This window comes from Hibiscus syriacus, unplaced genomic scaffold (assembly GCF_006381635.1).
Source record: "Hibiscus syriacus cultivar Baekdansim isolate YM2019G1 unplaced genomic scaffold, ASM638163v2 tig00111635_pilon, whole genome shotgun sequence".
Taxonomy (NCBI): domain Eukaryota; kingdom Viridiplantae; phylum Streptophyta; class Magnoliopsida; order Malvales; family Malvaceae; genus Hibiscus; species Hibiscus syriacus.
In genome coordinates, this window is record NW_024063141.1 from 11,528 (window position 1) to 155,706 (window position 144,179).

The 144,179-nt window shown below is 33.7% G+C and overlaps 4 protein-coding genes, 1 non-coding gene and 3 pseudogenes across 5 annotated transcripts; 5 read left to right on the forward strand and 3 right to left on the reverse strand.

Moving 5' to 3' along the window:
* Nucleotides 1–10,973: 10,973 nt before the first annotated feature.
* LOC120166343 (coiled-coil domain-containing protein 93-like) lies at nucleotides 10,974–15,452 on the reverse strand. Its single transcript, XM_039175616.1, has 9 exons — nucleotides 15,331–15,452; nucleotides 15,121–15,234; nucleotides 14,806–14,985; nucleotides 14,644–14,723; nucleotides 14,057–14,096; nucleotides 13,853–13,960; nucleotides 13,065–13,145; nucleotides 12,111–12,233; nucleotides 10,974–11,349 (listed from the first exon to the last, which is right to left on the reverse strand). Exons 1-9 carry the CDS (start codon nucleotides 15,409–15,411, stop codon nucleotides 11,302–11,304), a joined length of 855 nt encoding a protein of 284 aa, XP_039031547.1. The 5' UTR covers nucleotides 15,412–15,452; the 3' UTR covers nucleotides 10,974–11,301.
* Nucleotides 15,453–28,620: 13,168 nt separating this feature from the next.
* On the forward strand, nucleotides 28,621–80,460 carry LOC120166347 (annotated as a pseudogene).
* Nucleotides 80,461–97,768: 17,308 nt separating this feature from the next.
* LOC120166342 (histone deacetylase 15-like) lies at nucleotides 97,769–98,782 on the forward strand. Its single transcript, XM_039175615.1, has 4 exons — nucleotides 97,769–97,862; nucleotides 97,946–97,991; nucleotides 98,290–98,461; nucleotides 98,635–98,782. Exons 1-4 carry the CDS (start codon nucleotides 97,804–97,806, stop codon nucleotides 98,742–98,744), a joined length of 387 nt encoding a protein of 128 aa, XP_039031546.1. The 5' UTR covers nucleotides 97,769–97,803; the 3' UTR covers nucleotides 98,745–98,782.
* A 5,261-nt stretch (nucleotides 98,783–104,043) lies between these two features.
* Nucleotides 104,044–106,156, reverse strand: LOC120166348 (annotated as a pseudogene).
* Nucleotides 106,157–106,964: 808 nt separating this feature from the next.
* TRNAK-CUU lies at nucleotides 106,965–107,037 on the forward strand. Its single transcript has one exon. It is a non-coding gene; the product is annotated as a tRNA-Lys (tRNA).
* Nucleotides 107,038–107,713: 676 nt separating this feature from the next.
* Nucleotides 107,714–108,966, forward strand: LOC120166345 (probable 2-oxoglutarate-dependent dioxygenase AOP1). Its single transcript, XM_039175617.1, has 3 exons — nucleotides 107,714–108,125; nucleotides 108,219–108,540; nucleotides 108,633–108,966. Exons 1-3 carry the CDS (start codon nucleotides 107,743–107,745, stop codon nucleotides 108,903–108,905), a joined length of 978 nt encoding a protein of 325 aa, XP_039031548.1. The 5' UTR covers nucleotides 107,714–107,742; the 3' UTR covers nucleotides 108,906–108,966.
* Nucleotides 108,967–115,592: 6,626 nt separating this feature from the next.
* LOC120166346 (probable 2-oxoglutarate-dependent dioxygenase AOP1) lies at nucleotides 115,593–116,823 on the forward strand. The gene is made up of 3 exons (XM_039175618.1): nucleotides 115,593–116,028; nucleotides 116,122–116,443; nucleotides 116,535–116,823. The coding sequence occupies exons 1-3, from the start codon at nucleotides 115,646–115,648 to the stop codon at nucleotides 116,805–116,807; spliced, it is 978 nt and encodes a 325-aa protein (XP_039031549.1). The 5' UTR covers nucleotides 115,593–115,645; the 3' UTR covers nucleotides 116,808–116,823.
* Nucleotides 116,824–117,364: 541 nt separating this feature from the next.
* Nucleotides 117,365–124,292, reverse strand: LOC120166354 (annotated as a pseudogene).
* Nucleotides 124,293–144,179: the final 19,887 nt, after the last annotated feature.

The following is a 144,179-nucleotide window of genomic DNA, read 5'->3' on the forward strand; positions in this document are numbered from 1 at the left end:
ACATTCGTGCCACAAGACATACCAGTCAGCAAGATGGATCGACTGGTGAACAATATTCAAGCTGATAATCTCATCTCGTTTTCAGATGATGAGATTCCATCCGGAGGAAGAGGCCGAACAAAGGCGTTACATATTACTACCTACTGTAAGGGGAACGCTTTACCAAGTGTCTTAATCGATAATGGTTCAGCCCTGAACGTGATGCCTTCGATTACATTAAAGAGGCTACCAATAGATACCTCTCATATGAGGGCTTGTCAGAATGTGGTCCGAGCATTTGATGGGACCAAAAGAGAGGTAATCGGAAAGATTGAAGTACCATTGACCATCGGACCAGTCACCTATGATGTTGAGTTCCTTGTGATGGATATCATGCCGTCATATAGCTGTCTCTTGGGAAGGCCGTGGATTCACCAAGCAGGTGCAGTACCCTCCACGTTGCACCAGAAAGTTAAATTTGTCATTGATGGGGCCTTAGTAATTGTCAACGCTGAGGAAGATATCGTAGCAAGCGTGACCACAGAGGCTCCATACATCGAAGTAGGCGAGGAAGCGGTAGAATGTTCGTTCCGTTCCCTGGAATTTGTGAATGCCACATTCGTGGCAGAAGGAAAAAGAATCCCAAGACCTCGACTCTCCAAATGCACAAGGATGGAGATCAAGCAAACCCTAGGCCGAGGCGCAAGAACCGGGAGAGGTTTTGGGAAATATTTGCAAGGAATGATCAACCCTGTCCGTCCTATCCCAAAATTAGACCAATTTGGGCTGGGTTTTCAGCCCGGTTATCATGAAAAGAGAAAGGAAATTCAAAAGAACCGGGAGAGAAGGATAGCCAGATTGACTGGAAACGAACTCCAATGGAAGCCTATGACATTCCCGCCGCTCTTCAGAACATTCAAGTCAGGTGGTTATGTGTTTGAGACCACCATGTCCGAGTTACAAACGGCTCTGGAAGATCTGAGCGTTAATGCAGTGACCACAGAAGATGTTGACAACGGAGATAGATCCGGGATATGCCTTCTGCCACATGGGTTCGTGCCTAGCAGTTGGTCGGTGGAAGAATTACCTGTGGTTTACAAGAATCTTTCAGAGTAATATTCGAACTATCCCTATTTGCCTATACCCGGGCAATAGGTGATCTTTTGGGGTGAATAAATGTTTTGTTTAAGTTTAATAAAGGATGCATTTTTCTTTTCCATGGCAAACAAATTTTTCTTTTATTTATTATCTATCTCCCTCATTCCAGTACTTCATTTCCAGTTACTCTCAAAGTTAGTTCTTGACCATTCCGTGTGGGATATTATCCTCTCACACATACACATCTTCCTCCTTTCAGGTTCCCAGATAACGATAATGTGGGCACTAATGACCCTGATCCGGAGGTGGATTTTGAATCAACCATTTGTCTTGGGGAATTTGAAGAAGGCGATAATGAAGAAGAGTATAACTTGCCTACCGAATTGTTAAGAATGATAGAAAAAGAAGAAAAGCAAATACTGCCACATGAGGAGGCGATCGAAATCTTAAATTTGGGCACTGAGGAAGATCGAAAAGAGGTTAAAATCGGCACAACTCTTTCGACTGAAGCAAGAAAAAACCTGATAGCCTTACTTCAGGAGTACGAAGATGTGTTTGCTTGGTCGTATCAAGACATGCCGGGACTAGACACATATATGGTTGTTCATAAACTGCCAATCAAACCAGAATTCAAACCAGTGCAGCAAAAACTGAGAAGAATACGACCAGAAATGCTCCTTAAGATCAAGGAGGAAGTCAAGAAGCAATTTGATGCCGGTTTTCTCCAAGTAGCCAAATACCCTGAATGGGTGGCCAACATAGTGCCTGTGCTGAAGAAGGACGGGAAAGTACGCATGTGTGTCGATTACCGGGACCTTAATAAGGCCAGTCCCAAGGACAACTTTCCTCTGCCACACATAGACACTCTGGTGGACAATACGGCCGGGAACGCCTACTTTTCATTCATGGATGGATTTTCGGGGTACAATCAGATCAAGATGCATCCCGAAGACATGGAGAAGACCACTTTCGTCACAATGTGGGGAACTTTCTGTTACAAAGTGATGCCTTTCGGATTAAAGAATGCTGGGGCGACATATCAGAGAGCTCTGGTGACCCTGTTCCACGACATGATGCACAAAGAAGTCGAGGTTTATGTCGACGACATGATTGTCAAGGCACAAACCGAGAGTGAACATGTCAAGAATCTAAGGAAGCTCTTCCAGAGATTGAGAAAGTTCCAGCTGAGACTAAACCCTAGCAAGTGTACCTTCGGGGTAACATCTGGAAAACTACTAGGCTTTATAGTCAGCAGGAGAGGCATACAGGTCGATCCAGATAAGGTTAAGGCTATCCAGAATCTACCTCCACCACGAACCCAAAAAGAAGTCCGAGGTTTTCTGGGCAGACTAAACTACATAGCTCGGTTCATCTCTAAGTTAACCGACAAATGTGACCCCATCTTTCGTCTCCTCCGAAAAAATAGCCCTGGAGCATGGGATAAAAACTGTCAGATTGCATTTGAGAAGGTAAAAGAGTATTTGTCTCACACTCCTGTCCTGATGTCCCCTATCCCAGGAAAACCTCTGTTTTTGTATCTCTCCATATTCGAGAACTCCATGGGGTGTGTTCTGGGTCAACACGACGAGTCTGGGAAGAAGGAAAGAGCCATCTACTACTTAAGCAAGAAGTTCACCGATCGCGAGGTCCGATATCCTCCTATTGAGAAGGTTTGTTGTGCCCTGGTATGGGCTACAAAAAGACTTCGACAATACATGTTGTATCACACCACTTGGCTGATTTCCAAGTTAGACCCACTAAAATACATGATGGGTGTACCTGCTCTATCCGGAAGGTTAGCTCGATGGCAGATGCTTTTGTCTGAATTTGACATCGAATACGTGAGCCAGAAAGCGGTAAAAGGCAGCGCCATATCCGATTTTTTGGCAAGCAGAACTGATGAGAGCTATGAGCCGCTGGACTTTGATTTCCCGGACGAGGACTTAATGGCCATATCTTTAGAGGAAGCAAGCATTTCAACGGACGGTTCCTGGAGAATGCACTTCGATGGGGCATCAAATGCACTAGGACATGGCATCGGGGCAATTCTAGTCTCCCCAGAAGGGAGTCACTACCCATTTACGAGCAGACTGAACTTTGATTGTACCAATAACATGGCAGAATACGAAGCCTGTGTCTTGGGAATTCGGGCTGCACTGGGGCAAAACATAAAGACTTTACGGGTGCATGGAGACTCAGCCTTAGTAATCTATCAGCTCCGAGGAGAGTGGGAAACTAAGGATATAAAGCTGTTAGAGTACCGAAAACTAGTGTTGGATCTGCTCGAAGAGTTCGACAAAGTCACCTTCCACTACGTGCCTAGAGAAGAAAATCAGATGGCTGACGCTTTAGCTACATTGGCAGCCGCATTCAGGGTTGGTGGGGAGTCTAAAATGTTGCCAATCAACATGCAATCGTATGAGTACCCAGCTCATTGTTACCAAATTGAAGAAGTGAAAGATACTAAGCCTTGGTACTTCGACATTCTGCAGTATATCAAGCATCGGAGTTATCCAGAGAAAGCCACCGAAACCGATAAGAGAACCCTTAGAAGATTGGCAGCTGGATATGTCCTTGACAGAGAGGTTTTATACAAGAAAAGCCATAACCAAATTCTGTTAAGGTGCGTCGATGCTGAAGAGGCAAAAATGATAGTGGAAGAAGTACATGATGGGGTTTGTGGAGCACATGCAAATGGGCATATGATGTCAAGACAAATAATGAGATGCGGATATTTTTGGTCCACACTGGAAAGTGATTGCATCAACTATGCTAGGAGATGTCATAAATGTCAGATTTATGGAGACAAGATAAATGTTCCACCCCATCCACTTCATGTAATGACGTCACCATGGCCTTTTTCCGTGTGGGGCATGGACGTTATCGGGCAAATCCATCCGAAGGCTTCGAATGGTCACCGTTTCATTCTCGTAGCAATTGATTATTTCACGAAATGGGTAGAGGCCGCGTCATACGCCAGTGTCACTCAATCCACTATTTGCAAGTTTCTGAAGAAAGAAATTATATGTCGGTATGGTCTACCTGAAAGGATTATCACCGATAACGCAACAAACTTGAACAACAAGATGATGAGTGCTGCTTGCGAACAGTTCAACATAAAACACCACAATTCCACTGCTTACAGACCAAAGATGAACGGAGCAGTAGAAGCAGCAAACAAAAATATTAAGAAGATAGTGGAGAAAACAACTGAAACCTACAAAGACTGGCATGAGAAGTTGCCTTTTGCTTTGTTCGCCTATCGAACCTCGGTACGTACATCGACTGGGGCAACTCCATTTTCACTAGCCTATGGAATGGAAGCAGTGCTACCCATTGAAGTCGAGATTCCGTCTCTCAGGGTCTTGTCAGAAGTCAAACTAGATGATGCAGAGTGGGCACAATCCAGATATGATCAGCTTAATCTGATAGATGAATAAAGACTGAAAGCCATTCATCATGGTCAAATCTATCAGAAACGAATGATCCGAGCTCACGACAAAAAGGTGCGCCCGAGAATATTCTGTGAGGGGGATCTAGTGCTAAAAAGAATTTGGCCAGTCCAGAAAGATTTCCGAGGAAAATGGACGCCAAATTGGGAAGGACCTTATGTCGTGAAGAAGGCTTTCTCCGGAGGAGCCCTTATCCTGGCTGAAATGGACGGACCTGAGCTGCCACATCCCATTAACTCGGACGCAGTCAAGAAATACTTCGCTTAGGATGAAAACCCGAGAGGGCGTCCTAAGTTGAAAAAAAAAAATGAAAAAAACAAAAACAAAAAAACGCTTAGGGTGAAAACCCGAAAGGGCGCCCTAAATTGAAAAAAGAAGAGAAAATAAGGTGGGTTCAAGACGAAAACCCGAAAAGGGCGTCTTGCAACCAAGGATGGGTCCAAGTTGAAAACCCGGAAAGGGCGATTTGGATATCAACGGTGGAAACATCCCGGCACATGAATCTTCTACGAACCCAACAAATCGGAGAAATGTTGCACCCTCCCAAACGTTGTCGCATTTTCAAAGATCCTTTGGCAAAGGCTGCACACAAAGTCACCAAACGGCTTTTCAACTCAGAAGTGCCCACGTTATCGAGATCTAAGACATTCATTTACACATCATTGTGTATTCGTTTTCTAGAATGATTGCCATGTATTATTTGTTCTTCTCCTCCCTTATGAATAAAGACCATCTTTCCTCCAATACCTTTTGAGCATCTTGAATTAGATTTAAACCTAATGGTTTATTTATTTTTATGAAAGATAATCACATATTGTTGTACAAAGATTCATTGAAAAGTACAGGTACTCAGAAGCCGATCAAGGCTCATGCACATGCTTGAAATGATTGAGGGGCATCTTCAAAAAAAAAAAAAAAAGTAAAAAAATTATCAAACATTTGAAGAATTTAAGATCAGGGATCGGAACTTCAAGCTCAAGAGTCAACAACGACAGGCCACCGGAGATCGAGATTACTCTCCAGAGCTCAGAATAACATATGTTGCATATGCATTTTAGGCATACCTAAGAGCATGACATCCATAACATCACATATATGCATATCTTTGCAGGTTTTACCCAGAGCCAATTTCAACTTCACAACGAAGGATATTGGACTCCAGACAACGCAAGTTCAACTTCACGACGAAGGGACAGCTGGTTGTCAACAAACATTTCTCAATTTCAGAGCCAATTTCAACTTCACAACGAAGGATATTGGACTCCAGACAACGCAAGTTCAACTTCACGACGAAGGGACCGCTGGTTGCCAACAAACATTTCTCAATTTCAGAGCCAATTTCAACTTCACAACGAAGGATATTGGACTCCAGACAACGCAAGTTCAACTTCACGACGAAGGGACCGCTGGTTGTCAACAAACATTTCTCAATTTCAGAGCCAATTTCAACTTCACAACGAAGGATATTGGACTCCAGACAACGCAAGTTCAACTTCACGACGAAGGGACCGCTGGTTGTCAACAAACATTTCTCAAATTCAGAGCCAATTTCAACTTCACAACGAAGGATATTGGACTCCAGACAACACAAGCTCAACTTCACAACGAAGGGGCGGCTGACTGTCAACAAACAATTTCCCAGTTCCAGAACCAATTTCAACTTCACGGCGGAGGATATTGGACTCGGAACAATGCAACTTACTTGGATTTCAACTTCACAACGAAGGATATCCAATTCCAGGCTCAACTTCACAATAAATGGTATCGTACCCTAACAGATTGACCCAACTTCACGACAAAGGGGTCATCTGTAACATCACAACACCAAAGTCTTCAGGTCAAGTTCCACCTTCACAACGAAGTATCTTGAGCCAGAAGACGATTCAGAGGCCACTTGTCAAAAGCTTTGAGCTCGTTTTCAACTTCGCGACGAAGGACTTCGTGCTCAGAATTTTCCAATTTTGGCTCAACCTCCCGGCGAGGGAGTAATTGTGTGATTTAGTCCAATGATCGGATTTCAACTCTACAGGAGAGGATATTCGATGGGACTTGACCCTTATATGGATGATGTTAAATTTGGATACGTTTTTGGGTAAACGAAAAGTGTGTCTTTTAATCTTTGCCCTATCCCCGTTACACGACTATGGGCAAAGAGGGGCAGCTGTAGACACACTTTTTTAAATCACACATATTTATACGTTATATATATATTATATATTGTATAAATATTATTGTTTTAGTAAACTAACAAATTTACATTTGTTTTGTTTCTATGTCAGGCCCGATACATCAAATGGAGCCCAACAGCTGTGACCCAAACGCGCAACCCATCCAACAATAGCCCAAGTCATCCCCAGGCTCAAACCCACGTGCAGATCAGCTCCCTAGGGTTTCCAGGAACCCTAGCGCCGCATGCTCATCCCTCGTGTCAGCGCCGTTTCCAGAACCGAGCCATCAAGTCCCCACACCTCACGAGTCTTCACCATTCACGCCTCTCCTCCGTGCTTCTCGGCAATACACCAACAACGTGCACATTTGGAAAACAAGAACCCAGTATTAGAATTCCATTAGGACTCAAATATGTAATCTAAAAATAGGTTTTTTCCAGTATAAATAAGGGTAATCAAACTCGTTGTGGAGGAGATCGGACACTGGATTCACACACGAGATCACTGTGTAACAACTACTCACACACAATAGCCAAGAGGGTTCAAGCACTTGTCAATATTTTTGAAAAAGATAATAAAAAGGTATCGTTTTTTTACCTTGGTTTGTGTTTCGTCGTTGCATGTTGATTGTTGCTGGGGTTTTCGCTCGGAAAACGACCAAAAAGACGAACGGCCGAGGACCATATGGGTTTTTTTTCGAGACTTGTTTTCAAGATCTACACCCCGGTAGGCCTATTTTAAAAAAAATCTTTCGGTTTTTGAAGAGGGAATTTGAAAAGCTTTTGAAAAAAGTAAAGTTTTTTTGGGTTTTGCCGCCGATGACTGGCAGCCGGCGCCGATCAGAGGCGGTCGGTGAGGCGGTGCCATCGTATTTCTGGGTTTGGGGCGACTGTGTTCTTCATTATGAAGAACACAGATGAAAACCAGAGAAAGAGGGAAGGTTGCGGCGAGAGAAGAAGGAAAAATGAAACCTAAAAAAACGTTTGATCCAGGTTTATATCAAATTCGCGTGTTTTGCCTTAAATTAGGGTAAACCCGCTTTTAGTCCCTCCTATTTTAAAAGTCTGTTATTTTGATCCCCAAATCCGGTTTTCAAACTCCAATGATATTCTAATTCGACCACTCAATTCGTTTTACTTTCAATTTGGTCCCTGATGAATTCAATTCGTATTTCTTTAAATCTTTTTATATATTACGCTTTATTATATATATATATATATTGTTATTATTATTATTATACGTATATATATGTATATATTTTATTTCTTTTTATACTCTTTTACCATTTTTATTTTTATTATTATCATTATTCTTTATATTATCCTTATTATTTCTATTATTACTATTTTTTTTTGTGATTATATATATATATATACGTATTTTCTATATATTTCATCTATATACTTAGTGTTAATACATATATATTATTTTAATTAACTTTTTGGTCACTTCTTTATCTAGCTACTACATCTGATAATTTTATACGTTATATGTGTATTTTTTTATTATTTACCAACCTTACTCATTTTATCTTATAGTTATATTTCTATTAACATTTTTTTTGGTATTTATGTATATACATATATATATATATTCGTTTTACCTATTATTGATATTTTTCCTTTTTAATACTTTAATATATATATATTTCTCGTTTCATTCATTAATTATTTATTCCACTTTTATTTTATTTATTTCTCCCTTTTACTTTTTACTATTATTATTATCTATTTATTTATGCTATTATATTATATTTTTATTATTATATTCGTCATTATTATTTCATTACTATTTTTACTATTATAACTGTTATTTTTATTTATATATTACGCATATTTTTTTTCCTTTTTTTCATTGTTTCGTATTTTATTTTACTCTGTGTAATTTTTTATCCATTTATGTTTTATTATATTTTCTTCTTTTTCTTTATTTGTATTTTCGTTTGTTTTTCTCTTCTGCATATCTTATTTTGTATTTAGTCATATTTCACTCTTTCCTTTTTGTATACATTGTTTTTATATTATTTCGTTTGTTCGCCTTATTTTTCTATTTTTACTACTTTCATTACCTAACCCTTTCCTTGGCTTTTTGAGAGAACTTCAAACAATCAGTGGTAAGCAATTTGGATCAATATTTTACCTTTTAATTTAACTTTCAATTTTCTTAATCAAAGACAACTGGAAATTACACAGTACCGAAAGGGCAGTTCAAGGGTGCTAGCCCTTCCTTGACTGTAACCGACTCCCGAATCCGACACATCTCTGGTAAGACGCAGATCAGGTAAGAAATAGGGTATCCGATCAACCCATTTATTTTTAAATAAATGATCGGTGGCGACTCCAATCCACATTTTCCTAAGTCGAAGCCCGATTCCGGGACCCAACCGAAAGACGGTTCCGACAATAAGAAAACAACCGCCCATCGTTCTCGAGAACATAAGTAAATTGTCGAACCTCCTTAAATCATGTGTTCTTAATTTCTTTACTGTTTTGTTTAATTCCAGAGTCAATTAGCCTATTTCTCAACAAATATCAATATATTTAAAAAAAAAAAAAGATGTTTAAAGCTCAAGATTGTGGCCAGCATTTACTGGGTTTCGAAATTTCTCCATATTCTTTGGGCCTGATACTGTAACAAAAATGACCATTAAAACTTTATCGATAAAACACACAAGAAGTCATTAAATTATGCTTGAATAATCATCTCGATCACTAAACTTTTAAATATTTTTTTTATAAATAGGGTAAACTACACGGATGACCACTAAACTATTGTTAATTTTCATTTTAACATCGATGTTTTGATTTGATCAATCAAACCATCCAATTCTGTTATAGTTTACAACAACTTTTATATAACGTACCTCAGTAAATAATAGAAAAAAAGATAAAAATGACACCAATGGGATTCAAACTTAGGATTAATGACAGAGATAAAACCACCATAACCGCTAAACCAAATAACATACTTGAAATAAAATTTATGAATATGTTAAATATGTTCATAAATTTTATTATATATTATTTTATTAAATTATAATTTATTATATATATAAATATTAATAAATATATATAATATTACATTACATACTTAAAATTTAACATGTTTGATATATTTCTAAATTATTATAAATATAATTCTTAATTTCTTTAAGTATGTAATTTAATATTATATATATTTATTAATATTTATATATGAAATAAATTATAATTCAATGGAATAATATATAACAAAATTTATGAATATATTAAACATAGTAAATATATTCTTCATGTATGTTATTTGGCTTAATGGTTATGATGGTTATATCAATGCATTAATCCTAAGTTCAAATATTATTGATGTTAATTTTTGTTCCTTTTTTTTTTCTGTTACTAACTGAAATAAGTTATATAAAAACTGTTGTAAAATACAACCTATTGGGAGTCTTAGTTGAGTCGTTGAGACGTGGACTTTTCCAGGTTTAAAACCAGATCGACACGTGTCTCCTTTATTTCTCTCTTTAATAGGGTGTCATCACCTTATTGAATGGAAAAATTAGTGGATTAATTAAGTAAAATATTCTCTAATCTGACAGATGTCCCCTTTATTTCTCTCTTTAATATGGTGTCACCACATGAAAAAAAATTTAAAAATAAAAAAATATTCTCTAATCTGACACGTGTACCATCTAAATAGAGATTAAATTTATTTTAATTGAATTAAATTATAACTAAATTGGTATATAAAATATATAAGTACCGTCAAATGTATAAATATGTCAATTTTATTAGTTGATACGTTACTACCTCCATTTAAATAGTTGAATAGTATGATTGACAAATAAACAATAGTTTAATGGTCACATGTGTCATTTACCCATAAAAATATAATAATCAAAACGAACCTCTAAACATTTCCCAAAATTTAAAATAATATTAGAACATGCCAGATTCTGCGCGCACACACACAAGAAACAGAATCGTGGTTCTAGTGATTGGATTAAATTGAATGTTTTGGATCTAGATTGGTATAAAAATATATGTTTCGTTTTTTAATCAGAATTTCACTACGTTTATTGTTATAAAATTTTGAATAAAATGCAAATAGTGAATATGCTTGAGAACTCGGCGTAGGTTCAAATAAACTGTGAGTCACTAATTAACTTAATATTAGAATGATGACCACAATGAATTGATCAAAACTTGAAACGAAACCTGTTGTATTAAGAAAAAACATACAAGGGATATTGTTATTATGGTTGTCCAAGAAAATAAATATCAACAGTTCTCACATAATTTTTTGCTGGCATATATAACACTAAAATAGGCAGCTATTTTACAATAAGAAATTAGTATATCCAATAATTATGTCAGTTCATATAAATAATGTTTGTGTAGTAGAATGGGTGCACCACGGGTGTGTATCATCAGTTGCACGTGAAAAGCAAGAGAACACTAGCTAACCTGTGTAAGGCAAAAGATTTGCTTTTGATCAAGACGATTCGATCTCCCCCTGACTATTTCCGAAATGAATCACTTGATCGGTCCCGTTTAGACACCCAGCAGGCGCATAATCTGCAGCTTTGACTGCGCAGATGATGCTTTCAACATGTCAACTTTAAGTTAGGAAGAAGTCTGGCTCCGAAGCCTCTCATTCTTTGCACATTCCTCCTGAAAAATTATAAGCTCCTGGTAAAAATTCCTAGTTAAGCAGCAACAGAAAACCATGAAAACACCTGAAGATCATATTGCCCTTCAGCTCATCACTAGACAACAACCTCTTCTGGAGTACCGATGAAAATTAGATATCATTCACCCATCATCCCACTATGGAAATGCAATATCACCTAAACCACTAAATTGATAATCTAAATTTGAGGCCAGGTATCACTGTTTGATGAAGTGAAATCTTCTGCTTAGATCTCATAAACAACTTTTGCACATGCAAAAATGAAAAGAAATGGAAACGGAAAGGCGCTGTCCATTGTTTTCCGTGCTAGGCAATTCTATTATTTTACCAAATGGAGTACAGGAATCAAAGTGGGTGTTGGTGCCAGAGCAATCAAATTCTAATGACTTGGGCATAGAATTCAATATGAACAAGTTATCTCCACATTCCTAACTCCAGAAAATTGTAGCTGAGGATGGCATCCTAACAATTAGGTCATCAGCAAGCACCCTAGGTAGACATTCTTGTTCAACAGCAGATCAAAGAGCATCAGAGCTCATAGCTTTAAAACTCCAAATCCAATTGTTCCGCTAGATCATGGAAACTAGCAGTCTAGCAAACGGCTTATTTTTACATTTTCTAAAAATGGTTTTTGATTTTTGCACCTTTTCTGTTCAAAACCACTCCCGAAACAAATTTAAACACATTTCTTCTCCAAAATGACAATTTTTTTTTCATAACCATTATGTGAAAATGTGCTTACCTGGAATGCTTTTAAGAGAGAATAGCAGCGTCTTTGCTCCGCCACTGCAGCAGTATACCTCTCTTTGAGATCATCACAAATTTTCTGCTCTTCTTGAAGACCAATTTGCACCTTCTCCAGCTTCTGCAAAAGAAATGCCTCATTACACCCCCAAAATAAACTCAAACATCCTTAATAGAGTACATTAGAACCATTCCTTGTTTCTATGGGAAATGGAACTGTAACTCCAGTACTTTCAATTCAGTTAATCAGGCAAAGTTCCATGTTTGTATGATTTGAGAAGCAAATTACTAGGAATCGAATAATTACCATGTTTGGTTCAAATATCTAAAAGTATGTACTAAAATAGTACAAACAAATTTTGAAAAAAAAATGCTCAAGGATATACAGTTTTGACAATAAACTTCCAAAACTTGACAACTTTGTATTGCATAGCATATTGTAACGATAAATCTTTACCACCGGCAATTAGCAGTCATCATTAAACTACAGCTCTATGTTTCCTGAAAGTTCACAAAATACCCTAGTCTTATTGTAAAAGTCTGTTTTTGACAGCTCAATATATCAAAAGGGAATTAACAAAAGAAGCACATAAAACAAAGGCATGCTTTTTCATTACATTTTTCTTGCAAGGTACACTTTAGTTATGTTCAAAAAGACATGTGCATTATGCAAAGCAGTTTTTTTAGATTACACAGTGGCATAAGTGTATCGGTGACAATTCAAGTCCATTTAGCTTTTTCTCACCATTTAGAACGGTATAATGTACAGGTTAAGGTCTAGATAAGAGGCCAAAAAGCTACAGCACATTGAAATTTCCAGACCATACAAGCAAATACAGGCTCAAACTACAGGTAGTTCAAATAAGTAGTTCAAACAACCCAAGACGAGCCAACTGAAATTAGAATAAGAATATATCCCTGCTATTTTCTATTAGCTAAAAGGTAACATTACCTGTTGGCTGCCCTTTACAATTCCCTCCATGGACTCAAGTAATTTCATGCGACCAATAGGGCTAGCAATGGCATCCTGAAACTGTATGGACGTAAATATAAAAACATGTCAGCAAAGACCAGAAAATATATAATGACCAAAGTTGGATTACGATGTAGAGTCAATCAGATTGGCCATGGATATACTGCCAATGCTTAGTAATGACTTAAACGATACTAGATTAAAGGTTTTCCTTCATCGTAAGGAAACAGAAATAAGAGTTGAATCTATGAAGTACTAATAGAATTAAAACTAAGGAGTATTGGAATTTTTAGGATTACACTGAACATGATTAAGAAAACAATCACCATTTTAGGATTACAGAAAAGACCCTATTCCCATTTGATAACCCTGATATTAGTTTTCTTTTATGTCAGTTAATATTTACAATGTGATACCGCTCATGTTGTTTATATTGTTGTTGAATTTTAAAAATTGCTTCTCATTTCACGATAAGGAAAATGAAAGAATCTAGATACCTAACCGCAGAAAGAGATGAGTGAAGCTAATAAATGTCTTCCTCATGTTAGCAGGCAACAGCAAAGTATCAAAGAAAACTACATTAAAAACGATACCAACTCTTTATCTAATTACAAAATAGCTACAGAACAAATTAATCAACATTAACATATACTTATTATATCACTCGGAAGAAGAAAAGGTTGAAACTTTGAGATGTTAAAGTTCTGAGACAAAATCTTGACAGACGATAAACAAATGCAAGAAGTATTCACTCATTTGAGTTATACCTGTGAATTTATGGAATTCAACAAAGAAGTTTCCTTTAGCATCAACTCTTTAATCTCCAAAAGAGCATTGAAGGTTGCATAGAATTTCCGAGTTTGCTGAAGTTTTTCCTTTACAAGACAAAGTATTGCATATTAACACTAATAGGCTAATAAGAACGGAACACATAAATGGAAGAAAAAGACAAAGAAAGATCAAAACTACACCTGAATATGAGCATTCAGTTCTGAAAACCGGTGCTCATACCTGCAAGTGATGGTAAATCAACATTGGTACTAAACTTTACTTGGAGGAAAGAAAATTAAATTCTAAAATTACTTGTTTTTTTTTTTCTTTCTTTTTTGTCGATTATCCTAGAGGAATAAGACATTGATAGTGGGTCATCTATATTATCCAGAACTAAACCTAGATTAATCATATGCAGAGTAATTGGCAGTGCCAAGTGAGATATATATATATATATATATATGTTTATTTGAAATGACATGCCAAGTGATATAAATATATATGTATGTATGCATGTATACTTGAAATGAAATGTCAAGTGATATATATATGTACATTTCAAATGAAATGAAAGGTTTCGTATTTGTTGTCAGAAGTAAAGAAAAGTCTTCTGACCTATTCACTAAGTACTCTTAACAGTTACAAGTTATAAAACATAAGATTACAAAGGATAGAGTCCAACAACTCAAGAATGATCCTCAAACTCGGTCATATTTGAACAACCTGTGTAATATCAAAACTTTAAGGCCTAAAACTTTACAGAAATGGAAAAGGAAGGTGAACATACTGGATGAGTTCTGACTGGGAGGGTGCATTATCCAACTGGCGCTTTATGGATACTATTGCCCTCAGTCTAGCTGCAAGTTCCTATGACCCAGATATACCATATTAATCAGTAACTATTAATATACTCAAAAGCAATTAACCTATGAAAAGTTAGTTACTTTACCCTCTTTGTTAAATTAAGCTTTTCCAATGATTGGTTTAAGGAATCATCTAAACTGTGAGGGAGCATATTGCTTTCAGATCCAGTTGCTAACTTTCCCTTCAAATCACTAACTTCAACTTCCAGAGAAAAACGTTTTGCATCAAAATCAGACCGAATTTCAGATTCTTGTCTTTCTAGTAACTGGAAAAACGATTAAAAATTATAATAGTATCAAATTTCCAACCAATAAAAACAAATGCAGAAATACATGGAGCATCGAAATTATTAAATTAATTAGATATATATATGCATATATTTTCTAATAAAAGTTCAGACCTTTAGATTCTCCAAAAGGGAAACCAAATTCTGTATTTTGGATTCAGCACCTTCCTTTCTGATTTTCTCTTGTAAATTTTGTAATTCATTGCGAACGCTATCCTTCCTTTGATTCTATATCATAAAATAGGTCATTAAAATTGGGAAAATAACCAGTTGATACATAAAAATGAGGAGAAGAAGATTAAAAACTTTCGATAGAAGGTTAACCTTTTGATCCAAATTTGAGTTCAATATCGCAATCAAAGCTCTTGTACTGTTCAATTCCTGCTCGCTGCTTCCCTCTTGCATTGTTCAGGATCAGCAAACGATGAGGAATCGCTTGACGCGGAACCCAAAGCGAGTTATTTAATCCGTCTTAAGACTGTCGAATGATGTTAACAGGCTTACATTTTGAGCATTTTGGGCATTCAACAGACCCATTGGATGCAGTTTCGGCCCAAATACTTCTACCTATACAAGGATTTGCATTAAACATACACTCAAAACCCTCCAAAACCTTTTAATTAATCAAATTGCATAACACATTTAGCCATATTCGAGAACATAATTTAAATTAAAATATAATGGATTTTAATATATAATATCATTTTTAATAATAAAAAAGAATTAATATTATATTAAAAAAATAATACAGATAGATAGATAAGACAATCTCCCATATCATTGTTATCTGGGGACTATCTAGCTGGCGAGATAGGTCCATGGACACATATTTTAATGTCAATGGTTCCACCTTTATCCTTCCCCAACATTGACTTTTTGTAGTGACTTATGAACCCACTGTATGCTCTAATAAAGCAAATGAAAGGAAATTGCCAACTTGTGATTATGTTGATCTATACACATTCACTGTGTGCGAGTAATTGGATTCCTTCCGTGTACATTTCTTATCTCAGCTTCCATGATGTTTAGTGAATAAAGCTTTTTGGATTTAGGATCATTTCTACCCCCATCCCATGCATTTCTTGCTCTATTTATATGGGAATCATCAAGACTATTGGATGAGATAAAATAAAGGCTGAAACTAACAATAGAAAATGAAAAGATATTCACTGAAAAAAATTAGCTAATCTCAGCCTTTGATTTCCCTCAATCCAACGATATTAAAAATGTGCAAAACTAAAAGAGTTTTACACGATGTAAGTGAATCCTAACCTACAAATAAGTTTTACACCAATTTATAATCATTATATTTAAATACATAAATGACTTAGATTTGATTAAAAATTTATAACCCATAAATAAACATTTCTTTAATTCACAATAAAATAATATTTTTTCTTTTTAGGGTTAGAGTTTCAAGTTTAGGATTATAAATTTTAATTAAATCCAAGCTATTTATTTATTCATATCTACGACTATAAATTGGTGTAAAACTTATTAGTTTTTATATAGTGTAAGTTGATTTTATACTTTTTTCTTAATTTCTTCTCACTTTTATCAACACACATGCAAGGATGGATCGAGGGCAAATGTTCCTTTGAAAATTTTGAATTCTCATATAATTTAGATATTTTTGTTTATATTTTTTTTATTGATTATTTATATTTCGTCCTCCAAAGTTTTATAAGTTCATTTCTGTATTGTATATAGATCAACTAAAAAACTGCATTTAATCACTAAATGATACCAAAGGATTATGAATAAGGTTTTTTTGTCCTCCCAATTTTAGGGCATCGTCTTGACTAATCTAGATCGACTCGCGTCACATATTTGGCTTTGGTGGGTAAGTCTACTAGTGAAGATTTTTTTTTTCATATACAAAAACTCAAATCCGAAATCTTACTTAAACAATATCAAGTTACTTACCACTTGAATCAATTTCGTTGGTACGAATAAGATCTTTAATAAAAGAATATTGGGATTTGAATCCATGTTTAAGGTGGTCCACGAGAGTGGGTGGGGTTTGATTTGTAGTATTGAACTCAAAAGATGAGCCCTAAAAGTGACAGCCATGCAGGGAGAACTGAACTGCACCAAACATGATCCTTTGTTTGCGGCCAAACAACAGCAGATCCATTGTTTATGGCCATGCAAACACTCAAATTGCTTTCTCTATCCCTCTTTTCTTTAGAATCGCTGCTCTCTGCCGCTTTGCACGATCCGTTTCTTAGGAAGTCGAGGCATTTTTCACATGTCTATACAGTTACTCAATGGGTTATTTGTAGGTATGGATAAAATATTTAAATTTAACGGACTTCGATTTGATTTTATATGATTGATTTGTTTTGAAATTCGAGTTTACCATGAATTTTGTGTGCGAGAGAGTTTGAGTCTAATTTAGAGTAAAAATTTTCCGATCCAACTTGAACAATTACCAGGGACTGAGGGAGCTAGGATTGAATAATGGTAGGGGTCAAAATATTGAACATTTTAAGAAAAATATAATGGCTTGTTAAGTATTTAAACTCAAAATTCAGAAGACAATGTTTAATTTGTCTAATACTTAAACTTACAATGACCAAAACTGTTATTAGACAAATTTTTTTTTGAGAACACGGGGTCATCATTCTTTAGTTTTTCCCCAAATTGATTAAATATTTAATAAATTATTGTATTTTTTTAATTCAAATACTTATTTTTACATTAACCAAAATATTATTAGACCATATATCAAATATATAAAAATTTGGATAAATTACATCGCTCATCACTGAACTATACCATCTCTCCTATTTTCCTTACCCAACTTTTAATTTGCTCAATTTGTTCACTGAACTTACAGATTGAATCATTTTGCTCACTCCTTCGTTTTCTCTCTAACGCATGGATTGTAATACCCCAAATAATAGGTCAATGATTAATTTGAAAGGAATTAAAAATTTGGAGGACTAAATTGAGTAATTGGTAAAGTATAAGAAATGACATAAGTAAGACCAATTTGTAAAAGATGGTTTATTAAAAGAGCATTTTGGTCTTTTAGGTGAAATGAATTTAAAACCTATTTAAATTAGGGATTTAAGAAAAAGAGGAAAGGAAAAAAGCTTATTTCTCTTTTTCTTTTTCTTCCCGTGCAAGGACCACCCTCCATAGCCCAAAGGTAAACTTCAATTTAATATGTTTTTCGTTTCGATCATGGGTTGTTTTTACAGCCTTAAGTGATATGTAAGTTAAAGGGAAGGTTAAATAGGATTAAAACAAATGTATGGATGAAATATTAGAGATTTAAGAAAATGAGTTTTATATGAGTGTTTATGGATTTTATTGGTAGATTTGACTTGTCAAAGTAGTAAATAAGAGATTAGAAGCATTGGATGAGTTTAAAAACAAGATAGAGAATGTGATGTGATTCTTAGAATCAAATGATATTGAAGGATGCTAGATGTTTTAAGTAACTAAATGAAAGAAAGTTAGTATGGATAGCTAAAGAAGAGTTTGATAGTATTGTATGGTGTAAGTATAACAAAATTTGACCCAATTTATGTAAAAATCGGGTTGAAAACTGGAAAATCTGGGCAAGGGTATAGGTATTGATATAACATTACCGATACTATAGGCTAAAATGGGATGGAATAGCTAAGTAGTATCGATACTGATTGAATCAGTATCAATACCAACGAGGTAGTGTCGATACCATTGTAAGGGTATCGATACCAAGTCACATCGAATCTAAAATGGGTATCAATACAGGAAGGGGGTATCAATACCATAATATAGTAGTATTGATACCATGGTAAGGGTATCGATACTAGTAAACATTGAATCAAAAATTGGTATCGATACTGGAAGGGGGTATCGGTACCATATTATAGTAGTATCGATACCATGGTAGAGGTATCGATACTATAGAGCCAGAAAGGTTAAAAATATGATGATATTGTTATAGAAAGTTAATGATATGTCTATTTTAGTATTGTTTAAGTATAATTGTTAGGAAGAATACTAACAATTGATATTGTATGTGTCGTTATATGTATGCTTGGGTAGAACGAAACCAAGCTCTGGAGACAAACAAAACCAAGGGTAAAGGCAAAATACCGGAGTAATCAACATTAAGTTTTGGATACATAGCAAGGAAAGTCAGGTGAGTACATTTAATTATGTACGTATATGTTACGGTAGACATAGTTATATGATTTATTAATGTAAGTATAGTGATTACCAAATGGCACTAGGTGTGCAAAAATTTAAGAAATTCATACTAAGTGTATGAATTTCAGTATGGACTACATGGGTGCGAATTGAGAAATTCATACTAAGTTTATGGATTTCCGTATGGGAAATAGATGTGAAATGGTCAAAAGTTCATAATAGAAAGGTGAATTGTTGTAGTTATAATAGATGAGTAATCCATGGAAATTATAGTAAAATTGTGGTATTATTGTACTGGCATTATGGGTATAATTCATAGAATATATAATAATTGAAAGGGTCAATTGATAGTAAGAATGGTTATTATAGTAGAGACTGCTCTAAAATAAAAGATTATAGGCCTAACTGTGCAAATGACATAAAGGTGTCATTTAGGCCAGTTAGATGAAAGGCCAAGTGCCTTTGAGGCCTAACTATGCAAATGACAGAAAGGTGTCATTTATGCCAGTTAGATGAAAGGCTAAGTGCCTTTGAGGCCTAACTGTGCAAATGACAGAAAGGTGTCATTTATGCCAGTTAGTTGAAAGGCTAAGTGCCTTTGAGGCCTAACTGTGCAAATGAAAGAAATGTGTCATTTATGCCAGTTAGATGAAAGACTAAGTGCCTTTGAGGCCTAACTGTGCAAATGACAGAAATGAGTCATTTATGCCAGTTAGATGAACAATTAAATACCGTCGAGTAAAAGAATAATGGCCTAACTATGCAATTGGCATAAACGTGTCATTTATGCCAGTTAGATGAACGATTAAATATCGTTGAGTAAAAGAATAATGGCCTAACTGTGTAATTGACAGAAATGTGTCAATTATGTCAGTTAGATGAATGGTTAAACATTGTTGAGTAAAAGAATAATGGATTAGCTGTGCATTTGACAGGAAAGTGTCAAATATGTAAGTTAAATGAAAATCTAAATATCTTTGTGTAAAGAATAAAGGAATTATAATGTAATGTAATATGAATGGTATATAAGTGATATGAAGGGATGATATATATATATATATATATATATATATATAATGTTCAAAAATGCATAATTAGTATGAAGGGATGTTATAAAGGAAAAATGTAAACAGAACATAATAGGCATGAAAGGATGCCATAATTAAAATGCAAGAAAGGATGCATTAAGGCATGAAAAGATGTCATAATTAAAATTCATGAAAGGATGCATTAAGGAATGAAAGGATGTCATAATTAAAATGCATGAAATGATGCATTAAGGCATGAAAGGATGCCATAATTAAGATGCATGAAAGGATGCATTAAGGCATGAAAGGATGCCATAATTAAGATGCATGAAAGGATGCATTAAGGCATGAAAGGTTTCCATAATTAAGATGCATGAAAGGATGCATTAAGGTATGAAAGGATGCCATAAATTAAATGTATAAATGGATGTGTTAATACATGAAAAGGGATAAGATTGAAGTTAATGAAATAACGAGAAGTAGGTTGAACATACTAAAATGGTTATGATACTAAAATGACCAAGGTTTGGTTATGATTCGAAGGACTTCACTAATTCCTATGGATGTTATAACTTAGTTTGAAGTAATATAACTATAAGATATTGTTGTATAATTGTAATATCCTTGCAGTATTATGTCTCACTAAGTAATTACTTAACGTGTGTTTATTTCATGCATAGGTAAAGACAAGGATTAGTTGCGTAAAGAGTGTAGCAGTTGCAACAGCTTTTATCAATTAAAGGTTGACTCACCAATAATTTTATGACAATCTTATTCATTTTGAGAATTTAGTTAGCATGTAATTAAACTATAGTAAATATTTTGTAGTTGATCAAATTGAAACAAATTTTTACGTGTTTTCAAATGAAAAAAGTTTTATAACGTGATGTGACATCTATATCTCGTGTACGGAAAGGCATACGAGATATGGTTGTTACATGGATAATGTGTCATTTTTAGTATTTTTCAATATAAAATAATTAAAAATAATAAATAAAAATAGAAGGTGGTCAGATGCCATCGTCAACCACTGTCGACCACCGTAGATGGTGGCCGTTCAGTTCCAAATTTCATGGGTCGCTTTGTTTGACACCTTGAGTCCGAATCCGTCCTCCATTTTGAGCCCATGATTCCATCGAACCAGATGAAACACCACTCAACCAAGCCCTCGCTCGGTCAAGCAAAAGGTATGTAAATAGTTTTAACTTCAGCACATTCTCATGCACTCTTTCTTGGAGGAAATAATCTCAAACCTCCAAAAAGTTACGAATATGCTGCATGGCATCTTCAGTTGGCATGTCTCCAAACTGCCTTATGGAATTCAACATATTAAACATGACTGGCTTGAGCTCAAAATGGGCTGCTTGAATTTTTGGTGCCACAATTCCAAGATTCATATAATCCAACATAGGATTAAGATGATCGCGAATAGCACGAGGCCTATTAGCATGCCCATGATTTTGGAATGCCTCGACATTCTGATTTCCTTCATCTTGACTAATTCCTTAGTTCCCAATTTGATACATGTTTTCTTGAGCACGTTTAGCTCGTCTCCTTTTCCTAAAAAACCTCTCAATCTTAGGTTCAATAGGTTCTAATGGTTCATCAGAATGTCTTCTAGGCATAAACCAAATAAGCCTGAAAAAGAATAAAGTAAAATATCAAGTAAACTATACAAAAATAAAGAGAAAAAAATAAAATGCTATGGCAAAACTAATTAACTTCATGTTACCAAATCCCTGACAACGGTGTCAAAAACTTGTTCGCGTTTTGTGAGTACTAAATATGGACGTGAAATATGTGCAAATATACATAATCGAACAAGTAATATAATGATGAGTGAGTATCATATCCACAGGGATTGAAGCAAATTTACGAGTTTAACCAAAGCAAAGAACTACTTAATCTAACTATAGTTAGTGTGGCAACGCATGTGTCTGATGGTTGCAACCGCCTGCTGGGGACCACTGCCACCTGTGAAGATAAACCTCACACATAATGAGCGAATCTAGGGGTATGTGGGTATTTTGAATGCAAAAACCCAAGAATAACCTTAGACATTTTAAAGACACCACATAGGAGAGAGAATAAGAGGTTACACACAAGCTAGAAATCTACATTTTTTTTCATATTCTCCACCGTTCTCTTCCTTCTATTTTCTTAGTGGTGTTCCTCCATTAACGAGATCTAAGAAGTGGCGAGCTAGGCGTTCAAGAGGAGCTAGCGAGCTAAAGCAGTTCGTGGTGATCGAGGAGAGCTCCCGCAGTGCACGTTGAAGGCTATTTCCTCCTTCCCCTTTGCTGCTATTTATCATTTGATTTGGGTTGCAGGAACAAATGGATTTTATGATTTATTTCATGGATTATTCGAAACCCATAATGAACTAGCTTTATTTGGTGGGAGTTCACTATGGATGTTTAAGTTCTTTCTTTAATGGATGATTGTTCTTCTTCTATGATTTATTTGTTTTGTTTATGGTGCTTAATGTATTAAGGTTGTAGGAGCTATGAGAGTAGCCATTCCTTAGGAAAATACTCAGTGTTCGAGAGAAACTACGTAGCCTATCTTTAGTGTTCGAGAGAAACTAAGGAGGATCATCATAAGCAAAAGGTTTTAGATAGTAACTAAGCCTAATCCACCCTTAAACATAAGGTTAGGATTTCAATAGACTAAAAGGAGCAGTGCTCGGTCGAGAGGCTAGATGTTAGTGTGAATACTGAATGGCATTGTCGTGACATATTCTGTTGCACTGATGGGATCCTTGCACCTATTAACACCAATAGTTATTGTTATGACATTCTCAACCTGTCGAGTCCCTTGACTAGAGATAGCATAGGGCACCTTTAGTTAGACTTAAGTTTCCTAAGTGACTCCTATCATTCATGTAGACACCCATTTTCTTAAAAGATAGAACTAGCAAGAGTTCATCTCCTAAAAGGACTCTTCCACCACCATATCTTTTAAAGCAACAACCACACCAACAAATGTGCAACAACCGAGCAAGGAGTCTAATTGCATTAGGATTCTAAAAATAGTTAGTTTTTTTTCACTATAAATACATGTAATCCTCCCCCTTTGTAACACACATACGATTTACATACAAGATACAGAGGAAAGCACGAAAAAATACAAAGGCAAAGCTATTGTAAACGATTCGAAAAGGAAATAAAATGTAACATCTTTTTTTTACATTGATTCGTTCATTTCTCGCATGTGCATATTATTTTTCTTGAGATTTGGTTTGAATAACCCAAAGCGTGGGTTGCGCCGATGACCAAAAAGGGGTGGAGTTTCGAAGTTTCGAACCTAGATCTACTCCCGAGGCATGTTCATTTTTTTAAAGTATTTAATATTTTCCCTAAGTCAATCTTAATCTTTAATTTACCTTGAAATTTACCCTTTAATTTTACTTTTATATTAATTTCGTCCCCTATATATATATTTTTAATTATATTTATTTATTTATTATATTCCTTTTTTATTTATATTATATATATCTTATATCATTATATATATATATATATGCATAGATGTATTAATTTTTCTCAATTTACTATGTATATATATATTTTCTTAATATTATATTTTATACGTTTTTATATATATATTTTCTTAATATTCTATTTTTATTTTTATTTATTTATATATATTATATTTTTACTTTATTTTATTTTTTTATATTATTTTTTTCTTAATATAATGTATATCTTTATTTTTATTTGTTTTACTTAGTATTATATATTTATTATTTTTATTTGTTTTAGTAAATACTACTTTATATGTAAACATTATTTTTATTAATTTTTAATTTCTTTTACCTTTTTTTATTTTTTACTCCATTAATATTTTCCCTTTATCTGTGTCTTTGTTTTTTAACATTTTATTCATTTTGTTTATTTTTATTTTTCTATTTTTTATGTGTTTTGTTATTTTCCATTTTTTTTGTTTTATTTATTATTCTCACGTTTGCATGCTTGGTATCCTAATTCGATTTTATACTCCGCTACGAGTCAAACGTTTTTATCTTTTAAGGGTATTCAAATCAATCAATTGTAAGTAATTTGAATCGGGTCTGTTAAATTTTAATTTTAATTTCGAATTTTCACAACTAAGATAACCGGCAAATTAATTGGTACCGAAAGGGCGGTTCAAGGGTGCTAATCCTTCCTTGACCGTAACCGACTCTCGAACCCGACACATTTCTGGTAAAAACACAGATCAGGTAAGATGGTGTCCGACCCACCTAAATTCGTTTTAAAATGGTCGATGGCGACTCCAATCCACATTTTTCAAGTCGAAGCCCAATTCTGGGGCCCAACCGAAAGACGGTTACGACAATTCATTCCCATAGTAACTTGTTGTGCGATGATTATCAAGTCATCTTATTCAATTTCAATATATATTTTTTGTTTTGCCTTTACATTTTTACTTTATTTCACTACACACACTTTATTTTTCCACGATATTTCCATCTATTTTGCCACCACATCTCCATTTGCTGCAACATCACACTATCATTCTATCCCAACAAACATATATTGCCTTAGCATTTTATAAAAATATCTTTTTTTCTTTTTTTGCGCCAGAAATGCAAGGCATTTCATTTTGCTTCAGTAACGTGTGATGCCACGTCATTCTTTCCCAGCTCACCATTTGCTTGTTATTTCCTGCACATTACTAAAAACCACACCTTACTCCTCATACAACACCTTAACTAACACAACCACCACAAATGTAATTATATGTAGCTACATGTATCTAAAACGACCTAAATAAACCCTTAGACAAACAATAACTTAAGTGAAAAAATCCTTAAAAGTAGCCATTTTACAGAGTTATCAGTGGTCCCGTGTAATGCTTTAGTTAATCAATCTTCAGGTTAGATTGGATTAGGGTGTTATAGACTACAGCTGCTATAAGTCCTTAACTCAGCTACTTTCTCCTCAACTACTCTTTAGCTAGTGTCAGCTACCGTTCAGTTCTTTTAGTTAATCCCGAGCTAGTATCCTTATGTATTGAGCTCTATTTAGCTAAGTTAAGCTATCCTTTGGTATGTTTAAGCCAGCACGAGCTACCATAGGTTAAATTAGCTCTCCATGAGATGGCATAACCTTCCTTAGCATCCAATGTACCTATATGTGCATAGAAAACAATGGTATAAATCATGAATAAATGATAAACAATAAGAATGCATATTGACGCCTATGTATATGATGTATATGAACTAGATATGAATGCATATGCATAGAATGAGTTAAGTAAAGATGTATATGAATGCATTATACTAAGCAAAGTATATGATGAATATAGTATAAGGACTATAGCATGTCATGACTATGCTTGACATAGAATGCATAAGATAAAGTAAGTAAATAATATGAAAATGCATACTATGAATGACATGAAACATAAATCATTTAATCATCATACATTATACTTAACATAGAATGAAAGTATGGCATAACGAAGTAAGATGGGCATGACATATGCAACATGTCATAAAGCATGATTAAACTATATACAAAGTAACTATATGATATATAAACAAGTAGATAGAAGATAAAGCAAGGTATGACTCCATTAGAATCATCATTGAAGAACGTTCATGGTGTGATCAAGTGATGAAAAAAGTTGGTGCCGATCTGGATCACGTCATCCCTCTTCTTTAAGGTGATTTGTTCTTAAATCGAAGTTTCTCGTCATTGAATGTTTCATAGGAATGAATGAATCCATGCTTCTTCCTCGAATGCTAAAATCCTTTAGTTCTTCACACAACCTCTCCTTAGAATAGACATCTTCTAAGTATTCCTCAATGAAAAGATTATTCTCTAAAGGTATTTCTTTGAAATGGACATTACTAACATGTACCCTTTTAGAATAATCTTCTTCAAGAGTCACCTCCTTTAAAGAGTCATTAACTCGATCATCCTGCAAGAAAAATGAAAGAAATATTTTGAAACCTTGATTAGAAAAAGGTATGCTATTCATGAGTAACATAAAAGGGTACTTTTTTTTTTATCTCTTGATGTGGAAGGATACTTATCCTTTGGTCTTTCCTTGGTTTTGGTTTGAAGCATTGTGTCATTTGGAACATGGATATATCCTTTGACATGAAACATCACATCTTTTGGAATAGGTACTTGCAACACACTCTTTGATGATGAATATTGTCCCTTTGATATGAAGCATCATGTTTTTTAAGAAAGGTATGTAACTCTTCATCTTCACTACTTGAATCATCATGCCTCTTTATAAAGACATGTGTCTCTTGGATGCCTCCTTGAAGTCTTGATAACATCATAACCTTTGGTAACAACACATACCATTTTGATATTCTCCTTGCTCGAATAAACACATTTATTGGGAAAGGCATTAGGATCATCATATTGGTTGTAAACATCAACTCCTTTAATCTTTGTGCCTTTCCAAATTATGGCCCTTGAGTAGGTGGATAAGGCTCGTTTCACCTTCTTGAATCGATCATCACAACTGGAAATAATTCCATGTAGATGAATCATATTGATGCGAAATAAAGTAAAATTAGAAAATGAGAGAATAATAACAAAGTGAATGGAAATAACAAACCAGTGAGGATGTTTAATAGGTGTTGGTTGTTGAATTCTCTTAAGTATTGGCAATGCACTTGGAATGTCAACAAACACATCTCTAGGAACTTCAAGTGATAACTCTTTTGAAACTTCAAGTGACATGTCTTGTGGATTGCCAAAAGTCACGTCCATTGGTTCTTCAAGATATATGTTTTTTTATTATTGAATTTGAAAAGATATCTCTCTTGGATGTCCTACAAAACAAGCGAAAGAATAGAAGAAAATGAGTTGGTAGGTAAAATTTATTCTTTATCCTTTTTTTTCTTCTATGCACTCATTGATTTTTCTTTCAACTCGTGCATCTTTAACTTAAACTTATCTCACATCCACCACTTCATTCTTAATATTCTTCTCAACTCTATTTGATTAAACTTCTTCTCTAATATTCTCAATCATAATCTCATGCTCAATCCTTTTGCTCTCAACTCCATTTGTTTTTTTTTCTTTAAAATGGCTTTCTTCAATTGAACTCTCTTTGATTTTATTCTTTTCCTTCATATCTTCAATTCTTCTCTTTAAGTGAGTTTAATATTCTTGGACTTGTTTTGAAGGCAAGGGTGCCAAAGTGATATTCTTGTTGTTGTCGATGAAAGAATATCGGTTGTGAAGCCATCATGCATTGCTCTATTGTCAAATTGCCAAGGTCATCCGAGAAGAAGATGGCTTGAATTCATGGAAAAAAAATCACACAAGACTTCATATTCATATCTTCTAATTGTAAATGACACAATTACTTGTTCTATAACTTATACTTCATCTTCGTTCAACCCTTGCAAAACATATTACTTGGAATGTTTGATCACATCATTAAAAAAGAACCCGTGCCTTTGATTATGGATCTAATGAATGAGTAAATACATGCAAGAAGATAGGCTCAAATGGAAAGGTTTGGTAGTTGAGGTAAATGTGATAATGGTGGGTTGTCTTAATTATTTCCCGATCTAGGATGAACAATAAGTGACGTTCCCACTTTGAAAGCTTTGGATGCAAACAAGAAATGTTTAGGTTAAAATGAGATAAATGATAAATTTGTAAATGAAATAAATGAAATAGGATAAGGATAGATGGTAGAATTATAAGAGTTAGCAACAAAAGAATGTTGAGATGTCTTGAAGAAGTCCTTGTATGGTGATGAAGATGATGCTTGGCAATTATGATGGAAATGGAGATAATATATCAAAGAAGACTCAAAGAAGAGCCTATGTTAAAGAACATAGACCCAAACTTTATATGCTTCTTTGAGGGGTGGTAAAATGGACTTGGACCCATTATCTATAAAGAGATAGGAACCACAAGTATCAAGGTAAGAAAAATATGAAGGTGACGCCACAAGTATACAATACTTGATAGGTCGATATAGTTCTAAAAATAACTTTGAAGAGAGAAAATCTCACAAGTATATTGATATGAAAAAGGTATGTCTTACAAAAGGCAATGCATTGTGAATTTATAGAAAATCAAAGAACATGGATGAATAACCATGTAATGGTTCGGCTAGGTGGTGTCTTTTATGATAATACATGATGTTTTAATGAGAAATTATGTTCTTACGCCTAAAACCATTGAACCAATTCGACCAAGTGTGAAAAATCCCCTGAAAACACATGTTTTCATAAAGATTCATGATTTTTAGTGAAGATATATGCCTTAAGCCTAATGGTTAAGTGCTGGTTCGACCAAGGGAGTATTTTGAATGCATTTGGATGCATTTAGGCACTGAAATGAAGACATGTGACTTCTAGGATGAATGCACATACTACTTGAGTGAATGATGTATCTCTAGGTCGAATGGTGGTGTCCCCTTGGTGTTCGGTGCCAACTTGATATACATGGGTTGCACATGGTCCCTTGCTAGCTGGCTTGACATGGTAGGTAACTAGGTATGTGGTGTAGCTAGCTAGGTAAGTGAGGTAGGTAGCTAGATACCTAGCGTCACTCCAGTTGCTCTAGCTCCCATCCAGCTAGCCTAGCTTCACTTGACAGCTTCCCGAACTTCAACTCCTCTCCAGCTAGACTCAGCTCCATATCAACTAAGTTCATATCCTATTCAGCTCCTTTAGCTAGGTGAGCTAGCATTGCATGTACATGAGCTAATATGAGCTATCGTAGCTTGTATTATTTGTCCCTGAGCTACCATAGTTTGCCTTAGCTTCCAATGCACCTAAGTAAAGCATGAAAACAAAGGATTAAATATAAATGAGCTAGGAAATATAATGAATGCTTGCTACATGCATAAGATATGAGTACAAATGATATGATAAGTTAGGTTAACAATGTGAAACATGGTAAATACATGAATTAAGTTAAATAAAGATGTGATAACATATGTTATGCATGATAACCATATAATATGCATATCATATAACATAATGAATGATGATCATATGATAAACATATCCTAGGATATAATTGAAAACATATGATAAAATATAATTCATAAATTAGCAAATATAATATTAGGTAAGGAAAAACTCCTTTAGATTCTGCCTTGTGGATTTTCAATGATGTGAGAATGTTTAATTTCTAATTAGGGCGAAACGTGATCACATCATTATCTGACATGTGTCACATATATAAAATATTTTTAAAAAGATTTAACATTACAATTAAAAAACCAAAAAAAAAATCTCAAGTTCCACCGTTGATCGACCACCGTTGATCCGTGGATGTTACCATTGACACCATCAGAACTATCTCACCACCGCAACCAAACCCATTTCCCATCCACCATGAAACTGCACCTATCGGCATGAAAAATGCCATGAAGGGTCGTCAATTTTTTAAGTTTTTCTTCATTTTTTTGACGACTATAGCTTGTCGTACGTTAAACAGCCACCACCATTGAGTTTCTCGCCCTACTCTAAACAAAAACTAGCCAATGGTGACCCTTCGTCATCATCAGAGGGGGGGGGGATGGGAGGAAGAGGGATGACACAAGGTTTGTTTTTGTTTTTGAATTTTTTTCTTATTTTTTGAAATAATATTTTTATTATTAAAAGTTAAAAATATAATCGTAGTCACCTAAAAGTGTAACGGAAAAAACGTTAGGCACCTATTTTTAATAAAGAATTCTTTAGGCACCAAAAGTTTAATATGATGTATAATTTAGGTACCTAAAAGTGTATAATGCCTAAAAAAAATAATAGAAGATTAAAGTGCATCACCCAGTAGTTTACTAATTGACCAATGCAACTCCTTCATATGCTATTATATTCATTTGAGAAAATATTCTAACATTCATTACATAAAATTAATACCTAATCTTTTACTAAACCTGTGTTAAATTAATAAATATGGATAGCCATGATTTTTTTATTAAGCTAAAGTGATTACAAAATAATATATGTTCTAAATACTCTCAACCGTTTGACAATGAATGTTCAATCACCCTGCTACAGCTACTGGTGCTCGAACCTGTAACCTCTAAAAACAACAACGATTCTTTTAATCACTGAAGTAAGTTGATTCGTACATTAGAGACATTAGAGAGTTTTAGGGAGGATGAATTGCAATATAGAAAATATAAAGATAAAATATTTTATTACAATTATATTAAATTAAAGTTTTTTCAAATAACAATATCGTATTGTAAGGCCAGTTATTGTAACTAAAAGAGGGATAGCGGATAAAATTGTACACTAATATGTCAACAAATCAAACCACGAAGATTAGATTAGATTAAATTAATTGATTGATTAATTATGTATTCGTAATCTTCAATCTTAATTTTATATTAAGTGCCGTAACAAATTCTCCTTGACCAGAGCACATTCCTGTCATAAAATAACACTTAATCGTTTACTAAACCTGTGTTGAATTGAATTCCGACGCTATAAGTAGAAGCAAAACCCTAGGTAAAGAGAACCAAGCCAATCCACAAATTAATCAGTTCAAGAAAATATACTTGTTAGGGCATAAAAACAATTAACATGGGTGCTAATGCTGAGTTTCAGGTCCCAGTCATCGAGTTCCTAACCGGTTCATCGGATTTGGAACGAGGAACCAAAGGGTGGCACCATTTGTGCAAGAGGCTTCGAGAGGCTTGCGAGACCTACGGTTGTTTTCAGGTGGTGTACGAAGGGGTATCACAGGAAATCCGAGAGGATACGTTTGCGCTGTTAAAACAACTGGTGGAGGAAGTCCCACTGGAGAGAAGACAAAATAATGTTAATCCAAAGCCTAACCACGGCTTCATCGGACCATGCAGTGACACATCTTTGTACGAAGGCTACGGAATTGACGAGGCCTCCAACTGACTGTGTGGAAAGCTTTACTCAACTTATGTGGCCTCATGGTCACCCCCATTTATGGTACTAACGATTCCGATTCATGTGATTCTGAGTTTGAATTTTTATGAAAAATTAACAAATTATGATGCATGATCTTTTTGTGACAGTGAAACTATACACACAATAGTGAAGCAGATGGAGGAGCTGAACAGCATGATATGGTTGATGATAATCGATAGCTATGGATTAGGGAAGAAATGGGAGTCAGTGATGATTGACTACAAAATGCTGCTGCGTATGATGAAATACAAGGCTCCTCCACCGGAGTGGGAGTCAGGCCAAGGACTCCATTATCATTCTGATAAACCAGTCAGCACTATCATTTGTGATGATTTGGTCTCCGGTCTCGAAATCGAGGTCGACAATAGTCAATGGATCAAGTTTTCTTCATCGCCTAGTTCTTTTTTGTGGTCGGAGACCCTCTCATGGTGCATATGAAACGTGTAACTAATTAGCCTTAAATTAACGTACATATTTAGTTTGATTTAATTTGTTCAAGATAAAACGTCATAAATGTTATATAGCTTCATTTTTAACACAGTCGTTCATAGGTTTAACCAATAATATACATAAGTATATGAGGTGAAGTCAATCATTGAAATTTGCAAATTAATAAATGGACTTGTTTTTGCTTCGTGTGTTTTTAATCTTCTAATTTTATTGGATAAACATTCCTTTGACTTACTGAATGAAACCTTTGAGCTTTTTATTGAATGAAACCTCAATATTTTCATCTTACCATTGAACGGACCTTTAGTCTTTAGTTGACCAACAAAAGCATGGGGAAAGTCAATGAAAGCTTTTTAATTTGACGGTTTGTTATATAACTATACAATACCTTCATAGAAATATTTATAAGGGTCTATGTAAACGTATTTGGATGTATATATCAACACATACCAACAACAAAACACATAAACATACACATTTAAATATTTTCAGTTTTGTTATTTATTTTTAAAGTTTATTAATGAGATGTTTCCATGAGTTTTATTGTTAATATATGTATTTATTTTATTAATCATATAAAAAATGAAAAATTGCAGGCATGGAGTAACGGGAGAATGAAAGCAGTGAATCATAGAGTGACAATGAGCGGAGACAAAGATCGATTTTCTATAGCAACATTTGCCATGCCAGTTGAGGGTACGATAATAAGCACGCCAAAATAACTTGTAGATGAGCAACATCCTCAACTTTTTAAGGACTTTAGCTTCATGGAATTCTTTCTTTTTGCCTTTTTCCGGGAAAGCAAGGTTCATCGAATCTACAAAACAAATCCATGCCTTTGCTGCTCTCTCACCACCAATTTCAGAAAAAAACCATGCCCAGATAGACGGCTAAAGCCCGATCATGAATTGGAATTCATGCTACAAAATCATGAATCGATTCGTGGTCTCAGAATCCATGTTTTCGTATCATGTTATTATGGGTTTAATTTGTTAAGATAAGGAGTTGGAGCATCTTATTATAATGTTTTTAGTTTATTACAAATAAAATCTCTTGGTTTTGTATTATAATACTAATCTATCTTGTCAAATGATTTTAATGCAATTTATGTGAATTTTCTTTTTTCTTTTATATTATGAAAACGCTTAGGATGTTTTAATATTTGTATTAGACCATCCGAAATTTTCTTTTGTTGCCTTCATTTCATATTATCTATATGAATACTATGCGTATTATATATATGAATTATCTCAAAACCCTAAACAAAAATACATGGAAAGTTTATTTAGTTTTTTTTCCCCTCATCGAGAAGATTTTTATTTAATAAGATTACTAAAGAAGAACCATTAAAAACCTTAAACTTAAATGGGAAAAGAGTACATTCGACCCTGAGCCAAAGACAAAAATACAACAACAAGAAGGACATACAAACTGATATACACTAAGAATAAAGTCAGAATGCAGAACTTCCCCATATACGTGGGTGAAAGAAACCTTTAGAGGCTAAAAACGAGACACAACGAACTAAACAACTCCTCACAGAAACAACCGAGAGCCTACACAAGGAAAGTGAGATCCAGAATAAGTGCTAAGCTACAAGAAAACTGAGCACTCCGAATTAGTTGCGACCCAATACCAGACGAGGTATATGAATGATGTCAAAACCCTAAACAAAAATACATGACAATTATATTTTGCTTGGATAGGATTATTTTTAATTTTTTTAAATTTATGAAATCTTTTACTTAGAACCTAATCTTGTATTTAGAAAACATAGACAAATATTCCCAGTCAAATTCAATAAACTAATGCACCTCCCTGAAATGCTATTATATTCATTTGAAAAAAAATATTCCAACATTCATCACATAAAAGTAATACTTAATCTTTTACTAAACCTGTGTTGAATTAGTAAACATGGATAGTCATGATTTTGATATATGCTTTATACAGTTTTACGGAATATGGACTGCAATATAAGAAAATATAAAGTTAAATTAAAGTTTCTATTTCAATTAAATAAGCTACCATTAGTTCGTAATCTCTCTATTCTCATATGGAGAGACTAGTAAGGTAGCATATTTGCATTTACAGTCAATTTACTTTTTGATAAAATAAATTACACATAACTCAATTTTCATGATAGTAACCTTGATATAATATAATATAATATAATTAATTAAAAATTATAATTTCTTTAAGAAAATAATAATACTATATAAAAACATGAATTCCGAGTTATTATTTATAATAAACTCACAAAATGTTGTTAATGCTTAGAATTAATAACATTTTTAATGCTATTGAATTTGATTTAAATGGTTGTAACCTCTTAGATTCGGCCTAGACGCTACGACCGAATCCAGAAGATCACATATTGTATTTAGAGATTATTTTCATACTCAAAACGTAATCCATTTCAATGAATAAAATATATATATAACGGTAAAATACATAATATATATATATATATAACGGTAAAATACATAATATATATATATATATATATATATATATTATGTATATATATATAACGGTAAGAGTCATACGAAAACACACACACATATATCAAAAGTCCATGTGAAAAAATGATCAAAATAAAATATTGGTAATACATATATATATATAGACATTAATAAAAATACGTGTCACCAAAATAAAACAAAAGGGAATATAGAAATATATACAGTGGAACAAAACAGAGAATTGTCAATCCTCCTGATGCCAAGTTTGCTAGCCTACTGTCAGATAATATTTGAAAAGTTAAAAATTAAAAAGTGAGCTAAAAAGCCTAGTGTGCTCCTTGCAGTGTATAAAAGCATTTAAATAAATACTTCAGTGAAAATTATTTTGTATAACATGTTTTTAAAATATGAAAACTACCCCCATCTGAACGCCAAAATGTGTAGGTTTCTCGAACCATACACCCACATGTACAACCGATAAGGACCTTATACTGATAGCATAAGGTCTTGCAGTAAGGACTCACCCTGTGCACAAAGCAGAGGAGCCTGCAGTAAGGTCTTACAAGTCATAGACTAAGCCTGCAGTAAGGTCTTACAAGTCATAGACTAAGCCTAAGATACTTCCTTCAATCATACCACCAATAATAGTAAAATATACATGTATTTGAGTGAAAATAGTAGTTAAAACGTTAAAACATGCCATATTCCAAAATTAGATACATAAATATGGTAACCATAGATCATGTCAGAAGTATAAAGTAAATCATATATCTTATAACTGGAAAATATAATCAGAATTTTAAAATAATTCACGTAGGTAGTTCAAAATAACACTACAACACCAAAAGGAACACACCTGAACATGTCTGAGGAGTCTGGTACGGTAGCCTACTCTTGGGTTTGCCTATCACGATCGGCGGTAGTGCTAGATCCTATGAGTCAGAAAAACTATATAAAAAACATAATGAAATAAATAAATAAACTATAATTCAACTATTTCTCGAAACTTACGAGTAGCTCTCGAAGAACGCAGACTGTACGAATCTAGTGGAGGGGAAGCGTCAGACCTAGTCGACCCTTGATCTGGAGAATCACGAGTACATTCATAAAATTATATTCCCAGATCACTTCCATAATTAAATCCCAAATAAATATGAAAAATGCTAAAAAATACTAAGCATTTTCAAATTAACATGCTCATTTCGGGGATTTCGGATTAGAATTTGAAAAAACGGACTGCAAAATTGAACTCATGACATTAAAAAATATTAAGAGGAAGATTTTTAGAAAAAGTCCATATCGGTAAACGGTTAAAATCAATGTTAACAGTCAATGATAAATGATTAATGGTTCGGTTGGGCTGATCTGGTTTGGGCCAGATCAAAAGGTGGGTCGGGTCGGGTTGACCCGTTTCTAGAAGGTCCTCCAAGCAGTGGATAATCCCTATGCATAGCGAGGTGCTTTGTGGGCAATTTGACGATGGAAAATATGAAAAAAATTCTTAAAAATATTTTTCCAATGTTTTAAGGCACTTATCAATCTCGGTTCACGACGGTTAATGACGGAGAGTTTGATTACACTATATCGGAAACTTCATATTGCTCACCCCTTCACATCGTAATGACAGTGACTACAAAAATGAAACCAGTGAACTCGGGATGACACAAGGAACACAATGGTACAAGAGGTGTCAAAAACAGAGTTATGATCGGCGATGGAACATCGTTTAAATTTGCTAAAAATGAAAGTTTGAAGAAAGAGAGATTTTGGGTTTTCAGAAATGAAAACCTTCTGATTTTGGGTTTTAAACCCACCATTTTAGGAAATGAAGAAAATCATGGTATAGTTTTGATACATGCATCAGAAGGCTCACATAAAAGGAAAATGGACTAACGCTTCTACGTGATCCACACGACAAAGATTGGAAAAGAAAAACAACAAAGCAGCAGACTTACGACTACTTTTTGAATGGGTTCTTGATGTTATTTGGTTAATATGTCCTCTAAGTTACAATCAAATGTCTCTTAGCTTTCCAATGGTTCTTGAATTACTTCAATCTGATAACAGGAACTCAAGATATGTCCATTTTAGTGAAGACAATGCATGCAAAAAAATATATACGGGATTAATACGAGATTTTATAAATATTACGAATTTTCAATATTTTCATTGATTATTTATCATATAATTTAATATAAGATGATACATTATCTTTTAGGATTAGATTTATTATTTTATTAGGAATTAAGATGAAGTTAAAATAATTATCTTTAGTTTATTGCTATTAAGACATCTTTATTTATTACATAGTTAGGTTACAACAAAGATTCTTCCAGACCTATATAAAGGAGGCTCCTCCCACCATTGTAAAAACATCTTTTTATTGAATAATAATATAACGTGAGTATATTTTTACAAGTGTTGATTGTCTTGTGCCTTCGAAGCTTCTTTTCGTTTGAGTTCTTTTCAAGTTCTTGAGAGAGAGATGTTCACACTCCAATTTACATTTTCATTGCGACTAGGAGGGCTGGTTAGAATCGTATTATCGAGTTTGAGTTTTCATTGCGACTAGGAGGGTTAAATAGGACATTTATCCATCTATCTTCATCTTCCACAAATTTGTTATCCTTTTCCTCCATTATTGCCACACACCTCCATTGCCTAGGTTTAATCTTTCCATTATATATCTCTATTTTATCTTTATCTATTCTTATCTTTATTTGATCCATCTTATTATTATCTATATTTTTTTCATTGTCTTGATCTTTGTTTCTTTGTCTCAATTTCCAACAACCCTAATCTAAATACCTATATTCTTTACCGTCGCCCATAACTTCCCATTTTTCCCTCTCATTTTTTGATCGAGCCTAGAGTTTTCTAGGTTTGATTCTTCCATGACGAGCAACGTACATCATCCACTGCCACTTCTCTATCAATTGGTATTGGATTTGGGACAATTCTTGGAGAGAATCAACCACTTTTGATTGTTCTTGCAAGCATACAACACCAAGGTACCCCCAGTGCAGCTAGTTGAGACAAGTTCATCGTTTTCAGTTTCTTTTCAATTTATTTCAGTTTAGTTTCAATTCCTTTTTGTTGTTTTTCACCAAACAAATAAAAAAAAAATCAACAACAACAAAAAAGATAAAAAGAAAAAGGCACAAAAAAGAGAAAAAACAAAAAATTAAAAAAATCCACAAAATTCAAACGAATGAATTTGGGACTGAGAAATCTCTAGTTCAAATTTTAGACCAATCAGACTTCATTTAATCCCTCTTATCTATCATTCAAGTTTGTGCAGTAGATTTGTGCACTGGTACTTGTTGAATTTTTATAGAATATTCCAGAAAGAATTCGATGCTGAAATTTTCTATAATCAATCTACATTCATTTAATGACATCCACAAAAAGTTTCATAATTTTTGGAGATAATATACCCCGTCAAAAATTTTAATCAAACAACTCTTGAGTTTGATTAACATATTTTAGTAGAGGTTATTGATGAATTTCCCGAGAATTTTACAGAAGAAATTTGGTTTTGAAAATTTTCATATTGGAAATAAATTCACTAAGGGATATCCATAAAAAATTCAATAATTTTGGAGATCGGAAACCCCCCGAAAATAGTTGCTCAAGTTAATCCAGCCAATTAGGGTTTTTTTGGGTTTAGTTTTTCTTTCTCTTATTGTTTTGGGTTCTTTTGTTTTACATTTTATTGCCCCTTTACATCATATAGCACATTGTCTTCATTTTTTATTACGATTAAAAGAGTTTGATACTTCTTCTTCCTTGCATTCTCGTTCTCTTGGAGTCATATCCTTGTGTGGCCTCTTAGAGCATTTAAGTAACATTTGTTTCTTTTGTTATTGATTGATCTCCAATACAAACATTGGAAAGTTTTTTTGGAGAAGAGGGTTTTAAAGAGTACAAGATTATCTTTCTTGCCTCTCGTTGTGTTACTTCTTTGGAGTGATTTGTGAGGTTTCTAGTTTCTTTGATTTTTTTTTTCACATTACATGTTTTTTTGAGTGTTGTGACTTTCATGATGAAAAAAGATGAAAGATTCAATGAGGTAATTTGAGGCCTCAATAATACTCTTAATCATCAAATGGAAGTACTTACGGGACTTCAACAATGTATGGACGAACTTAATGGAATTCATCAACCGACAAAAGTATTCACAATTCCACAATTCAAAGGAGATTATGATCTGAACGGCTACATAATTGGGAGAGAAAAATTGACTTCATGTTGTCTCATTTTAATTGTCCAATGAAAGAACAAGTACCATTGATCACCTCAGAATTCCACAGTTATTCTCTCACTTGGTGTAAGCAAACATGAAAGGCAATTCAAGGTTTACGCATACAAGACATCATGTCTTGGACAGATCTTAAACGAATAATGAGAAAATGTTTTATCTCGATAGACTACATTCGTGAAGTTAAGCAACAAATTCACTGACTTTGACAATATAAAAGATCAATAGAAGACTACCACAATGAGATGACATCCTTAATGAATCGTACAGACATAATGAAGGAAAAGGATATACAATGAATAGATTTGTCACCGTCTTACGTCCAAACATCATTAATCTTCTTGACTTACATGGTTATGAAAGCCTTGAAGATACAATGAAGAAAGCAATGACAATCGAATCATAACTTTAGAGGAAGTATCATTTCAGAGACACTTACCAAGGTATTTCATCTAATTACCAAGGTACTTCTTCTACTTACCAAGGTAATTCATCTACTTCCACTTATTCTTCTACTCCACTTTCTACCACAGATATTGAATCAATGACATCGATGAATACGATGCTAGCAGCATTGTAATCAAAGATACCCAAGGTAATTCATCTACTTCCACTTCATCTTCTACTCCAACTTCTACCAAGGATACTGAATCGGAAAATGGCATCGATGAATACGATGCTAACAAAATTGTAATAGAAAATATCGATCTTTAGTCACTTAGCCTTACACTATTGTATTCAAAAGATGTAATTGAAAGTCATGTGATGAAATTTTGTGAAGAGGGTGGGAAACCACAAAAAGAAAAAAAACACTGAAAAAGAGGCAAAACAAAATAGGTTACAACCCATAAAAGATAAGAAAATGACCCACGGGAGGTGAGTGAACCTAATTGTGAAAAGAAAAGAGTAACTCAAAATCTATGTGTGAGCACAACAGAATTGCGAGAGAACTTTCTTCACAAAAAGCCTTGCATCCTTATTCGCTTTAGGGAATCACTTATTTCGATTTCTAACATTAACTAGGATTTTTCTAATGTGTTTCTTTCTTTTTTACAGGATTTTCAAAAAGTATTAGGTGATCCACCTGACGGATTACCACCGGAAAGAGGGAAACAATATCAAACTAGTCTAATTCAAGGTTTCATCATACCTCATCAAACAAACAATCTGGGAGAAACCAAAGAGATAGATTTGTTGCGGAAATGCTACATCCAGGAAAACCTTAGTCATTGTGTCTTCTTAGTGATGAAACAAGAGCTAAACCATGCCAAAGGTAAGTATGTTGTTTACTTTGATGATATTCTTATCTACTCACATTCGCTTGATTTTTACCTCTCCCATTTTCGCTCGGTTCTTGAAATTCTCTAACGAGAACACTTTTATGCTAACATGGACAAGTACTTGTTTTGTAAGCTTATCTTTTTAGGCTTTATAATAAGTGCACAGAGAATCCATGTCGATGTTGAAAAGGTAAAGGCAATTCAAGAATGGCTCACGCCATCTTCCGTACCAGAGGTAAGATCTTTCCATGGCTTAGCAAGCTTCTACCACCGCTTGTCAAAGATTTCTCTACCATTGCCGCACCTTTGACGAAAATCACCAAAATTTGGTTGAATTCAAATGGGGATGACAAAAATAAGAAGTATTCGAACTTTTTAAAGTTATGTTATGTTCTGTCCCTATTTTTCATCTTCCCGATTGTTCTAATACTTTTGAGATAGAGTGTGATTCTTCAGGTATAGGCATAGACGTAGTTCTTACGCAGGAAACACAACCTATCTCTTACTTTGGTGAGAAGTTCAAAGCTTCACAATTGAATTACTTTACCCATGAAAAAGAACTTCTGGCATTAGTTCGTGCACTAGAAGTATGACACACTATCATCTTTCTACAAAGCTTGTCATACAAACAAACCATAAATTATTTAAGTGGTTAAAATGATGAGGTAAGAAAAACATAGTAGAAGATGCATTATCTTGAAGGTACACTCTTACCTATCAAATGCATATTACTCTTTCAAAAATTAAACATATTACAGATGCATATCATGGTGACTTGGATATTTCTGATATATATGCTCATTCATTTAAAAGTGCTTTTAATGAGTTCTATTTTGTAGATGGGTTTTGGTTTCAACTAAACAGGTTATGCAGTCCACAAAGCTCCTCACGAGAATTCTCAACTCACAAACCATACTTAGGAGACTTCATGGATTACTTTCATGAACCGCTTGACATGGTTTTTAAATACTCTTCCTCGCTAAACAAGAGTAAAACCATAGAAAAGACATATGAGACAACCATAAAGAAAACCAAAAGTGGCATACGCCATGTTCAATGTCAACTGAAACACCGGACTTCAGGACTTGTGTTCAAAAGAGGATATCAAGACTTTAATAATTTGATTCCAACAAGGAAAAAAACCTCTACTAAAGCACATAAAGACACATCACATTGATTCAGGTAAGTATTTTACAATTTTTTCTTTCCACACATCTAATTCTCTTTCTCTTGGATTTTCAGATTCGTGGGACGAATCCTTTTGAGGAGAGAGGGAATGATATATGCACCAAAGTCCATAATGATGACAATGCATGCTTCTTTGGACTATTGTTTCTACTTGAACCTATTATAAGGACAAAGTCTCGAAGATTCAAAGCATATCTACTCGGTAAGTATAATGTGAGTGAATTTTTAGAAGTCTCTAATGTTTCTCTATTTGATGTTTCAGATTCGAGGTCGAATCCTTTTGAAGAGAGGTAGGATGATACATGAATCACAAGGCTCACATCAAAGGAAGATTGACTAACGCTTCTAATTGATCCACATGACAAAATATTGGAAAAAAAGAAAAATAGAGCAATAGACTGATGATTGCTTTTTGAATGGGATTCTAATGTTATTTGGTCCGGATTTACAATTTTATATCTCTTATCTTTCTAACGGTTCTTGAATCGCATCAATCCAATATCGAGAACTCAAGATATGTCCATTTTAGTGAAGACAACGCATATAGAAAATCTTATACGAAATTAATATGTGATTTTATAAATATTATGAATTTTCAATATTTTCATTGATTATTTGTAATATAATTTAATATAGGATGATACATTATATTTTAGGATTAGATTTATTATTTTATTAGGAATTAAGATGAAGTTAAAACAATTATCTTTAGTTTATTGCTATTAGGACATTTTTATTTATTACATAGTTAGGTTACAACAAGGATTCTTCCTCACATGTATAAAGGAGACCCCTCCCATAATTTTAAACCCAACATCTTTTTCTTGAATAATAATACAACGTGAATACTTTTTTGCAAGTGTTGGTTGTATTGTGCCTTCGAAGCTTCTTTTCCTTTGAGTTCTTTTCAAGTTCTTGAAAGAGATATCTTCACACTCTGGTTTGCCTTTTCATTGTGATTAGGAGGGCTGGTTAGATTTGTATTATCGAATATAACTTTCATTGCGACTAGGAGGGTTTGATAGGACATTTATTCATCTATCTTCATCTTCCACAAATTCATTATCTTTTTCCTCCATTATTCTTGATAACCTCCATTGGCTAAGTTTAATCTTTCCATTATATATCTCTATTTTATCTTTATATATTCTTATCATTATTTTATCCATCTTATTATTATTATCCTTATTTTTTTCATTGTCTTAATCTTTGTTTCTTTGTCTCAATTTCTAACAACCCTAATCCAAATACCTACATTATTTACCGTCGCCTATAACTTGTCATTCTTTCTCTCTCGTTTTTTTATTGAGTCTAGAGTTTTCTAGGTTTGATTCTTCAACGACGAGCAACATACATCATCCGTTGCCACTTCTCTATCAAGGTCCTTGAACTTTTTTTACTTTCTCAATTTGATCCGAATTTGGTTAAAAGCTCATTTTGGTCTCCTAATTTAACCAAAATTTTAAATTAATCCATGTAATAAAATTAAGAAATATTTTAGCCCCAAAATTGGGGTGTGAAAATAGCATTTTAATGTTGTTGAATGAAATGACATTTTTGCCCTCACTATTTAGCCTATAAATAGTGGGCAATTTTAGTCATTTTATATTATCCCAGGCAAATTTTTTTCTTTGAAACACTCGCCTTCTTCATAGTGTTTTATGATGTTTCTGAGTTCTAATTTTGAATTTCGAGAGAAGAGTAGTACCACCAAAGTCCACTCCACTTTTCGGGTGTACGAAATTTGGAGAGTCGTGTTAATCTCGGGGGGTCATTCGTCTATTATAGTATTTACACACATCATGGTGAATTCGCTTCTAAGGTAGTGGATTACCACAACATGGTTATCATTCCATTTAAATATTTTATTTAATATCTATATATTACTTTATAATATTTGGATTGAAACATATTTTATCCAATGAGTTGGATTGGGATTATATATACTCACTTATTTAAGCTTTTCTATGCACCTTAAATTGGATAAGGTGATGCAGCTCCATTATTAAATAGTATAAGGATGAAGAGTTTGAGAATTTTTATGCCGTTACATGACGTTTAATAATTTATTGCTATTGAATGTTTTAAAGAATGAATTGAAGTTATGAAAATGTTTTTTATGGGATAATTAGGAGTTTGGTTTTAGAAAATATAAGTTATTTTTATGTTTTAGAGAATAGAAAATGTTGAAGAAAACATGTTTGGTTGTAAAATTATAAAATGATTTTTTAAAAATAAAAAATAAAAATAAGTGAAAATATGAAAATATAAAAAAAGATGTTTTTAGTATTTTCATTAAAGTTTTTTTGAAAATGTGAAAATTAGCAAACACATGATCTAGATTATTAATTTAACTTGCATGGATTCAGATCATTTTAACAATAGTTTTTAATTTAGTGGTATCTGAAACCTTTAACTTTTTTTGCAAAAAACAATATGGTCCATAAACTTTTTTACACTCAATTTGGTTCTTAACTCAAGTTTTTTTAATAATTTATTTTTATAGTATTTTTATATTAATGTATTGAATATTTTAATTTTTTTTATATTTTATATTTAAATATATATTTTTAAAAAAAAATTAATGAACTCTTTAAATTTCTAAAAGAATCAATTAGACCCTTGAACTTAGCCATAAATTTAATTAACCCCATCTACCACATCATCATCCATCATGTACTACCACAACAACATCATGAACTATCACACCTATTGTATAATATCATGTAAGCATCGTGACGGTCATCATTAGATGTCTTTAGTCAAGGAGTTAGATTGATTTGTTTCTCAATTTAAGGGTTACATTGAGTGTAAACAAAAGTTCAAGGACGACACTAGTTTTTTCTCAAAAATTTAAGTGCCTCAAATATCACTAAACATGTTTTTTATTTTAATGCCAATTTTTTGTACTTTTGTTTATAACAATTTTTTTTGTATTTTTTAATTTAATCAATGTCAAATATGGATTAACATTATATTCTTATTATAAACTAAAATAATTTTTATGTTATAAAATTTCGTATCATCTTTATTGTTTTATATTTGCATAACTCACATATTAAATTTATGTAATGTTTTTTAATAATTATATTTTAATATAGTTATTTAATAACTATTTGTTCATCTTTAATTTTAAAAAATAAATACCAAATATATTTTAACTATTTTTATTTTTGAAATCAAGCTTTCATTTATATTAGCCAAACATGTTTTCTAATTTTCAAATATCTGAAAATGAAATTATTTTCTAAAAAGAAAAAAAAAACAAAAACAGAAAATATTTTCTAAAACCAAACGATCCCTTAATATTCCGGGAAGCATCACTATTATTGGAAATTAGAGGCATTAAACATAATAACAGGAGTAATTACATGTGATTTTAATGCATTAAAATAGTAAAATTATTAATCATTATAAATAATATTCAATTTATTTTTTTTCTTAATGATCATTTTCTTATTAAATAATATGCATTGATTGGATTTGCATATATAAAGCAATTAGCTTTATTGCACATATTAGCCTTTATATGTTAATCTCTAAAATAGTTGTTTCTATTTTGTGTTTGCGATTTCGCGTTAATATGGTAATAAATACTTTATGTTAGCATTTGTTGTGTTTATTGCTTTCAAACGCGTATATATAGCTATAATGGTTGATTAGCAATTATATATATACATATTTCTTTTATATGTGAAATAATTTTTTTTATTTTAATGTTTAATAGCTATTTGAAGTCTTCAAAATATTTTTTTATTGTAGAGGAGACATGTGTGTATTGGTTATGCAAATAATGATATTTGATTATGTGGAGATATAAAATCTTTTATTCTCATGCGGAATAAAATTATTCAATTCCTGAAAAATTAAGATAAAATAAATGTGAATTAATTTTACCGTATTAATAATTTTTTTGAGAAATTTATTAAGGTAACATGATAATTAGATATTTTTCTGCCAAAGATCATTTTGAGTTGAAGGCAGGTTTGATAAAGTTGGAATGAAGAGACATGGTTGAGAAGATAAGGACCTTATTACTATTAGTAAATTATTTTAATTTTATTATTGTTAGTAAATTTTTTTGTGACTAACCATATAAAATTTTCATTTGAGTGTAGAATTAATAGATTCAAGAGAGATGCTAATTCAAATAAAGTGTCGATCATGTTAAATTCCTGGCCTTTCTGATTAAAGATGATGATGCAAAGGCTGTAGTTGCAGGGATTATGAGAATGAATAAGTCTGCTTGAGAATTATGATTCTACTTGCGAAGTCAGATTATTTAGACTTGTTGCCTATTAATTCATGTTTTTAAATACATGAATTAGATTTTTTGAGTCTTTAAGCTAGTCTTTAAAACTTAGTGAATATATTATGGACTGAAATAAATCACTAGTAAAAAGACTAAAGCTAAGGCTAAGGTAGTAGTGAGCCCAAAATGTGTATGCTTAATAAGATATTATTATGAGTAAAAGTATCAAGCATAATTCTTTAAGAGTCCTTAAGATAGAGAAAATTCATAAATGATTATGTTGAGTCAATCGATCAAGGAAAGTGGCCAAGAGGTGGGTGAATTGACAATAAAAAATTGTTGGAAGCTTAAGAAAAAAAAAAAAGAAAATGACACAAGGATTTTAGAGTGGTTCAACTTCCTTAATGAAGTCTACATCCACTACCTTAGCTTCCTAACTAAGGATTTCAATAAATTCACTAATTTGTTCTAACCGTTTAGGACAAGATGTAACCTTACACATTACTAAGACTTATACCCTAAAGTCTTGAGTGTTCAACCCTTCCTAAGAAGAAATTACAAATTGAGAAACTTTGAAGATCCTCACAAAGATATGTTGTTTGCAAAATGAAGCTCTAACACACATCCAAGAAAACTAGAACAAAAGATTACAATGAATGTAACAGTGTTCAATGTAAAAAAGACACAAAATGAATATAAGTTTAGATCTATTTGCTCTTTTATTGCTGGAATAGATTTCTTGTCTCTTCTTGGCTGTTTGAAGACCCATTTTATGCTCTCATTGATTTTTAGCCGTTTGAGGTTATTCGAGGGAGTTTAGAGCTATTTGAAGTATTAAATTTGCGCATTAAAGGCTACATGCATATGCAGTTTCGAAACTATGGGGAATTTTTTGAAACTCTACGAAACAGGCAACAAAATTATAACTGTTGGAACCCAAAGTTTAAAAAATACAAGGGAAGTTTCGAAACTCCAAAGTCCACTATTTTTACAAGTTTCAAAACTCTTATACAAGTTTCGAAACTCTTTGTCAAAACTTGTTTAAAATAATGATTTTTGATATTTTGAGAAAAATCTAACTTTGAAATTCTTAAGTGTTTGAATGATAATTTTGACATAATTTGGACTTAGAAAATTTATTTTAGAGATTGAACAATTTTAGGGACTTCAAATTCATTTTACAAAAATTAATATATGTAACCCCCTCAGACCGATGCGTATAGCCCGATCCAATCTGGAGTGTCACATTTGGGCCACCGGAGCGACCCACCGTAAAAATAGCGGAAATTTTAAAATTTTTCTTAAAACATGTCAAATCATAAAATGATTTATTATTGTTCAGAAATAAAGCAGGTTTTTCAAACTCAGATATAAAACAAAATACAATTACATGCCCCCTAATCACATGTACCATACTCTGCAAGCAACGCCGTAAGAATTCCCTTACTGATGTTGATAGCTATACTGGTACAATTCTTTTAACAGAGTGAGCTTCGGAAAGCTCAGTAATACAGAACTACCAGATTATGCTACATGACATGCAGATAAATGGAAAACTATATAATTTCCTTATTGAATCAGACGTATACCCGTTGCGGAACAATCTGGGGTTCCATCAGTAGTTCATCAAGTTGAAGCCAAGAAGATCACAATTCATAGGAAGCATTCAAAGTATGAAATTTTCAGGAGATCGAATAGGATGTCTAGTGTGTTCCAACAATACGATAAAATCATAGTAGGTACAATAAACGAGTAATAGTTCAATAAATCATCATAAAATCATAATGAAGTTTCACTTTTGAAACTCGTAGTTTAAATCTTTTTCATGTACACCATCTGCAGTTCCTTAGAACTATGTCCGTAGGGCTTACCTTAAGCACACAGCTGAAGATACTAATATTTTTATTATTATTATTATTATTATTATCATTATCATTATTATTATTATTATTGTTATTATTATTATTATTATCATTATTATTATTAAATATATTAAATACATATATAAATAAATATTACAAGCCCGAATGGAAGCCCAATTACAAACAGTGGCCCAGACCCAAAATCCTACAGTAAACCCTAAACCTAATTTAGGGTTTGTATCATCCTCAGCCGCCATCTTCAATTCCAGCCGTTGGATCTGGTTTGATCCAACGGTCCACCATTTGCCAGAGGAAACCCTAGGGTATCTATACCCTAGGGACACGTCCCAGCGCCGCCGTTGTTGGTTCCAGAAGCCTTCACCGCCACACCCACTCCAGCCGCACACGTCTTACCCAAAATGGTGAGTCACCACTGGAAGTCCGGTGACTCACCGAAGAACTTCTTTCGGACCGGTCTGAGACGAACACCGGTGGTGGCTATAAAAGCCACCACCCATCTGCGAAAAAAAAAACAGAGACAGAGAACGGAGAAGAAAAAGACAGAGAAAGAAAAAAAAAACAAACTAGTACCAACGATCTCAGCAGCAAAGAACCAGAAGAAAAAAGAGAGAAAAAGGAAGAAGAGACTTACCGAGGAAAGCCACACCACCACCGGAGTAACCACGCGCCTCCACGCTCCACAACAAACCTTCGAAAACCGAAGGTATTTTTAAAGATTTGCTCCGATTGAGAGCTTTTTAAGGTAAACAAATACCGGAATCGTCATTAGGACGATCCGATCTACATTATGGTATAAAGTTTTATTTTCCGGCCACCGGAGGCGGTGGCCGGCGGTGAGGTTGGCGGTGGCTATCGGCGCCGGAATTCCCTCCGGTGAGGGAATTAAGAGAGAAGGAAGAGAGAGCTTCTTCTCTCGTTTTTTAGAGAAGAAGAAGAAGATAGGAATGAGCTGCTGGCCCTTCGGGCCAGCTATGAATGGGCTTAAATAGCCCTCCCCAAACGACGCCGTTTTGGGGAGGGATCTGTCCGTAATTAACAAAAAGATTAATCTCGTCCGCCATCCCTTTAATTTGTAATCTTTACCTTTTAGTCACTGAATCAAATTTTTGATCCTTTTAATTTGGTCTCTACATTTTATTTATTTATATTTTAGCCATTAACCGTATTAATAATATATTTAAGATAAATATCATATTTAGTCCTTTAATTTTGATAAATAATATTTTAATCCCGAGTATATATTTTTAATTTATTTTAATATGATATTCGAATTTTATATAGTTTTAAATTAGTCACTAAATTAATAAAATAAGAAAATAACATGTTTAAACCCTATAATTTTGATTAATTATGAATTAAGTTTTTAATTTTAATTTTTACTATAATTTAGTCACTAATTTTAAATGTTTTCATTTATTTTACTGCTTTTAAATATATCGTTCTAATTGTATTTTTATTGTTTTAATTGTTTATATATTTAAATATTTTTACTATTATTATATAGTCATAAATATATATGATAAATAATAATTTATATTTTTTAAAATAAATTATTTTAATATTTTTTCAATATCAAAGAAAAGGACAGTCTTAATACAACTGGATGTCCTATTCTGATATTTTAAAAATTAAAAAGTAAACAATATTATTTAAATTAATATTTATCAATATCAAAGAAAAGAGCTGTCTTAAGACACCTAGAAGTTCTTTTCGGATATTTTTAAATAAATATAATTTTGAAAATAATAGGATTATAAATTAAATATATTTTTGAATTTTTAAATTTTAATAATAGAGACAATTTATAATTAAAAAGTACCAATTTTGGGCGTTGTAGGGGTGCTAATCCTTCCCTAAACGTAACCGACCACGAATCCCTTTTTATTATTAAAAAGAACGAATTTTTGGTTATAAAACGCAGATCAGTTCATCTTTTAAATATGGTTTTCTTAAAAACTCTTTTAAAAGATAATTTTTAGGTATTCGACCTACCTGATCCAAAAGGCCGATGGCGACTCACAAATTATTTTCAAAATTATTTATTCACATCAATTTCCCCGCTAAATAAATATTTCGTGCACGGACGAAAAACGGTTACGACAGCTTGGCGACTCTGCTGGGGAATGGTCAAACATTTAAAAATTTAATTATAAATTGTCTCTATTAGTTAAAAATTAAAAATTTATATATTTAATATTTAATTCTTTCTTTTCATTCTTTTTATTTATTTATTATTTTTATAATATTTATATGTTTTATTTTATTTGCAAGTATTTTATTTCAGTATTTATTTTTCTGTCAAAGGTTTGAACATTTCTCCTCACACACAACACTTGCATTGCATTACATAAAGCTCTATAATTGAGTTGTCCCTTTTAAGTGGAAGTGAAAGCGACGTCTTCGTGAGAATTTATTCTCCGTGTCAGACCTAGCAAGTAACTTTCGGGGTTCATATGCTCTATGTCTTCGTGAGAATTTATTCTCCGTGTCAGGCATAGAGAAATGTATCCCCTCGAATTGAACTCGATCCAATTTAGTCTGTAATGGACTAGGATTGAGGGTTAGCAACCCAAGGGGGCACTAACAAGGACAATTCGGGTACCTTTTACTCCTAGATCTGAAACCTTGCATATAAAAAAACCTTAGAAACTCTTCCAATCCGAAGTCATGCCGAAATTTTGTCCAAAATAGGTGTACACACAGGAGAAATGAATTTTGTCTTTTCTGTTAATTTATTTATTGTTTAAATTACATGTTTATTTAAATTATTTAAATTCAGAAAAGCATGTTTAAATAAAGAATATTTATGTAAATGTTATTATTAAATTTCTTTATTATGTAAACTAATTTATTTTCTTTTTGTGTGTTCTTTATTTTTCTGTTTGCATTGCATCATACAGGATAAAAGACATTGATCCTTGTGTTAATTGTCTCATTGGAAAGCCTTCATCTATGGATAAAAAGTGTTCAAGTCAAGTAATTCTAAACTCAGAAGTAAGACAGTGGGCTGAAGATTTACAAAGACAAGAAGGAGACAGTCTGCAGGATGATTATGTATCTGACTTGGCCAGTTATGCTCCAGTTTCATTAAAAAGAAATGATATGCAAGATTTGCGAAGCATTTGGGAAAGTTGGGATTCAAACAAAAAATTACAGTTTTATCAGACTTACGGAGACATTCCATATCTGCTCTATGTAGAAGTTGATGATGAATTACTCAGAGCCCTAATTCAATTCTGGAATCCAGGGTACAATTGCTTCACTTTCAATAAGGAGGACTTGGTCCCTACTATTGAAGAATATACAACTTTGTTACATCTTGAAGGTGCTTTGGAGAATCGAATATATTCAAAGTCAATTAAAACTCAACCCTTTCGAGTTAAATTAGCAAAGATTGATGGGGTACGAGAAGAATGGGTAGCATCCCGTACCAAACAAAAAGGCGAAAGCGAAGGCATTGCTTGGACCAACATCAGAGAGCTTATTCAGAGTCATCCAGACGCTAAAGTACGATTCGATCTATTTGCTCTGGGTATATATGGTATGGTCATCTTCCCAAAAGTATTGGGATATGTTGAAGCTGCAGTGGTAGACTTGTTTGAACAGCTACCGAAGAAGATTAATCCTGTTTCTGCCATCCTAGCAGAGACCATCAGATCGTTAAATGCTTGCAGAAGGCTAGGAGGTGGACGATTCTCAGGGTGTACCCAGTTGTTATATGTTTGGATCCGTAGTCATTTCTGGAGAACAGAAAAGGTTTCATACCGACGCTTTAATACGGATTATTCACCATTAAAAGAATTTCTAGAGCAGGAATGGCCGAAAGAAATTAAGAAAGATATGTGGATTAATGCCTTTCGAAATCTGCAAAGCAATGACGTTGTTTGGCGCGCCCCGTGGCAAATCCAAAGGGAATTCTTTTACAGGTGTGGTGATTACAACTGGATAATGCTGCTCGGATTATGGGGATGAATTGGATATGCACCACTGCTGGTTATAAGACAGTATGAAGGTCGTCAATTTGTACCTGTCACTGCTGGACTACAGTCATCTGAGTTCGCATTCCACAGCAAAAATTATAAAAGAAATATCATGGAAGCCGTTACAGCTTGGAAAACAACTTTTTGTATTCGAGCTAAAGCAGCAAAAGAAATGCTAACTCCTGATTATGAAGATTGGAGATCTGTCAGAAAAAACGAAAATATTCCTCTACCAGATCAAAATGAAGATATCTCTATGGAAGATCGCATTAAGGTGGTTCCATCAGAGATTGAAATCTTGAGAGCTGAGTTTGAAGCAGAAAGAGATGGCTGGTCGAAAGAGTTAGAGCAAATGAGACAAGATAAAGCTATGTTAGGGGTTGACATTGACTTTCATTCATCACAATGTACAATGTTGAGAAAAGATAAAGAAAAAGGTGAAGATGAGTACAGAGCCTTACAGAAAAATTACCAGGAGTTATATAAATCCCGAAAAGCATCAGGACCCAGCCAATCGACGGTACAGATGACCAGAGAATTGAACATTGAGAAAAGACGAGTTAAAGATCTGAAAGGAAAGAATAGCCGTCTACTCAAAAGCCTGGAAAAAGGAAAGCAAAAAATGGAAGATTTCGAGGTCGACAGAAGAGAGCGAATTATAAAACACAAGGCTGAACACCGTGAGATCATGAATGAAATGCAAAGAGAAAGAGATCGAGCCAAAGATTTAGAAGAGATGAAGAATGACATCTTTGTTAAATTTGAAAGCGAGAAAAGTATCATGTTTAAGGGATTTGAATCTGAAATGAACCAGTTGATTGCTGAGCTTGAAGTCAGAGGCCAAAAGATGGAAGAATCCAATGTTGAAAAAGAAAAATGGGAGTTAGAAAGAAAAAATTTCAATACCAAACTTGAGGTAGAGCAGGAGGTGGCTAGCAATTGGATGCAAAGATGCAGAAACAAAGATGTTCAAATCCAGAAGCTTAATCAAAGAACGCAAGAAGCACGAACAAAACTTGAAGAGGATCTGGATCAGTCTAGAAACAAAAACTCAGAGTTTAATTCTTACATTTTGCAACTTGAAGAATCATTGTTTCAAGAAAAGGTTCGTCTAGGACCTAATGATCTCAAAGAAAGTAATGAGGAAAATGCTTCACTGCGAAGACGCATTAGAGATCTTGAAAAAATTCTGCACAATTGTCAAGTCAGAATCACTGAGTTAGAGCAAACTCTTGAAGGAACAACTGAACAATGGCAAAAGTCAACTGAGTTCTATGTCGAAAGAAGTGAAGAAAGAAGCAATATGGTGTTCGAGGCCATGGTACAAATGAGCGAGGTTGCCAGATATGTTGGGGAACTAGCTGTTGAAGCCGAAATAATTGAGCATCAAGTTGATCCAGTTTCTAAGTGTGGAAAGAAGGTTTCATGGTTAATGAAAGAAGTTATAGAGCTTAATAGGAAAGCTATGCCTTATCTGTAGTTCTGAAATATTATAAAGAAACTTTTGTATGCCGATGGAAGTTGTTCTATGACAGTTAACTTTTTGGGATCAATGTTTTTACATACATGCATTTTGCATACATTCATCATTCATTTCATAATTTTCACTATGAATTATTTTATTTATTAAGTTAAAATTCATCAATTAAAATTTGAAAAAATAATATTAAAAGATTTTTCAATCGCAGTGACTCTGGCCAAAAGAGAAATACTACATCACTACAGTACTAGACAAGCTACTAAGAGAATTATGGAGGATAAAATACAGCGTATTGAGGAACAGCGTCATAAAGAACAAGAAGAAATGAGAATGAAGTTGGAAAAAATTGAAGCCAGTATTGCAAATTCACAAGACAGTATGATGAAGAAGATAGAGGACATGTTTAAAAGGCAGGCTATCAGTGGAAAAATGCATGAAAATCCTGTATCTTTCGACCAAGAACCCATATATCCTCTAGGTTTTTCACCAGAACCAATTTATCACTCTGGTACTACCCCTATACAAATCAATGCTCGTACATCTGCATTACAAGAAGCTAAACCACATGAAGATCAACAAGTGGATCCCGCATCTTCAAGCAAAAATCCGCTTATATCAGATGTGAAAGTAGTGGATCTTAATACTGATCAGTTGATCCCAGATTTGAATGAGCTAAATGAGAAACAAAAAGTAAATGAAGAACTGACCAGACAGATCAAGAGCTTAGAAGAGCGAATGAAATCCGTGGAAATAACTGAATCATTCTATGGATTTGATGCTAGTGAGTTGAGTTTGGTTCCAGACCTAATCCTCCCTATCAAGTTCAAAGCTCCCGAATTTGATAAATATAACGGTACTACATGCCCTTCATCCCACATTACTATGTTTTGTCGAAGAATGGCAGGATATGTGAAGGACGAAAAATTGTTAATTCACTGCTTCCAGGATAGTTTGACAGGACCGGCTTTAAAATGGTATACTCAATTGACCAAAGCCAACATTAGATCTTGGAAAGATTTGGCTAAAGCATTTTTAGAGCAGTACCGCCATGTGACAGACATGGTCCCTGACAGATGGACTCTTCAAAACTTGGAGAAAAAGAATAATGAAACATTCAGACAGTATGCCCAGAGATGGCGTGACACTGCAGCCCAAGTTCAACCACCTTTATCAGAAAAAGAGGCCACAGTGATGTTTGTCCATACATTGAAGGCTCCTTATTTAAACCATCTAATGGGGAATGCAACCAGAAATTTTGCAGATTTGGTCATTTCTGGAGAATTAATTGAAAATGTCTTGAAAAGTGGCAAGATTGAATCAAATGATGGGTCTAGTTCCAGAAGACCTACGTACCGGAAAAAGGAGAATGAAGTCAACAATGCAAATTCTTACAGCAAGGATTCATCGAAAAGTGTTACAATAACCCAACCAAGGGTTAAGAAAGAGGAAACAAACACTAATCGAGTAGATTCCAGAGGATCTCGAAAGGAAAATGAAAGGTTATCTTTTACACCTTTACCAGTACCATATGCAGAGATCTATGATTCGCTGTTAAAAGCAGATGTTATAAGGCCCTATCCTTTGGTTCCCATGCAACCACCATTCCCTCCTTGGTATGATACAAAGGCACACTGTGTTTACAATGAAGGAATTACAGGACATTCTATTGAAAACTGTCTAGCATTCAAAAGGGTGGTTCAAAATTTGATCAACACTGGGAAGTTGGAATTCAATACACCATCCGCATCAAGTCATCCATTGCCAAATCATGGAGATAAAAACGTGAATGCAATTCAGGAAGAGAACAGAAAGAAAGCAAAGACTGACATTTCTGAAATTAAATCTCCATTTGTTTGGATATTCCAACAGCTTTCTTTAGCCGGTATAATTCCACAACAATTCAGGCCAAAGCAGAATGAAGGCAAGAATTATTGTGAATATCATCAGGAGAAAGGGCATAAAATTCAACTATGTCCTGAGTTTAGAAACTTGGTGCAAAAATTGATGAACAACAGAGAAATAGAATTTTTGAAGAAGAACCCGGGAAAAAAGAAGATGATGTTTGCTCATCAGAGGATTCTAAACCAAATCAAAGAATAAATGATCCTGTGATCATTAATGTGAAATCATCCACGGTGATTCCGGCACCAATAAGGCCAAAAGTAGTTATTACCACTCCTCTACCATTTCCATACAAAGATACCCGCAGGGTACCTTGGAATTATACTACCAATGTTTCAATGGTAGGAGGATCTGTTTCTCTAGATAAAACAGAAGAGAAAATACAAAGTCTGAGTACAACATCAACGTCCGAAGCAGTGAGCGAAGTCGGTTTCTTTACGAGAAGTGGGAGATGTTACTCTCCCGAAACATCCAATGCTTCAGAACAAGTGAAAGCAAAAGGAAAAGCCATGGCAATACCTCAGAAGGTATTTGAGGATGAATCCCTTCCAGCATTCAATGAACCTGTGACAGAAAAGCAAGCTCAAGAATTTTTGAAATTCTTGAAACATAGTGAGTATAGTGTGGTTGAACAACTACACAAACAACAGGCGAGAATTTCTATTCTTGATCTTTTGATGAATTCAGAAGCGCATAGGAATGCTTTGATAAAAATCCTCAATCAAACATTTATCCCCGAAGATATATCCCTCAATAAACTTGACAGAATTATGGGACATATAGCCGCTGACAATTACATAACGTTCACAGATGATGAAATACCAGAGGGCGGAATGGGGACAGTAAAAGCTTTGAACATCACGACATATTGTCATGGTCATGTGTTGCCAGGAGTATTGATTGACAATGGATCCGCTCTCAACTTGATGCCCCTAGTTACACTTCAAAGAATGCCTCTGGATCAATCACACATGAAGAGTTATCAGAATGTGGTACGAGCATTTGATGGTACTCAAAAAGAAGTGCTTGGGAAAATGGAAATACCGTTGTTAATTGGCCCAGTCGTGTACAATATTGACTTTGTGGTTATGGACATCCACCCCACATATAATTGTCTATTAGGGAGGCCATGGATTCATTCAGCAGGAGCCGTTCCTTCTTCATTACATCAGAAATTGAAATTTGTTGTTGATGGACAACTAATATGCGTCAGTGCTGAAGAAGAAATCATTGCGTCTGTAACAAGCGATGTTCAATATATCGACACCAATGATGAGGCTCTTGAATGCTCTTTTCGAGCTCTTGAATTTGTAAATGCAACCTTTATTGCGGAAGGAAGCAAAATTCCATATCCCAAATTGTCTGATTGCACCAAGATGACGGTACAACAAACTTTAGGCATCGGAGCTAAAGCTGGGAGAGGTCTAGGAAAGAATCTTCAAGGGATTTCAGTTCCTATCAGTATAAAGATGAAAAAAGACCGTTTTGGGCTGGGATTTAAGCCCAATCTTCAGCAAAAGAACAAAGAGATGAAAAGAAGATGTGAAGACAGAAAGGCAAAATTGAAAGGGGGAGAAATCCTTTGGAAACACATGTCTTTCCCACAGTTGAAGACCATATTCAGATCAGGGGGAACAATTAATGTGGAACAGCAGCTTGTTGAAGCCTTTAAAGAAGAAAAGTTGACGAAAGATCAAGACATAGTTGAAGAAGCTATGAATGGATTATTTATCAACATGATCATGAATGACAACAAGACTGGCAAGTACTTGGATAGGATTCGACCATGTCTTCCTGGAGAAACACTCACCAATTGGACCACTGAAGATCTTCCTATAGTTTTTAATATTAATGCAGAGTAATATTCAGAACTAATCTTTATGTTTAGCTCAAAAATATGAAAACTTTTTGTTATCTTGTAAAATAAATTATGTTAAATATAAGAAATTTTCTTTAAAATTTTCAGATGGCAATCATTCTTTACATTTTCTTACATTTTTACATTTATTTATTTTCATAAATTTACTATATTCTTTCGGAAATGTTCCGACTTAAATTTGCAGGTGTCACCGTGTTAATAGCATGTTTATTCCTAGATTTAATCCAGTGATAAATTTAGGGCAGCCTATATGTCTGGAAGAAATCAATGGTTGTGAAGATGAACTGGAATGTGATGTTCCTACTGAACTATTAAGATTGGTAGAAAAAGAGGACAAACAAATTCTACCACACAAGGAAGAGGTTGAGACTGTGAATTTGGGAACAGATGAAAAAATAAAAGAGGTGAAAATTGGTACCACTCTGACAGTCCAGATAAAACAAGAATTGATAAATCTCCTTCAAGAGTTCAAAGATATCTTTGCATGGTCTTATCAAGATATGCCTGGTTTGAGCACAGATATAGTGATACATAAGCTTCCAATCAATCCAGAATATAAACCAATCCAACAAAAGCTCAGAAGAATGAGGCCAGAAATGTTGTTGCAAATCAAAGAAGAAGTGATGAAGCAAATCAATGCAGGTTTCCTACAGGCATCTAAATACCCAGAATGGGTAGCCAACATTGTTCCCGTACCTAAGAAAAATGGAAAAGTTCGAATGTGCGTGGATTACAGAGATCTCAACAAAGCTAGTCCGAAAGATAGTTTTCCATTACCCCACATAGACACATTGGTGGACAATACTGCAGGGCATGCATGGTTTTCATTTATGGATGGCTTTTCAGGATATAATCAGATAAAAATGAATCCTGAAGACATGGAGAAAACAACATTTATAACCATGTGGGGCACATTCTGTTATAAAGTGATGCCATTTGGATTGAAAAATGCAGGGGCAACATATCAAAGAGCCATGGTAACTTTGTTTCATGACATGATGCACAAAGAGATTGAAGTATATGTAGATGACATGATTGCCAAATCCAGAACGGAAGAAGAACATATTCAAAATCTGAGGAAGCTTTTCCAGAGATTGAGGAAGTATCAATTAAAGCTTAACCCTGCTAAATGCACTTTTGGGGTAACTTCTGGGAAACTTTTGGGATTTGTAGTCAGCAAAAAAGGAATTGAGATTGATCCAGATAAAGTAAAAGCAATTCAAGATCTTCCACCACCCAACACAAAAAAAAGAAGTTCGAGGCTTTTTGGGGAGATTAAATTATATATCTCGGTTCATTTCTCAATTGACTGACAAATGTGATCCAGTGTTCAAATTACTTCGAAAGAACAATCCTGAAGTCTGGAATGAAGAATGTCAAGAAACTTTGGATATTATTAAGAAATATTTATCCAATGCCCCCATTTTAGTATCACCAATGCCTGATAGACCATTAATTCTCTACTTAACGGTCTTCGAAAATTCGATGGGATGTGTACTAGGACAGCATGATGAATCTGGAAGAAAAGAAAAAGCTATTTATTATCTGAGCAAGAAATTTACTGATTGTGAAGTTCGATATCCACCAATACAAAAATTATGTTGTGCTTTGGTGTGGACTACTCGAAGACTCAGACAATATATGTTATACCATACTACTTGGTTAATATCAAAACTTGATCCTTTGAAATTCTTAATGGAATCACCAGCTTTGACAGGCAGAATGGCTAGATGGCAGATGTTATTATCTGAGTTTGATATTGTATATGTCAACCAAAAAGCGATAAAAGGAAGTGTCATAGCTGATTTCCTGGCCAGTCGTGTATCAAATGATTATCAGCCTTTGAACTTCAATTTTCCTGATGAAGATTTGTTATGCATATCCATGAATGAAGAAGTCAAAACAAATGATGAATTTGCATGTTGGAAGCTTTACTTTGACGGAGCATCTAATGCTTTGGGACGAGGAATTGGGGCAGTGTTAATTTCTCCAGAAAATATTTATTATCCCTTTACAAGCAGAATAGAGTTCTTTTGCACCAATAACATGGCAGAATATGAAGCTTGTGTCATGGGGTTGAAAGCAGCTATAGAAAGAAAAATCAAATTTCTCAAGATATATGGAGATTCATCGTTAGTGGTGTATCAATTGCGAGGAGAGTGGGAAACAAAAGATCCCAAATTGTTAGAATATCGAAATTTTATACTCGAATTAGTGAAAGAATTTGAGAGGGTTACATTCAATTATCTCCCTCGAGAAGAAAATCAAATAGCAGATGCTTTGGCTACATTAGCTGCTATGTTTCAGGCAAATAAGAAAGTTGATATGATGCCAATCAAAATGCAAGTGTATGAAATTCCTGCACATTGTTATAGTGTGGAAGAAGAGGTAGATGGTAAACCATGGTATCATGATATCCTGCAATATATCAAAAATCAAAGTTATCCACCAAATGCATCAGAAATTGATAAAAGAACCTTGAGAAGAATGGCTGCTGGATATTTTCTTGATGGAGAGATCATGTATAGAAGAAGCAGTGATCAAATGCTGTTGAGATGTTTAAATACCAGTGAAGCTCGAAATGTCATTGAAGAAGTACACAGTGGAATATGTGGAACACATGCAAATGGTCTTTCCATGGCCAGAAAAATAATGAGATATGGATACTATTGGGCTACTATGTACACAGATTGCATTGATTATGCAAGGAAATGTCATAAATGCCAGATATATGCAGACAAGATTCATGTACCCCCATCTCCTTTACATGTAATGACAGCACCCTGGCCATTTTCTATGTGGGGAATAGATGTCATTGGAGCAATCACACCAAAGGCATCGAATGGACATTGTTTCATCCTTGTGGCAATTGATTATTTTACCAAATGGGTTGAAGCTGCTTCATACACTAATATTAAGAGGTCCACAGTCTGCAAATTCATAAAGAAAGAGATAGTTTGTCGGTATGGCCTACCAGAAAGGATCATTACAGATAATGCTCTGAACCTGAACAACAAAATGATGACCGAACTTTGTGCACAGTTTAAGATCAAACATGCAAATTCAGTGGCATATCGTCCAAAGATGAATGGGGCAGTTGAAGCAGCAAATAAGAACATCAAGAGAATCATTACAAAGACTACTGAAACTTACAAAGATTGGCACGAGAAGTTACCTTTTGCTCTATATGCATACCGAACTACTGTTCGAACATCTACTGGGGCAACGCCTTTTTCTTTAGTCTACGGGATGGAAGCAGTCTTACCAATTGAAGTTGAGATTCCATCGCTCCGAATATTGAGAGAAATAAAATTGGATGAATCTGAATGGATCCAAGCTAGATTTGATCAATTGAACCTTATTGAAGAGAAAAGATTGAAAGCTATTTGCCATGGACAGATGTATCAAAAACGGATGATGAAGTCTCATGATAAGAAAGTACATCCAAGAGAATTCCAAGAAGGTGATCTAGTACTAAAAAAGATCTTGCCTATACATAAAGATTTCCGTGGGAAATGGATGCCTAATTGGGAAGGGCCATACGTTGTGAAAAAGGCCTTTTCCGGAGGAGCGTTGATCTTGGCAGAAATGGATGGAAAAATTCTGAAAAATCCAATAAACTCGGATTCTGTCAAGAAATATTATGCTTGAAGAGAATAGAAAAAAAAAATAGAAAATGAAAAAAAAGAGAAGAAAAAGAAAGGGGGTCAAGGTGAAAACCCGCAAAGGGCATCTTGTAACCAAAGGAAGGATTTGAGTTGAAAACCTGAAAAGGCGGCTCAAATGCAGGTTGATATTAGGCATCTGGCAATTGAACCCTCTTAAGATTTTGACAGTTTGGGAGAAACTTCACATCTACAAGCATTTTGACAACGTTTGAGATCTTCCAGACAAAAGCTTACATCATTACTCTAAATTGTGTCAACTTGATTAATTTAGAAATACTTATGCTTATAATTTGTTGAGACATTTGAATTTTTATTCTTATGCTTGTCATAACTTTGAATACAATTATATCTATTTCAAGTTCAATTTATTTGAGATTCAATTTATTTTTGGAAATTCAATTTATTCTTTTCTATTGAATTAACATAATTTTGAAATAATTTAAAGATTTCTGAATATCACTTTATGTTAATACTTTTAAATACATGGAATACAAAGTAGGCAAATCATCACTAGCTTAAAGCCATGAACATCAAGATTGTTACAAGTGGTGCTACCGACAACAAGGTCGAATCCGCCAAATCTACTCATCAATTGCTCCAACTGATCATCATTCAGTTCTTGCACATCTGTTTTCAAAGATATACTAAGACAGTAGAAGGCAACCTTTGTAGTTTTGATTCCAGCAAAAAGAAACAAGACATTGATATCACTGAGAAACATGTCTCTATACAGATCCTTGTGTATGTTTTTTTTAAGGAAACCTAGAAACATTTCCACATCATCAGGTTCAAGTGGAGTAACTTTTTTCCTTCCAACCCCTACTAGATTCCATTTTCAGCACTCATCAAGAACATACTTTTGAACACTCGAAGGAAGGCCATCATTTCTTTGTCAATGGAAAAGAATCAGCACATGGAGGAAGTAAAATAAGAGAAAATCTGTTCTTAATTGGCAGAATTATGAATATAGCTCTTTTCAGTGTAGTAGCATGGAAATACTTCGAATCTACAAATTCTGGCTCTACATCAAATAAGTATTGTGATATCCTATTCCAAACATTAACTGAAAGATGAGTTTGCTCATAGCATCTTCTGGAATTGTTCTTTGAGTTATCTAATCTGGTCGGACAGAACCAATCATTGAATTTAGAAGATGAGTTTGCTCATAGCATCTTCTGGAAGTGTTCTTTGAGTTATCTGATCTGGTCGGATAGAACCAATCATTGAATTTAGAAGATGAGTTTGCTCATAGCATCTTCTGGAAGTGTTCTTTGAGTTATCTGACCTGGTTTAGCAGAACCAATCATTGAATTTGGAAGATAAATGTGCTAATAGCATCTTCTGGAAGTGTTCTTTGAGTTATCTGACCTGGTTTAGCAGAACCAATCATTGAATTTGGAAGATGAATTTGCTAATAGCATCTTCTGGAAGTGTTCTTTGAGTTATCTGACCTGGTTTAGCAGAACCAATCATTGAATTGGGAAGATAAATGTGCTAATAGCATCTTCTGGAAGTGTTCTTTGAGTTATCTGACCTGGTTTAGCAGAACCAATCATTGAATTTGGAAGATAAATGTGCTAATAGCATCTTCTGGAAGTGTTCTTTGAGTTATCTGACCTGGTTTAGCAGAACCAATCATTGAATTTGGAAGATGAATTTGCTAATAGCATCTTCTGGAAGTGTTCTTTGAGTTATCTGACCTGGTTTAGCAGAACCAATCATTGAATTGGGAAGATGAATGTGCTCATAGCATCTTCTGGAAGTGTTCTTTGAGTTATCTGACCTGGTTTAGCAGAACCAATCATTGAATTTAGAAGATGAATTTGTTAATAGCATCTTCTGGAAGTGTTCTTTGAGTTATCTGATCTGGTTGGACAGAATCAATCATTGAATTTGGAAGATAAATTTGCTAATAGCATCTTCTGAAAGTGTTCTTTGAGTTATCTGATCTGGTTTGACAGAACCAATCATTGAATTTAGAAGATGAATTTGTTAATAGCATCTTCTGGAAGTGTTCTTTGAGTTATCTGATCTGGTTGGACAGAATCAATCATTGAATTTGGAAGATAAATTTGCTAATAGCATCTTCTGAAAGTGTTCTTTGAGTTATCTGATCTGGTTTGACAGAACCAATCATTGAATTTAGAAGATGAATTTGTTAATAGCATCTTCTGGAAGTGTTCTTTGAGTTATCTGATCTGTTTTGGTAAGAACTACAGAACCAATCATTAGAATTAAAAGATGAACTGCATGATATTCTTCATTAAGAAGTTTCTTTTCAAGCTTCTTTTGCTTATTCCTTTCCCAAAAATCATAGCACAAGTTTCGCCTTTGCTTGTAACTGGGATCATCACATAATGGCTTCCCATCTTTTACCGGAAGAAAGCTATTTGAAGTTTCAGCTTCTGAGAATCACATTTTTGTCAAGTATAACAGTTTATCTCTTCATCAGAATCAGAAGTCAAGATTTCTCGGTATTAGAAGAACTATCAATATCTGTGAAATCATCTTGAAAGGTCACTTCATAATCAGATGAATTGTTATCAGAATCAACATGTTGCCTGAATGCGAGCTTTTCAAAAGCCTATACTATTGAGTTTTATTCTCAATAGATTTTGTGACATTATATCTACATCTACATTTGTCAAAGATGATAGATTCTTTGTTTTGAAGAAGAAAGATCTATTGGGTTTTTACAATTGAAGAAATACTCAATTCACCAATCTGAAATCAAATAACTTAACATTCATGCATCATATTTTAGGTGTTTACAAAAATAGGTGCATTTTCATTCATTTTTATTCTTGTTGAAATTTTAACAGGAATTTCAAAGATTTTAGCAAAGATTCAAATCTATCATTTGAAAGATTAACATTGCCAGGTAGAGTTCATAATGAGAAGAACTCATCTGAAGAAGGAAGAAGAAATTCATAATGAGAAGAATTTGTTCAACCTTTTACCTGAATTCATCAAATTGATGGATTATCTTTTCCAGAGAAGGTTCATAATGAGAAGAACTCATCTGAAGAAGGAAGAAGAAGTTCATAATGAGAAGAATTTGTTCAACCTTTTACCTGAATTCATCAAATTGATGGATTATCTTTTCCAGAGAAGGTTCATAATGAGAAGAACTCATCTGAAGAAGGAAGAAGAAATTCATAATGAGAAGAATTTGTTCAACCTTTTACCTGAATTCATCAAATTGATGGATTATCTTTTCCAGAGAAGGTTCATAATGAGAAGAACTCATCTGAAGAAGGAAGAAGAAGTTCATAATGAGAAGAATTTGTTCAACCTTTTACCTGAATTCATCAAATTGATGGATTAACTTTTCCAGAGAAAGTTCATAATGAGAAGAACTCATCTGAAGAAGGAAGAAGAAGTTCATAATGAGAAGAATTTGTTCAACCTTTTACTTGAATCCATCATTTGATGGATCAGCTTTTCCAGAGAAAGTTCATAATGAGAAGTACTCATCTGAAGAAGGAAGAAGAAGTTCATAATAAGAAGAATTTGTTCAACTTTTTGCATAATTCTATCGCAGAAGGAGATAGATTAGCATCAGCCTTTCTAGAGAAAGTTCATAATGAGAAGAACTCATCAAGAACTTATTCAACCTTTTGAATGACTCTATCACAGAAAGGAAGTCATCATCATCCCCAGCAGAAAGTTCATAATAAGAAGAACTTATCTGGAGAAAGAGAAGAATTTATTCGATATCTCCATTATGATCAAAGTAAAGTCAAATGGATAAAAAATTTTATTATCTTTTCATCTTTGCCCTATTCTTGTTAACACAAGAATGAGCAAAGAGGGGCAGCTGAAGATACTAATATTTTATTATTATTATTATTATTATATTATCATTATTATTATTATTATTGTTATTATTATTATTATTATTATTATTATTATTAAATATATTAAATACATATATAAATAAATATTACAAGCCCGAATGGAAGCCCAATTACAAACAGTGGCCCAGACCCAAAATCCTACAGTAAACCCTAAACCCAATTTAGGGTTTGTATCATCCTCAGCCGCCATCTTCAATTCCAGCCGTTGGATCTGGTTTGATCCAACGGTCCACCATTTGCCAGAGGAAACCCTAGGGTATCTATACCCTAGGGACACGTCCCAGCGCCGCCGTTGTTGGTTCCAGAAGCCTTCACCGCCACACCCACTCCAGCCGCACACGTCTTACCCAAAATGGTGAGTCACCACTGGAAGTCCGGTGACTCACCGAAGAACTTCTTTCGGACCGGTCTGATACGAACACCGGTGGTGGCTATAAAAGCCACCACCCATCTGCGAAAAAAAAAACAGAGACAGAGAACGGAGAAGAAAAAGACAGAGAAAGAAAAAAAAACAAACTAGTACCAACGATCTCAGCAGCAAAGAACCAAAAGAAAAAAGAGAGAAAAAGGAAGAAGAGACTTGCCGAGGAAAGCCACACCACCACCGGAGTAACCACGCGCCTCCACGCTCCACAACAAACCTTCGAAAACCGAAGGTATTTTTAAAGATTTGCTCCGATTGAGAGCTTTTTAAGGTAAACAAATACCGGAATCGTCATTAGGACGATCCGATCTACATTATGGTATAAAGTTTTATTTTCCGGCCACCGGAGGCGGTGGCCGGCGGTGAGGTTGGCGGTGGCTATCGGCGCCGGAATTCCCTCCGGTGAGGGAATTAAGAGAGAAGGAAGAGAGAGCTTCTTCTCTCGTTTTTTAGAGAAGAAGAAGAAGATAGGAATGAGCTGCTGGCCCTTCGGGCCAGCTATGAATGGGCTTAAATAGCCCTCCCCAAACGACGCCGTTTTGGGGAGGGATCTGTCCGTAATTAACAAAAAGATTAATCTCGTCCGCCATCCCTTTAATTTGTAATCTTTACCTTTTAGTCACTGAATCAAATTTTTGATCCTTTTAATTTGGTCTCTACATTTTATTTATTTATATTTTAGCCATTAACCGTATTAATAATATATTTAAGATAAATATCATATTTAGTCCTTTAATTTTGATAAATAATATTTTAATCCCGAGTATATATTTTTAATTTATTTTAATATGATATTCGAATTTATATAGTTTTAAATTAGTCACTAAATTAATAAAATAAGAAAATAACATGTTTAAACCCTATAATTTTGATTAATTATGAATTAAGTTTTTAATTTTAATTTTTACTATAATTTAGTCACTAATTTTAAATGTTTTCATTTATTTTACTACTTTTAAATATATCGTTCTAATTGTATTTTTATTGTTTTAATTGTTTATATATTTAAATATTTTTACTATTATTATAGTCATAAATATATATGATAATAATAATTTATATTTTTTAAAATAAATTATTTTAATATTTTTTCAATATCGAAGAAAAGGACAGTCTTAATACAACTGGATGTCCTATTCTGATATTTTAAAAATTAAAAAGTAAACAATATTATTTAAATTAATATTTATCAATATCAAAGAAAAGAGCTGTCTTAAGACACCTAGAAGTTCTTTTCGGATATTTTTAAATAAATATAATTTTGAAAATAATAGGATTATAAATTAAATATATTTTTGAATTTTTAAATTTTAATAATAGAGACAATTTATAATTAAAAAGTACCAATTTTGGGCGTTGTAGGGGTGCTAATCCTTCCCTAAACGTAACCGACCACGAATCCCTTTTTATTATTAAAAAGAACGAATTTTTGGTTATAAAACGCAGATCAGTTCATCTTTTAAATATGGTTTTCTTAAAAACTCTTTTAAAAGATAATTTTTAGGTATTCGACCTACCTGATCCAAAAGGCCGATGGCGACTCATAAATTATTTTCAAAATTATTTATTCACATCAATTTCCCCGCTAAATAAATATTTCGTGCACGGACGAAAAACGGTTACGACAACAGCAAAAAGGAAGCCACCTAAGGATAGGCTTTGGGCCTGTATCCTTAGGCCCATAAGACCACAGGGCTTACCTTAAGCACACGGAAAAAAGGAGCCAACCTAATGGAGCATCTTGGGGCCCGTGAGCCTACCCAAGAGTCACATTAGGTCCGTAATCATCGTTATCATATATCAGTGAAAACCAATAATCATATATCAGTCATAGTCCATAAACCATCACCGGTAAGTCGGTGCATCATAAAACAGTAACCATAGATTTTAGTGTACCATATTTCAAAACAGATAAAACAATTATGTAGTACATAGGGAACACACTATAGGATCCAAGTATTTTTCAGAGGCATTTGTAATTATCGGTAAGGATAGCATGAAACTCGTGTAATTTGATCAGATTCTAAGAATAAGATCCTATTGGAAAGAATTGATTACTAACCGATCTAATCAAACATTTAAAGTTGATACTTTAGAATTCCACTATGATTCATATGCATCAGGAAAGTATTCAGGAATAACCGGAGTGATTTGAGCTAATAAAAGAGAAACGGAGATTCCAGACATTACAATTCATGTTGATCGATCGATTTATCGAACTATTCGAACTGAACAACTCTCAGAACTAATGCGTGTCGACTCGTCAGTTTATTGCCTTTCCAAGTATTCACTCTTTAATACTAACAATTCTTGTACATAAATCATCTATGTAATCATTGATGAATAGATCTTCCTATGGTCTTTATTTCATTTCCATGTTTCAACGATATCAGAAAATACAGACGTATTTAATTCATGGTTCATGACCCTCAGTCATTGAGGTTACTAAGTTCATTTAGCACGCAAGTCTATCCTGGTTACTTCAGAGTTTTTCAGATTAATTCAGACACTTCTAAGTTTCGGATACATGTTGTACTTCCGTTCATTTCACTTTGGTCATATACTCAAATCATTTTTGTATTCGTGATTGATTTATCTCACAAATATCCACTTCTTAATATCGAATGCGCTCTAGCGTTGAGCTGAGCTGAGTACTTCCATAATTATCATCAATCCAAACTTGAGGAGACGAACTAGCATTCAAGTGGTACATATGCCATTCAAGTAATGATGTAGCACTATCATTGTTTGATCGGCTTAAATTGCATTTAATAACATTAGAAAGCAGTACAACATTCATGTTTATTAGAATTTCTTAATTAATCCAAGACATTTATCCATAAGGGCATTTTGGTCATTTTGGTGCTCAATGTTTTCCCATTCATTTCAAAGCTTGAGGATATCTATTCATTCCTGAACTTGGTGATACTCTTAAGTCATTTCCATCACAAGGGTATTTTGGTTATTTTACAGACCCCACGTAGTTTAATCAATTCATTCTGTCTGATCTTATTATTTAATTCAGACTTATCATCTATTCCATTCTATACAAACAATTATGACAGAAGAGCACCCTCGATAATTTATTCTTAACTCGAAGATTTTCAGGTCAATTGTCTTCTCAGAAGTTACAAACAGGTTATCAGGAATTTTCTGCACTAAGTCAGGATCTTAACAATCAAATCCATATTTAATCAAGTTAAGTACGAATCCTCAAAGTACTTTCTTATTCAGGGTCAACTCGGACTATTTTTTACCTTTCAAGGACATTTTCGTAATTTCTTAACCAAATAATTTCGATATTAGCTCTTAACGAAAATAATTATAATTTAAAGATCCTATGGTCAATTGCTTTCCTGAACATTCTCTGATCTTGAAATTATTCTTTAACAAACTTCTAGCATCTTTCGTAAACCCTTTTTGGCGTTAAAATCCAGTTATCCAAATTTTCTAAACAAAACTATCATTTCTTATGCACATCTGTAATTATATCAGATCAATATGTCTTTTCAGAGTTATTAACCAACTTCTAAGGATAATTCTTGACATCCTACAACATAAGGGTATTTTCATAATTTTACCATATCAGAGTATTCTCATAATTTCCCATCCAAGTACCTTTAACATTTAACCTTTGATGATATAAAATATAAGTTACAAATCCAGGGCTGATTTCTTTATCACTGATCACAAACTTGTAATTTAATTCTAACAATTCCTCAATCTCTTATATTAGTCATTCGATCCGTATTCAATTACAGAATTTCTACCACATTCATATCCAGTGTATAAATTATTCAACTCCATAAAAGTGATCAACATTATCTTATTCATGTATTTACCAATATCAACATGTTCCATAAAGCATAAAGAGGTAGTAAAGTATTACCTCGATTTCCATGCCATACTGATCGACCATATAAATTCCATTTGAACGCTCTCGATCTTTAATTTAACTTCCAATATTTTCCTCACGATCCAAGCCATCAAAATTTCTAACTCGTATCCAAATAATTTCCCTCGCCATAAAAATAGCTTATTAGAATTTAAATAATAATTTGGAAACCCAATTTGTATAATAAAATACTTGTGGGCTACTTTAATTATTAATCACTAAAATTAGATACTGAACCGAAATAATTTACGCTATTGGGACATAAACAAAAACTAATGAAAACTAGGAGATAAGGCCAAGTTATTACCAAAACTGGAAGACTCATGATGTGATTTTCCACTTTATTTTCCTAGACACCATCCACGTGATTCTTCATGTTGGAACATAAACCCTTTTTCCTTTATCTTCTGATCATATTCCTTTTTGTTTCCCTAAATTTTTGAATTTCCAAGAACACTCTTGGAGGGTCTCTTCCAGTAAGAACCCACTTTTACTGAACGAGGAAGAGCTCTTAGGATAAGCTATATGTGTTGGCTGAGCTGATTGAGTTACCAAACGCATTAGAGGAGTTTCAAGATCGTCTGAAGGCGATAGGAAAGTAAACACAGTTAGATATCAAGCCTGTCTGTTAAGGAAACTGTATTTTTCCATCGTTCTTCATTTCTTTCATGTTCTGTTCAGGAGTTCTTGGTTTATAGTGGACTAGTACACACAAAGCGTAACCATACAAGCATGGGGCAACTAGTGTTAAATCGGATTGGCTTGTTAAATATGCCAAGTCATATTGCACTTTCTCTGCTTCTCTTACTGATGCTAAACCTTATTACGACCCTAAAACACATAAAGTATATAGTTGGGTGGTTCCCACTTTTGGGCCTCACCTATGGTAACTTCCGATGCATAATTAGCAGATCAGTAACAATAAACTTCGAGAGACAGGATATGCATTTGCTTTACTGGAAGGTACAACACTGTCGTACTTAAGTTCTGCCAAGCAATTCCTGTCAGCGTCGCCTGATATCATTTTAAAGCCAGAATCATTCGGTCAAAGAAGTGTCAGAAATCTTTTATACAAGTTGAAGACAAGGTCAATCGACAGTTGCGGTCAGTTAAGAAAGACATGAGAGGGTCGAATCGTCGAGATAAGACATGGAGTGAGCGATGAGGGTAGCGACCGTTGTTGTGGAGATTTTCGATGATAGGAAGTTTCGACGGCGACGGTAGTAAAATTAGTTTTCTTTTGCCAATTGGACGAATCAAGACGATGAAGAAGATGACCAACAATGAGAAGAACAAGAGGCATGAATTCAACAAGATTTCATGCTGCTGTAAAGATTGCAGAAAAGTTGGCATGTCCATTACCATTACACAAATTATTGTATATATAATGGAATTTTAGAATAGACTAAAGGCTCCCAGATTTAAAATGAATATCATCTAAAAAATCTTATCAATTTGTGGTTCTAAACATTTAAAATAAATTATTAATAGTTTTCAATCCCCCGTAATCAATCATTCACTTTCCCATTATCTTAAAATATATAAAAACAAATCAATTCCATGTATTCAATCAATCTATCATCCATTATCTTGAAATATAAAAACAAATCAGAACTTTAGTAATAATTGTATACGAAAATTCTAGAATTATTTATCAATTGTTCGATTGTATTCGAATATGAAATACCTTAACTTTATAAATCAAATACACCTATTTATCCATATGATAAAACATTTCACTTTTTTAATTTATGTACTAAAAAATATTTAGTAATTCAAAAAACAGATTTTTTAAATATTCATTCGATAAAAAAATTACTATATAAAATTCTCAATACAAAGTAGTTTATAACTTATTCAGTATCATATTTAATATAAAAGAAACATAACCCCTAAATTGGGGTGTGATAATATATATATATATTATGTTATATCAAAATCATTTATGTTTATCAACCTCCCCTTTTTGATATAACAAAACATTTTTGTAAAACAATTGATTCAAAATTTGTCAAATTATATATCATTCAAAAATAATGAATTTTCATTTAACTCCCCCTTTGAAAAAGAATTTAAGGCTATAAATTTTTTAATACAAAATTCATATAAAAAGGTTTTTTGATATTTTCTCCCCCTTTTTGTTAGATCAAAATCATTTAGCTACAAAAAAAATAGAAGATTAAAGCGTAATAAGCCAAGATAATAATTGATGTAGTATGGACTACGTTTGATTGTGGATATAGAAAGAAAACAAACAACATGCAGGTAAGTGAATGGTTTTAAATAAGAATGGTTTGGACGGTTGATGAAGGGTGTAAGGGAAGTCTTAGAATATAAGAAAGATGAAGATAAAATGATGAACTGAAGAGGTTGTTTTAAGTGTTTATGGGCGTGGTGTAGGCTTATGAAAGAAATGGATGATGATAGGGTTATGGTAGTATCTTAAAGAAGGCTCAAAGAAGAACCTATGTTAAAGAACATAGACCCATACTTTATATGCTTCTTAAGGGGTGGTATAAACGGACTTGGACCCACTGTCTATAATGGAGATAGGAACCACAAGTATCTATGAAAGAAAAAGAGATTAATGCCATAAGTATTGCTACTTGATAAGTCGATAAAGTCACAAAAGGACTAAGGAAGAGAGAATAATCTCGCAAGTATAATGATGATCAAAGGAGGATGTTTACAATGCAAATGGTGTAGCCTATTTATAAGAAATTGAAGGGTAGGTTCGAATGGTTACAAGAGGTTTCAACCAACCCTTCTTTCTCTTCATAAATACATGATTTTTCATATTACAAAGTTTATGAAGAGAGGATAGTTCAGCTAGTATGAGGAGTTATATGCTTTAGATGAATAATGCTTGCATCATTTCATGTTGGCGCCTAGATAATAAGTCGCGTGCCTTGGTCGAAGGATTGCTTCATTTTTATTTGAAATTGACGCCTAAGGAGTCACATGGCCTTGCACATGAACTCTACCTTGATGTCACATGCCTTCCACGCCTAAGGTTTGGTAGGTTCCACCATGAGCAAGCTTGGATGCTTAGGTGACTTAGGTGAGTGTTAAGTAACTAGCTAGGTGAGTAATAGTTAGGTATACCCAAACTAGATAGCTAATGACACTTCAACTACTTAGCTAATGACACTTCAACTACTCAGCTAATATCTCAACTACTTTCTAGATACTTCTAATCCTTAGCTAAACTATTATCTAGCTACATTTAGCTCTCATTCATCTCTTTTAGCTAGCCTTGAGTTAATCTCCTTAAGCTTTGGGCTTCCTTTAGCTGGGTGAGCTCCATTTCCTTCACTTTTCTATACTCCCAAGCTTCCCTAAGGTTCCTTTCCAATATGTGCACCTATGCAAATAAATAAAATAAGTAAATTAGACTTGTGTAAGGTAGGAATAACACTTATTCATGTTGTCGCCTATAATGAATACATAAATGAGCTAAGAATGAATGCATGAGCTAACATATACATAGCATGAGCTAAGTATAAAAATGTGAGGCTTATAACATGTTACATTTCAACTTATAACATATTATATAACTTGTTATCTAAGGTTGGTAACGTGTCAAATGATTCAAAAGCATTAATGCACTTAAGTGAAAGAACTTCCTTGAATTGTTTAACCTTAGAATGAGTGATTGGACCTTGTAGTAATGCTTTAAGATCAGGTGTTGGCATGCTTCTATCAATAATACAACATATAATAAGCCAAGACAAATATCCAAAATAAATATGCAACATAGATATCCATAATAATTTCATAGGACATATAGGCAAAAATAACCAAAATATCCTAAATAACCAAAACATCCAAAATATGAAGTCAAAAATAACTAAAATATACAAATGTAATAATATCCGAAAAATATCCAAAAATCCTAAATGTATCATGAAATTATATAGAAAAAGAGGATCAATCCTCCTCATCATCAAAATCATTTTTCGGATGAAAAGAAGAACCGAGAAGATGATAAGGATCTAGGAAATAAGCCTCTAAAGCACCAAGACGAGCATTTATGGAATCAAAGCGATGAAAACATCATTAAATCTATTGACCATGTAGTCGTAAAGTGACTACAAAGTGATGAGAGGACACGGAGGGGGAGCAACAACCTCATGATCAACATGCATAGAATCACCTCCAAGGGCTTCTCCAACTCGATCTTATCCGATGTAAACCCATTCACCATTGATAAAGTCATATCCGATCTTGTGAGCCGAGGTAAGGTCGATGGAGCTCGAGAAAGGGATAATGATGTCATAGGAAAGGTTAACCCGATGCTTGGTAAAGAAGTGACTAAGTACACAAACATAATGTAAAGAATTTTTAAACCTAAGACCCTTAGAAACATTATTGACGAGCTTGTTAAAATGATATGAGCAAGGTGAGGACGAGTTTATGATCGAAAGTGATAAATCTACTAATCATGGTGAGGATGAGTAGGGTAATTCCTTTCTCAATAACTTTGTAAGTGGAGAGGCAATCATCGAAAATTTATTACAAACCTTCGATAATAGCCAACTAACCACAAGAAACTTCAGACCTCAGAAACATTCTTTGGAGTTATCCATTCAACAATAGCTTGTACTTTCTTGGGATCCCATCTTATTCCCTCTATTGAAACTACATGGGCAAGAAAAATAACTTCAGACAACCAAAATTCACATTTTGACAGCTTAGCATATAACTTCTTCTCTTGAAGGGTCTGAAGAACTATGCGAAGATGTGCATCATGTTTTTCCTTAGTCTTGAATAGACCAAAATATCATCGATGCATACTACCACTAATTGGTTAAAGTATGGCTAAAACACTCGATTAATCAAGTCTATAAATGTCGTAGGATCATTAGTTAACCCAATCGACATCACCACAAACTCATAGTGTCCATATCGAGTCCTGAACGTTATCTTGGGAATATCTTCTTCTTTTATCTTTAAGTGACGATATCCAAATTTGAGATCAATCTTGGAAAACGTTGATGCACCTTTTAACAGATCAAAGAGATCATCGATCCTCAAGAGTAGATACTTATTCTTCACTGTCACTTTGTTTAATTATTGATAGTTTATACATAATCGCATAGATCTATATTTCTTTTCCAAAAACAATATTTGTGCTCCCAAGGTGACACTGTAACACCCCAACCCGCATCCTACCCGGATTAGAGTCCAAGGTGTCATATTGACTTTTCAAACGTTTTTCTTTACAAAATGGCTAAAATTTAAATTCATAATTCAAGAAAATGATTACTTTTCATTAATTAAAATCAATTGGTTTTACAAAAGCTATCAGAGCATATTAAACTCAATTTTATTAGTACATGCCAACTATATTCAATATAACAAAATAGATAATCATATCCATTTCTTTTTTTATCTGAACTTCGTAAAAGAGATGCTGACCTATCTTGCTCCTCTTAGCTTTTCTTCTAGCTTTTCATAACCTACGTGTGGAACACTCACACGCTAATTCGATGACTTAGTGAGGAATAAATAAACATACTATAACATATCATTACTAATTCCTACTATGCACACTTCATGTAATCATAATAAACTATAGAATACATTATGCATCAAAACATAAATACATACATATATATATCATTTCATTATTTTTATTATTACTCCTATCATTATTAACCAAACCACATACATATCATCATATAATTTCTGTAACACATGTCTTATCACAAAAGCATTTACGTCACAAATAATATGTTTATTATTATCTCTTTGTTAGCCCATGTACACATGTGAGAACTAAAGATATGCGATTACTTTGAGGTTGTGCACATATGCTGTCACCATAGCTCGTATAAGGATCCACTGAGTGGCATGTGAAATCTATGTCCCAAAGGACCTATGCATATGTCCCAAAGGACCTATGTAACCCTCGACTCTTGGCATGCCAACTATACCTATAACTTTCATATCACATAACATGGGCATTATCATAATATTTCATACATTCATATAACTATAATTTCACCACATAATCATGTACTCATTTCATTTCTCCTATAATCGCATATTTCTTCTCTTCTGTCACATATCACATGTACATATGACCATCAATATTATATCATATAACATATGTTATTTGAATATGTTCACATTAATCATATAGCATGTATCAAATCATATAAACATATATAAATCATGCAGGTGTTTATAATTATCATAATATATGCATGTTCATAACTATTGGATCATGAAAACTAATACATGAAATAGACTTGTCACAAGTCTTATTTCCATTGAACTACACCTACAGTATTCACTCACCTGGCCTCAACTAGTCAATATCGATCTCTTACTTCTTCCTTGCTCGATCTTATCTCGTTAATTTATCTAATACTCACTTTCGATCAATATCTACATAATCAAACATATTATATACATATCAATATTCCAAATCTCATGATTCGATCCTTAATTCTTAAGCTAGAAGAAAGGTCTAATTCATTTTTCATTTAAAGTACCTATAGGGTATCGATACTTCCCTAGCTGTAATATCGATACCAGTCTAGGTATCGATACTCATTTTGCATTCGATGTTTTCTGGTATCGATACCTTCCTTATGATATCGGTACATATGGTATCGATACTACATTCCCAGGTATCGATACCCTTTAAATATCTTTATCAAATTCAGACCTTTGGTATCGATACTGTTCGACCAATATCAATATCCCCATACCAAAAATCCCTTTTTTACTCTTGAAGTATCGGTACTTGATGAAGCAATATCGATACTCATAACCCAGAATTCCTTTCCTTAACCCTAAAATCTTACCAAACTCACTTATTTATTCTACCATAACCTCCTTTTAGTCCTTTAAGCTCAATTACACTTATTTTAACCAACTTAGATCACTTTAACTCATCCTAATATCCAATATCCCACATACATACTTGAATTCAATAATCAAGCCAATAAATCAACATGTTCTAAATTCGTTTTTAACACTTTGAATTTCTTATTCTGACTGATAACAAGTTAAATTTAACTTCCAACTTCAATTACTAATTATTTTCCAAGATTTCACTTATAAACTTCTCATCTTTAATCCTTTCTAACTTAATGACTCCAGAGCTTTCTTTAATTTCTCCCTATCTCCACGTGTAGCAATCCTATATAAAGGGAAAAATAAAATTCTTCCTTTGAAAAGACCAGTTTACCCCTTAGTTCACTTAATAATTACTAAAAAGAAAATTTCCACACAAAATATTCCCAATTAAATCCATGAACTTTAAAATTTTCTGAAATTGATTTCTAAGTTTCAAAAACTCTCACTTTGGTCAGCAACCTAACTTTTGGGATGTTACAAATCTCCCATCCTTTTAAGAAAATTCGTCTTCGAATTTTCACTGCACACACCGATAAGAACATATCTTTTAATGTTCTCATGTTGCTTTCTCTGCTTTATCCATTCACAATTACAATCAATGATTTTCCTTCAATTTCCAAAGAACCCAATCCATTTCTATCTTTTCTCTCATTCGATTATACACTTACTTTTGACCGTTGATAATCCATATAATGTCACTCATCATATAAACACTAACATTCATTCTTATTACTCAATATCATAAATCACTTGATTTCCTTTATCAATCTCTAGTTGCCTTGCCATAACAACCAAACCTTTATTCAATTTTCCTTTCAAAAATAACATACATTCCTTAAACTTTCTTAATATACATAAATCATTCTTTATTTCTCTGACTACGTCTATTTGACCAAGAAACATAACCTTAAATCTTTATCATAGTTGATTAAGATATACACTTTGCAAAATCAAACAATCTTTCATATCACCTGACTTACCTTTTTTACTTTTAATCAAACTTATAATCTATACCTCAATGTAACCCTTATCACACCTGATCATTTAAACTCCATCCTTTTCATTTCCTTATCCCATTATTTTTTCATACATCAAGATCTCTTTATAACATAAGTTATATATTTCTTTTCATACTCTCATTCTCTTTTTATGTCACTTATACTTATCCCTGATTATCAATCTTTATCACATCTTCGTAACTATGATAATCCACCCTATTTGCACAAATCTTATTTCTAGTAAAATCCTTGTTCAAATCACAATACACATATCCCTTTTTATCATCTTAAACGTTTTCTATCAATCCTTAGCTTCACTCAAACATATGAATCCTCATCTCCTTCACTATTTCACATTTACATCATCAAAATATACAACCATTATCCAAATCCGCATCATACTTAGTTAGCTTATCCTGGTATCATCTGCTAATCCTTTAACTCTAATTCACTTATTATCACAAAATTTTTCTAATCGGCACTAACTCTTTCAATATAAGGCGGAATTCATTTTCCATTTGAAGTAGTATCGGTAACCCCTATAGGGTATCGATACTTCCCTAGTTGTAGTATCGATACCAGTACAAGTATCGATACCAGTACAAGTATCGATACTCATTTTGCAGTCGATGTTTTCTGTTATCGAGACCTTCCTTATGGTATCAGTACCTATGGTATCGATACTACCTTCCCAGATATCGATACCCTTTAAATATCTTTATAAAATTTAGAGCTTTGGTATTGATACTGTTCAACCAGTATCGATATCCCTATACCAAAAATCTATCTTTTACTCTTGAGGTATCGGTACTTGATGAAGCAGTACCGATACTCATAACCCACAATTCATTTCCTTAACTCGAAAATCTTACCATACTCACTTATTTCTTCTACCATAACCTCCTTTTAGTCCTTTAAGCTTAAATACATTTATTTTGACCAACTTAGATCACTTTAACTCATCATAATATCCAATATCTCACATACATACTTGAATTTAATAATCAAGCCAATAAATCAACATGTTCTAAATTCGTTTTTAACACTTTGAATTTCTTATTCTGACTGATGATAAGTCAAATTTAACTTTCAACTTCAATTACTAACTCTTTTCCAAGATTTCACTTATAAATCTCTCATCTTTAATCCTTTCTAACTTAATCATCTTAGAGTTTCAAGCTTTCATAAACTTCAGTTAAGCTTTCTTATCATCTCAAGAATTAAACCCAACTTAAAAATGAAAGAAAACATTCACTTGAGATCATCTTACCTTACCAATGGAGCCACGGGAAGAAGAGAAGAAGAAACCAACCAATACACAAGAGCTTTCTTTCATTTCTCCCCATCTCCACGTGTAACAATCCTTTACAAAGGGAAAAATAAAATCCTTCCTTTGAAAAGACCAATTTACCCCTTACTTCACTTCATATTTACTAAAAAGAAAATTTCCTCACAAAATTTCCTCAATTAAATCCCTGAACTTTAAACTTTTATGAAATTGATTACTAAGTTTCAAAATCTTTCACTTTGGTCACCAACCCAACTTTTGGGATGTTACATACACACTTGGTCTTATAAAACTTCGATCTAACATCTTTTGTAGATATGTTTTTAATTCCATGAGCTCGGTATAAGCCATTCTATACAAGGCCATATATATAGGTGCAATATCTAGTAGCACCTCAATTTAAATTCTACCTCTTGATATGGAGGTAAGTAAGGTAGTTCCCCTGGAAATAATTCCGAATATTGCAGATTGCTGGGATCTCTTCAAATTTAATCTATGATGCTTGAGTATCCATTACGTTAGCTAAGAAAACTTGACAACCTTGTAGTAATAACTTCTTAGCAGTTACCACTGAAATCATATGAGAACCTTTTGAATTTTTTAGAATCAATCGTTTTAAGTGACAATCCACAATAGAATGATAGACGGATAACCAATCCATTCCCAAAATTATCTCGAATTCTTCAAAGGGTAATTTTATCAAGTTCGTTAGTATTCAACTCCTTGAATTTTTAAAGGATAATCTCTACAAATACTTAAATTCTACCATTTTTAAGGCATGGAAATGAAATTATTAACATTGTCTTACATCCTTCAAAATATCTTAATTATTCGATTCGTTCCAATTATCCAAATTTTTCTCGAAATTTAACGCTTTATAACATTTAATACAAACTCCGTACGAAAATACCAAGTGACAAAAAATGTCCTTCTTGGCGTAAACTATTCATTTACGAGACTAAAATGCATTACTTTTAAAAGTTACAATTTATTCCCTAAACTTTTCCTAGGTTTATACTTTGGCTACTAAAATTTTAATTTATTCATTTTGATCACTAGCCAAATTTTGGTATTACAATTACGAAAATATTCTTTCACATTAATAGGAGAATGTTGATAATGCTCAAAATTAGTAGCATTTTTAATGCTATTGAATTTGTTTTAAATAGCATTTTAATGTTGCTGAATGAAATGACGTTTTTGCCCTCTCTATTTAGCCTATAAATAATGGGTAATTTTACTAATTTTATATTATCCCAAACAAATATTTTTCTTTGAAACACTCTCCTTCTCAGTGTTTCATGATATTTCTGAGTTCTAATTTGGAGTTTCGAAATAAGAGTAGTACCACCAAAGTCCACTCCACTTTTTAGGTATACAAAATTTAGAGAAACATGCCAACCTCGGGGGGCATTCGTCCTTTGTAGCGATTACACACATCGGGACAAATTCGCTTCTAAGGCAGTAGATTACCACGACAAGGTTATCATCCCATTTAAATATTTTACTAACATTTCCAGTTAATGCCTCATTTTACAAGCGTATGATTTCATACATAAAAACATAGAAATATGGTACAAAACACATGTATTCTTTGTTCTTATTTATAAGAAAGTAAAAATATAGTAATGCAATACAAATTAACATAGGATCATTTTGTAAAATTTAAAGTCATAATTGAACTTTGTCTGTCGACATGAGTCGGTATGATTTTAATTGGAAACCGGTGGTGACAGAGAAGCAAATGCGCAAATCTTTTTAGTGGATTCGATGTGGCTTGCTTGTTCAGAAAATGCAAAGAGGATACACTCATTGAAGTCAAAGTCTTTGAAAAGTTGAGGATGTTGTTCATCCATAAACTCTTTGGGTGTACTTATTATCGTACCGTCAGCTGGAACTGCAAAACATGCCCTAGAAAAACGATCTTTGCTTCCGCTCATCACTCTATGATTCACCGCTTTAAGTCTCATATTACTCCATGTCGTCAATTTTTCATTTTTCACATAGTTTATAATAAAAATTTAGATATCGACAAGAAATCTCATATTAATGAAATATACGAACAGTAATAGTACATATACATACCATGAGAGTATCTCCGACGACAAAGAAAAAGAACCCTGGCAATGAAAACAACTTGACCCAATGGCCATCGTCGAGCTCAATTTTGAGGCCTGAAACAAGATCATCACAGATGATAGTGATGACTGGTTTATTAGTATGAGAATGGAATGTTTTCTCATAAACCTCAGATGGAGGAGCCTTGTATTTCATCATCCGCTGCAACATGTCGTAATTACTCACCACTGACTCCCATTTCTCCCCCTAAGCCATAGTTATCTTTTATCATTAACCATATCGTATGAGTCAACTACTTCATCTGATTCACTATGGTGTGAACAGTTTCGTTGTGTTGAAGTAAGCTAGTGCGGTTGCTCATGTGTATGTGGTTGCATGCTTCAGTTGCAGCTGATTACTGCTCTTGGAGTTGTTACAGTTAGTATATTAGTTAGTTAGGGTTGTTAGAAATCATGTAACCGTATGAATGAATGTTATAAAATGCATGTAAAGGATAGTGTTTCAATGAAAAAAAAGTATTATTTTCTGGTTTGTAGTTGTTTAGTTTAGTGGCTTCAAGTTCTCTCAATATGGTATCATTCATTGTTGTATCCTAGGGTTTGCTTTCGATGTTCGTGCTATTATAGATCAATGTACTTCCTCCACAACCACTTCAATGGATTTTTCTTTAAGAAACACCAAAGTATTCACAAACAAAAGGGTGAACGTGATTCTTGATGAAACAAACTTCCTGCTTTGGAAACAACAATTCCATTTAAGGTGACGTTTGGAAAAATTCCAGATTAAAGTGGACCGTGAGTGTTTGGTTGCAGATGTTTTCCACACCTAAGACCATTCTTGCGTCACAAGCTTGATTTTCGGTCTCAGTTGTGTATATTCTTATGATACAGTACACAACACAAAGGATTTCAGTATTTAGCAAGTGATGGACGTGTTTATGTTTCCAGACATGTGGTGCATAATAAGGATGTATTTCCTTTTGTAGATTGTTCTGGTAGGAATTCTATTGCAGCTTCGAGTGGGAAGCAGTCCCGATCGCTTCAGCTGGTCACTGATGTCCTTAGGTTCAGGCCTCAACAACCTGAAGACTACAGTTTGTCCTCAGATGTCAACATCAGTTCATCTGGTAGCTTGCAAATATCTGATTGTGCTTGTGGTATGGAAGGAACTGAGATTGCTCCTATTATTGATGTCGAGTTACCTACAGTTGCTACTTATGATAGAGATAGAAGTGTAGAGCATGAGATGGGCTTAGAACAACATAAGATAACTTAGCCATAAGTGATGGTGTTGAAATTGAGGTAAGTCATGGAAACACTCACCCTATGAAGACTCGGAGTAAATGTGGGGTGTTTAAACCCAAAGCATATATCGGGTATGTTGTTGACAATATTCCATGCAATGTGCATGAAACACTTAAGCCTTCAGAGTGGAATGAAGTGGTTCATGAGGAATATAATGCACTGCAACGCAATGAGACTTGAGAGCTCACCATGTTACCAGAATGAAGGAAGGTGGTAAGCTGTAAATTGTTATTCAGACTCAAGAAAAACCCTGATGGCTCAATTCACCGTTACAAGGCACGCTTGGTTACCAAAAGGTTCTCACAAATTCCTAGCTATGACTTTAGAGACACATTCAGCCCTGTGGTTAAATTCACCACCTTGAATGTTATTCTCTCACTAGTAGTAACTAACAACTGGACTCTAAGACAAGTGGATGTAAACAATGTATTTTTGAATGGTGATCTTTAGGAGGTGGTCTTCATACAACAACCACCAGGTTTGAACAGGCTGCTCCTAATGGAAGTAAGCTGCTGTGTTGATTGAAAAATGTGCTCTACGGTCTATGGCAGGAACCCAGGAGTTGGCATACCAAGCTTCGAGATAGCTTGTTGAGTATTGGCTTTAAAGAGTCACGAGCTGATGTGTCTTTGTTTATCAAGAATGAGGGTGTGCACTACATATATTTGCTGGTATATGTTGATGATATAATCATCACAGGCCATTCGAGTGTTGAGGTAGATGAAGTAGTTCGATTGCTAAGTGACATATTTTCACTGAAGGATTTAGGTCAACTTTCATATTTCCTGGGCATTGAAGTCAAACGAACCAGTGAGTACCTTGCTTTGTCACAAAAGAAGTTTGTCATGGAGCTTCTGGAGAAAGCTAACATGTTGAAAGCTTCTCCCACACCAACTCCTATGGTAGAAACCACCAAGTTGTGTTGTGATGATGTAGAACTTATTGTTGATGCACATAACTATCACAACATTGTTGGAGGGTTGCTTTATGTGTGCCACACAAGGCCTGTCATTGCGTTCTATGTAAACAAAGTTGCACAATTTATGCATGCACCACAGAAGTCTCATATGGTTGTAGTCAAACGAATCTTGCGTTGCTTGGTTGGCAAGGTGAATTTTGGTCTGGTATTCACTGCTGCTGGAACTAGAGTGAAGGTGGTTGCCTTTGCAGATGTAGATTGGGGTGGTAGCATTGATGACAGAAGATCAGTGTTTGAGCATAGTGTTTTTATTGGAAACAATCTGGTTGCTTGGAGCTCGAGGAAACAAAAGTTTGTATCTCATTCTATAATGGAGGCTGAGTACAAAAGTGTTGCTTACACTACAGCAGATGTAGTCTGGGTTGGAGCCTTGCTTGCAGAACTTGGTGTCTGTCAAAAAGAAGAGTCATTCATATGGTGCGACAACACTAGTGTTGTGACTATGAGCGTGAACCCTGTTTATCATGCTCACACCAAGCACGTTGATCTTGACATACATTTTGTGCGTGAGAAGGTTGCAGCAAAGCAAATGCGTGTCAATTATGTGCCTGTTGCTCATCAAATTGTTGATGGTCTGACCAAGCCATTGGCTCGAAATGCCTTTGAAGAATTTTGTGCTAAGATGTGTGTGAAGTTGTGTTGAAAAGCAGGAGAGAAGAGAAAGTAGGAAGAATGTTGAAGTAAGCTAGTGCAGTTGCTCGTGTGTATGTGGTTGCTTGCTGCAGTTGCAGCTGATTACTGCTCTTCGAGTTGTTGCAGTTAGTCTGTTAGTTAGTTAGGGTTGTTAGCAGTCATGTAACCGTATGAATGAATGTTATAAAATGCATGTAAAGGATAGTGTTTCAATGAAAAAGAAAGTATTCTTTTTTGGTTTGTAGTTGTTTAGTTTAGTGGCTTTCTCTCAACACGATGTGACAAATTAAACATCAAAACATGTGATTAATGATTTGTCAGATTTCGAATCACAAATTAAGGTGAAAAAGAAGAAGGAAGTGTCAATACCAAAAGCTGGAATGACCATCAGACCACATACGTTGAGCAAAGTTTTTAACACCCTCATAGTTGGAGGCACCTACAATTCCGTACTCTTCATACAATGACTCATCAGTGCATGGTCCAATGAAGCCATGGTAAGGCTCGGGGTTAACGTTTCTCTGTTTATTTTCCAGTGGGACTTCCTCAACCAGTTGTTTCAGTAACCCGAAGGTATCATCTCAGAACTTCTGCGATATGTTTTTGTACACCACCTGGAAACAACCGTGTAAGTCTCGAGAGCCTCCCGAACCCTCTTGCACAGTTGGTTCCACTCTTCGGTTCCCCGCTCCAAATCCGGCAATCCGGTTCCGAACTCGATGACAGGGATATGAAACTCAGCATTGGCTCCCATGTTAATTTTGTTATGCTCGAACTAGATAGTTTTCTTAAGACTATTGAGCTTGTGAATCAGCTTGGTTTGGCTCTACGGAGGGATTTACTTGTATTTATAGCATCGGGTTTTCAAAATTCATGGGCAAAAATAGATTTACTAAAAAGAAGAGTCAAATTATACATTGAAGATAAACCAGGTACAAAAAAGCGCCCGCCCCTAGATTTAATATGTCAACAAAACTGCCCGTATGCCAAAGCCCTTAGCAGACAAATTTCCAGAAAAAGAACAAAAAAACATCAATTGCAGACAAAAGTCTCCACTGTCAAGTTGTAGAAATGTTGAACCAATAAACCACTGTATAAACGTCAGACTAAATCCAGGGTAGCTAACGATCTTTTCACTTCCATCAATATGAAAATATCCACATTCTAAATAACATAGGAAATCTCCACTAATAAGAAGTTAACATATGTTGTCAAATTTATGTGTGCTAATTTGAAATTTAATCAGATTGTTAACAATATTTTAATTTTATCTATACAATTTTTTATTTAACTCAAACATATTATTCAATTCAATCTTAAAAAATATTAATTTAAATTTGATTTATAAAATAAGATATGTCAACTTGATTAACTTAAATTTTTTTCATACAATTTGATATTTAACTCAATCAAATGCTTACCTAATAAGATTCTCGTAATTAGTGGTAAGCACAACAAATGCAAAACCATGTAGCATCGTTTTAAATCCAAATATATATACCGGAGTTTTTATTCAAGACGGAGACTGAATATAGAAAGAAAATATATTTTGACTTGACTGGAAGCTAATTATAATATAAGTGCTTAAACTATAGTTTACAACAAATGCAAAACCATGTAGCATCGTTTTAAATCCAAATATTAATTTTAATTTTAAATAAAAATTTTAAAATTACCAGATTATAACACATGTCACTTAAAGTTGTAGAAAATAACACTATTAACGGTCCGAACACCTAAAGTAATAATGTTTGTAACGTTATGAATCGGATCGTCCAAAAAATAATTTAAACACTTATTCCTGAAAAGCGCTATAGTCCGTATATTTATTTTATAAATCACATATTTAGTAAAAGGATTAGTATTAATAGAATGTAATGGTAAGATGTAATATACTTCTAGTGATTTTTTTTAAAATTTTTAATAATATTTTTTATTAAACTGAGTGATTACAAGATTATATTTTTTCTAAAGATTCTAAAATCATTTGATAATTAATGTGCTCAAACACCTCTGTTTATACATGTTGATGCTCAAACTTTAGACCTCTAAGAACAACAATCATCCCTTAATTATTTTTATTAAACTGAGTGATTACAAGATTATATTTTTTCTAAAGATTCTAAAATCATTTGATAATTAATGTGCTCAAACACCTCTGTTTATACATGTTGATGCTCAAACTTTAGACCTCTAAGAACAACAATCATCCCTTAATCACTGGATAGCTTGTTTCGTGTGTTTTGAATAATAACTTTAAATATTAAACTACTCGGACGATCACTAATGTTTGAATAAATATTCATTTTCACCATTGATGTTCGAAAAGACACAAATTGATCATTAATGTTATCATTTGTTACAAAATAGTCACTCGACGTTAATAGTCGTTAGCAATCGTTACTGCAGTAACGGAACGCTAACATGGCACGTTAAACCAGCTGACTCAACATGTTTGACCAATCTTGACCCTTTCAAATGCTAACGAGGCAACAACGAAAGGTGTCGTAGATGGCAATGTTTGCGGAGGATGAGTGAAGCTTCCTCCGTGGAAGAAGACTATGATTGGAACAATATCGGTTGTGCTCAGAGGCTTCTCCAGGTCCACAATGTCCCATTGACCGGAAGAAGACAGTTGATAAACCCGGTGGGTCCGTCGACGTAATCAAAGGAGAAACCCCCATCAGCCGGGTTGATATTGGCAGGTTCTCTCCGGTCGAGGAACTCCAATAAATCTGTTTAGTGGTGTATTTGGTTCGGTTTGGTTCGTTTTTTTATTAAAAATTAAATCAAACCGAAATAAACAAGTTTTTAGAATTTAAACTGAAACCGAAATCGAATGGTTAAAAAACTGAATTATGTGAAATCGATTTTTCGGTCCGGTTTGATTTTTTTAACGGTTCGATTTTTTCGATTCGGTTCGGTTTATCGATTTTTCAATGAAAAATTCACTTGAAACTATAAATTTTTTAAAAAAAAATTGTCTATTCGGTTCAATATAGAACAAATGAGTTTCATATGGAAAACTCGAACCGAACCGAATCAATAGAATTGAGACTTTAAACCAACCCAAAAATCGAATCGTATAAAGTCAAACCGAACCGAACCGAACCGTTTTACTCGGTTCATATCGATTTTTCGATTTTCTCAGTTTCGTTGCTCAGCCCTATCTCTGTCAAAGGTTCCATCAGGACGACGCTGCAGATGGTATGAAAGCTTGAAATTGGAAACAAGAACCCATGTATTCAACGGAACAACCCTCTGTAAAACAAATTGCATAAAATCCAAATCAAAAGAAATTAGAAGCTTTGATCTTCAATAATATTATTCTCACGGAGCTAGAAACTGAGAATATTATTCATATTGCAAAGACTATAAAACTATTGTTGAAACAAACAAAACAAAAACATGGCATAATTTTTCTAAATGGACCCCAATTATCCACCCAAAAGAGAAAAAGAAAACAAAAGAAAATACCTTGGATTCATTGAGGTTGACTTCATCGCTGCCAGCCATGGCTAAACCCAGCAAGGAATGAAACTTATCCTCACAAAGAGATCCTCATAAATAATAATAAGAAACTAAAGTGAATGCGCTCATGCGTATTGCCTTTCACCCTTCTTCTTATCTGTTTTTTTCTTCTTTTTGGGGTTGTATTGGATTATTATATTACCAAGTAATGAAAGCTTCATTTTCTTTTACATTCAAACATAATTAGAACATATGTCTCACATGTCGCATTCGTCTTTCGGGTGGACACGGAAATTGGCTTAGACTTAAATAAAATATTATAGTCGTTACCGATCATTTAAAAAATATTTAGGTTGATCGGATACCATCTTACATGATCTGCGTTTCACCAAAAATATATCGAGCTCAGGAGTCGGTTACAGTCAAGGAAGGATTAGCACCCATGAACTGCCCTTTTGGTACTATTTAATTTTTCGGTTGTCTTAATTGTTAAAATTAAAATTAAAATTTAAAAAATTGATTATAATTATTTACCTTTTGATCAATTAAAGGTATCCTAAAAAAGATCATAAATAAAGTTAAAAAATAAAACAAATAAAAACAAAGAGTTAGTATTAAGATCGAAATAAAAAATAAATAAAAGGAATGAAAGAAAATTCAAAATTTTAAAAAAAAAATGAAAATAATTAAAATTCATGGATCAAATTAATTCTAGGAATGAGCTACAAGATAAAACATAAATTTAAGGGATTAAATAGCAAAAAAAAAAATTAAAGTACCAAAATAGCACAAATAGAAAATTAAAGGATTAAAATAGAAATTAACATAAACTAGAAGGACATTAACTAAATTTAAATAAAAACATAGCAGTTTAATGACTAGATTAAAACTAAGTAAAGTATAGAGTTCAAAATAAAAACAAATGCAACTAGTGACCATAATATGAAAACACGGCTAGACTAGGGGAACTTATGAGTGATTATACCACGAATTGATGACCAGTATGTAAATAGACGCATAAACTATGAGAACCTAAGGATAATTAACCCTTAAACTAGTGACTAAAACTAAAAGAGCGCTAAAGTTAAGGGTACCATTAAATGATTAACCCCTAAGATAAATGAACAAAGCATGAAGTTTCCAAACCCCAGGGACCTGACACATGTTTTTCCCAAAATTCCTAAATATAATGTACTTTCCTCTCTCCCTTCTCATTTCCAGAACACGTGAACCAGATCCCAGTTTCTTTATTTCCTTCAAGCAACGCCGCTCATCTCCTCAAATGCTCCAAACGTCGGCCGCCGCGAACGGAGTTTATTCACATTCTCAACTCCGACTGAATAAGGTCGTAAACGACCTCAACAAACTTAAACCCTTGATTTCACCTCCCCTTTTATCTTCTTCGACCGAAACCCGAGAAGAATGAAACCAAACAAACCCCAAGTCATGATACAATCTTTGACCGGCCATAGAAGTCGACCATTCGACTTCCGGCGACGCCCGAAGACAACACATCCCCGACTTACACCATGTCATCTAGGTAATTATAAATCCCCGACATCCCCGACATACACCATGGCATCTAGGTAATTATGAATCCCTCCCTTTCTTACATTTTCATTCGGATTTTTATAGCCTTTTTATTTTACAGATCTAACATATAATATTACACACTTGATATTTGAATATAATATCTCATGTTTTATTCTTTGTGAGTGGCAGGAAACATGCATTAGTGGAAGCGACGGCAGAGCACTTTGAGGCTGCAGAGCACTTTGAGGCACCCAATTATTAGGGTTAGGTGAGTCGGGTCGGGTCAGTTGGGCCTCGGATTTGGACTTGAGTCAGTTCTAACGGGTCGGGTTGGATTCTAGACTCCAACTGGGTCTTGGGCTACTGGGTTGTATTGGTGATTTAGGCCTCCTTTGGGTAATTGGCTCAGGCTTGAGTTTAATCCTGCAAAACAGTGTAAATATATGTTAATAATAATAATAATAATAATAATAATAATAATAATAATAATAATATTTTTTAAACCCTGTCAAAAATAGGTGTCTACAGCTGCCCATCTTTGCACATTCTTGTGTTAACAAGAATAGGACAAATACGAAAAAGACAATCAGTTTTTCTCTGGTCCTTTTTTATTTTGAGACTTGATAGTGTTTGATTTTGGAGAACGACACTGCTCATACGTGATGAAGAGTTCGGGTCGTCTAAGGATGATAACACGGTTCCTATGTGATGAGGATTGTTGGTTATCTAAAAAATGATAACACAGTTCCTACGTGATGAGGAGACCTAGTTAAGGGATGACACGATTCCTACGTGATGAGGATGACAGGCTATCTTTAGGGATGATAACATGGTTCCTACATGATGAGGATGACTGGTTATCTAAGGTTGACACGGCTCCTATGTGACGAGGAAATATGGTCGATGAATGAAAATGTTTGTTGTGACATTAAGTCGATATGTTGGGCACGATATCCTTCTTTGTGAAGTTGAAATCATGGGTTGCTCATTCATCGTGAAGTTGAGATTTGAGTTGGATATCCTTCGTTGTGAAGTTGAAATCCAATCTAGAGATGGATTCTTCTTGTGGGCACAATATCATTTGTCCTGAAGTTGAAATCGTGGATGGCTCCTTCGTTGTAAAGTTGAGCTTTGAATTAGATATCCTTCGTTGTGAAGTTGAAATCCAATCTAGAGATGGATTCTACTTGTGGGCACGATATCCTTCGTCATGAAGTTGAAATCGTGGATGGCTCCTTCGTTGCAAAGTTGAGCTTTGAATTGGATATCCTTTGTTATGAAGTTTAAATCCAATCTAGAGATGGATGCTGCTTGTGGGCACGATATCCTTCGTTGTGAAGTTGAAATCGTGGATGGCTCATTCGTTGTGAAGTTAAGCTTTGAATTGGATATCCTTCGTTGTGAAGTTGAAATCCAATCTAGAGATGGATGTTGTTTGTAAGCACAATATCCTTCGTCGTGAAGTTGAAATCGTGGATGGCTCCTTCGTTATGAAGTTGAGCTTTAAATTGGATATCCTTCGTCGTGAATTTGAAATCCAAGGGTTGTATGCTGCTTATGGGCACGATATCCTTTGTCATGAAGTTAAAATCATGGATGGCTCATTCGTTGTGAAGTTGAGCTTTAAATTGGATATCCTTCGCTGTGAAGTTGAAATCCAAGTATTGTTTCACCAAATTGGCTTTGAGTTGGATATCCTTCGTCGTGAAGTTGAAATCCAAATTTGAGTAAGTTTCACCAAATTAGCTTTGAGTTGGATATCCATCGTTGTGAAGTTGAAATCCAATCTCGAGTAAATTGTGTTGTTTCGAGTCCACTATTTGTGAAGTTGAAATTGACTCTGAATTAAAACTGGAAAGTTGTTTGTTGAGTCCAATATCCTTCGCTGTGAAGTTGAAATTGACTCTGAGTGAAACTGGAACGTTGTTTATTGACAGACAGCTTTTATAGACTAAAGTTGTGCTGTAAATTTCCTCTAAATGAAGGACGGCCCCTTCGCGGGTCTAAGTCGGTCATGGTTCTTTAAATGGTCCCCCTTCACGGGAAAGCCAAATGGTATATTCTGTCAATCAGATATCCTCCGTCGTGGAGTTGAAATTTGGTTTGAAAACGTTAACTGGAGATTAGGTACTCGTCGTTGAGTTAAGCTGAACTAGATTCATTCTGGATTGGCTTTCGAACCCGTCTGAGGTTCATTCTGAAATATGTCAATCTTTCAATTGGTCAAATTGGTTGAGGTGTAGCTCCTCGCTATTGAGTTAAGAAACCACCATCAATTTCTGAAGATGCTTTCGAATCGAGTATCTTTCTTCTTGAATGTTGAAACTTGACTCTAAAAGCTGCAAAAAAATTATGTATGCAAAAAATGGTAAATATGATACTCTTAGGTATGTCTAAAATGCATACAACATGAATTAGTTCTGTTTTATCTCCTGGATGGAGCCTCATTCTTTGTCTGCTTGTTCATGTTTGTGGAGGAAAGGCCTTCAGAAGATCTGGTCATTTACATCTGGATGTTGAATCCCCCAAAGATGCCCCAATATTTGATGTTGAATCTTCAAAGATTCCCCCATTATCCCTCATTTCTTGCTTCAGCATTGATTCTAAGCATGAGTTTTGTGTCTACGAGCCACATGTCATTTACCAAGATCCACTCTAGACAGATTGTCTTGTTTGAAAAAATGTTTTTCTTTCTCTTTTATTTTCAAAGTTCTGAAAATATCAATTAAAAGAGTTTCAAAAAAAATGTTTAATCAAAAGTTTTGAAGATATTGCCCCTTTCACGGTTTTACAATTGAGACGAATCATAAAACTAGTGTTCATTGGATATCAAAGACTTAATTACATTATTAATCCTTCAATAAATTATAGCTATTTGACAAGTGCCAAGATCAAAGCCATCTTTGGGAAATGGTTAAGTAAGGAAAGGATAAAAAAGTCTCAAGTTATTGTGTTTGGTCGAAGGTTTGGCATTTTTGTTTATTTGATGCTCAAAGGTTTGATGGGGTAGCTTGTATGCTCATCTACTGAAAGTGTTCTCTGACTCCCAGCTTTCATGGTCATGCTCGGATTGTGCGATGCCTTATCAAGAAATTTATACGATCGCCTCAGCTATACAATTTTTATATTCAAGCTGCCTTTTCAAGTTTTCAACTTGAATCCTCCTTTGGTTTCAAGACGTCATTCAGATTACGTCTTGAACCCCCCTTTTGTTATTTTTCTTTATCATGCATTAAAGATTTTAGAAAACTTTTTGATAATAAAAATTAATCCTGATGGGCGGGATGAAATGTGAAGATATTATCTTCTGTTTGGAAATCCATGTATGATTAGAAGGGACTTTTAAGGCATGTAATGTAAATCAGGGTTTATGGTTATGAAAGAAAAAGATAAGTAGGCTCAAACAAGTGTTTTTAGGGTATTGAACCAATGATCAATTGATTTTGATGCCTTCAATCCTGTCTTGCTCAATTTGAATATGTTCGTATGTGTTTCTCTTGATTTTCTTTGGATGCTCCATAATCTTTGAGTGAAGTGATTCTGGAATGATTGTGCTTGATCAATCTTATAATTTGAATCCCGATCATAATTTGAATCCCGATACGTCATTTGAATCGAGATAATCTTTGCATATGCGTCTTGTCTTTTTTCTTTGCCTTTTCCTTTGTTTTTGTTTCTTTTTTTTTTATTTTCTCTTTGTTTTTCTTTGTTTTTTTTCATTTTTGATTCTTCTCTCTTTTTATTCTGATTGGATCTTCGCACTTGGCATTTGGTTCACCTTTTGGTATCTCATCTGGATTGATGTCTTCACTCATGTGAGTAGATTTCTTCCACCTTGCCCCCCAGTGTGGAGGGTGATTATTAATTAGGGTTGAATCAGAAGAAAAATAGTATAGGTTCAAAATGGGACACAAGGGATATATATTTTCTCCTGTTGTGAAGGGATAAAGAAAGAAAGTCGTTCATCATTTCATACATGGAAGTATTCACAGAAGAGGTATCCCAGGGGGATAGATTTTCAGGATTAATTTTATTCACATGAAAATAGTGTAATTAATGCATGATATAATTATTTCGAATGAATTCTTCTTTCTGTTTCTTGCTCCTAACATGTCTTAATGTTCAGGCTCCCTGCAAGATGCCCCAAGTTGTGTTTTAGAAGAATGCTCATGTTCAAATGAACAACTCAATACCTTAGGTTTTAATGGTATAATAATGTCAATTTTGAGTCTAAAAAGTCAATGGTGTGACTTTATTGACTCAAAGAAAGGTATAGGTATGACTCTTAGAAAGGTATCTAAAAGATAAAGGCAATGTTCAAAAGTTTCAAAGGGAGGTAATGTCCAAATTTGGTCCTTGGTAATGACCATGAGGTATTTTGGGTAAAGAATCAATGTATTTTATTTTGGGGTTTTAAACAGGATAAGAGTGGTCTAATCTTACCATATGTCAAAAGTCTACAATTATTAAAGAATTAAAGAATATTTAATTCATTTAATATTCGAAGAACTAAAGATTAAAACTCATTCAATTATTCCAACTTAGAAGGTAGCATAAATTCAGTCATTTAAAATATTAAGCAAACATTACATATAAAAAAACATGTTCAAATAAAACAATGCTGTCAGTGCAAATGGTAGATGCAATGCCCCCTTTTTCGATTACCTATTCCCCTGAATCCATCAGGTTTTGGATTTTACGCTTTAGTGCCTTACAATTCTCAGAGGAATATCTGGAGCTTCCTATGTGGTAACTGCATACATCTTCAACATCGTAGCCTTTAGGATATGGGGACTCTTTTCTCAGATCATCCTGGCAGGATTAGTCCTACAACCAGCTGATCAGGCTCCCACTGTACTGATTTTAGTTGTTCCTTTTAATTGTTAAAATCTTGCTTCCATATGGTGTGATGTGGTAAAGACCACATCATTGAATCCTCTATGAAAAAATTTCATGTTCATTAAAATGTTTAAAAATGAAATGCAGATGCAAAATGCAAAAATGTATGAAATGTTCGAAGTATTGATCCGAAAACATGTCTGTTATTATAAATAATCTTTATTGGGACAAAAGTGTTTTATCTTTTAAGAGACAAAAATATCAAAGATATATTCCAACTAAATCCTCTAGACCCGAACGGCTTCTAACAGGTTGACTAGTCCTCTGTCTTTGTCTGTCGCCGGTTGAATACCCTGTCGAACCGCTCTGGCTTCTCTGGATGAACCGTGCAAGGGTTGAGCTTCTTTTTGTACTTGTTCCAAGAAGTCTCGAATGACTGCATCTATGGCTTTCGTCCTTTGTTGAACCTGTTCCAGAAGACTACGTCATTGGAGCCCTCCATCGAAAGGAAATATCTGAACCTTACTTGCTTTCTTCTTGAATTCGTCAACAATGGCCTCCAATTTCAGCTATCGTTTTGCCATCATGCTCTTGTTGTCTTTGAAGGGACTCTCCAAGTCATTAGCCTTTTTCTCGGCTTGCCCCTGTAAATTTTGCCAACTTAGAAGGTTAACTTTTGATGTGCTCGGTGTAAATCTCGGTCTGTTATGAATCCTTTATAATGCAGCAGTGTGTCATATTCTTCGATTACGGGTACCATGTATTTTTAGTTGAACTGTCTTGCAGATTGTCTCCCTAGCCGTATCCGGACCTTTGAGTTTTTCACCTCTTGTATCACAACCCTTTTATTCATTAATGCAAATTATTTATGTTTAATGAACACGTTTTAGTGGATCAACATCTCTTTTAAATGATGCAAGTGATAAAAATAAAATAAAAGAAGACAACAATGAAAGGGAAAAAGTTATTGAGATAAAGATAATAATCAAAATGATAATGAAAATAAAAAGTTCTACCCCACATGATATCTACCCAGCATGCTTATTATTCCTTCCCGGACATGATCTCTATCCCGTAAGTTGATTTTGAACAAGTCCTAACCGCATAAATTTCTAGTTCACATGCTTTGAACAGAAAATAAAGCAGGAAATAATCAAAGCAACCTAGGGTTTGAAATGAGGTTTTGGGGTGTGCTCTAATTCCCCGCAGTCTCTCGGTTTAGGTTCTAAAAAATGTACTCGAGTTCTCCTTGTTGGTGCCCCCTTGGGCTTGCCAAACCCTTAGTCCTAAGCCCATTACAAGCTTATGTGGACTAAGTTAAACTCGAGAGGAAACATTCACTTATGCCCGCACGGTGAATAAATTCACACGAAAACATAAGGTATATGAATCCCGAAGGTTACTTGCTAGGCCCACATGGAGAATAAATTCTCACGAAAGCGTCGATTTTACCCCCACTTAAAAAGGGTTTGGAGCTAGGGTATAGAGCATGTGATGATAATTTTGAAAATCTTAAATCATTGAAAAAAATGTCAGTACAACTATTTATTTGAAAAATAATCAAAGATAAATAACTAAAATCGAATAAATAAATTAAAACTTAAATTTGTAATTTTCGCTCAAAAAGACAACCTGAAATTAATTTCGGCCTGAGTCACTTACCTGTCCCCAGCAGAGTCGCCAAGTTGTCGTAACCGTCTTTTAGGTGGACTCGGAATTTGGCTTAGACTTAAATAAAATATTGGAGTCCCCACCGATCATTTAAAAAATATTTAGGTTGATCGGATACTATCTTACCTGATCTATATTTTACCAGAAATATGTCGAGCTCGGGAGTCGGTTTCAGTCAAGGAAGGATTAGCACCCTTAAATTGCCCTTTTGGTATCATTTAATTTATCGATTGTCTTAATTACGAAAATTTAAATTTAAATTTAAATTTAAAAATTTGATCATAATTATTTACCTTTTGATCAATTAAAGTTATCCTAAAAAAGATCATAAATAAAGTTAAAAAATAAAACAAATAAAAACAAAGAGTTAGTATTAAGATCGAAATAAAAAAAGAAATGAAAGAAAATTCAAAATTAAAAAAATAAATTGGAAATAATTAAAATTCATGGATCAAATTAATTTTGGGAATGAGCTACAAGATAAAACATAAACTTAAGGGATTAAATAGCAAAAAAAAAATTAAAGTACCAAAATAGCACAAACAGAAAATTAAAAGATTAAAATAGTATTAACAGAAACTAGAACGACATTAACTAAATTCAAATATAAACATAGCAGTTTAATGACTAAATTAAAACTAAGTAAAGTATAGAGTTCAAAATAAAAACAAATGCAACTAGTGACCATAATATGAAAACATGGCTAGACTAGGGGGACTTATAGGTGATTATACCACAAATTGATTACCAGTATATAAATAGACGCATAAATTATGAGGACTTAAGGATAATTAACCCTTAAACTAGTGACTAAAACTAAAAGAGCGCTAAAGTTAAGGGGACCATTAAATGATTAACCCCCAAGATAAATGAACAAAGCATGAAGTTTCCAGACCCCATGGATCTGACACGTGATTTTCCTAAAATTCCTAAATATAACATATATTCCTCTCTCCCTTCTCATTTCCAGAACACGTGAACCAGATCCCAGTTTCTTTATTTCCTTCAAGCAATGCCGCTCATCTCCTCAAATGCTCCAAACGCCGGCCGCAATGAACGGAGGCTATTCACGTTCTCAACTCCAACCGAATAAGGTCGTAAACGATCTCAACAAACTTAACACTTGATTTCCCCTCCCCTTTTATCTTCTTCGACCAAAACCTGAGAAGAATGAAACAAAACAACCCTAAGTCATGATACAATCTTTGACTGGCCATAGAAGTCGACCCTTCGACTTCCGGCGACACCCGAAGACAACACCTCCTCGACATACACCATGGCATCTAGGTAATTATAAATCCCTTGGAATTTTTTGCTTTCAGTTTTAGATTTGGATTGCTGAAAATGTGTTTTGATTGTTGTATTTTATTTGATAAAAATCGAGATGAATACCCTCCCTTTCTTACATTTTCATTCGACTTTTTATAGCCTTTTTATTTTACAGATCTAATATATAATATTACACACTTGATATTTGAATATAATATCTCATGTTTTATTCTTTGTGAGTGGCAGGAAACATGCATTAGTGGAAGCGGCGACAGAGCACTTTGAGGTACCCAATTGTTTAGGGTTAGGTGAGCCGGGTCGGTTAGGCCTCGGGTCTGGACTTGAGTTGGGTCTCACGGGTCAGGTTAGATTCTGGACTCCAACTGGATCTTGTGCTGCTGGGTTGTATTAGTGATTTAGTCCTCATTTGGGTAATTGGCTCGGGCTTGAGTTTAGGCCTGCAAAACAGTGTAAATATATGTTAATAATAATAATAATAATATAATATTTTTAAACCCGGTCAAAAACGGGTGTTTACATCACTGTTTAGTCGGGGTGTTCAAAAATACCAGACACGGATAACCCAACCAGCCTATTCGATCAAAAAATCTGGATTGTTTTTTTTATAAAAAAATTCAAGTTCTGGGTCGGGTACCCTTCTCGACATTTCTCGGATCCGGCCCGGGTTACAAAATTAATTTTTTTGGGTACCTGGTTACATTTATTTTGTATATATAATAAATATTATATATATTTAATTATTAATAATTTTATATATTAAAGTAAACTAATAAAATTACAAAAAAATGGATATGTTTTATTTATATTATGGATTATTGGATTTTGTTTTTTGAATTTTTGAATTTTATGTTTTATATGTTCGAGTATGTAATTCGAACATTTAAATTTTTGTATGTTTTTTTAATTAATAATTTGAAAATGATAAAAAAAATCGGGTATTCGATCACCTGAATTACGGGTACCCGCAAAATCCGGATACCCGATTACTGGGTGCCCGTAACATCCGGGCCGGGACACGATCCGGCCAATAAAATACTCGCGTACCCGAAACTTCGGATACCCAGATTCGAACACCCCTACTATTTATGCACCATCATTTAACCATGGCGTTGGAGATCCTGTTGAAGATGATCTTATTTTTTTTTTTTATCAAAGAGACGTTGGAAATTTAATGCACTGTGATATTATTTTTTTATGAATGTTGATCTTTGTATTTGGATGTTTAGTTCTTTATTTTCTTGTGGGAATTTTTGGGTGCTAAATTGTTAGTTATTTTAAAAAAGAAGAAGAGTCAAGGTCGGTCAAACATGTTGAGTCAGTTAATTTATGTGTCACGTCAGTATTTCTTTTCTACAATAACGGTTGTTAACATTGAGTGATATTTTGTAACAAACGATAACGTTAGACTGATTTGTGACTTTTTAAATATCAGTGATGACCATTGGCGTAATTCACCCAATTTTGAAAATAATAATTTTGAAACTCTTTATGTATCAACTCTTTTTTTTTCTTTAGTTTGAGGGGGAAATGCCATTATAACTTACATAACGCACAACTTTGCCCCATCATTGGTTTCGGTTTGTAGCTACAATTCAGTAGTCTATAATGTACAACTTTGACCATCGTCCATTTTTGGTTTCAGCTCCTAGCTGTAATTCAACAGTCAATACTTGCAAAGGACATATTATGGAATAACATTTTAAATTTATTTTTACATTGTTCGATCAATAACATATTTTAGTTTAATTTATTGAATAAAAAATACAATAATCATAAGAATTCATATCTCAATTATTATTGGTGTGTATAATTATATTCATTTAGAAAGCGAACCACCTAAACATGATAGTAACATACAACTACCAATTTAAAAAAAGAAAAGCAACATGGATTATGAGACGATGACTCAGTTCATTATTTTGTAAAAGAAATTTAAAGTCATATTTGAACTCTACTCGTGCCGCCATGATTTTAACTGGAAACCGGCGGTGAGAGAGAATCGAAGGCATGGATCTGTTTGGTGGATTCGTTGTGATTTGCTTGTTCGGAAAAGGCAAAGAGGATGAACACTTTGAAGTCAAAGTCTTTGAAAAGTTGAGGATGTTGTTCGTCTACAAACTTGTTGGGTGTACTGATTATCGTACCTTCAGCTGGAATTGCAAAGCAGGTAAACATATAACAAAACTGCCATGGTATGTCACAGCCCTTGAATATTCTTCTGCAAATAACATCAATAGCAGACAAACTAATAATAAAAAAATCATCAATTGCAGATAAACATATTCAAAAGTCTCCATTGTCAAGTTGAAGAAATGTTGAACCAATAAACAACCGACTTAAATTACATAATCATTAATTTTAAAGTTTCATTATGCTCTCAAATTTATATGTTCTAACTTTAAATTTAATCAAATTAACAACATGATTTTAATTTGATCTATACAAAATTTTTACTTAAACAAATTTCTTTAATCTAATTACAAAATTAATTTAAACTTAAAACATTTAATTTAAGGGTAAAGTATAGTAATGGTCACTGAACTTTTCTAAAGCTTTCATTTAGGTCCCCCAACTTTTAAAACTTGCAATACAGTCCCCCAACATTTAGTCCGTTTGCAATATGGTCCCCCAACAGTTACATCGGGCACCATATTGCAAACAGACTAAATGTTGGGGGATTGTATTGCAAGTTTTAAAAGTTGGGGGACCTAAATGAAAGCTTCAGAAAAGTTCAGTGATCATTACTATACTTTACCCTATTTTTAATTCATCAAACTGAGTAAATGCATGTTTTTTAGAATTTTCATTTTGTAAATTTGAGTTTGTCCTTTATGTTCCTTGTATTGCATAATGACTGTCGGTTTTTCATTGTAGGTGACTCCTGCTGGTTATGCACAGATGACACACATGTGGAGTACCCTCTCTGGTGGAAAGTTGCTGGTTATACTCGAGGGCGGGTTTGTGGTTTATTCTCTGCTGTTAGGTAAGGTCAAGATTATCATCTAATTAAAGCTTCTCATCAACTTTTTCATTTTGGCAGCTACAACCTCCGTTCGATATCATCTTCTGCTACTTCGGTGATTAAGGTAAATACACACAAAATAATGTAGATCAAATTATAATGCGCCATTAATTTTGTAAGAGTGAACTAGATGAAAAATAACAAGGCCATGTTGTAATTGCTTTCGTTTAACATGACGTTAGTCGATTTGTATATGCATTTGTACACCCGTGGTGTGTATACATAACTATACACATGTATAATATTTGTATATTGCATTGAATTGTGTCTTGGTTCATCCATAACCCTTTATAAAGAGCTAAAACCCAAATCGTATAATGCAATATATTCTGACAGGCTCCTTTTTGTATCATATGGAATAGGTACTTTTGGGTGAAAGTCGTGAGTGTGAACCAGATAACGTCGTTCCTTCTAGAGCCGGCCTGCGTACAGTGCTGGAAGTCCTGAAGATTCAGATGAATTACTGGCCGAATCTAAGCTCAAGCTTTGAAAAACTCCAGTCGCAGTGGGGGATGTATTCCGTGGAGAACAAAAGTAAGGAACTGTTTTCGAGCTTCTCTCGGAATCTAACTATTGATATATAGTTTGTTGCTGATATAGGGTTTCTTTTTTGTTTGTTCACGTTGTCGGGAACTCGAACTTACTGTGCGGTGCGAGGGCTCGTTTAATAATATTATTTTCCTCGAATCCACTCTTTTTGTTTGCAGGAAAACGAGTTAAAAAGAGACGGGAGTTCGAGCCGCCGATATGGTGGAGGTGGGGTAGAAAACAACTGCTGTACCATATCCTTACAGGAGGACAGTTTCATCCAAAATGAAAGCAGCGCTGAATGTCATCCGATTCCTCTTTCTTAATCGTGTAATTTTGTCCACTGTAAGACAAATTGTTATATCGGATAGGTGTTTCTTAATCATAACAGATACCCTAATCTTGTTTTTATTTAATTTCAATATGATCTTTGAGAAGTGTTTCACTGGACTTTAAGGCACAGTAGAAAGTGTATGCTTTACTGTTAACTTTTTTTTAATACTATGTGTTTCTTATGTACTCATATCCCATAATTTAACCCTTTCATTTTCTGAAAATTACAAATTTAATATTTTTCTTTTAATTTTTTAAGATTTAATCTTCGTGTTTTACACAAATCTTTTTATTTTCTTATGTACTCAATAAATTAGTAAAGTTCATGTTAATGTGTTTATGAATAGTTGGATTAGCATTTGATGATGATAATAATAAACGTCTAATTATAAATTTTATCCCCCTAGTTTATGAAAACTAATAAATTATCCTTTTATTTTAATTTATCAAAACCTATTATAGTACTTTACGAAAGCTGAGATGTTTGTACAGTTGTTGATACACACACAAATCAAAGCTGCATATTTTGGTCCTTCAGCCATTAATATGCAACAAAATAGTAAAAATTAATAATTCAAGTCTATACAGGTCAAGTAGAAGAGTTAACTTCTCACTTTCCATAAAGTTTAGGGCAAATTATGCATTTAGTACCTAAACTATCAGTTTTTGTATGTTTTAGTAACTAAACTTTCAATTTTTTCAAAACCATACTTAAAGTTTATTTTTTTTTGTTTCATTTTAGTACCCACCATTAATAACTTTAGTTTTTGTTTCATTTTAGTACCACGTTCCAAATTTAACGTTAAGTTTTGAAGAAAAAAATGAAAGTTTAGGTACTAAAACAGACTAAAACTGATAGTTTAGGTAGTAAAAACATTAAGTTTTTAACGGAGAGGTCCAAAAAGAAATAAAAATTAAATGTTAGGTATGATTTTGAAAAGAAATAAAAGTTTAGGTACTAAAACGTATCAAAACTGACATTTTAAGTATTAAATACGTAATTTACCCTAAAGTTTAACAGTGCTATTGGATTAACTCTTAATAAAGTATAAAAATTAAAATTAACTTCTAATCTTTAGTAAAAGTAGAGGGATAAAATTTACAATAGTTCAAGTTTATGTGTTTGAATAATTACATTATCATTTTAATTTTGGGTAAAGTATAGTAATGGTCACTGAACTTTTGTAAAGTTTTCGTTTAGGTCCCCCAACTTTTAAAACTTGCAATATAGTCCCCCAACATTTAGTCCATTTTCAATATGGTCCCCCAACGGTTACGTCGGGGACCATATTGCAAACGGACTAAATGTTGAGGGACCATATTGTAAACAGACTAAATGTTGGGGGATTGTATTGCAAGTTTTAAGAGTTGGGGAACCTGAATGAAATCTTTAGAAAAGTTCAGTGACCATTACTATACTTTACCCTTAATTTAATTAATTTAACTTTTCTAGTCAATTTATTATTCAATTTGACCTAACGTTCAATCAGATACAATTAACAGTAAGACAACAAATGAGAAACCTTGTTACATCATTTTCAATCCAATTATACATGTCTGTTTTTTATTCAAGATGGAGATTTGACTGGAAGTTAATTTTTCAAATATTCTTTATACAATTACAATATGCTGTATAATGTTGACATAGCAAAGCAAAAACATAGGATAAAAGACATTAACCAAAATCATGACGGTTGATATTTATAAATTCAATTCATTACTGAGATGATAAATATTAATATAAAAATGTTGGGTATATATATTTTAAAAAAAAGTTAATTGAATTTTAAACATAATACTATTTTAAAAAGGCTTAATACAAAAATAGGTGCTCAAACTATGCCTTGAAAAATGTTTTAGTCTCAAAAGAATTTTTTGCTAAAAATATATGACTAATATTTCTAACGTTATATTTTTAAGTGCACGGATGTTAACCGCCGTTAAAAATCTCTATTAAATCACACGTGTCACTTTCTGATAATTTTGAGAATTTATTTAAAAATAAAAAATAAAATACTTTTTATTTAAAAAAAACTCAAACATCACTTGTGCTCCCTCTCCTCTCCCTCTCTTGCCTTTCTCCTTTTCCCTTTCATAATAGTCGGCCAACCAGTGGTGACTGCCACCGTAATCAGCACCGATGTCGACTCCGAATCGAACTCCATTAGTCTTTCATCGTGATATGCCACTGTTTGTCGTAGAGAAGCTTTTAAAGGTTCGTCGAATTTTAAGTCATCGTCGTCATTCTTCGTCGATTTCAGTCGATTCCGATGTCCATAAGCCACATCGCCGCCACTATTTAAACAACCATGCAATTTCAACCGTTTGGCAATGATGATGATGGCCAGAGATAGTCGGCGACCGTTGGTAATGGACTTGAAATGAGAAATTTTAGTGTTTTAATTTTTTTTATAATTTCAGTAAAGTTTTGGCTTTTATAAATGAATTAAGTTTTTTAATTTTATTTCTTTTTTAAAATATTAATATTTTTATTATTAAAAAATTAAAAATATATAACGATAGACACCTAAAAATATAATTGAGAAAATGTTACACACTTAGTTTTAGCAACAAAAAAAAATTTAGCCGCCAAAACGTTTTTCGAAACATAGTTTGAATACTTATTTTTGTATTAAACATTTTAAAAATAAATAGAAAATTAATTAAATTTTAAAAATAAAACTTTAAAAAAGTAATCATAAATTCTAAATATAAATAATAAAAATAGACATAAAATATATAAAAAGTAATTTTTATTTTTATGTAATAAATATGGTGACATTAACCAAGAAAAACGAGGGGACGTGCACTGGTCAAAGTAAATTTTTAACGGCATTTAGCGTTACTATAAAATTAAGACGGTAGATTCAATTATATATATATATATATATTACAAATTTGGTCGTTGGTCATTTTTAGTTGTCCTTCCCGTTTATAAGATTTTATTTTGATTATTTCGAATAGACTCGAATTATATATTTGGTTTTAATGGATGAATCTTTTAATAAATTTTTTTTTATATACCTAAAGACTCAAATTCTAAATTTATTTATGTGATATTATGTTATTTACCACTTGAGCTAATCTCGTTAATTTATTCATCTTTAATGTAAATTTATAGTTATAATTTGTGGATTTTATATAACGTCGCACTTCGCCCACTGTTATATAAATATGAGTGAATTTTATATAATTGAAATAACAATTTTGTTATAAGTTGAAAGGTAAAATTATCATGGCATAATAATAAAATACCTCCTACGCTTGTATAAATAATTAATTTGTCCATTATTTTTTTAGAGTATTTTAGCCCTTAAAATTTTTATTTTGGACCAAAATGTCTCTGGATAGATAGAAATCGTTAGATGACTAACAGTCAACGTTTCTTATTAATGTGGTAGGTCAACGTGTAATGTCACATAATAAAAATATTTTTAAATCAATTTTAAATATATTTAATAAGTATATATGTAATTAATTATAATTATAATTTACTTTAAAAATATATTTTGTTGAAATGACATCATAAATGGGCTTATCACGTCGTAACGAAGTATTAAAAGTTAATCAACTAATAATTTTCATTTAATCAGAGGATATTTTACTCCAAAATAAAGAGTTAAGATACTAAAAATAACATGTGACAAAATGATTATTCTTATAAACATAAGGGGTAATTTTGTTATTATGCCAAATATCATTAGGCGTACAACTTTGCACGCTGTTCATCTTCGGTTTTAGTTTCAAGCTATGAATTCAATAGTCAATAACGTACACTTTTCCGGTTGTCCATCTTTCGATAAGAGATTCTTGCTGCAATTCAACAATAAATACTAGCAAAGCGATCGTAATAAAATTATTATATGGTTTTGTAATGTTTAGTTTTTCATTTATTTATGTTTTATTTTTTTTATTATATTTAAAATGATATTAGATAATATCTAGATTTTATTTATAGAATTATTGTTAAACTATTGACTAAATTAGAAAATACGTGTTCAAATTATACCACTTTTCTTAAATAGGTGTTCAAATTTTTTTTATTCATCTATGCGACAAACGTTATAAATGTTATCACTTTAGGTGCATAGGTCGTAACTATCGTTAAAGGACATGTGTTGTATTCGTAAAATATTAAATGTTTTATTTAAATTAAAAAAAATAAAAATATTACTATATTTATTTATTTTTTAAATCCTATTTTTTTCTAAAATTATAAAAAAGTCTAAATCCCTAAAAATCTCTAAAATTCATAAATCTATAACCCTAACCTCAAATCCCAACCACGATCAATGCCACCGATGCTGCCTCCCATTTCGGCCAACATCGTCCTTGTTGTCTCTCGCACCGTCGGGTAGCACAAATGTCTTAATTATTTCCCAAAATGTCACGTCATTGATCGATTTAATTCTCGCCATCTATTGTTGTTCGTCGCATGGGTGGTTGTCGGGTGGAAGCATAGTCAAGGGTAGGTTCAGTCGACAACAAGACGACGGTAAAGGACAGTGGCGGCGTGGGTATAGGGATTAAATATAGGGTTTTCAAAGTTTGGGATTTTTTAAAGATATCTGAAAATTTTGGGGGGTTTTAAAATATAATTTTAAGTTTTTTATTTTAAATAAAATTTTCAAAATCACCTTATTGCAAAATGTGTCTTTTAACTACAAAATTTTGGAGAGTTTTGTAACGTTAGACACCTGGATGAATCGAAAAAAAAAGGCACTTATTTAGAAAAAATTGTATAATTTGGACACTTATTTTCTAATTAAAGCCTAAAAGATAATATATAAAGTATGACTAGTGCAATTAATTGATTGACATTGAAGACAATTTAAGGATCAAACATTGTTGTCTTCATCTTTTTATGTGTTTCCTTCACTTCCTCTTCTTTCTTTTCTACTCTTTCTCAAATTTCTAATTTCTGTTTATAATTTTTTTTTCAATGATAATATATCAAATATGACTGGAGTGGACTTTACAGAAGTAATGTGTTTATCTACTCAATGCACGACATTAACAAATATCATCAGCTACTATTATTTATCCGAGTAAGGTTAAACATCATTCACTTAACAATTACTACAACACGATTATTAACATGATATAGTCAATTTACTTAATAATAACATAAATTACACATTACTCCATTTTCATGATAGTAACCTTGATACACTTACAAATTATACAATAAAAAAGCTAAAAGCATTGTAATACAACATGAAGCAACAAGGATTCTGAGATGAAAACTCAGTTTATTATTTTGTAGCATGAATTTGAAGTCGTATATAATTGGGTTTTCTCATCATATGAGCCGCCATGATTTTAGTTGGAAACCGGTGGGGAGAGAGAAGCGAATGCATGGATTTGTTTGGTGGATTCGATGTGTTTTGCTTGCTCGGAAAAGGCAAAGAGGATGAACTCCATGAAGTCAAAGTCTTTGAAAAGTTGAGGATGTTGTTCGTCCACGAGCTCTCTGGGTGTACTGACTATGGTACCCTCAGCTGGAACTGCAAAGCATGCCATAGAAAATCGGTCTTTGTTTCCGCTCATCATCACTCTGTGATTCACCGCTTTTATTCTCCCATTACTCCATGCCTTCAAATTTTCATTTTCCACACACCGTTAATAATATAAATTTGGATATCGCAACTAGAGATATGATATTAATAGTAGTACATATACATACCATGAGCGGATCTCCGACCACAAAGAAGAAGGAGCCGGGCGATGAAGACAGCTTGACCCATCGGCCGTCGTCGAGCTCAATTTCGAGGCCTGAAACAAGATCATGCAGATGATAGTGCTGACTGGTTTATCAGTATGAGAATGGAATGCTTTCTCGTAAACACGAGATGGAGGGGCCTTGTATTTCATCATCCGCAGCAGCATGTCGTAGTTACTCACCACCGACTCCCATTTCTCCCCTAATCCATAGCTATCTATTATCATTAACCATATCGTACGGGTCAGCTCCTTCATCTGATTCACTATGGTGTGCACATTTTCACTGTGATAAATTAAACATTAAAACATTTGATTAATGATTTGTCAGATTTCGAATAACAAATTAAGGTGAAGAAGAAGGAAGTGTATTAATTACCAAAAGCGGGGGTGACCGTCAGGCCACATAAGCTGAGCAAAGTTTTTAACACCCTCATAGTTGGAGGCACCTACAATTCCGTACCCTTCATACAGAGACTCATCAGTGCATGGTCCAATGAAGCCATGGAAAGGCTCGGGGTTAACGTTTCTCTGTTTATTTTCCAATGGGACTTCCTCAACCAGTTGTTTGAGTAACCCGAACGTATCATCTCGGAGCTTCTGCGATATGTTTTTATACACCACCTGGAAACAACCGTAAGTCTCGAGAGCCTCCCGAACCCTCTCGCACAGTTGGTTCCACCCTTCGGTTCCTCTCTCTAAATCCGACGATCCGGTTCCGAACTCGATGACAGGGATCTGAAACTCAGCATTGGCTCCCATGTTAATTTTGTTTTGCTCGAACTAGACGGTTTTCTTAAGACTATTGAGCTTGTGAATCAGCTTGGTTTGGCTTAACGAAGGGATTTACATGTATTTATAGCATGGGGTATTTATTTATAAAAAATATTTATTAATTTGATTGATTTGATTTTTTTATTTAATATTCAACTTGATCAAATGCGCCCCGAATCAGATTTCCACAATTAGCAGTAAGACAACAAATGCAAAACCGTTTTCAAACCCAATTATATATTTTTAGTTGACTGGAAGTTATTTTTTCAAATATTCTTTATCCCAATTATAATATGTTGTATAATGTTGACATAACAAAGAAAAATAAAGATAGCAGACATTAACCAAAATCATGACGGTTGATATTTATAAATTCAATTCATCCCATGTTTAGTAAGATGATTAATATCGTAAGTGTTAGGGTGTTATGATAAAACTCTTTATATTTTAATGAAATTTTTATTGTTACGGCACTTAAGTTTCCATAAATTACGATGCCACGATTCAATTTTGTACATGTAACGTACAACTTTGCCCGCTGTCCATGTTTGGAGTTTGTTTAGAGCTACAATTAGTGGATTTTATATAATTTTTCAATCACGTAAAATTCGTGAAAAATTTATGTTACAAGAGTAAAATTTTATTTATAAAAAAATTAAATTTATAAGAATTCAAAAAAATGATTTTGATATTTCTAATTGAGCTAGATTATTTTAAACCCGATACTTATAAGAATGTTAATTTTATATACTTTAAAAATTATAAAATTTATGTAATAATTTCACGTGAGTATGCCGTGAACAAGTAAGCAAACCGAGAAATGTGTGGCAGCTTAAACGAGAATCTAGACTCCAAGACAGTCCTAGTTGCCATAGTTGAACGGACCTATAAGACTATTAATGTTATAATTTGTTTTAATCTTACAGCCAGAATTCAACTTTGCCGATTATATTTTAATCAACCCGAATTGCCGACTTATTACAATTTTATTTTATTTTATTCCACCCCAGCCTATTTGATAGTTTTGGCATGAGAAAATATCTTAGGCAGTCCTGGGGTGTCATTCAATAGGTTTGGTATTATTTTCTCAAAATCGGCTGCTTTGTTTTTCTGTCTTGAATGGAAAGTGACATAAATAGTGTCTTGATTATAGGATAATATTTTATCGAGTCATTTGATATTAAAAGTTATAAAATGATCTTCTGACTATTGGAAGTTGCTTTGTTGAGTCCTTCGACTATTAAAAGTTACAATATAGTTAGTCGACTATTAATTATATTCCAAATTCGTCTTTTTTCGTTAAAATTTTGACGACAACCTTAGTTGTTCGTAAACCTGCTGACTAAGACATGATAAAGTATGATACCATAATCTTAGTTAACCTGCTGACTAAGACATGATAAAGTATGATATCATAATCTTAAATGACTATCATATTTCAGTCAATATGTTAACGTCCAACTCAGACAATTGTTAAATTTTAATTGAATAGGACGAGTTTGGAACATAATAAATAGTCGAGTGATCATTTTGTAACTTTTAATAGTCGAGGAACTCAACAAAACAACTCCCTATAATTGAGGAATCATTTTGTAACTTTTAATTGTCAAGAGACTTAATAAAACATTATCTTATAGGTGGGAACCATTTGTGTACTTTACCCTAGATTTAAAAAAAAATTGCCCATCCAGCTCAGTTGGTAGAGCGCAAGGCTCTTAACCTTGTGGTCGTGGGATCGAGTCCCATGGTGGGCAATTCATAATCTTTACTGCCGGAGGTCATCCACGGAAGCTGCTTTCAACCTGGCGTTGGGGGCAGCCTACTATCTTACTTCTCCCCCTTACCCCATTACATATGAGAATAGGATCAGGTAATTTTTTTACCCTAAATTTTAAAAAAAAAAAAAACTATTATAGGAGTTTAACATACAATATTATTGTATAATTTGATGAGATAACAATATTCAATAATATAAAATTTAGGTTTAAAATATTAATTCGAGTCCATACATAGAATGTATATTCGAGATCTATATTAGGACTCCATGGTGATTTAAAGATTGGTTTCATGTTTTTTATATAATTAAATTCTACAACATAAATATTTTAAAGTTTTAAATAATATCCCTTCGTTTTATAGCATCTGAATTTTCTTTTTCTACTTAATGTGCAAATTCTCCTTTAATCAAGTTTTTTTTTTATTTGTGTTGAAATTTAATAAGATGTTGATTGTAAGTGTGTTGCAATATTGACTAATCGTTTGCAATTTTCAGTTGTTTGGGATTGTTGGTCTCTAGTAAATTAATTGTTTTGAATATGCATGGAATACATCCATACGCGACTCAATTGAAAACTCGATGCTATAAATAGAAGCAACTCCCTCCGTAAAGCCAAACCAAGCTGATTCACAATCTAAATACTCCAAAGCATAGCATCTAGTTCGAGCAAAACAAAATTAACATGGGAGCCAATGCTGAGTTTCAGATCCCTGTCATCGAGTTCGGAACCGGATCGTCGGATTTAGAGAGAGGAACCGAAGGGTGGAACCAACTGTGCAAGAGGGTTCGGGAGGCTCTCGAGACTTACGGTTGTTTCCAGGTGGTGTATAAAAACATATCGCAGAAGCTCCGAGATGATACGTTCGGGTTACTCAAACAACTGGTTGAGGAAGTCCCATTGGAAAATAAACAGAGAAACGTTAACCCCGAGCCTTTCCATGGCTTCATTGGACCATGCACTGATGAGTCTCTGTATGAAGGGTACGGAATTGTAGGTGCCTCCAACTATGAGGGTGTTAAAAACTTTGCTCAGCTTATGTGGCCTGACGGTCACCCCCGCTTTTGGTAATTAATACACTTCCTTCTTCTTCACCTTAATTTGTTATTCGAAATCTGACAAATCATTAATCAAATGTTTTAATGTTTAATTTATCACAGTGAAAATGTGCACACCATAGTGAATCAGATGAAGGAGCTGACCCGTACGATATGGTTAATGATAATAGATAGCTATGGATTAGGGGAGAAATGGGAGTCGGTGGTGAGTAACTACGACATGCTGCTGCGGATGATGAAATACAAGGCCCCTCCATCTCGTGTTTACGAGAAAGCATTCCATTCTCATACTGATAAACCAGTCAGCACTATCATCTGCGATGATCTTGTTTCAGGCCTCGAAATTGAGCTCGACGACGGCCGATGGGTCAAGCTGTCTTCATCGCCCGGCTCCTTCTTCTTTGTGGTCGGAGATCCTCTCATGGTATGTATATGTACTACTATTAATATCATATCTCTAGGTGTCGATATCTAAATTTATATTATTAACGGTGTGTGGAAAATGAAATTCTGAAGGCATGGAGTAACGGGAGAATAAAAGCGGTGAATCACAGAGTGATGATGAGCGGAAACAAAGACCGATTTTCTATGGCATGCTTTGCAGTTCCAGCTGAGGGTACCATAGTCAGTACACCCAGAGAGCTCGTGGACGAACAACATCCTCAACTTTTCAAAGACTTTGACTTCATGGAGTTCATCCTCTTTGCCTTTTCCGAGCAAGCAAAACACATCGAATCCACCAAACAAATCCATGCATTCGCTTCTCTCTCCCCACCGGTTTCCAACTAAAATCATGGCGGCTCATATGATGAGAAAACCCAATTATATACGACTTCAAATTCATGCTACAAAATAATAAACTGAGTTTTCATCTCAGAATCCTTGTTGCTTCATGTTGTATTACAATGCTTTTAGCTTTTTTATTGTATAATTTGTAAGTGTATCAAGGTTACTATCATGAAAATGGAGTAATGTGTAATTTATGTTATTATTAAGTAAATTGACTATATCATGTTAATAATCGTGTTGTAGTAATTGTTAAGTGAATGATGTTTAACCTTACTCGGATAAATAATAGTAGCTGATGATATTTGTTAATGTCGTGCATTGAGTAGATAAACACATTACTTCTGTAAAGTCCACTCCAGTCATATTTGATATATTATCATTGAAAAAAAAATTATAAACAGAAATTAGAAATTTGAGAAAGAGTAGAAAAGAAAGAAGAGGAAGTGAAGGAAACACATAAAAAGATGAAGACAACAATGTTTGATCCTTAAATTGTCTTCAATGTCAATCAATTAATTGCACTAGTCATACTTTATATATTATCTTTTAGGCTTTAATTAGAAAATAAGTGTCCAAATTATACAATTTTTTCTAAATAAGTGCCTTTTTTTTCGATTCATCCAGGTGTCTAACGTTACAAAACTCTCCAAAATTTTGTAGTTAAAAGACACATTTTGCAATAAGGTGATTTTGAAAATTTTATTTAAAATAAAAAACTTAAAATTATATTTTAAAACCCCCCAAAATTTTCAGATATCTTTAAAAAATCCCAAACTTTGAAAACCCTATATTTAATCCCTATACCCACGCCGCCACTGTCCTTTACCGTCGTCTTGTTGTCGACTGAACCTACCCTTGACTATGCTTCCACCCGACAACCACCCATGCGACGAACAACAATAGATGGCGAGAATTAAATCGATCAATGACGTGACATTTTGGGAAATAATTAAGACATTTGTGCTACCCGACGGTGCGAGAGACAACAAGGACGATGTTGGCCGAAATGGGAGGCAGCATCGGTGGCATTGATCGTGGTTGGGATTTGAGGTTAGGGTTATAGATTTATGAATTTTAGAGATTTTTAGGGATTTAGACTTTTTTATAATTTTAGAAAAAAATAGGATTTAAAAAATAAATAAATATAGTAATATTTTTATTTTTTTTAATTTAAATAAAACATTTAATATTTTACGAATACAACACATGTCCTTTAACGATAGTTACGACCTATGCACCTAAAGTGATAACATTTATAACGTTTGTCGCATAGATGAATAAAAAAAATTTGAACACCTATTTAAGAAAAGTGGTATAATTTGAACACGTATTTTCTAATTTAGTCAATAGTTTAACAATAATTCTATAAATAAAATCTAGATATTATCTAATATCATTTTAAATATAATAAAAAAAATAAAACATAAATAAATGAAAAACTAAACATTACAAAACCATATAATAATTTTATTACGATCGCTTTGCTAGTATTTATTGTTGAATTGCAGCAAGAATCTCTTATCGAAAGATGGACAACCGGAAAAGTGTACGTTATTGACTATTGAATTCATAGCTTGAAACTAAAACCGAAGATGAACAGCGTGCAAAGTTGTACGCCTAATGATATTTGGCATAATAACAAAATTACCCCTTATGTTTATAAGAATAATCATTTTGTCACATGTTATTTTTAGTATCTTAACTCTTTATTTTGGAGTAAAATATCCTCTGATTAAATGAAAATTATTAGTTGATTAACTTTTAATACTTCGTTACGACGTGATAAGCCCATTTATGATGTCATTTCAACAAAATATATTTTTAAAGTAAATTATAATTATAATTAATTACATATATACTTATTAAATATTTAAAATTGATTTAAAAATATTTTTATTATGTGACATTACACGTTGACCTACCACATTAATAAGAAACGTTGACTGTTAGTCATCTAACGATTTCTATCTATCCAGAGACATTTTGGTCCAAAATAAAAATTTTAAGGGCTAAAATACTCTAAAAAAATAATGGACAAATTAATTATTTATACAAGCGTAGGAGGTATTTTATTATTATGCCATGATAATTTTACCTTTCAACTTATAACAAAATTGTTATTTCAATTATATAAAATTCACTCATATTTATATAACAGTGGGCGAAGTGCGACGTTATATAAAATCCACAAATTATAACTATAAATTTACATTAAAGATGAATAAATTAACGAGATTAGCTCAAGTGGTAAATAACATAATATCACATAAATAAATTTAGAATTTGAGTCTTTAGGTATATAAAAAAAAATTTATTAAAAGATTCATCCATTAAAACCAAATATATAATTCGAGTCTATTCGAAATAATCAAAATAAAATCTTATAAACGGGAAGGACAACTAAAAATGACCAACGACCAAATTTGTAATATATATATATATATATTGAATCTACCGTCTTAATTTTATAGTAACGCTAAATGCCGTTAAAAATTTACTTTGACCAGTGCACGTCCCCTCGTTTTTCTTGGTTAATGTCACCATATTTATTACATAAAAATAAAAATTACTTTTTATATATTTTATGTCTATTTTTATTATTTATATTTAGAATTTATGATTACTTTTTTAAAGTTTTATTTTTAAAATTTAATTAATTTTCTATTTATTTTTAAAATGTTTAATACAAAAATAAGTATTCAAACTATGTTTCGAAAAACGTTTTGGCGGCTAAATTTTTTTTTGTTGCTAAAACTAAGTGTGTAACATTTTCTCAATTATATTTTTAGGTGTCTATCGTTATATATTTTTAATTTTTTAATAATAAAAATATTAATATTTTAAAAAAGAAATAAAATTAAAAAACTTAATTCATTTATAAAAGCCAAAACTTTACTGAAATTATAAAAAAAATTAAAACACTAAAATTTCTCATTTCAAGTCCATTACCAACGGTCGCCGACTATCTCTGGCCATCATCATCATTGCCAAACGGTTGAAATTGCATGGTTGTTTAAATAGTGGCGGCGATGTGGCTTATGGACATCGGAATCGACTGAAATCGACGAAGAATGACGACGATGACTTAAAATTCGACGAACCTTTAAAAGCTTCTCTACGACAAACAGTGGCATATCACGATGAAAGACTAATGGAGTTCGATTCGGAGTCGACATCGGTGCTGATTACGGTGGCAGTCACCACTGGTTGGCCGACTATTATGAAAGGGAAAAGGAGAAAGGCAAGAGAGGGAGAGGAGAGGGAGCACAAGTGATGTTTGAGTTTTTTTTAAATAAAAAGTATTTTTATTTTTTATTTTTAAATAAATTCTCAAAATTATCAGAAAGTGACACGTGTGATTTAATAGAGATTTTTAACGGCGGTTAACATCCGTGCACTTAAAAATATAACGTTAGAAATATTAGTCATATATTTTTAGCAAAAAATTCTTTTGAGACTAAAACATTTTTCAAGGCATAGTTTGAGCACCTATTTTTGTATTAAGCCTTTTTAAAATAGTATTATGTTTAAAATTCAATTAACTTTTTTTTAAAATATATATACCCAACATTTTTATATTAATATTTATCATCTCAGTAATGAATTGAATTTATAAATATCAACCGTCATGATTTTGGTTAATGTCTTTTATCCTATGTTTTTGCTTTGCTATGTCAACATTATACAGCATATTGTAATTGTATAAAGAATATTTGAAAAATTAACTTCCAGTCAAATCTCCATCTTGAATAAAAACAGACATGTATAATTGGATTGAAAATGATGTAACAAGGTTTCTCATTTGTTGTCTTACTGTTAATTGTATCTGATTGAACGTTAGGTCAAATTGAATAATAAATTGACTAGAAAAGTTAAATGTGTACTAGTAATAACTTGTTTATAAACATATGGTAGTATTTATGTTAACTTACATTATTTATTGTCGTATACCATAGTAAATCTTCCCATTGCAAGGTTCGTTTCCTATTCCAGGAAATAGCCCTGGGAATATTATTTGAAGTTTTTATTGCATATGTCTTCATGGCGGGAAAGGCCTCAAATATCCAAATCTACAAACAATATAATAACAAACATTAGTAATTGTTAAATAATTACTTATAATTTTGGAAACATTATATAAAAAATTTTACCTTAAAGGCCCAAATAAAGCCTGCCAAAGTGTATTTGGAACCATCGCCATGCAAACTTTTTCGATCATCCAAGGCAGACGATAACTTATTTCATGTAGCTTTCCATAAATACGAGCCCCACGGAAACAGGTTCCACACATTTAGGTCTTCTACCAATTTGATTAGATCATTTGGAATAGGTTGTCTGGCCTCTCTGCCTAAAAAGCCGGCATGCAAAAGATTAGAAGGCATACTCGGACAACGTCGACGTCATCCATCCGAGTAAAACCATCTTTATTATTCAAAAATCTTGTCAGGTCTTCTACGTGTAGACTCGGCCTCTCCAGCTCAGGAAAAACCCGGGATAGCCATGATGGGCGGGTAATGTGTCTAGTGTACCGACCTACATCATCGTGTCCGAAGCGTAGACCGGTGATTAAGCAAAACTCCTCCCGCCCAAAACACGTATACGCCGGTGGAAAATCAAACCATATCTCTTCATCACGACGTTGTATAGTCTCTGGTAGATCTCTAGTCATGGTTTGAAGAAACAGGTGTGTCAACATCGCATCTCCACCGGGATGTTGTACTTTCAGCCATGGCCCGAAGCATGTATCCTCAAACATTTTTCTTTATGCAGGTGAAAGCTTCGACGCAATTGTTTTGGCCAGGCTGACTTTATTTCTCAAGATCAATTGAGCCGAATAAAAGTTCTACAAAAACAATAAACATACTAAATTAGATATACCAAAAACTACACTGTGAAGATATACCAAAAACAATAATAAACATAAATAGTAGTAGTTTATTCTTCAAACTTAAATATGCAACACTGTGAATTTCGTATTTATCTTTGTTTTTTGGTTGAAGTAATGCAATTCATTCAAGTTTCAATTTGCAGAAGAAGAATAGTTTCTGAAAATGAAAATCGCAACACGAAAATGACTATCGCAACGAGAGAATCGCAACGCGAAACTAAAATCGCGTTGCGATTTGCATCTCGCGTTGCGATTCTTGGTTGATTTAATAAGCAATCTAAGTGAAATGGTTAATCTATTATTGAAATTACCAGTAAACTTATCATCAATTTCAATATGAAAAACCTAATAATAATGCAAAAATTTCAAAAAGAAAATAATTAAAAAAAACTAACCCTCGTTGGTTGATTTGGTTGATTTTCCATTTCTGATTGTGAGGGTGGCTCTGAGAGATTTAGATAGACGGATTTCGCCGGAGATGGGGACGGATTTCGTCGGAGATGGGTGAGAGAGTGAGAGATGGAGATGGGACTGAGTTGTGATTTTAGGTTTTAGGTTATGAGTTGCGATTACGGGATATACTGTGGACAGTTCAGTGTTCCAATATATTAATATTCATGTTTGGAATTTAAAAATAAAATACTTGGCCAGGATACTAATGGCGCTTTGAAAATCGCATTGCGATTATGTATTATCGCGTTGCGAAAGTCAGTATCGCGTTGCGAAAGTAAGTATCTCGTTGCGATTTTTTATTATCGCATTGCGATAGTCAGTATCGCATTGCGATTTTCCCAATTCGCGTTGCGATTTACTTATTCGCATTGCGATTTACTTATTCGCATTGCGAATTGGGAAAATTGCAACGATACTGTAGACCATCGCAACGCGATTTTCAACTATCGCATTGCGAAAATGCAATGCGAATTTGCGATAATGGAGATCGCGTTGCGAATTAGCGATCGCATTGCGATTTTGTTGGTCATTTTGGCAAATCCGGAAAAAGTTAGTTAAAATCGTATATTATATGAGATTTTTGGTCACTGAGGTTATTTTCTCTAATATTTATTACATAAATTTTATAATTTTTAAAGTATATAAAATTAACATTCTTATAAGTATCGGGTTTAAAATAATCTAGCTCAATTAGAAATATCAAAATCATTTTTTTGAATTCTTATAAATTTAATTTTTTTATAAATAAAATTTTACTCTTGTAACATAAATTTTTCACGAATTTTACGTGATTGAAAAATTATATAAAATCCACTAATTGTAGCTCTAAACAAACTCCAAACATGGACAGCGGGCAAAGTTGTACGTTACATGTACAAAATTGAATCGTGGCATCGTAATTTATGGAAACTTAAGTGCCGTAACAATAAAAATTTCATTAAAATATAAAGAGTTTTATCATAACACCCTAACACTTACGATATTAATCATCTTACTAAACATGGGATGAATTGAATTTATAAATATCAACCGTCATGATTTTGGTTAATGTCTGCTATCTTTATTTTTCTTTGTTATGTCAACATTATACAACATATTATAATTGGGATAAAGAATATTTGAAAAAATAACTTCCAGTCAACTAAAAATATATAATTGGGTTTGAAAACGGTTTTGCATTTGTTGTCTTACTGCTAATTGTGGAAATCTGATTCGGGGCGCATTTGATCAAGTTGAATATTAAATAAAAAAATCAAATCAATCAAATTAATAAATATTTTTATAAATAAATACCCCATGCTATAAATACATGTAAATCCCTTCGTTAAGCCAAACCAAGCTGATTCACAAGCTCAATAGTCTTAAGAAAACCGTCTAGTTCGAGCAAAACAAAATTAACATGGGAGCCAATGCTGAGTTTCAGATCCCTGTCATCGAGTTCGGAACCGGATCGTCGGATTTAGAGAGAGGAACCGAAGGGTGGAACCAACTGTGCGAGAGGGTTCGGGAGGCTCTCGAGACTTACGGTTGTTTCCAGGTGGTGTATAAAAACATATCGCAGAAGCTCCGAGATGATACGTTCGGGTTACTCAAACAACTGGTTGAGGAAGTCCCATTGGAAAATAAACAGAGAAACGTTAACCCCGAGCCTTTCCATGGCTTCATTGGACCATGCACTGATGAGTCTCTGTATGAAGGGTACGGAATTGTAGGTGCCTCCAACTATGAGGGTGTTAAAAACTTTGCTCAGCTTATGTGGCCTGACGGTCACCCCCGCTTTTGGTAATTAATACACTTCCTTCTTCTTCACCTTAATTTGTTATTCGAAATCTGACAAATCATTAATCAAATGTTTTAATGTTTAATTTATCACAGTGAAAATGTGCACACCATAGTGAATCAGATGAAGGAGCTGACCCGTACGATATGGTTAATGATAATAGATAGCTATGGATTAGGGGAGAAATGGGAGTCGGTGGTGAGTAACTACGACATGCTGCTGCGGATGATGAAATACAAGGCCCCTCCATCTCGTGTTTACGAGAAAGCATTCCATTCTCATACTGATAAACCAGTCAGCACTATCATCTGCAATGATCTTGTTTCAGGCCTCGAAATTGAGCTCGACGACGGCCGATGGGTCAAGCTGTCTTCATCGCCCGGCTCCTTCTTCTTTGTGGTCGGAGATCCGCTCATGGTATGTATATGTACTACTATTAATATCATATCTCTAGTTGCGATATCCAAATTTATATTATTAACGGTGTGTGGAAAATGAAAATTTGAAGGCATGGAGTAATGGGAGAATAAAAGCGGTGAATCACAGAGTGATGATGAGCGGAAACAAAGACCGATTTTCTATGGCATGCTTTGCAGTTCCAGCTGAGGGTACCATAGTCAGTACACCCAGAGAGCTCGTGGACGAACAACATCCTCAACTTTTCAAAGACTTTGACTTCATGGAGTTCATCCTCTTTGCCTTTTCCGAGCAAGCAAAACACATCGAATCCACCAAACAGATTCACGCATTCGCTTCTCTCTCTCCTCCGATTTCCAATTAAAATGAATGGCGGTGCATAGACGGGAAAACCCAATTACAACTTTAAATTATGTTATAAAACAGTGAGTTGAGTTCTCGTCTCAAAATCTATGTTGTTTTGTATCGTATTACTATATGTTAAGTTTGAAATAAATAAAAATTTGTATTCTACATAGTCCAAATTTTACACCATACTATTATGTTTTCAATTTTTTTTTTGTTGCTCTTCTGATTTTAATTTTAAAGTTTCACTTGAAAAAATTCTCCCCATTCTAAAGTTTTATCATGATTAATTCGGATTAACCCACGTCACACATATGAATAGGTGAGTCTCCCGATAAATATTTTCTACATACACAGACTCAAATTCAAAACCTACTTAGAATAATATAATACTACTTACCACTTCAACCCATTACCACTTCAACCAACCACATTGGTTTGTTTTTAATTTTGTTTAATAAAAACGTCTCGAAACTGTATATTTATATCATATTGGTATGTTCTTATTTTGTTTATTTTATAATTGTGTCACATTAATGATAATATTATGAATTCAAAATCTGTAAATTTATTTCATATTGCCATGTTCACTTGTGTTAGGTCTCAACTTGGACGTCAATACATGCATGCATTGATTTCATTAACAAGATTCCGCAAAAACCATGGAAGATGTTTCCATCCATGGCTTCAAATCTTCAAGTCTTACCGAATTCCTGAATGGGCATCTCCGATCTACAAAAAAAGACGAGGATTTAAATCCGTACCAACAAAAACGAAAAGCGGAGGTGAATGAACAACAAGAATGTTCAAGTTAAAGATACGAGGTACAAAACGTGCAGACAACAAGGTCAGTTACTAACGGTTAAAGGGAGCCGGGGCAAACCACAAAAACCGACACATCGGGCAACCAAAACAACCATAAGCTAAGAGTCATTATCGAACGTGTTGGGATATCTGGCTAGCAGTTGTATCACTTCCACAGTTTAACAAATTTGTCATGACTTGCGGACGAAACCAGCCTCATCACGGGGATACAGCCAATGCAGCTACGAGTCCTTCATGAGCCGACAAAGCCACGGTCTTATTCTCCGACATGTTCCATGGCTCCAAAGACTGAACCCGACATGGAAACAAGACATGTCATGATGAAAATTGCGAGGTAAACAACTAAAGAGTATAAAAGATTACTTGCCTGGAAACAACCAATAGCGAGCAATGATTGAAATGTAGGATGGAAAACACAGGAGTGAAACTTGTTGCCATTACAGCTTAATTCATGAACACATTCCCCTTCACTGCCCGACCCAAAGGACCAAACTCGGACCGAGTCCTCGCTAACAGATGCTAGAAGCTCACCTGAAGGGTCCCAGCATACAGAATGGATCAATTTAGTATGTCCCTGCTATTACAAATTGAAAGACAAAGGAAGTCGGTCATGCTGCAACAGAGTAAAATGCAGAAAATACAATCTCGATTCATATATCTACGTACAAAATAAATTTCTATTACATAATTTACAATCCATGTTGACTACATTAACCTGTAACGAGTGTCAGCAAGTTTGAGTCTCCGTGTCCAGTATAGATACAACATTCTCAGCAGCTGCAGCAAGATATTTTCCGAGGCGAGGTTGAAATCTCAATTGAGCTGTCCCAGGTGCCGTACCACCCTGATCCACACAAAGAAAACGCCGTGACAGACCAACGAGAGGCCAGAATTTGATACATTTGATTTGCAAGAAAATATGATGCAAAGATCATACCTTGAAAGCTCTTGCACAGCTCCATTGTTGATACTCCAATATCGTATTTCACCGTCACCATCACAAGAGCAGATAAGATCATCTTTAGTTGGATGGAAGTCAAGTGACATAACGTTACCTGAATGTCCTATAAATGTACGAAGCGAATAACCAGGCTGCAGAAATTTTCAAGGAAAATTAAATGAAAACCGAGAAGAAAGAAAACTCAGAATGAAATAGCATGAACATGCACAGAATGCTTTAAATGAGAACATTAAGGGGTTTTAAATGGACATACAAGAAGACATAACTAGCTCAAAAACCAAAATAACAAGTAAAAGAAAGAAGAAAGTTCACTAACACTGTCAGCATCCCAAACTCTGACAGTTTTGTCAAATGAAGATGTTGCAAGGCGTGATATGCTTGGTCTGAAACGAACATCAGTGATCAAACATGAATGTTCTTCAAGCGTAGACTTTGGCTTCAAAGTGTCCGTGTACCATAATACAGCCTGTGTTGCAAAATATATATATATATATATACTTCTTACCAACACAAAAGGTATGAAAAAAAGCTAAGCTCCTCTCTTAGGACTAACCTTTTTATCATGGCCACCAGTAGCAAGCAACTTTCCATCTGATGAGAAATGACAGCAAGTAACTTTGCTACTGCTTGCTCGAACGGAATTTAGTTCCATAAATGTGAAACCTGAAGTCAAATTCAAATTTGGTACACTGTAAAAAATATTATGCGTCAAAACAATCCACGTGCATTATGTAGTAATGCAATAATAGAATACAAGATGAAAGTGTATCCCTAAAAATTAGAAATAAGGATAGATGAATGCGCCCACACAATTGCACGGTTTCTTTCGGCAAAATTCAGTTAGCATTTGGATATATAAAGAATACAGCAAAATTATGAAATAGTCGCAATAACCAACATTCAGAATAAGACTACAATGTACAAAAGTTTAATGAGATATACAGATCTATGCTTAAATATACTTGGTCTCAAACAAGGATGTATTAATTGTCATAGCCATTCGGAAAAAGAATTAGGACAGTATCATATTCACTGTATCCAAGAACAACAAGGACATAAAATATGCCAACAGAGTGAAACTACAACGTCCCACAAAAGAGGCTACATTAGATTCACTGCAACAGCAGACTATCAAATCATAACAACCATACAAGTAATATTTATACACCTTTAGTTAAATCCATACATCGGCCAACAGCATCCCTAGGATCTGTATCATCATGGGATAAAAAAGACTCAACGTTATCATCAAGAGCCCCATCCTCCACAAACCGATCCATTTCAGCCTGCAATTCAAGATCTTTATCACCCCACTGCCAAAATGGAGTTCCAATGAGAAATTTTGCAAGGAATTTTTAGTTCCTCCACAAACATTGGAAAATAATTAATACTCACCAACTGATTCGAAGGTGATGCAAGTGTGCCGGCACCATCAGCGCCAAACATCATCATAGGCTTGGAAGAACTCCCGCTATGAGGAAGAGTGGGAATTGAAATCACATCTCCAGGAGCGTGTGTTGATGGTGTAGAAGGTGCTGAACTAGGGGAGGGTCCAGCTGTGTTTGCTGTCCCTGAGCTATTTGCAGGGCCTGAAGACGACACCGGCTGTTTTCTCTTTCTCCCATTCTGGTTTTTTGAAACCTTCAAATGAATTAAGGAAATTATGTTTGGAACCTACTCATGTATGCTTTCAAGCTAAGAATCAGAGCTCAAATAACAACTTTATATTACTTTCCACATACAGGTCCCTGAAAATATAGCTTATAATTGCAACCCAAGGAAATAAACAGGTTTTGAACTAAACATCAGATAGCACCACAAATATTGGCAATTCAAGAAATATTTCCATGAGATAAGTACTATAAGGGGAAAAAGGCAGAACAACATTAATGTTTTTGGAGCTACTCTACTATAATCTCAGGGAGAGCCACATGCACCCCTTATGGGTTAATCAAATTTCTTTAACAAAAATGGTATGGGAGGATAGGGAAGGAGATCTAAGGGGAAGTTCAAAACCTGAGTTAGTCTATTAGCAATAAATGTTGGGAACAGGGACGTTACAAATATCTACCCTGCCCATACTGACCACACACAAAGTCAAACATCACAAGTGTGCCACATGGAAGCAGACAAAACCCTCAGACAGAAAAGCTTTTCGTAAGACGAACTATGGATAAATAGAAACAGGCAGACCTGATCATTCCCTCGAAATGAGTTGGACATGCTCCCATCCACAGTGACACTTCCACCTCCACCAACTTTATCTTGCTGATGTAAGCTTGGATTAGAATTTTGTGACTGTTGATTCGAAAGTCATGCTGCTGTGAATTGTTGTTCTGCTGCTGCTGCAGATGCAATTGTGCTAATTTTAACTACAAGGAAAATTCCTATCAAAAAAAAAACTACAAGGAAAATGAAATATCTTAGAAATGGGAGGAGTATAGAACTCGTGGCAACAAAATGCCAAGCAATAAAATCAAGGTAAAAGCACACTTTATAGGGACAATAATACCTTCATTAGCATATCAGTATCTCCCCGAGGCATGAGTGGACTGCCTGCCTGCAAAGATGATACATTTGGAACAACATCACCAACGGAATTAGAAAGGCCATCCTTCCTAAGGCCCATGGTCCCATTATTATTCAATAGCATTCTCAATCTTCTATTATCATCACTGCCAGAAGGTGATGTCAGATTCTGCTGAGCAAGTATGAGTTGCTGCTGATGCTGTGGTGTCAGCATCTGAAGTTGATGAAAAGGCTGAGGCGTCTGTATAAAAGACTTTTGCTGCTGAAGTAACCCAGTGCGCAATTGGTCCAGTCCCTAAAAACAGATCAAATGAAAACAATCCAAAGGAAACACTAGGTGAAAAATAAAACTTACATTATTTTTTATAAAACTAGGTAACTAGAGCAAATCAAAACTTACTGTTAATGGCCATCCTTTCAAAGTTAAATTATTACCACCTTGATTTGACCCTGAAAAACATGAAATCACATTTATCTAATTTCCAAATTCCTAAGTTATATGAACCGAGCATATCACAAGGACAAGGCACCGTAGTTGAGTTAATACTATCATCAGTTTGCCATTTTCAAAAGAAAGATGCAATTTAAACAGAATAACCTGAGAAAGAGACTTTCCTGGAATTCCTATTAAAGATCCATCAGGACCATTGGCTATATGCTTCAATATCGGATTTATCTCGCTCTTAATATCCTGCTTCCAGATGAAAATTCAGAACATGATCAGAGAGGCAACATGAGAGAAAACAATTTAAGGTGACCTACCGGTGTTGTTCCTTGCAATTGCTTACTCCGAGCTTGAACTTGTGGAGACATACCACCAGCTGTACTGTGCAAAACTTGCCTGGAATTTAAATGATGAAAAATAAGTTAATCGCTGAAAATAACTGTGTGAACAAACCTTAAATAATCTGAGAGGTTATTTTCGATGAAAAAGGAAATAAAACAAATCACCCGGAAGACTGTCCGGCCGCTGCTGCAGGCTTCAATATCGAGGCATGATTTGGATCCAAGAGCTGGCCAGCGTTGTCTCCGTACGTTTCCTGTAAGGAGTTCCTACAATATTAACAACTAAAAGGAGAAAATATTTCTGAGAAATCAAAACAATCCACCAACCTTCATAGCTGCATCATCCAAAGGATCCCTTTGAAGTGGCACTTTTAGTCTTTCTTCATACATCTTAGTCGCCATGGCATTCGCAGTTCCAGCAGGCTGACGTATGAGAGAATCATTTCCAACAAGTCCATTTGTATTTCCATTTAGGAGATGAGACCCATCCCTTCGCTGCTGGGGTTGCTGCTGTTGCTGTTGTTGCTGCTGTTGTTGTTGTTGTTGCTGGGCATGCCTCTGCAATAAAAGCTGTTGCATCTGCAGTTGTTGCTGCTGTTGATGTTGAGGCTGCTGAGGTTGCTGCTGTTGCTGCTGCTGCTCTCGTGCTTTAATCAGCTGAGTCTGCAATATTAATACACCATAAACATCACATATTTAAGAAGAAATCATTCGGGAGACTTGAAGATTTCACAATCTACACTATGAACTTAAATAATAATATTTTTAACCAAATTCAACAGGGAAACACTTCTCCTGCCTTTTATTGCTTCCTTTCTTTCATGACAAAAAGGCCCTTAGTTAGCAAGTTCTGTGACAAAGAAACCAACAAACGCCCTATGGCTACCATTATGCAATATGCCTTTAGGAGAAGAATCCAATTTCCACGAATAATTTTAAACACATGACCACTCGAAGCACACTGATATGAATTGTAAGAACGTTCAATGTAGTTTCCTACTAAAATCAAAGGCAGCCAACCTCAATATATGATGCAGCAACCTCTGAGTGCTTCTCATTAGTCCTGGCAATGAATATGTCCCAGAATACAGACCACCATTCAAATAGAAAACCTCCAGGTGCATCAATAGCTGGATTCCAGGTTCGGAAGGAGCACCAGCATCAATGAAAATATTAAGTTTTTTAAGGCAAAACAGATACTTAGGGTGAGAAGAGACAACATAATAGATAAGGATAGATCTTCTTCGGCTTTAACATAATTCTGGAATCCACTTAGTTACTTACCCACAGGATCCGATGATACTTTCCCTTCAGCTTGAAAAGCCTGAGCTGAAGCCTTTAAATCCCTCTTTACTAAATAATCATGTATATACACATCTAACCTGTTATTGAGAAAATACATGGTCATACGGTATAGCTAATGAGAACAAGAAATCAGAATTTACGAGCATAACTATTAGCTCAATAAGCAAAGAAAACCAAAACCGTAGTAGAAATGTAAGCCTTAAAACAATGAAAATCTGATAAACAGCAGCTCTAAACAATTCAGGAATTTAACATGATATTGTCAAAAGAAATGAGAAACAAAGCACGCCAAGAAAAATTTTAATTTTTGATGCAACAGTCTTTTCAAAAAGGGCATCACATTAAATAACAAAACCCTAAACCAAATTTATTATTTAAAGAAATGCAAAACTGAAAAACACTAGCTTGAAGTTCCAGAACAAAAAAAAAACCCTAAAATGAGCAGCTTCAAAGAACTAAACTTGAAATCTCAAAATACTTTAAAATAAGAACAAGCCAAAACCCTGAAAAACTTACATACACAGAACTCAAATAAAGCAAAAAATGGAGAACTTCAAAGCCACATTAAAGACTTCAAAAAAAATTGAAACCCAAAAACAGTTAACTTTAATAAGAAGGGGGAAGGAGACTTGCATTTTATCAGCTTCCCAGTTGGTTTGAGACATCTTGTTGAGTCCAACAACTGCCTAGAAAACACTTGAGAACAAGACAAGATTCGTAGGTACTTTGTCTGACCAGCTTCTCTTCAAGTTTTAAAAGCTACCCAGGAAATGAAAGTATTAACCTGTTATAGCACTAAACCGAAAAAAAAAACATTTAAGGCCAAAAGAAGAAAACTTATTACAGTTGTAGAAAAAGGGGAATCTATGTGGATAACAATAGAAGAAAAACAAACAGAACCTCTTAATTTTAGCAATATAAGAAATTATATATATTTATTTATAGAAATTAAAGATTAAAAAAATAAAAAGAAAGAAAGGGAAAGATACCTGCAATCCCAAAAACTTCTATTATTAGTGCTTTTTGGAGTTAATTTATATTATTCCTTTTCCTGTAGCTTCGGGTGGATTTGGGGTTGCTACTGCAGCTATCATAATGCTTTCACACACACACACACACACAAACCCCTTTTAACTTCACTAATTTTCAAAATGAGACTGATTTAAATTGCACTGTTTTCTTGCAAATGGCCATTGTAACCTTAATGCTTCCACCAAAATACATTACGTTTTATAAATAAAACATATGAGTTAGGTGAGGTTAGTATGAATTAAGGGTAAACTACATAAATGACCAATCAACTATGGTGTATGGTCCAAAATGACCACTATTTTCAAATTTGTATCAATATGATCACTGAATTATTTAAATAGTTTAAATATAGTCATTTATCGTTAATATTTAATGAAAGGGTTTACGTGACAGTTAATAAAATTTGTATAATTATGATGTAGGTCTTTGTAAAGTTAATGTATTCACGGTGCTTAAACCATGCTTTGTTTTCTTCTATTTTTGTTACTACTTATATATGATTTGTTTTCTTAGATTTTCATTTAACGCAATTTGATCTTGATTCTATTTTTAATTTTTTTAATGCCTTAATTTGAGCATTAACTTTAAAATATTTTATTCTAGTAATGTATTAAATTTATAAATTAAATCCCTTGGATTTTAGAATTAATCAATTTGATCGCTTAGATTAACTTTAATTTATAATTTTTAATTAGGTCATAATTTCAATTTATTTTAATAAATTTATTTCTCCAATCAAATTATGACATATATCACATTTTGTATAATACACTTTAATTAATTTAATAAATTTTTAATTCAATCAAAATATGACACGTGTTACCATTTGAATTGAAGTAAAAATAAATAAAGTTGAGTTTTGACACCTAAGAGAATTCAACTTGGGTCCCAAGGGTAACCTACACATGTCTTAACCACTGAGCTAATTCTTATGTTTGTTATTGAGATAATAAATATGCTAATTCTCACACATGTCCCAATTGGTTTCATTGGATTTGAACTCAAAATGAATTAGTAACCAAGAAAACCTTAACCAATAAGCTAAATATAATATTTATGAATCAATTATAATTATAGATATAGATATAATTATAATTGATTCCTAAATATTATATTATATATATATATATATTATAGTTAATGATAAAAAATAAAAACGGATAAGTAAACTTACGTCTAGGTCAATTGAGAATATAATAACACTTAAATTACTAAAATAAATCTAATAATTTAATTATAATTGATTAAGATTTCAATATTTTTAAACTAAATTTATTGTTTTCATATTTATCTTTAATGATTTTGGATAATTCCATTTCATTACCCAAGAAAGCAGGAGACCTGCTACAAATTACAGCATACATAAATCAATAGATCGTAGGATAACCAGTAATTAACGCAACAGGAAAACAGGAAAGGAACTAGCTAAGAAATGCAGAACTAAGCTTAACAAACAGGAAACCAGAAAAGAAGCACAGCTAAGAGATGCCCCAGCTTGCACAGAGAGTGGCATTCCTTGAATCGGCTCTGTTAATAGGCTTGCCAGCAAACCGGATGCGAACTGTCTCCTTAATATCCTGTAAAACTGCTTCCACTGACCTAAAGTTGCTCCCAAATAATCTGTTGTTTCTTTCCTTCCAGGTACAGTAAATGTGACTGGTCCAAGCGAGCTTAAGAACTTTCACAATGAGCGATTTTCCCTTAAGACAATGGATCGCCGAAGCGAGTTCACCATCCCAATTACTAACCACACGAAACAACCCACACAAAATAAGAATAGACCTCCACAAACTCTTAGCAAAGCTACATTCAAAAAATAAGTGCTCCCTAGATTCTGCCTCACGACCACACAACAAACAATTAATATCATCAATACTAAGACCGAGCCTTTGAAGTCTAATCCGAGTAGGGAGTCTATTTAAAATGGCCATCCAAACAATAATGCTCTGCTTGGGAATACGCCTCGAAAACCAGACAAGATGTTGCCAAGGGACCTTTGCTTCCTTAATACGCATGTTATCCCAGATACGTCTCGCACTAAGGTCAGGAGCTGGATCAGCCAGAAGATGAATAATAGATGGCCTAGCTTTCAAGAGGCGTTTGAAGCTCCAGCTAACATTATTGGGGATATCCAACTGCCAGAAATCACTGTCTCTAATCACATAGGCACGCAGCCAAGCCACCCAAAGAGAACCTTCATTGGCCAACAATTTCCTGACTAGTAGCACAATACAGGCCTTGTTCCAACCGCCTATATCTTGCACACCCAAGCCTCCCTCAGACTTCAACAAACAGACTTTCCTCCAACAAACACGGGCACCCCTCGCAGACGAGTCAGACCCCTTCCAAAAGAACCTAGAATAGAGCTGCTCGATAGTTCTAATAATCTCTTTTGGAAGAATTAATTGTCGACACCAAAAATTAGCCATGCTGAATAAAATAGCATAGATCAGTTGCAACCTACCAGCAAAGCTGAGGTGTTTGTTGCCCAAATATTCAGTTTAGCTTTGATCTTATCAATGAGACTTCGGCAGTCCTTCACAGTTAATTTCCTTGACACCAGTGGCACACCCAAGTATCTCACCGGGAGACTACCCAATTTAAAGCCAGTAATATTCCTGATGGAAACACATTGCTGGGCAGAAATTCCAGCAGGAAATAGTTCACACTTACTAGCATTAAGCCTTAGGCCTGACATAGTGTAAAAAACATCCAGGATAGGTTGCACCCCAATAATAGAGTCCATAGATCCTTTGCAAAAGATAAGTAAATCGTCCGCAAAGAAAAGGTGGGTAAACCCAATTTTTTTGCACTTAGGATGGTAGTTAAAGATACCCTTAGCAGCGGCCAAATTCAAAAGTTTGGATAAGACTTTCATCGCCAGCACAAAGATGTATGGTGAAAGGGGGTCCCCCTGCCGAACACTCGAGCACCCTTAAAGTATCCTGGTTATACAGAGCATGAATGGTAGTGCAAGTTCTTTTGTTAGCCACTATTGAGTTAAAGAAACGGGTGCCTTGGTCACCATCTCTGATCCAATCAACTTTAGCCTTCTGTTTATAGAATAGTAGCTCCGCCTGTTCAAGGGAATGAAGCTCCCTTCCTGCCTCCAATTCATCTTTAATGAAACTTCCAACAGGAGAAGCACATAAGTTTGAAAGTTGAATATTTTGAAGCTCATCTCTCTTCCTTTGAACTTGCCAAGAAATATCGCAAAAGTGGGACATGTTGAGTTCCTTAAGGCAGCGTTTTAATCTTTTCAACTTCAAGAATAATGCATGAGCAGATTTCCAATGGTCGGGGACTGCCATGAATTTTTTACAATAGACATAAAGTCAGGATGTGTTGTCCAGAAGTTAAAAAACTTGAATGGCTTTGGCTTATCAATGGGAGCATCCTTGTGAAACCAGACTAGAACTGGGCAGTGATCTGAGTCGCCAGGGGCATGAAATTCCACCACCGAAGAAGGAAAAGCCACAAACCAACTAGGATTAATAAGTACACAGTCTAACTTACGAGCCAGGTAAGTATCCTGTTGTTTTTTTGACCAGGTGAATAAAAGGCTAGTATACTGGTGGTCAACGATTCCCAATTCCTCAACACATCTCTGGAAATCAGAAATATCAAAAACAGTAGCAGAGTTTACTGCATTCGAGCTTTCCTCCATGTTTAAGATGACATTGAAGTCTCCACCGATCAACCAAGCATCACTTCCCACTACACTAGCCGTAGTGCTTAGCTGATTTCAGAGCTGTCTACGGGAAAAACTGTCATTTGAGCCATACACCGCAGATAAAAAGAAAACCTTATCACCGAAAGTACTCTTAATGGTGATACTTTGGTCAAAGATAGAACTAATGGAACAACTCAAGTGATTTTGCCAGAGCACCCAAATTCGGCCATTATCAGAATAACTATAATTGCAACAGAATCCCCAATCAACAAACTTTTTAGAAAGAATACCTCCAGAGTTACTCTCCTTTACTCTAGTTTCAATTAATAATTATAATCATAAAAAATAATTTAATATTCAAATTATAATCATAAAAAAATTTAAGATGCAAATTATAAAATTTATCTTTTTATTTTAAATTGTGCTCGTGAATTCGGGTATGTTAAATAAATTTTTAATTAAATTTTAAATATAATTTCATATATTAATATATATAATCATTAATAAATAAATATAAATTTAATTTAAAATATTAAAATCTTAAATTAATTTTTAACATATTAGATTTTTTTAGCAATTTAAGTGTTGTCATATTCTCAATTGGCCTAGATTTAAGTCCTCACTTCTCTATTTTTGTTTATATCATTAACTAATAATATATAATATATAAAAAATTTAATTGATTCCTAAATATTAGATTTAACATATTGGTTTTGCTTGGTTACTAATTGATATTGGGTTCAAATACAATTAAGTTATTTTAATTTTATTTTCTGCCTAAACATAAACAAGTTATATAACATATATATTATCTTGATGATAAGTGTGAGAATTGGCTCAACGAATAATTCTAAAATCTAGGGGATTTAATCTATACATTTAATATATGGCTAGAATGAAAGATTTTAAAGTTAATGCTCAAATTAAGGCATTGGACAAATTAAAAATAGAATCAAGATCAAATTGCATTATATGGAAATCCAAGGAAACAAATCATATATAAGTAGTGACCAAAATGGAAGAAAACAAAGCAGGGTGCCAGCGTCGTGAATACGTAAATTTACAAGACCTAAGTCCTAATTATATCAATTTTTGTTAACTGTCGCGTAAATACTTCTGTTAAATGTTAACTGTAGTTGACTATATTGAAGCAATTTAAATAGTTCAATTGCCATATTGACACAAATTTGAAAATGATGATCATTTCAAGATCAAGCCATAGTTGAGTGGCCATTTATGTAGTTTACCCATGAATTAACTAGTAAATTCAATATGAAATACAATTCCTTTTGCAGTTCCATTTTGGGGCCTCTTTTCTTCGATATTTATTTGTTTTTGCCTTTCTTCTGGTTCGGACCCATTATTTTGTTTCTAATTTAAGCTTTGCCCATGGTTCAAGGTTTTAAGCCCAAATATGATATCATATAAGTATACTCATTACATACACTCAATTTGAACTATATAATTAGAATTTAAGGATTAGAAGCTAAGTAAAAAATATATATTATTTCTGTAGGAACTAAGTGGCCTCCGTGGTAAAGAAATTATTGTTATTCCTTGAGGACTCATGTTCAAGCACCATAGATATCACGGGTATGAGCGTTAAATGACAAAAGGTTTAGAGTTTTCTTTGAACATATATTGTCTTGTAATTACTCCATATTAATCATATATATATATGGTATATAATTAGCTCATCTGTTAAATATAAAAGGGTAAATTATGTTTTTAATACATAAACTATCAGTTTTGGTATGTTTTAGTATTAAACTTTCAATTTTTTCAAAACCATACATAAATTTTAGTTTTTGTTTCAAATTAGTACTTCGTTCAAAATTTAACGTTAATTTTTGGAAAAATGAAAGTTTAGGTACTAATGCAGACCAAAATCGATAGTGTAGGTATTAAACACGTTAATTTTTTAACAGTTGGGTACTAAAATGAAAAAAAAAACGTTGCGTATTCTTTTAAAAAAATAAAAGTTTAAGTACTAAAACAAACAAAAACTGATAGTTTAGGTACTAAATACGTAGTTTACCCAATATAAAATTATTTTATCTTTGACAATCATTGCAATATTTGAATTAAAAAAATTTAATCCGACTCATTCAAATTTGATATTTTATTTAATTTATTCTAATTAATAAAATAAAATAAATTTAATATTGGATTGATATTGAAATTAATTGAATTTAATTAGTTGAATAAGAAACTCAAAATAATTTAAATTCTAATGTTCGAACACTAATTAAACTTAAAATGACACGGAATTTAAGGAATGAGAAGAAGAGAGATGGCGCAGGTTAAGAAATGTTCTCGGCGTTTTTTAGTAGGACTAAAATGAGTCGTGGATTTCTGGCTCTCTTTGATTTTCTCTAGGATTTCTTTCTATTTTCTTGCGATCTTGTTGTTTGGCTCTTCAATTGGGTGTGGGGATGGCTGGGTCAGAAGGTTCCAGTTATTTGGCAACTATGGAGGCTGGGAAGGAGGGTGCGAGATGGCTTTGGAGACAGTTATTTTCTACATCGGAAGAGTATCCGTTGCAATTCTTTCCGACAAACGTCAACTTTATCAAATACAAATAATTTTTAATTCTCAAATAAATAAATTAATAAAGTAATATAGAGAAGTAGGGTCGATCCACAGGGACTAAATAAATTTGATAATGTTGTTTCTCGAATTAAATCACCTATAAGAAAATAAAAAGAATTTAAAATTAAAGAAAATAAATGAATATATAAACAAATAAATATTGAACAAAAATAAAACAATGAGAAAATAAATAAAGTAGATAAAGTAGAAGAATTCAATAAAGATGATATAGCCTTAGGTTTTGTTTAGCCTTAACTTCGATCAATCATCGAAATAAAATTTTTCCTTCGTGATGTATGTCGAATAAAGTCAACAGGACTCAACCCTACAGCTAACTCTTCTTTCTAGTTAACCGAAATTTTCAAGTCTATCTCTAAAATTCGATCTTTGTTGGTCTGGCCACGTCTATCGTTGTTATATCCAAAATAACTTTAAATTCTGGAAAAACTCGACTCGAGTTATAGAGTTTCACCAAGAATCGAACTCAATCTTGATTCCCCTAAACGGATCGCCACTAAATCTGTTCACAAGAAGTTTAATTACGACCAACCAATTCGACTTCCAAACTTCAAGCAAAACAGTCTTCAAATCAACATGCAACTTTTGAGTTGAAGATGTAATAAATTTTAAGAGAATGACCTATTGTCACTCCGAGTTTCCAGAGAATCAAGAATACAATATGAATGTATGAAGATCAAGATTCAATTCTCACGAATGAAATTGAGTTTCGCAAAAACCTTTAGCTAAGTAGAAGTTTAGCCAAGCATGAATTGGATCATGCTTAGCATTGAGAAAAGAAAATAATGAAAGGAAATAAAGAAAGAAAGATGGAGATGAAAGAAAAGTAGAACTTCAATAAAAAACCAAAGAAAATAAATTCCAATCTAAGTTTCAACTGGTGAACCTAAGGGGTATTTATAACGTGAGAGTTCTAAGAAAATAAAATAACTAATTCCTAAAATAATCAAACTAAAAATCCTGATAAGAGTTTTAATAAAATAACTGATTCTTAAAAATAATAATAGAATAATTAAATTTAAAAACCTAAATTAAAAAGATTTATCACAAAATATAAATATTTAAGTCTTTTGGTTGAATTCTTCTTCATCTTTTAGATAACTTTGTCCTAAGTAAATTCCAAATTAAATATTCAAGGAAGTTCTGCTTGTCTTCTATAAGATGTTGAATTGACCGTAGAAATCTACTAGTTTATAGGCTAATTAATCCAATGAAGCTCCTGTCCAAATAAACTTAAAATAAAGATAAATCAATAATATCCAAGCGATAAATGAGAGTTAAATAATAATAAAAATATGTAATATTAAACTCTCATCAAATTTCCCCTCACTTATTCAATGTTTGTCCTCAAGTATACATCAATTTCAATTTCCATTATTCACCAAAGACTAACTTGAAAGTTTATGCAAAATCCCAAGTACATGCATGGATTGAAAGTTACACAACATAATCAAACAAAAGTGACAAGATAATCCAATAAACAACAATTAACCAAATGAATAAAAGGTAGATATGCAGAGCTTTTGTTATTTGCTTGTGAGACAAAATCAAACTAAGTTTGGTTCCTTCATGATAATCGCTTGGCGGAGTGCGAGTTTTATTTTTCCTCCCATTCTGTATCGCTCATTATTTTTTCAAGCGCTTATTTTCCTCTTTTTTATTTTTTGTTGTTTTTTCCTTTTTTAAAAAAAAAATTTCTTCCTTTTTGCACTTCTCTCTATTTTTTAACTTTGTAGTCTTGATTCGTAATCGAATCTTTAAACCGAAAACGAGATGACAATCCAAGCACCTCACCCCAGTTCTCCAATCTAATCACATTCAAACAATCTACCATACATAATCGTCTCGCAAAGTTACACACCTGAAGATAACATCAATCACTAGCAAAGCACAAGCTCATATAGAAATTGAATCGGGATATTTCATCGCCTTACAAATATCAAATTTGACAACTTTACCATCAAATTCTATTTTTAGAATCCCGCTTCTAACATCGATTTTAGTATAAGTTGTTCTTAACAATGGTCTATCGAGTAAGATTTCAGATGAGGTATTTGAATGGTTATCTTTCATGTTAATGACATAAAAATATGTAGGAAATACCAAGTCATTTACCTTAACCAATACGTTCCTAAGGACTCTTTCAGGATAAACCACATATCTATAGGTGAGCTGAATTGTCACACTTATTTCTTTCAAAGGCTCAACGCCAAGTAAGTTGTAAATTGAAAGTGACATACAGTTAATTGATGCAACCTAAATCACACATAGCATGTTTAATACCCACCTTACCGATTTTACAAGGAATAACAATATAACTTGATCCTTGTACTTAGGTGGAATTTTAAGTTGAATGATGGAAGAAATATTTTCACCTAAGTTTACATTTTCATTTCTGGTAATCTTTATTCTATTCGTGCAAAGATTCTTGAAAACGCTAGCATACCGTGGAAATTTTTTATGACATTAAGGAGGGGTATATTAATCTCGACCTTCTAAAAAACATCAAGTATCTCATTTTCCTCGGCTTGTTTATCATTCTTAACTAGTCTCGATAAAAAATGAGGTGGAACGACATAGGGAGATGATGCAGAAGATGGCGTAGGAGATGAAACTGGAGTTTTTTACTCTTTCTTCTTCTCATGGGTTCTTGCATCAACTACTTTGTGTGGCTCAGTCTCAACGACAATGCCACTTTGAAGCATTATGGCACTTGCGTTTTGCCTCGGATTAAGCTCTGTCTGTGACGGTAACTACCCTTGAAACTCCAATCGTCCCACGGTTTGAGCTAGTTAACTCATTTGTTTGCCTAGCTCTTCTAAGTATGTTTTGGTTCAATTCTGGAACTTCTTTTGAGATATCACCAGTTGCTTCACAATAGACTCCAATGAAAATTTTTATGGTTGATACTTTTAAGGTGGAGGTAGTCTCGGTTGAAATATTTGATTCAGTCTTGAATTTTATCCATAGTTGAAATTTGGATGATATCTCCAACTCAGGTTATAGGTGTTGGCGAGACGATTGTGAGGTATCTATGAAGCTCCCAAAAAATTTCCCATTGTATCCACATGAGTCGTAGTATCTTCTTGAAGCATTGGACAACATTCTGTAGAAGATCCGACATCGTGAAAATTCCACATAACCTTGCTGGTCATGTTTTACCTGCAATGAGAGATTGAACAACATTAGTTAACTTATCAATTTTATCCTCTAAAAAAGAGTACTTATCTCATGAACCCATCATGAGGGTTCATTGGATGGGTAAAACTATTGAGAGTTTACAGCCATAGTAGAAATCATATTTCTGGCTGTAGTAGGAGTCATGTTGACGAGAGCTCCTCTACTTGTTGCGTCAATCATCTTCATCTCCATATAACGTAAGAGTTCATAGAAGTAATGGAGAAGAGTTTGTTCAGTTAATTTATACTACGGGCAGCTAGCGTAGAGCTTCTTGAACCATTCATAATAACCATATAGTGACTCGTTATCTTTCTGGCGAACTCCTAATGTGTTTCTCCTTAATTCACTTGCTTTTGCCACAGGAAAGAACATGTAAAGAAAAAGTAGAGTCATATCAGTCCACATAGTAACATAATTTAATGGTAAATTAAATAACCAATCCTTAGCAAAATCGGATAAGGAAATCAAGAAAGCACGAAGTTTAATATGATCCTCAGATACTCCCTGTGGTTTCATGTTGGAGTAAACCATGTGAAATTCGGTGAGATGCTTATGCGGATTTTTACTTGGTAATTTGTAGAAGGTAGGGAGAAGATGAATTAACCCCGTCTTAAGCTTAAACGGTGTTTCTCCATGAAGGAATGCAATGCATGATTGTGTTGGTTCGGCAAGTTCTGCAACTAATTCTCAGATTGTCCGTTGATCTATTGGAATTGGTTTTTCAAAGTCTTCTTCGATATCAGATAAGGTTTCTACATCAAAGGGTATCTTCGGATTAAGTTTGAATTGTTGTTGTTATGGTCATCTTTCTTGTAGTGTGCGTTCGTGTATTCTTTGGGCTAGTGTTTCGATCTCAGGTACCCAATTTGCTAGTTAGCATGCATTTTTCCTGGTTATAAATCAGAACAAGAAACAAGATTAGTAAATTTACCGAAGTTCTCGGCAACAACGCAAATTTGACAAGTGTCAAATTTTCCAAATAAAAATAATTCCTAATTCTCAAATAATTAAATAAAGTAGTATAGAGAAGTAGGATCAATTCACAAGGAATAAGGAAGTTTGATAACATTGTTTCTCGGATTGAATCAACTGTAAGAAAATAAAAAGGTGGATTTGAACTTAATGAAAATAAATGAATAAAATAAATAAATAAATACTGGATAAAAATATAATAATTAGAAAATAAATAAAGTAGATAAAGTAGAAGAATTCAATAAAGATGATATAGCCTCAGGTTTTGCTTAGCCTTAATTTTGATCGATCATCGAAATAAAATTTTCCTTTCATGATGTATGTTGATTATAATCAACAGGGCCCAACCCCTACAACTAACTCTTCTATCCAATTAATCGAAATTTTCAAGTAAATCTCTAAAATTCGATTTTTATTGGTTTAGCCATGTCTATTGTCATTAGATCCAAAATAACTTTAAATTCTAGAAAAACCCGATTTGAGTTATCGCGTCTCACCAAGAATCGAACTCGATTTTGATTCCCCTAAACAGTCTGCCACTAAGTTTGTCAAAATAAGCTGAATAAGACCAACCAATCTGACTTTCAAACTTCAAGTAAAACAATCTTCAAATTAACAAGCACATTTTGAGTTTAAGATGTAATAACTTTTAAGAGAATGATCGATTTTCACTCCCTGTTTCTAGAGAATCAAGAATACGATCTGAAGGTATGAAGATCAAGATTCAATTCTCACAAATGGAATTGAGTTTCGCAAAAACCTTTGGCTAAGTACAAGTTTAGCCAAGCATAGATTGAATCATGCTTAACATTGTGAAAAGAAAACAATTAAAGAAAATAAAGAAAGAAATATAGAGATGAAAGAAATGTCGAACTTCAATAAATAACCAAGGAAAATAAATTCTAATATAAGTTTCAATAGTTGAACTTTAGGGGTATTTATAACTTAAGAGTTCTAAGCAAATAAAATGACTAATTCCTAAAATAATCAAACTAAAAATCCTAATAAGAGTTCTAATAAAATAACTAATTCTTAAAAATAATAATAGAATAATCAAACTAAAACATAAATTAAAAAAGTTTATAACAAAAAAATATATATTTAAGTCTTCTGGTTGAATTCTTCTTCATCTTCTAGATATGTCCCAGATAAATTCCAAATTACATATTCAAGGAAGTTTTGGTTGTTTTCTATAAGATGTTGAATAGACCGTCGAAATCTACTAAATTTTAGGCTAATTAATCCAATAAAGCTCTTATCTAAAATAAACTCAAAATAAAGATAAATATGTACTATTTAAGTGATAAATGAGAAGTAAACAATAATAAAAATATTAAATATTAAACTCTCATCAATTTCCCCCCTAAGAGAAGGAGTGTGAGGTCCGGGTTACTCCTCTAGAAGATCTATTTGCTAAAGGGGTTCGTTATTAGATCAACTTGATAGTGGTGTAAATTCTTGGTAGGCCTTTATAGTTTAATGTCTTTAAGAATATTGTTGTTAATTTATGGGGTAAGAATAGTAAGATTAGGGTTCATATTGTGGGGGTTTCTACTTTTCTTGTTTAATTTTCTACGGGGTCTATGTTGGATTAGGTTTTAGAACATATCCCTTGGCACTTTCGTATTCACCATGTTATCATTAAGAAGTGAAAGTCTAATATTCAAAACTTGGAGTTCAATTTATCTTCTATGTCTGTCGGAATCATTTGGGCAGGACTCTTTTGGAGCTTTTTACGAGGAAGGGGTTGAGTTATATAGCGAGTATGATAGGGGGTTGGACAGTGTTACCTTTTAAGAAATGGGTGGAATTTTCCAAATTTTGTGTGGAAGTGAGGGCTAAGACGATTATTCTTAAGTTCATATCTATTCAATTAAGGGATAGGTCAATTTTTCTTATTTTAGTGGAGGTTCCTTGGTTTCTTCCCACCAGCTCCAGGTATTGTTACTATGAGCATGTTGAGAAAGCTTGCAAGTTGAATCAGGTTGATCAGAAGGTATGGATGTAGAAGGTTGTTGCTGGGGATGCACAGGCTGGGGAGGAAATGAAGGGTTCAATGGGTGTTGTAGTGAAAGGGGATGGTCCAAATTTATCTGTACCTGGTCTTAGAAGTGATAGTCAGTTGGAGTTTAGTTTGGAGGTAGCAGGGCTTAAGCCTGAAGATGTTCTTGGGGAGGATGATTATGGTCTTGCAATTTGTAACACCCCGAAATAATCCCAAATTAGAAACCATAGGATTTGGGAATTTATTATCAAAATACCTAAATTAAGATTGGTGACCTAATTATAATAGTTAAAAAGTTTAGAACCATTTTTCGTGAACTCTATAAATTTTAATGGCCAACGCTACAATCAACCCAATTTTAAATTTAAAAAAACTGTTGAAAACATTTTGATGTTTCGATATAACAAATTAAGTTAAATGAATTTTAAGATTTTACAAATGATTTTCTAAAAGTATATTCTATTTAATTAGTCGAATATCAAGCTATTACTCCAAGTCTTTCAAGATCAATTTTAAACCTTACTAAATGTGTAAATTTGTGTTTTATACTTAAACAATTTTTAAACAAATTTTCACAAAGTATTTTGAAACAAAATCAAGCCTAAAATTAATTTTTCAAGGTCATGCACCGATGCACCAATCCATGCATCGATGCACCAATCCATGCATCGATGCATCAATTAATTTCTTGAACATCGAATGCATTTTATGCATCGATGAACATACCATGCATCGATGTACTTAGTGCATTTGATGCATCGATGCACAAGACTATGCATCGATGCACTCAGGCTTTTTCAAAACATCGAATGCATTTTATGCATCGATGCACTCTTAGTGCACCGATGCACTAAGGGTCCAACAGTCAAAATATTTGAATTTTACACTGATGCACCGATGCACCATGGGTATGCATCGATGCATTGACGCTCCCAACTGATTTTATTAATTGTTTTCACACTTAAACGGCTATATTGACTCCACTAAGCATCCCCGACATTCAGAATCATTTGAAGGTGTATTTAAACAAGCTTAGAATCCATTGATCAAGAATAAGAAACAACAAGCAACTAGAATCAAGAGAGAATCAAAGAGAACGCATCAAACCTCAAGTTTGTGCATTTCAAGCCTATTTTTCATTCAATATTCATTTTGCTTTCAATAACACTTCTTGTACTCAATTGTATTCATTCTTGAGTGTTCTTTTCTTTGTTCTAGAATTGTGTAAACAATCTACCTTGTGAGGATTTCCTTGTAAGTTTGTAAATTTGTAATCTTCTCTTTGGGAAAGAGTGTTCTCAAGAATTGAGGTATATTCTTGAGGGTGTTGTAAGGTTATCTCTTTGGCCTCAAAAGAAAGAACAAATTAGTGATTTGTTGGAAAATCCTTAGTGTGGATAGCTAAGGTAGTGGACATAGACTTTGATTAAGAAAGTCAAACCATTCTAAATCGTTGTGCAATTACTTTCAATTTTCTACAAAAGCTTCCACAAAATTTTAATTACCAATTCAACCCCCTGTTGGCCAATTCCGTCAATCGATTAACTCAACAATTGGCATCAGAGCCTAACTCATTTGAAGGTTTAATCACCTCTTGAGTCGATTCAAGAAGAGTTACATCGATAATCAAAGTCATCAATGACCTCAACTTCAAACTTCGACTCCGGTCTCGATTCGATGCCCGTCAACAAGCCTCCTTTCTTCAATGGGGCTAATTATGCCTATTGGAAAAATAGGATGATGTACTTCATTCAAGCAAGTGACATGGGAGCATGGAATGCCGTAGAATAAGGATACATCAAGCCTCTCACTCATCCAAGATTGTGGAGTTAAGGAGAGACATGAATGTTCCACCTCAACTCCAAAGCCATCCATATCATATTTTGTGCTCTTGGACCAGATGAATACGGAAGAGTTTCATCTTGTACAACCGCCAAAGAAATATGGGACAAACTTCAAGTCACTCGTGAAGGTACCGATGAGGTAAATAAATCTAAAATTAGTATTCTAACGCATAGCTATGAAAATTTCAGGATGAAATCAAATGAAGATATCAAAGCTATGACGGATATATTTTTAACAATTGTCAATGGTCTCAAATCATATGGAGAGATCATTTCAAATGAAAAGCTTGTGAGGAAGTTAGTCTACTCCCTTCCAAAATCGTGGCAATCAAAGAAGACGGTAATCATCGAGTCTAAGGACCTAACGTCTTTAACTCTTGAAGAACTAATTGGTTCCATTCTCACTCATGAAATGATGCTTGAAGATGAAGTGAACCTCGATAAGATTGACGAGACACCAAAGGAGAAGGAGAAGAAAAAAACATTGGAGTTGCTCTCAAATCCACAAAAGATGAGAGTGATTCGAATGACTATGATGATGACGAGGAAATGGCATTATTTGCTAAACGATTCAGAAAGTTGGTAATGCCCAACCAAGGAAGAAAATTCAAACATCATGAAGGCTTCAAAACTGAATCGAATGAGAAAGACCCGATCATTTGATAGGAATGCAAAAAGCCAGGGCATGTCAAATATGATTGCCCATAATTGAAGAAAAAGGGTCAATCCAAAAAGAAGCACAAGGCTCATGTAGCTACATGGAGCGATGAAGAAGGTTCCGATGAAGAGGAACAAGAAGTTGCAAACTTGTGCTTGATGGTTAACGGGGAAGATTCTAAGGTAATCTTTAACTCATTCGATTTGAATGAATTATCTTATGATGAGTTATTAGAGGATTATAATGGGTTGGATTCGGATTATAAGACTCTATTTTCAAAATACAAAAATGATATTTCAAAATTGAAAAACGAAAATAGTCTTATATCCAAGAGCAATAATGAGCTTGAAAGTAAGATCAAAGAATTGCAAATCAAAATTAATGATTTTGAAAAGAAAAATACTTATTTGCATAATTTAATTTCAAAAGTTAATGATGATCATCAAAAGAATATTGATGATCATAAAACTTCTTTTAATAAGGTTGGAACAAATTTTTTTGAAAAATGTGAGAATTCAAAATCCAACTTTGTTAAGAAAAGTTTTAGAAGCTACAATCATAGAAGTCCTCAATGAACCTTGAATGGTAAAATTGTTAGGAGTATATGGGTTCCTAAAGAATTCATTACTACTAAAAATAAGGATGTCCTTCATAAATGGATACCAAATGGGACAAGGATTTTAAAAACTAATGAATATGGACCCAAAATAATTTGGGTACCAAAAATTAGAAATTAATCTATGTTTGTAGGAAAATGAGCATTGCTACAAGGCACGGGAAACAAATCCAAATTCATGGTACCTTGATAGTGGATGCTCGAGACACATGACCGGAGACAAAAGCCGGTTCATAGAGCTTAACGCCAAAAATAGAGGAGAAGTGACTTTTGGTGATAATTCAAAAGGTCACATTGAAGGTATTGGTACTATAAGTAATACCTCTTCTATACAAATTAAAAATGTGTTATATGTGAATGGATTAAAGCATAATCTATTGAGTATTAGTTAATTATGCGATAAGGGATTCAATGTCATGTTTGAAATTAATGGTTGTAAAGTCATTGACATTGCATCTAATCGGGTTATGCTTGTTGGTCATAGAATATGAAACATATACATGGTGCATTTAGATTCTATTAATATGACTAATCTGTGCCTAGTTGCTAAGGATGAGCATGATAGTTGGTTGTGGCATAGGAGACTAGGACATGCTAGCATGAGTGTTTTGCAACGGTTAGTTCAAGGAGAATTGGTTCGAGGTTTGCCTAAACTAAAATTTGATAATGATAAAATCTGTGATGCTTGTGCTAAAGGAAAACAAAAGCGAGTTTCTTTTAAATCCATTAATGATGTGTCAACTAGTAGAGTATTACAATTGATCCATATAGATCTTTTTGGGCCAACTAGGACTACTAGCTTGGGTGGAAAACAATATGCATTTGTCTTGGTAGATGATTATTCTATATATACTTGGGTTCTATTCTTAAGTACTAAAGATGAAGCATTAGAAAATCTCATCACATTTTCAAAAGTAATCCAAAACGAAAAAGGTTACTCTATCACTAGTGTTAGAAGTGATCATGGCACTGAATTTGAAAATCTTGGATTTAATGAGTTTTGTAATTCTAATGGTATTAGCCATAATTTTTCAGCACCTAGAACCCCTCAACAAAATGGAGTTGTTGAGAGAAAAAATCGAACTTTAGAAGAAATGGCTAGAACCATGCTTTGTGAAAACAATTTGCCAAAATATTTTTGGGCAGAAGCCACAAATACCGCTTTTTATATTATTAATCGAGTAATGATTAGGCCATTTTTAAAGAAAACTCCATATGAAATTTTCAAAAATAAAAAGCCTAACATTAGTTATTTTCATCCTTTTGGATGTAAATGTTTTGTTTTAAACAACGGTAATGAAAATCTTGGCAAATTTGATGCTAAAAGTGATGAAGGAATTTTTCTGGGTTATTCCTTAAATTCTAAAGCTTATCGTGTATTTAATAAAAGAACTTTAGTTGTAGAAGAGTCTATACATGTTGTTTTCGATGATAATCCACTTCCGAGGAAGGATTCTTGTGTTAATGATGATGTAGGTATTGTACAAGCAAATGACGTTAGACATGACGTTGGAGAATCATCATCATCAAAGGAGGAAACAAAAGATTAGGAAACTTATGATCCTTTAGAGAATCCAACCATTGAAGAAAGGGAAGTTTTTTACCCAAGAGAGTACAACTATGTCAAGGATGGTGAAATTATAGGTGATCCATCCAAAGGGGTAACTACTCGATCTTCTCTTAGAAATATTTGTAATTATATTGCATTTATTTCATGCATAAGAACATCAAAGAAGTATTAAAAGATGAACATTGGATTATGGCTATGCAAGAAGAATTAAATCAATTTGAGAGAAGTAAAATATGGACATTAGTTGAAAGGCCTAGTAATAAATCTACTATAGGTACTAGATGGGTATTTAGGAATAAGCTTGATGAAAGTGGCAATATAGTGAGAAACAAGGCTAGACTTGTTGCTCAAGGGTATACTCAAGAAGAAGGACTAGACTATGATGAAACATACGCTCCCGTAGCTAGGATGGAAGCAATTAGAATGTTATTAGCATTTGCATGTTTCAATGAATTTAAATTATATCAAATGGATGTTAAAAGTTCATTTTTAAATGGTTTTATAAAAGAAGAATTGTATGTGGAACAACCTCATGGTTTTGAAGATTTAAAACTTCCAAATCATGTTCTTAAATTGACAAAAGCGCTTTATGGTTTAAAACAAGCTCCTAGAGTTTGGTATGAAAGATTGTCAAACTTTTTAATTGAAAAAGGTTTTTCAAAAGGGAAGGTTGACACTAAATTGTTTTTAAAGCATAAAGGTAAAGATTTATTAGTAGTTCAAATTTATGTTGATGATATAATATTTGGTTCTACTAATGATGTTCTTTGCCAATAATTTTCTAAACTAATGCAAAGTGAGTTTGAGATGAGCATGATGGGGGAACTCTCATTTTTCTTGGGACTCCAAATCAAGCAAAGAAAAGATGGCATTTTCATCAATCAAGCTAAGTACGTTAAAGATATGCTCAAGAAGTTTGGACTGGAAAATGGCAAGCCTCATGACGCTCCAATGAGCTCTTCAACAAAGTTTGACTTAGATGAAGGAGGTAAATGTGTAGATGTTAAATTATATAGTTCAATGATTGGATCTTTACTTTATCTATTTGCAAGTAGACCGGACATTATGTTTAGCATTTGCTTATGTGCTAGATTTCAATCATGCCCTAAGGAATCACATTTACTAGCTGTTAAGAGAATCTTTAGATACCTTAAGGACACTCCTAGTATAGGACTTTGGTATCCTAGAGACTCTAGCTTTAGCTTGCATGCCTTCTCATATGCGGATTATGGAGGATGCAAATTAGATAGGAAAAGTACCTCCGGTACTTGCTAATTCCTTGGAAATATGTTGATTTCGTGGTTTTCAAAGAAACAAAATTGTGTTGCATTATCTACCACTGAAGAGGAATACATATCAGCCGATAATTGTTGTGCATAAGTTTTATGGATGAAACAACAACTTTTTGATTATGGAATTGAAGTAGGTACTATTCCTATCAAGTGTGACAATACTAGTGCTATTTGTCTCACTAAAAATCCCATCCAACACTCTAGAACTAAACATATTGAAATTAGACATCACTTCATTAGAGACCATATCGCTAAGGAATATGTAGTTCTAGAATTTGTTGATACTTTGCACCAATTAGCGGATATTTTTACAAAACCCTTAGATAAGGAAATATTTTTAGGAGATAATTAGGTTTAACTGACATATCTTCACTTAGTGTTTAAAATAATTTTAGCACTTTTAAGAATAAATGAAAAATTCTTATAAAAATAATTTTTTGATTGCATTATTTGCTATTAGTTAGGGGGAGTTTATGTTCTTTGGTGAAAATTAATTTTATGTACAAATAAAGTTTAAAGATTAATTTGATTGATTGAACATAATTAATTTTTTATATATGAGTTACCAATACCACTAGAGCCAATTAATTTAGCATTTAGAGTGTTTAAAACGGATTTATGACATTTTTGTGCTTAATGCATCGATACACTTAACAGTGCACCGATGCATCCCTTTGAATGTACATCGATACATCAGCTGATGCACGCCCTTGAATGTGCATCGATACACAAGATCCATGCATCAATGCATCCGTCGAGTTTTGGGTTAAAATGCCTCATTTTCTTCATTTTTCTCAAACCCTAAAACTAAAAACTCTCCTACCATTCTTCTCTCTCTCACTCTAAATCATACTCTTGCTCAAAATCATCAGAAAATCATCGATTTCTTCGTGCTTTTCATCTTCAAAACCTACTTATATCATTAAATTGTGCAAAACAACTCCTCATCCCTTTCAATCCGAATTTTCAAGGTAATATTTCAAAAACCTCTATTTTATTGATTTTTGATTTTAGAACTAGTTTTGATTAGTTCTAGGATGAACATTATATCGGGAATTGATTGTTGGTTGGTTCTAAACTAGATTTTACTACCAATTTTGTCAAAAACAAACAATTTTTCAAGATTTTTCTTTAAATTTAGAACTTAAAAAACATGATTTTGAAAATTAGTAATATTTTTGATTTAATTGTGTTGTTTTCATGAAAACTATATTATGATTATCAAATATTATTAAATAGTTTTCAAAACATGCCCATTAGGATATGGTTTAGAGAACCTTGAATTATTGATGACTCATTTGAGTTTTGGGATTAATTGTGCATACATGTGTTTCAAATTGCAGGTGATATTCCTTATTTCGATTTCCTTTAATCATGTCAAACCCTAAATGACCTAGGTCATCTTCGAGTCAGACAAACCAAAATCGTCCTCCCGTTCCTCAGCCTCCTAATCCCGTTCCTCCTCCACCTTTATCTCTATTAGGATCTTGTTTTAACATGCCTGAACGTCGTAGAGACGAATTGTAATCTAGG

Excerpts from the sequence above, each read along its gene's own strand:
- LOC120166345 (XM_039175617.1), top strand. The coding sequence starts at position 107,743 with ATGGGAGCCAATGCTGAGTTTCAGATCCCTGTCATCGAGTTCGGAACC. Across the intron at positions 108,126-108,218 it reads GACGGTCACCCCCGCTTTTG|TGAAAATGTGCACACCATAG; the intron begins GTAATTAATACA and ends AATTTATCACAG. Across the intron at positions 108,541-108,632 it reads TGGTCGGAGATCCTCTCATG|GCATGGAGTAACGGGAGAAT; the intron begins GTATGTATATGT and ends GAAATTCTGAAG.
- LOC120166343 (XM_039175616.1), bottom strand. The coding sequence starts at position 15,411 with ATGCAAGAGGGAAGCAGCGAGCAGGAATTGAACAGTACAAGAGCTTTG. Across the intron at positions 14,986-15,120 it reads CCCTTTTGGAGAATCTAAAG|TTACTAGAAAGACAAGAATC; the intron begins GTCTGAACTTTT and ends TCGTTTTTCCAG. Across the intron at positions 13,961-14,056 it reads AACTGAATGCTCATATTCAG|GAAAAACTTCAGCAAACTCG; the intron begins GTGTAGTTTTGA and ends TGTCTTGTAAAG.
- LOC120166346 (XM_039175618.1), top strand. The coding sequence starts at position 115,646 with ATGGGAGCCAATGCTGAGTTTCAGATCCCTGTCATCGAGTTCGGAACC. Across the intron at positions 116,029-116,121 it reads GACGGTCACCCCCGCTTTTG|TGAAAATGTGCACACCATAG; the intron begins GTAATTAATACA and ends AATTTATCACAG. Across the intron at positions 116,444-116,534 it reads TGGTCGGAGATCCGCTCATG|GCATGGAGTAATGGGAGAAT; the intron begins GTATGTATATGT and ends GAAAATTTGAAG.
- LOC120166342 (XM_039175615.1), top strand. The coding sequence starts at position 97,804 with ATGACACACATGTGGAGTACCCTCTCTGGTGGAAAGTTGCTGGTTATA. Across the intron at positions 97,992-98,289 it reads CTGCTACTTCGGTGATTAAG|GTACTTTTGGGTGAAAGTCG; the intron begins GTAAATACACAC and ends CATATGGAATAG. Across the intron at positions 98,462-98,634 it reads GTATTCCGTGGAGAACAAAA|GAAAACGAGTTAAAAAGAGA; the intron begins GTAAGGAACTGT and ends TTTTGTTTGCAG.